The sequence below is a fragment of the Sipha flava genome, unplaced genomic scaffold (assembly GCF_003268045.1).
Source record: "Sipha flava isolate LNK unplaced genomic scaffold, YSA_version1 207_pilon_pilon, whole genome shotgun sequence".
Classification (NCBI taxonomy): Eukaryota; Metazoa; Arthropoda; class Insecta; order Hemiptera; family Aphididae; genus Sipha; species Sipha flava.
The window spans coordinates 1,056,708-1,169,913 of NW_020272813.1; the positions used below are offsets into that span (position 1 = coordinate 1,056,708).

At 27.5% G+C, this 113,206-nt stretch overlaps 9 protein-coding genes and 1 pseudogene across 16 annotated transcripts; 4 read left to right on the forward strand and 6 right to left on the reverse strand.

Annotated features, from left to right (window-relative positions):
• Positions 1 to 8,627: 8,627 nt before the first annotated feature.
• Positions 8,628 to 31,875, forward strand: LOC112682599 (phosphatase and actin regulator 2-like). Of its 4 annotated transcripts, none has more exons than XM_025553237.1 (14): positions 8,628 to 9,477; positions 13,339 to 13,515; positions 13,587 to 13,694; positions 14,143 to 14,268; positions 28,772 to 29,026; positions 29,091 to 29,348; positions 29,409 to 29,718; positions 29,908 to 29,943; positions 30,007 to 30,149; positions 30,223 to 30,379; positions 30,498 to 30,553; positions 30,629 to 30,732; positions 30,807 to 30,979; positions 31,356 to 31,875. In XM_025553237.1, exons 1-14 carry the CDS (start codon positions 9,207 to 9,209, stop codon positions 31,369 to 31,371), a joined length of 2,190 nt encoding a protein of 729 aa, XP_025409022.1. In that variant the 5' UTR covers positions 8,628 to 9,206; the 3' UTR covers positions 31,372 to 31,875. The 4 variants fall into 4 exon arrangements, with proteins under 4 accessions (XP_025409022.1, XP_025409019.1, XP_025409020.1 ...); XM_025553234.1 differs by having other exon boundaries at positions 8,629 to 9,492; positions 31,356 to 31,874; XM_025553235.1 differs by having other exon boundaries at positions 8,629 to 9,492; positions 29,911 to 29,943; positions 31,356 to 31,874.
• Positions 31,876 to 32,990: 1,115 nt separating this feature from the next.
• LOC112682618 (inositol polyphosphate 5-phosphatase K-like) lies at positions 32,991 to 38,186 on the reverse strand. Of its 2 annotated transcripts, XM_025553262.1 has the most exons (10): positions 37,475 to 38,185; positions 37,288 to 37,387; positions 37,059 to 37,172; positions 35,860 to 35,937; positions 35,656 to 35,803; positions 35,419 to 35,591; positions 34,886 to 35,140; positions 33,836 to 33,983; positions 33,629 to 33,775; positions 32,991 to 33,566 (listed from the first exon to the last, which is right to left on the reverse strand). In XM_025553262.1, the coding sequence occupies exons 2-10, from the start codon at positions 37,299 to 37,301 to the stop codon at positions 33,246 to 33,248; spliced, it is 1,398 nt and encodes a 465-aa protein (XP_025409047.1). In that variant the 5' UTR covers positions 37,302 to 37,387; positions 37,475 to 38,185; the 3' UTR covers positions 32,991 to 33,245. The 2 variants fall into 2 exon arrangements, with proteins under 2 accessions (XP_025409047.1, XP_025409048.1); XM_025553263.1 differs by lacking the exon at positions 34,886 to 35,140 and having other exon boundaries at positions 37,288 to 38,186.
• An 11,796-nt stretch (positions 38,187 to 49,982) lies between these two features.
• Positions 49,983 to 57,503, reverse strand: LOC112682610 (protein LSM14 homolog B-A-like). Of its 2 annotated transcripts, none has more exons than XM_025553253.1 (9): positions 57,141 to 57,503; positions 54,481 to 54,632; positions 54,205 to 54,418; positions 51,752 to 51,956; positions 51,574 to 51,670; positions 51,234 to 51,516; positions 50,597 to 50,852; positions 50,204 to 50,535; positions 49,983 to 50,094 (listed from the first exon to the last, which is right to left on the reverse strand). In XM_025553253.1, exons 1-9 carry the CDS (start codon positions 57,253 to 57,255, stop codon positions 50,090 to 50,092), a joined length of 1,659 nt encoding a protein of 552 aa, XP_025409038.1. In that variant the 5' UTR covers positions 57,256 to 57,503; the 3' UTR covers positions 49,983 to 50,089. The 2 variants fall into 2 exon arrangements, with proteins under 2 accessions (XP_025409038.1, XP_025409036.1); XM_025553251.1 differs by having other exon boundaries at positions 50,022 to 50,097; positions 57,141 to 57,502.
• Positions 57,504 to 66,439: 8,936 nt separating this feature from the next.
• LOC112682590 (WD repeat-containing protein 11-like) lies at positions 66,440 to 73,987 on the reverse strand. Its single transcript, XM_025553223.1, has 23 exons — positions 73,582 to 73,987; positions 73,208 to 73,319; positions 72,999 to 73,143; positions 72,759 to 72,932; positions 72,508 to 72,700; positions 72,271 to 72,439; positions 72,073 to 72,211; positions 71,891 to 72,010; positions 71,665 to 71,804; positions 71,381 to 71,604; positions 71,129 to 71,302; positions 70,934 to 71,042; positions 70,812 to 70,875; positions 70,615 to 70,736; positions 70,331 to 70,555; positions 69,106 to 69,283; positions 68,900 to 69,022; positions 68,602 to 68,825; positions 68,104 to 68,270; positions 67,933 to 68,030; positions 67,702 to 67,871; positions 66,841 to 66,973; positions 66,440 to 66,705 (listed from the first exon to the last, which is right to left on the reverse strand). The coding sequence occupies exons 1-23, from the start codon at positions 73,704 to 73,706 to the stop codon at positions 66,584 to 66,586; spliced, it is 3,450 nt and encodes a 1,149-aa protein (XP_025409008.1). The 5' UTR covers positions 73,707 to 73,987; the 3' UTR covers positions 66,440 to 66,583.
• A 914-nt stretch (positions 73,988 to 74,901) lies between these two features.
• On the forward strand, positions 74,902 to 76,161 carry LOC112682598. The gene is made up of 2 exons (XM_025553233.1): positions 74,902 to 75,332; positions 75,425 to 76,161. Exons 1-2 carry the CDS (start codon positions 75,207 to 75,209, stop codon positions 75,644 to 75,646), a joined length of 348 nt encoding a protein of 115 aa, XP_025409018.1. The 5' UTR covers positions 74,902 to 75,206; the 3' UTR covers positions 75,647 to 76,161.
• A 347-nt stretch (positions 76,162 to 76,508) lies between these two features.
• LOC112682596 (dolichyl-diphosphooligosaccharide--protein glycosyltransferase subunit STT3B) lies at positions 76,509 to 82,609 on the forward strand. Its single transcript, XM_025553232.1, has 12 exons — positions 76,509 to 77,027; positions 77,100 to 77,318; positions 77,928 to 78,105; positions 78,194 to 78,259; positions 78,319 to 78,689; positions 79,162 to 79,340; positions 79,416 to 79,630; positions 80,121 to 80,338; positions 80,416 to 80,761; positions 80,842 to 80,955; positions 81,014 to 81,229; positions 82,345 to 82,609. Exons 1-12 carry the CDS (start codon positions 76,885 to 76,887, stop codon positions 82,441 to 82,443), a joined length of 2,364 nt encoding a protein of 787 aa, XP_025409017.1. The 5' UTR covers positions 76,509 to 76,884; the 3' UTR covers positions 82,444 to 82,609.
• Positions 82,610 to 84,898: 2,289 nt separating this feature from the next.
• Positions 84,899 to 86,677, reverse strand: LOC112682633 (protein yippee-like 5). The gene is made up of 2 exons (XM_025553294.1): positions 86,069 to 86,677; positions 84,899 to 85,409 (listed from the first exon to the last, which is right to left on the reverse strand). The coding sequence occupies exons 1-2, from the start codon at positions 86,227 to 86,229 to the stop codon at positions 85,220 to 85,222; spliced, it is 351 nt and encodes a 116-aa protein (XP_025409079.1). The 5' UTR covers positions 86,230 to 86,677; the 3' UTR covers positions 84,899 to 85,219.
• Positions 86,678 to 88,624: 1,947 nt separating this feature from the next.
• On the reverse strand, positions 88,625 to 90,330 carry LOC112682607 (annotated as a pseudogene).
• Positions 90,331 to 91,068: 738 nt separating this feature from the next.
• Positions 91,069 to 97,260, forward strand: LOC112682628 (molybdopterin synthase catalytic subunit 1). Of its 2 annotated transcripts, none has more exons than XM_025553288.1 (3): positions 91,069 to 92,551; positions 96,549 to 96,802; positions 96,860 to 97,260. In XM_025553288.1, exons 2-3 carry the CDS (start codon positions 96,558 to 96,560, stop codon positions 97,056 to 97,058), a joined length of 444 nt encoding a protein of 147 aa, XP_025409073.1. In that variant the 5' UTR covers positions 91,069 to 92,551; positions 96,549 to 96,557; the 3' UTR covers positions 97,059 to 97,260. The 2 variants fall into 2 exon arrangements, with proteins under 2 accessions (XP_025409073.1, XP_025409070.1); XM_025553285.1 differs by lacking the exon at positions 91,069 to 92,551 and adding an exon at positions 96,391 to 96,478.
• A 322-nt stretch (positions 97,261 to 97,582) lies between these two features.
• On the reverse strand, positions 97,583 to 110,968 carry LOC112682627 (autophagy-related protein 2 homolog B). 2 transcript variants are annotated; one of them, XM_025553284.1, is made up of 29 exons: positions 110,173 to 110,968; positions 109,595 to 109,763; positions 109,382 to 109,534; positions 109,209 to 109,311; positions 109,006 to 109,150; positions 108,509 to 108,860; positions 108,349 to 108,451; positions 108,246 to 108,289; positions 107,795 to 108,174; positions 107,596 to 107,726; positions 107,093 to 107,201; positions 106,932 to 107,026; positions 106,582 to 106,863; positions 106,033 to 106,377; positions 105,832 to 105,965; positions 105,610 to 105,764; positions 105,372 to 105,522; positions 105,123 to 105,304; positions 104,867 to 105,054; positions 104,098 to 104,803; positions 103,771 to 104,015; positions 103,627 to 103,705; positions 103,354 to 103,503; positions 103,131 to 103,298; positions 102,879 to 103,047; positions 102,458 to 102,824; positions 102,112 to 102,388; positions 101,885 to 102,040; positions 97,583 to 97,909 (listed from the first exon to the last, which is right to left on the reverse strand). In XM_025553284.1, exons 1-29 carry the CDS (start codon positions 110,338 to 110,340, stop codon positions 97,685 to 97,687), a joined length of 5,931 nt encoding a protein of 1,976 aa, XP_025409069.1. In that variant the 5' UTR covers positions 110,341 to 110,968; the 3' UTR covers positions 97,583 to 97,684. The 2 variants fall into 2 exon arrangements, with proteins under 2 accessions (XP_025409069.1, XP_025409068.1); XM_025553283.1 differs by having other exon boundaries at positions 104,080 to 104,803; positions 110,173 to 110,340.
• Positions 110,969 to 113,206: the final 2,238 nt, after the last annotated feature.

Genomic DNA, 113,206 nt, shown 5'->3' on the forward strand with positions numbered 1-113,206 from the left:
TAAAAATTAAAAATTGTGAAAATTATAAATAGGGGCCACAAAATAGGGCATTGCCCCGGCTGCCCGGGTGGATGTTGCGGCACTGGACAGAAAGCGATACCGATGATGACAATTTTGTTTTCGAGGAAACAATATGCGAACCTGGTCCTTCTACTAATAAACGAGCTTCAACACAGTTTCTCACTAAAAAACCCGTAGCTGCATTGGATAGATTTAAGATTAGTGATAAAGACGCAACTCATTTACTTATGGCAACAACTGAAGCGTTAGGTCAAAATGTCGATAGTTTGGTCATTAATCACTCGTTAATACATAGATAACGTTCAAAACTACGTAAAGAACAGGCTATAAATCTTCATCAAGGGTTTCAAATAAATTGTTTAATAGTTCAGTCATATACTGGGATGGAATATTACTTCCTTCGTTAACTTCAAAAAATCTTGTAGATCGATTACCAGTAATTATTTCATATTGAAATCACGAACAACTACTCGGTATCCCTAAATTGTTAGTAGGAACAGGAGAAGAACAGGCTATAAACGTGTATCAGTTAATTGAAGATTGGGGGCTTCATAATTCAGTTATAGCTGTTTGTTGTGACACTACAACTTCAAACACCGGTAGATTAAAAGGCGCATGCGTATTATTAGTACAACATCTTGAAAAAGATTTGCTGTACTTGCTTTGTCGACATCATATCTATGAACTAGTTTTAAGAAGTGTTTTTGAAGAGAAATTTGGTTCAACCTCTGGGCCAAACATACAACTTTTTAAAAAATTTCAAGACAACTGGAGTAAAATAGATACTGTAAAATTTAATCCAAGAATAGAAAATGATGATGTTAGCCTAATATTATGCCATGATGTCCAACAACGTGTACTTGACTTTGCCTTAACTCATTCTAAAGAAAAATAGTTTAGAGAGGATTACAGAGAGCTGTTAGAACTGTCTATAATTTTTCTTGGTGGAATTCCACATCGCGGTATAACATTTCGAGTTCCTGAAGCATCTCATCACGCTCGATGGATGTTTAAAGCAATATATTGCTTGAAAATATATATTTTTAGGAAACAATTTCATATGACCAAAACACAAGTAAACGCATGTCGTGATACTTGTATTTTTTTTATATCCGTTTACATTGAAAAATGGTTTCGTTCACATGTTGCAATTGAAGCCCTATACCAAGATATTTTATTTATTCAGTGTCTGATTAATTATGAAAATATTGATAAACGAATATCAAATATTGCAATGAAAAAATTTTGTGGTAATTTGTGGTATCTAAATCCTGAAGCAGCAGTATTTTCATTTTTTGATTCAAATATTCCTTTGCCAATGAAAATAAAAATGGTAGATTCACTTAAAATTGAAGATGGAAATGAAAATATTATTAAACGTTATACTACCCCGATGATTAATTTAACATTGCTAAAAAGTTCACAAATTTCTGATTTCATCAACAGTTCATCAATGAAATTTTTTGAAAGGTTTAACATTGCTACAAATTTCCTTAACCAAAACCCAGGGTATGGTACAAAAATGTCAACTATCAAAAAGGTATATCTGTACTTAGTCAAGTTAAAAATTTAAATTCAGCTGAAAGGGGAATGAAATTAATAACTGATTTCAATGACAAAATTACTAAAGACGAGGAACAAAAACAATTTTTGATGCAGACAGTTTACGTCTACCGGCATAAGTATCCTGACGCGAAACGAAGTACACTTTCAAAACACATTTGAAAATGTATAACAATTTAAAATTGTACATTATAAATATTAATTTAAATAATATACTACTTAAGTTCTAAAATTTTTCTCCGAGATATATATTTTTTAAATAAATTCATTGTCTACAAATAATATGATGTACACTTTTTTTATTAATTACAATAATTTTTGAGGTATATATAAAAAAAACGAAAATACTCCCTCTTAAAAGAAATTTCAACCCTCTTGAGGCACGTCTTAGGGTTGTACTATCGTTATAAAATTACACAGATATTAATTTTTTATGGTTTAGTTTCAATTTCGAAGGTGGCGCAGTTGAAATGTTGATCTTCAATTTTAAGGACCACCCTAATCTACACTGAGAAAAACATATGCTATGATGTCTACGAAGAACAATGAATGAGATGAGAAATCAAATACTAAATAAAAAATTTGGGTGTTTATCGATGAGACGACAGATATAGAAGGACGATATGTTACCAATGTGATAATTGGAACCTTACTAACTGACGGACTAGATAAAATTTTTTTACTTGCATCGGAAATATTGAAAAAAGCAAACCACACAACAATAAGTAAATTATTTGATAAAGCTCTTTTTTCTTTTTGGCCAAATGGAATTAAACATGACGATGTTATTCTATTTGTAACCGATGCAGCAGCATATATGGTGAAAGCTGTAAAATCCATTCAAGCATTTTATTCTAAAATGATACATATGACCTGCCTCGCCCATGGTTTGCATCGTGTATGCGAAAAAATTCGTGAAGAATTTCTAAAAATTGATGAACTTATTTCGAATATGAAAAAAGTGTTCTTAAAGGCACCAGCTCGCATTGAATTGTTCCGAAGAGAAGCCCCAGAAACGCTATTTTCTCCTTCTCCTATCATTACGCGTTGGGGCACCTGATTAGAAGCCGCACTGTTCTATTGTGAACATTTCAAAACAATTAAAAAAGTCGTTAATTTATTAAATGCTGATGATGCGTTAGCCATTAGAAAAGTTAAAAAATTATGTCAGAAACAGATTTAGAATCAAATTTAGTTTTTATTTATACAAATCATGGATTTCTGGCTGCGGCTATTACAAGTTTAGAAACTCAGGGAACTTTTTTAACTAATGCAATCAAAACTGTGGAGAATGTAAAAAATAAATTAACTACAGTAAAATGTTCCAAAGACATTACAATTTATAAAAAATTTGAATAAGTTATTGAAAAGAATCTCGGCTTTAAAACACTATCCAAAATTGCAAAAATTATGCTAGAAGAAAATGCTATGGATAATTTACCTGATATTTTAAATACGCACCAATTTATTCGGTTGACGTGGAGCAGAGCTTTTCGGTGTACAAAAATATGTTAGCAGATAACAGGCGGTCATTTAAATTTAAGAATTTATCAAAATCGTTGATTGTAAATTGTAATGTAAATTTTTTGTAATTTTTTGTAATTCATTTTTAAACATTACTAATGTTTAAAAATGTATATTAATTAATAAAATGTTTTTAATTACCAGTCGAAAATAAAAATAAAAATTATTAATAATTAAATAAAAATCCTGAGTAGTATCATAATTCATAAATAATAACTAATCATATTTTTTTCTTCATATTAATAGATTAAAAAAAAATAAGGACATATTTAAGCGCATATATCAAGATTTCTAAGCGCATAAGTACATACATATTTCGGTAGTTTTTAGTGCATACATTTCCGGGCTCTATTTATTAATATTAGTATTTATAACATATTTTATAGGCTATCGTGTAATAAATATTATACTAAATTAAATCTGGAAGTTTTCAATTAAAATATTATTTATAAAATATAAGTAAATAAAAACAAAGTAAAGGTTCTACAACGATATACCTACATGTTTATACCATGATAAAAGATGGGCGAATAATCGAATGTATGTATATTTATAAAAATAATAATAAAGCTGTGTGTCGGAGGCCGATGTCGACCCGTAGTCGACCAGGTTGTAATTCTGAATTCGTTAGTTCGTTACAGCACGGCAAATTAAACGTCTAAAATTGTGTTCTCGATTTTCGTTTGTGAATTGCGTTCATTCACCAATCAAGTTTACTTTTTCTAGTGTAATTTTAATACGAAAACATTTTCATTTTACTTGTACACTCATAAGAGTTATTTAATCTACTGACAGTACTAGTAATTAACCATTTTTTCATAACAAAAAAGTAAGTAAAATTATTTTTCTTGAATTTGCATATAACCATAAAAAAATATATTTAATATTTTTATTTGATTTAATTAGTTATGTCAGCTAAAAGAAATCAATGACTATTTGGCCAAACAAAGCAAAAAAATTGATGAACCTCAACTAAGCCCTAACAAAGTTCAGATTACAGAAAAAATCTTAGGATATCAAGATTAGGTAAATAACTTTTTTATTTTTAAAACAGTATAGGTAAGCCATGCTTATAAGTTTTGCTTTACTAGAATGAAAGCATGCCGCATGTAAATCACATAAGTATATTTGTCAATAGTGATTTAACAAATGATGAAAAATATTTTGTAAGTTATCTATTGCTTTAAGATTGTATTAAAGAAGAGAAAATATAATTATTTTTTCATAAATATTGTAATACCTATCTAGGCGTTAATTAAAGTATGGGTACCACTGACTACATATAAATTTCCCTTATGTAGTATAAATGAAAAAAGAGGTTTGAAATTCCAATATAAATGGCTGTTTGAGTTTAATTGGCTTGCTTATTCTGAAAAAACCAAGGTGTTTACTGTTGTCAAAATTGTGTTATGTTATGTTTGCCAAAACTGGTGGTGTTGGGAGTCAGCCTTTACACAAATTAGTATATGAAGCTTTTAATGCATGGAAGAAAGCTTTATAGGTTGTAATTTAGATATTATAGGTAATCGATATGTATAATTATTATTAAAACCATTTCTTAACTATCATCTAGATATTTCAGAAACACTCTACTTGTGATTAACATATTACTTCTGTTAGATCAATTCCTCAATATTTTTACTTAAAAACAACCTTCAATTATCGAAGCAATCTGTAAAGATAGGTTTGTAAACATTACCTCTAATTGAAAAATTACTATGTCTATTTTAATTAAGTTATATTTGTTCAAAAGGAAACTTTAAATACAAGAAAACAGAAAGAAACTTATCCCTATAATTGAATATATTATACTATGTGGACGCCAAGAAATTGCCCTTAGAGGACATAATGATTCCAGAAAAATGTGTGTTAATGATAATATTTTTGTAGGTACTTAATAATATACATATAATATGAATATAATTTTAAATATCGTAGAGGAATTGTTTAATGATGGAAATTTTTGTGCAATACTGAGGTATAGAGGGAAAGGATATAATTTTTTAAAATTGCATTTAGAAAATAATCAACGGTATAAATATATTGGAGCCAAAATTCAAAATGAAATAATAGCGGCATGTGGTGATGTTATACAGAAAAAAATCATTGAAAAAATTAATGCTGCATAATGCTTTTCTATTATGGCAGATGAGACCATAGATGTATCAAATAAAGAATAGCTCATTTTATGTATAAGATATATTGATCAAAATAATTTATGTGAAGATTTTTTGAAATATGTAAATATTGACAGTTTAACTGGGGCTTTCATCAGCTATCCTATATGGTAATTATATTACTAAACAAAAATAGTTATTTTGTTAATATCATAGTAATATAATAATTTAATATATAATTTTAGGTTTAACGAGTTGTGGAGTTCAGTGTGATTTTTTGTATGGACAAGGTTATGACGATGCTAGTAACATGTCTGGGAAGTTTAGAGGTGTTTAAGCAATTATATGTGAAAAGTATCCTCCAGCATTATATATTTATTATGCTGCCCACTCATTAAACCTAGCTGTTTCAACTACTAGTAACATTAAACCAATACGAAATTGTCTGGGCATATTAGAAAAAAGGTATACATTTTTTAACACTCCGAAACGTAGCAGTGTAATTTTACGTGAAATTGATGGTTGTGACTTTAAATCAAAAGTTAAATCGTTGAAGAGACTCTGTGCTACAAGGTGGGTTCTCAACGTTACGACGCTGTAAATGATTTTGTGGAATTGTTTCCCTTTGTGATTGCTACATAAGAAATAATTTCTGAGTGGAATGATAGTTCAGCGACTGATGCATCTATATTATTAAAAGCCTTTGATAGCGAATTTCTTATTTCACTTCAAGTTATAAAGGTAATTTGATAAATATAATTGCATTATATCATATAGACATAGATCTAATTGTTAAATTTTATTTAGAATTTATTTTCATATGGCTTATTACTGTATCAACAACTACAATTTGAACAAATTTGTTTGATGGATGCAGTTTGTCTGGATGAAAATACAGTTTTAGCTTTATAAGACATAAGAACTAATACCGATGAAGAGTTTAAACAAATATTTGTAAAAGCTGAGGTAAAGAGTGAGAAACAAATATATATTTGCTAAATAGTTATACTGAATATTTTTGTTGGTAATGCTTAGGAACTGGCTGCAATTATCAATATAAATCTATCTGTTAGAAGGATAGAAAAAAGACAAACAAACAGAACAAATCCTTTTACAGACTCTATGAATAATGCAACATGTGAAATGGCTATTGAAGTTTATTATCGTACAACAATATAACAATATTTGTACCATATGTTGACCATTTTATTGCTCAATTAGAAGTTAGGTTTTTAGCACATAAAAATATATTCAAAGGTATGTATTTTTATATTTTAATTATAGTTGTATAATTGAATAAAAATTGTATAGTTCATTCATAATTTAAATTATGCAGGTTTTGAAGCTATTTTTTTCGAAAAATCAGTATCTTAGTGCTTATGAAGTTGAATCCATTCAAAATATATTAGAGTTCTATTTACCTATTATAAAGAAAGATAACAGTTTAGCAGAATTAAAAATTTGGCAAGAAAAATTACTTCAAAACCATATAGTTATCAAAACAGCCTTTGACGCGCTTAGAGTTTGTTGTCCTAATCTATACCCTAATATCAATAAACTATTGAACATTTTATCCACTTTACCTGTTTCAACTTCAACATCTGAAAGGTCCTTTTCCACATTAAAACGAATAAAAACATACCTGAGAAATTCAATGGCTGAGGTATAATCTAAAATTAATTAATCTCAAATAAAAATTAATACATTTTAATATTATGTTTTTCTGTTTTTTGTAGGATCGTTTAAATGGTTAACTATGTTAGCGATACACAAAGACGTGATTGTTACACCAGATAAACCATTGGATGAGATGGCCAAGAAACCAAGAAAACTAGAAATTCTTTAATTTAAATTTAATTAATGAATTGTATATTTAAAATAATATGTTAAACTTGTATGTATATAATGTATTTATGGAAGGAATACATTTTTTTTTATTAATGTTTCAATTTGAAAGCCTAAATATAAAAAGCATGAAGTTTAAAGTAGAAGATTAATATGTCTTCTAAGTTGTTCAGGGGATAATGTAAATTAAAATATAAATTCAGTGGAAGGAGGTGTGGGAGGCGAAGCCCACAGGTTTGTGACAAGTCAAAAATTAATATCTCCTCCCATTCAAAAAAGCTGTGTACGCCACTGATATTATGTATAATTAAAATATCGATTAAATAACTTTAAATAAAATGATTGAATTTTGAAAAGAATTATATGATACCAGTATTAGTACTTCTCATAAAAATTATTATATATTATATAAATTAAAAATTCATGTTTTTTTTTTAGTAGGGAGATTTATTTTCATGTATCGTGAGAACTTTGAGATTAATTGTTATGTATTTTCTATGCACAAGGGTGTCGGGTCCTCATGAAATGTATTTTGCCCAGGGCCTCGAAAATTTTAACGCCGGCACTGGATACGCCATAAATATGTTACGCCACAGGCTTGCACTCAGTGGCGTAGCGAACTCAAACATTTTCAGAGGCAAGTATATATTGTCGATATTCATTTGTCGACCTCTCGATTACTTACATCGCCACGTCACTGCTTGTACTTATACGCAATAATTTAATTGTTTGTAAAATAAATATAAATTTTTAGATAATTATTTTCATAGGAATAAAATAGGTATACATTATATAATAGTATTTCTTTAAATTATATTTATCGATATAAAACATGGTTAATGTATATTATTAATTATGTACAAATTCTATTAAAGTTGTAGTCATCGCAAGAGATACATAAAATAAATTATAACTATTTAATCTTTCTAGTGCACGGTACCTACTTCTAATTTACCGTATTACGTTTGAAATAAACCCAATTAAATGACAATTCCACTAATCCATTAAGTGTAAATCTTAAATGATTGACAGATACGAGACATTACAAATTTTCAAAATTTAAAATGAACTACAGGAAGATTCGGCTAAATTTGATCAAAGTTTTAACCTTAAAATTATTTCAATTATTATTTTACGTATTATATCATCGTTATTTTAATAATTGTGTTCATGAAGTAACTGAGCAATATAATTACTTGCATAATTAATAATAATACTCGCAAGTACTACTCTACAGTCTACTCTAGAGACTCATTAATAGAATATTTTTTACTTTACAATATCTATACAAACACATACTTTTATTAATTTGTGTATTAGGTATGTATAATAACGGTAGCCAGAGGACAAGAGGCGTTGCTGATGGTCAAGTAATATTGGCGGGACGCCGGGACAGTAGTGTTAGAAAAATGAGAAATGGAACAATTTGAGCAGCAGAATTGGATAACAACGATAAAACGGTTTGATTTTTGTACAAATGTCGGCACTGTATACCTGCTTTATTTTCACTCCCACCGCTGTTTAACGTTATATACTCTCTCCGCGATCAGTTTAATCTCTTTATCTATGGAAAATTCCGAAATTCCAATACACCTCCCCTCTCCCTGATCAACCCGTTGATTTTCCTTCATACTGATCACAATAACAATAATAATAATAATAATAAATAAATAAAATCAAAGTGTTCCGTGTACGAAACCGCTGTGGATTTCAGTGACCGCCACACTCGACGCGCGCGCAACGGTCGTTCAAGTGTCCCGAATTCCGATCGTGTGCGCATTAGGTGTTAATTTCGTTTTCCTTCAATAAATGTCGCCCAACGTCTATCTATGATGCCCGCAACAACCGTAAACGGCATCGCCAGACACCAGAAACTGGCCGCTGTTAATATAATTATCGGAAAACGCCAATGGAACTTGGTGCCATCCTGATCTATTAGGCGGACTTTTTCGCCAGGTCCTCCAAATAATAAAAAAGTGCTTCCCGAGTGTTTAAATTCGTTATATATTATATTATATTATATTCATTTTTTTTTACTATAGTTTTGTTTTGTATTTGTGCAAAGCTCGATTTTATTAAGAAATAAATTATCAACGAGGTTGTGAATTTATAGTTAGTATGTGTTAATAAAGTGATATGTCAGTACGTTTGTCCAGCGGGTGTTTGCCCGCAAATGGTGAGAAACCACCTCCGCCTTCATCAGATATAGTTGATTCAAATGGCCAACAGAACAATTTGCAGGAACATCAACAACACCATCACCACCAACAACAGCAACAACCTAGGAGTAATAGCATGGACTATTTAAATTTCGAGGAAAAGAGACAAATAATTGCATCTTCTTTGTCATTAACGGATTTTTTACACACTAGTGGTACAGCTACTACCCCGACATCACCTACTACTGGCAAGTTTATTATTGGTGAGAATACCTAATGAATTGAATCATAATAAAAATAATCATTTATTTGATCCAATTACAATTTACTTTACGATATTTTAAATTAAAGAACTAGGTATACAGAATCAGATATTTTCAAAAATATACCCAAGTGTATAAGTTATTTGCATTAACAATTGAGCATAGATTTTGGTTATTTTTAATAAGTTCCTATTAATAATAAAAACGACCTTATATTAAATTAATTTAAAGTATTCATTAAGGAATAAGTATGATTATTATTACAAATTATATTAAAATACAAATTTTTTAAAGCATTTAATATTAATTACTTAACAATTGATATATAAATATTATTTTTGGTTAATATATGAAATATTATAAATATGGGTTTAAAGATAAAAATGTAGCATTTAAGTACCTATTGAAGGATTTTTAAAAGAATTAAATATTAAATTACACCTAATATTTATCTTATCAGTTTGCAAACTTTTAAGCAAATAAGTATCTGAATTGTTATATTGACGCTTGTATTATAAAGTTTATTAGATGATTAATTCATGGTCAATTAAATGACATCAATATTTTGTTTATGATATGTAAATGTAGCATAATTCTATCCAATGAAATTTTTTGTAACTTGAATTCTTTTAAACTATTATATGTGTTTTATTTTGATTCTGTTTTTCTGAAATTGTATCCCACTTACTAAAATATTGCTCAGTTATATTATATGGTAATGACAATAATGATAGGTGACTCATAAATTTTGTAGTAAATTATGTTGTATTTAAAGAGTAAAAATAAATTTTCTCTACATATATCTACTATAAAACTTTAATTCCGCATTTTAATGTTTGGTGTAGGTACAATTCACATGTTTTTTTTTTATTTGTAGTTTTATATTATTTTCTACAAGTTTATATACTTTATATGTTCTTTTTTTTTAACTGTCCAAGTTTTAAAATTTTACTTAGTTTCTTATAATATTTTATATAATTAGACCATTAACATACTTAAGTTTGTATTTTATTAAAAGTTTTCCAATATCAACAAAAAAAAAAAAAAAAAACATTAAATAATTTAAAATTTTAAATTTTGTGTATCTAAAAATTTTTCTTTTACAATTTTGTATTAAAAATACGATTTAAAATTTGAATATTTATTTTATAGATTAGGCAGTATAAAAAAATTGATTAAGGACTGAATACTTTTTATCAAATTTTTAAAATACAATTCCACTAATTATTTTCATAAATTATGATATTTAGTTATAATAATTAAAAAAAAAATATATATATATATGTATGGTTTTTGTTCTACAATTGTAGATTTATAATATAATGTTTTATTGTTTTTTTTTTTTTATACATTTGAGATGAATTCATTAAAAATAAAGAATTAAATATATTTATTTCACCAACCTTAGCCAAGAATCATTTTTTGAATTTTGTTGTTTAACAATGTTTCCAAATAATATGACCAGCACAGAATTGTCTCATAAATAAGACACCATATGAAAAATTATGCTTCCAGTTTATAAAATAAAAATCTTATAAATAAAAAATATTTAATTTCAATTTATTTATTCAATAAATTTATTTAATACATATAATATTTTTTTGAATTTGTTTAACCTATATTAACAATTTTCTGCGCAACTCATTTACATAATTTTTTAGGAGATTCTTCCTTTCTACAAATTTGTAGAATCAATTAAAAACTTTTCTATTGATGTCAAACATTTTCTATCTAATTTGTTTTTGATACTTTAATCTTGTTGAATATTACATGTTTTATTATAAATAAAATTGATATAATAATACCAATACACTTTATTATTATTATTATATAGTATGCACAATAGATCAATTATCAGGTCCAAGATTTAACAAATAACTGTATTAGATTGATAAAAGAAAAAATATATTTATACTTATTATTTATTACGTTTAATATTATTTGGATTAGTGTAACTTTATTTTATTTGAAAACATTAATTATTTTAATTTTTGTATAAGGAACTGGGCATTTTCAAAGAAATTCTATGTATGTTATATGTGTGTAAAATATTAAATTAATAATACATGATATCATATAACGATGGATGATATAACAAAAATCGATGAATTATTTAGGTTTTACTAAACCTAAAAATATTAACTGACAGTTTAATAATGTCCATAATTTATCAATCATCAAATACTATATATTTTTAAAATCTAGTAAATTATAATAGAATTTAATAATTATTAATTATTAACTATTATGTATGAGTATTTAGTTTTAATATTATTTGGTTTCTAATAATAATCATCTTATTTTAATATCGATGACCTATAGATATAGGTTGGTATAATAGAACTTTATGATACACATTCTCTAAATATCTTAAAATATTTTTTCTTATATTGTTGTAACGGTAAATTACTGTAAAAAAAAAAAAAAAAAAATAAATTGGTCATTCTATTGTTATGTTATGTGATCTTGCAAGGTATTACATTTTCAAAGTTATTGGCATTCTATTGTAATACCAACGTATATATTCTATACATCTTTATAGTTGATTTGACAGCTATAATGATAATAATGATTTATTTCAAAAATGAAGTAGTTAAATAAGATATTTTTAATTTTATTTCGGTATAATGTATGACCTTATAACAAAAAGGTTGTACTTCTTAAAAAATGTAATCCAATAGTTAAAAATAATTATTTTTTTTCAATTTTATCAGTATATAAAATACCTTAATATTATTTGGTTTTTGTATGTACCTACTTAAATTCAAATAAAATGATAAATCTTATAGTAATCTAATAAATCAAAGATTCTATTAATTAAAATATGATTTGAGATGGGAATAGGAAATAAGTTAGTTTTTAATTAATTTACAGTTTTTATTAATCTATGTGCTTGTATATTATTATACATATACATCACATAATTTGAATAATTTGTTTGTTGTATCCATATGAAAAAAAAACGTATTTTAATGTGTTCTTTTTGCAAAGACATAAAATTTAAAACTGGACATAAATTAGAGTAATGTATTTTATCATTTTTAATTTAAACAAAAGTACAAATTCAGAGGTAATCATCATAAAAAACACCAAACATTTATTTTGAATATCTTCAGTAATTTATTTAAAAATGATTTAGTTCAATTTAATGATTTTTATTCTTATGTAGGGTAAATTAAGGATATATAAATGTATATTAGAAATTTAGTGCATTTTTATCCGAAAAGTCACTACAGTTATTCATAAGGCAATTAGATGAGGAATAGGGGGGCTTAACCTCTTTAAATATTTGTCTAGCCCCTCAAATATTTATCTATCCTACATTTAATAGGTACAGATACAAATTAGAAAATAAGTCATTTACCTTTACTAAATGATACTAAAAATATCACTACAAAAATGAAATCCTAGTTGCACCTATAAGTTATAAGGTATTATAAACTAATAAAATGTTTTTATGTTGTTTGGGTAAATAAAATCCCAAAACCAACCTGGTTATTTTTTAATTATTTTGTACTTTCTGTTGTTGATAATTTAATTTAAAAATTTTTTTAACATTGGGCACATAATTATAAAAAAATCTTTTGTAATGATTTACTAAACCAGTACTTGTTAAATTGTGAGCTAACATCTTTTTCAAAAATTTATTATTTTATTATACAGAATACATAGGTATAAATTTATATTTTTATCCTTTATTATATTTGATTATTTATAGATTAGGTTACCTATATTATTTTCAATCTCAAAAATTAAAAGAAATTTAAAAGCTAAACAACTTGTTGGATGTATAATGTAATATATTGTAATAATAATAATTAATAATTGTTTCTTTTTTTCTTTTAGCCAAGAAGCAAAATGGTACAGCACTTCGAACTAATAGCTTAGGGTCAGGAACGCGTACCAGTCCATTGCAGTTGGATCGAAAACCACCCAGCAAGTTTTCTGCATTAGGTAAACTTTTCAAACCGTGGAAATGGAAACGAAAAAAGAAATCAGAAAAATTTGAAACAACATCTAGAAGTAATTTATACTTTTATATAATGTCTTATGAATTTAAGTGGATTATTTCTATTATTCTTTTATTTATATAGATTTGGAAAGAAAGATCTCAGTGCGAGCTAATCGAGATGAATTAATTCAAAAAGGAATCCTGTTTTTAGATAGTCCAATGGCTCAAACACATACGATCTCTGAAACTGGTACGGATAAAATATATTTCTAAACATACTATCTGATTGGTTTTTGTTTATTCTTTCATTATGAATTTACATTAAATGGACTTATATTAGAAGTTATGGTATATTATGTAACAATGAACTATAAAATGTGACAATCGAAAAAAGTTAGTCTAGGTTTTTATAATTAAAATATTAATAAAAAATAATCATATATTTTCATTAAATTTTTTTTGAAGTCATTTTTTTCTAATTGGTTGAAATATTTTGAGTTTACTAATATTATTTGATTTGAAGAATTTTTTAATTAATTTAGAATGAGTTATAATTTTAAATTCTAAATAGAGCAATTAAAAATCAGTCTGATAATAGTTTTTATTTTAAAATTGTTTTTACTTCATCATAAATTATTATATATTTCAATATAAAATTATTTAACTTACCATTTATTTAATTTTAAATGTTTCTATAGATAATTCTCCCCAAGTAAATCAAATTTCAAGTGCAACAACTACTTGTGTTACCGTCACTCCTACTATTGGTTCGTCAATGCTTTTTCAACAGCAACAAAACAGATATTCTAATCAATTTATGAATGGTAAGTAAATATTTTAAAGATTATTGTTAAATTACAAATTAGATAAAATAAAAAGGTAATTTAATCAAATGTGATTTATCTCATTAAAATATTAATTATATTTTTGAAAAGTTTTTAATTCTAAGTAATTTGGTAGTTAGCAACTTTAAATTGTAATTAATTGTTTCAATAAGAATTTTTAAATTTAATTTTCCATTATAAAATAATTTTATTTAATAGTTTAAAGAGTATTAGCAATAGTTATGAAAAACTGAAGAAATTCAAATAGATGTAATTTTTAATTATTTTAAACTTATAATTCTGATGATTTGAAACTTAGATAAATATTATTTTATGTACTATATTGAATGCAAAATATAACAAATGTGGCTTGAATAGTTTCTTAAAATTTAATTTATAAGTTACCTTTGATGTTTTAGAGATTGTTAAATGTTAAAGAACCCATTAAATACTAATGGATATTTATGCAATGCTGAATTCCTAAATATTTTAAAGAAATCTTCAATTATAAATAATGTTTGATAAATTAGAAATATATTTTGTTTATTTTAAAATAAAACATTTATTATATATTATAAAATTTGTTTCTTCAATTAATTTGAATTTATTTATGTTTAAATAATTTATTTTATTTATATTCATCAAATTTGTTTAAGTAACTAAGCTTTATCATATAATACTATGATAAAAATTTAATATCAATTACTAAAAAATTTTTGAATTTTGGTAATTTTTTTATTTAATTTTTATTGATCTATATTTTGTTTGTTTGATTAGAAAAATGAAGCCATTAAAATTATTTTCTCTGTCATTTTCTAAATCCATTGTTCAAGTAATTAGACACTATTAAATGCACTAAGGAATCCATAATAAATCACATTAATTATTAATCCTTATTATATCTGGTACCTATTGTATACTTTATAATGATTCAAAATGCCTGAAATTAATGTCAGTAACTAGATACTATAAATATCTTTATAAATAATACATATGATTCTATTTAATTTTATATTGTCAATAAATTCTATGCGATCATATAAATTATTATAGTGGAATCAATATTTTTTATCAATTAAATTTAATCTTAATAAATAATTAATATTACTATATATTTATAATTATAATCACATTTGTTAGTTTCTCTATAAAAGGTTTGGCTTATCATTAATTTGACTTTAGGTTCATTATTAATTTTTAGAATATTAAATATATATATATATAATACAAAAAAAACTATTTTCTTTTCTCATTTTTTTATTTTACTTTTAGTAGTATGAATACTATACATTTTTTAGTTTAGAATAATTTCCAATTATCTTTTAAATATAGAAGACAATTGAAAAATAATTATAATTATAAATATAAAGGTGCATGTTAGTATAATATATATCTGACATAATGAAAAAAAAAATATTAACAACAAAAATAAATATTAATGAATGCTCAAAGAAAGGTTATTTAGGGAACATTGAAATATATCTAAATTCTATACAGAATTTCCTGCAGACATTAAAATATTAGCTAGGGAAGTTAACCTATTTGATCGATATATTTCGTTTATAGAAAAGTTGTTTATGTCTGAAGTTTAGAGAGTTTAGTTTGAAATTAAGTCATTCAATCAGTTCTAGAAAATCTATAATATTTTTTAATAATTTATAAAAAAATTTAAATTTAATAGTTTAAATCTTATTTCTATAGACAAAATAGAGAAAAGTTAATTTAAAATATTGTAATCAGAATTAGGAGCTCTATAAATTTTACATTGGAAACTTAAAAATCTTAAAACATTATTTTAAATGTGAAAGAATTATTTAATTTTGAGTTATAAAATTTGAGTGCATTATCATGTTTGCATATTCTAGTCAAGAATGTACTAACGAGAAACAAAATAATTTAAATGCATGAGCATCAGGAAGTCTTTATGAGTGCATTAAGTAAACTTAAGTTTATTGATTTTCATAATATTATTGATATGAAGTTTGAAATTAAATTATGAATCAAAAGTAAACCGAGATTAACAATTTCATTTACTCAAGTTATTTTGATTTGTTTTAAATTATAATTAAAAATAATGGGTTCTTTTTTTTTTAAAAAAAAGAAAGATATAGTGGCATTTTTTTTTTATATTTAAAGGCATACCATTTTCATCCCACCATTTATTGAATGCATTTAAATATTTTTGAAGTAGTAGAATATCATTTTGATATCCAATTTTATTAAATAGCTTGAGATTGTCTGCTAATAATAATTAGTTAAAGTGTTTTGATTTATTAGTAATATCATTAATAAATATTAAAAATAGTAATGGTCATAAATGGTCTCTGCGAGAGATACCAAATATAACATCAATATTATCAGAGATAAAGTTCTCATCCATAACAACATTATTAATATACATATTATAATCATAATATTGTAATTGTTTACATTTGGTGTGTAGAGAGGAAAATTCAGTGTATGAGTTTAAATTATTAAATAATATGTATATATCATGGACACATTTTTTTCGTTTAGTATAAAATAATTCCTTATAAACCAAATAGAGTGTAGGGGTTGTATCTAATTAATTTAGGTATTAATGAATCTATTATATAATTAAGTTGAGAATATAAAAAATTTGTATTATTATTGATATCTTTATCTTGAAAATGTTTATTCCGTTCTACAGGACGTAAATAATTTGTAATAGAGATTATGTAATCATTAAAGTTCCAATTAAAAATTTTTTATTGAATGGTAATATTTCATTGTGACTCATTTTAAAATGTATATTGATGCTATGAGAGTTGGAGGTAACAAGATCAAATGTTTCATTCTTAATATTTTTTATATTGTTGAATTGGAAGAAATCCAAATAATATAATTTATAATTTTCTTTAGTTATACCAGAGTTGTAACGATTTTTATATTAAATAATAATAACATTATTATTTAATACTATAGAGACAGAACAATCTCCTGCAACATTGTAAACCTTATAAATTTAATTAATTATGAGAAATAGTTATTCTGAAATTCAGCAAAATCATAGGCTTTGATTTTTTAAATTTTCTTTTGCTAAAGGTTACATAGTATTATAATTTATCTTGTCTGTTCAGTTATTAATATTTTATAAATATTTTTGGAAAAAAAAGATTTTTGTATTTTAACTAATTAATGTTAAAATTAAAACTCGACTTTTCATTTAATTAATTTTAAATTGTCAACAATTTAACTTTCATAATTATGTTACAACATTTTTTTTTTATCACCATTTTTTCGTCTGTAATAAACTATTTAAATGTCAGATTTCAAAATAAATTACCATGTCTGACTTTCCAATAGGTATGTAAACCTTTCCCGCCTAATAATTGCATAGACATTATTGAGTTGGCTACCCTGATTGGATTTTTAGGTAAGGCGGAAATGAATTATTACACACAGGAAAAAGTAATGTTATGTCGTGCATTCTCAACTATGCCATGGGGGCCCCTCAAATCGTATATCCACGGCAACGGTAGTTAGGTTTTTAAACTTCATGTGACGTGACCCGCCGTACAGCCGTTGCCGTCTCGTTGCGGGTTAATTTGTTATTTTTTTATGAGCTTTTGACAGTATACCACTTGACGATTTTCAAAGGTCAGCTTTGAAAAAATATAAAGCACTTTACCCGTTTTTTATATGAAATATCATCAGACTGCTCTAAACAGTGTTGGAGGCAATTTATACATGTTACCTAATCGAACTACCCCCTAAACGACCAATGATGGGATATATTATGAAATGTTCTTGTTTTCAAAGAGGTATGTTATATATTTGAAAACGCCTATCGAATAATGTATAATTTTTTCAAGTTTTAATATTTTGGTAGTATGATCGATACTTTTTTTAAAATAGATTTCGAAAATAAGATTTTTTTATCTATAGTTCAGAAATTATTAGAAACTATCAAATTTGATTAAAAATATATTGTATTCATATGAAACTATAAAAGAAAAATGTAATAATTGATTTATGTTTATACGGTGTATAAATGTGTTGTCCACTTGTCCCTACAATTATCATAATGATCCATAATATTCAAATTTTGAGTTTAAATCAATTTTAAATATAATTTCTCGAATATGTGGTTTTTATATTAATACATATAAAAACATGAATATTGTAACTTATCTTTATTTTATTCACATTTTTCAATGAAATAAATATCTTAAGGTACAAAAGTTAAATTTAAAATTGTATTCAGTTTTGCTATAGTAGAGGAACAATATTGAATATTTTTTAAATTATACGATTGTTTTATTTGACGATTTAACATCCAACAGTTGATTAAACTTAATAGAAACGTAAATTTCCTGCACTTATGGAAAACATTCAAAATATCACTTTTCTTGGATATACATTTTTAAAGTAAAAAATTGTGAATACAAATTATAGTTTGTATTAAAACCAGAAGTTATATTATTTTAGGTGAATTGAAATTATTAATTTTTTTTCGAAGTATAATATAAGTTTTTATTTAAAAATTGTCTAAAAGTGGAATATTATTGAACAATTTCGTTACGTTGCGTGACATTTAATATGGTATATACTATCTGAAAACCAATAACCCTTATGATTGTATTTTTAAAAGTAAGTATTAATAAATTATATAAAAAGTCAATAATAACAATTATATTAAAGAATTATATTATAAAATATATTTGTTTAAAAAGTTTCATTAAATCCGTGATCATAAATGTGAATGTTTATTGAAATAATATATGGCTAATCTAAGGTATTGTGGTATTAATAGAAGCCGCGAAGATTGAAATGGTTGAGAGGAACTTTTTAGTTATAATTTGATTATAATATTATGTATTCTGGTCACGGTTTGTAAGAACTATGAATAGTACGTTAATTTTAAGTATGTTTCTTACAGTATTCATCTAAATATGACCGTTTATGTTTCGTATACATAAACGGTCATATTTAGATGAATACTGTAAGAAACATACTTAAAATTAACGTACATAATCTATAATTTGTGTCACAAAATACATTTATAAAATTATAAAAATATATTTCTTACTTTTATAATTTATTTTATTCAACTGATCAAAAATATAATACAATTTAACATTTTCTATTTAAATATTTTTTAAAATATTTTAATATTTATATAAATCGGACAATAAATTATATTATTCTTTAATTGTGTAAACAGATGGCTATTACTAAAAATATTATGACTTGAAAAAAATCATACTGTATAAGTAAATCGTGAAAAATAATATTTAAATCGGGACATTTTTCTCTTTTATTATTATTATGTAAATCAATTACTTTAAATGTTATTACCTATTAGAGATCTGCACAGGTTGGGACAGTCCGACCCGACCCGTAACAGGTTTGGACCGGGCCGTGCCATAGTGTAAATAATGCGGGTTGGTTACGAGTAGGATTATAGTATTTTTCTTTGGACCGGGTCGGTTAAAAATAAAACTACTTAATTTAATCGGTAACACAGTGTGATAAGAATTCACAAAATATTATAAAAATTAGGGATGGGCCGAACTGAAGTTTTCACAAACTCGAACCCGAACTCGAACATAATTTTTTTCTCTAACTCAGACTTGTTGGTACTTCGAACTATTTTCGAACTTTAAAAAATTAAAACATTTAAAAGTTAAAACTTAGAAATTTGAGTTTTAACTAACTAGGTATGACAAACTAAAAAGTTTAATATTATAATAGAAGTAAAATGATTAAGTAATGTTATTATTTAAAACTTATTTCTAATTACTATATAACTTGTTAGTTATTAATTTAAATTTTTTTATTAAACTAACTTTATGTATTATTTTCGAATTCGAACTTGCGTTTTTCTCGAACTTCGAGCTGTTCGAATTTCTTAAAAATCGAGGTGCTCGAGGGTTCAAAGTGTGGGAGAACCCATTCCTAAGAAAAATAATTTTTTTTATTACCCCACTACTCGCTCACTGATATTAATCATTGTTAATATTACATAGTCATTAATAACAAAAATAATTGTATTCGTATTATAATATAAGAGTGCAACACTAACGCCAATTATTAGCGTTTGATAAGAAAATGTTCCCAAACCGATGAAGTAGGCATGTCACAAATTATAATAAAAAAACATATATATTATTCGTTTATATTACATTTATAAATAGATCACTGATAATAACAAATAATAAATATTACGAACTTGCCTGAGCGGATTGGATTGCCAAAAAAATATTACGGACTGGGTCTAGTTGGGTTGAAAAAAAATATTGGGCCGGGATTGGGTGGGGAATTTTGTAAGTTTAAGTTTCGGGCCGGATAGGCCGAAAAAAAACTGCCCGTACAGATCTCTATTGCTTACTATCTATTTATTCGTTCCTGAAAATATGTGTTGTATACAAAAATTTGTAATGATATACATATTTCTATATATATTTTTAATATATGTAAATCTTGGTATTATTTATTAATTAATTTAAATGTGATTGCAAATTAACATTAAATGTACTACCTCATTTCTTTATTATTATAAATTGTCACCAAACGTATACACATTTCTCTATAGAATATATGGCTCGCTATTTTATTTTAGTCTAACAAAGTAATATATTTTAAAGTAATATTATCTTTCTAACTTTTATTAAAATGTATAGTGGTCAAAACAAAAAACTTTACCTATTTTAATGACTAATATAATTATTTTGCTATTGTTTATGTCGTTTTTAATGTTTCATTTGATTTCATTCATGCATCAGGTGCCAAACCATGCAGTAGTGACCTTGGTCAAGACCTCGTATTTGCTTTGATTATATTTTGTATATTGCACATTATCTTAATTTTATTTTTCTGATTTTAATTATAAATGCATTTACAATGTACTAGTTACCTGTCACAATTTGTTAACATCATGTCATATTACTAAAGTTCAGTGTATCTATTTTGTATACATTTGACGATTTATTCGTATATTTTGTGTATATATATTTATTATATAGGGCATATTTATGTTTCCCGCTTGTAGTAGGCCTGGGGAAAATTTCCGCTCTAAATAACTAAAATAATGTATCGCATTAGATGAATTATCATTTAATTACCTACTATAAAATATATATTAATTAGGTAAGTATTCAAAGCAAATTTTATTTAAATACTAAAACATAATTTCTTAAGATTTAAATCATTTTATTAATAATAAATAACAAAATAAATTCTTCAAATTTACCACTGTAGGCACGTGCCTAGGTAGTGCTTGCATATAAATACTCCACTAATTATAGGTATGTATAATCATAATATATTTGAAAGAACTCATGTGAAACATACCTAAATAGTTAAAAAAAACCTTCAACGTGTTCTTCTTTAGATATTTGAGTAAAATAATCAACTTTTGGAGAACATTTACTGTGTTGTATGATGAAAACACGTAATTCTGAAGCCTCCGTGATTCTCTATGGTAATACTGTATTAGATAGTATTATGTATAATAATTGATGACATATATGGATGTCATATGTCATATAACATATATGCATATAATTATATGGATTATTAAGTATTGTGAAGTTCGTTTTACTTGTATATTATAAGAATATAACATAATTACAATTAAGAGTAGATATAATGAATCCTGTTCGAGTATAAACTATTATCTCGGTTGATTATTCATTGTCGTTTTGATGGTTTAAATCTGCATTTTGCGCGTTCATTTCGACCTGACGCCGATATCTGCACTCAGGGCCTTAGCATTGGAGTGGGGCTGAGAGGTAACTACGCCCTGGGCGCAATCCCCGGGAAGACGAAAAAACGAAAAATTTGTATTTGATGTTTAAAATTGCAACGGTTAGGTTTTGTGTATTATATTTACAAATACTTCAACGGCCTTTATATAAATTGAAGCAATTGTAAACAATATCTAATAATTGTAACATTTAAAGATACATAAGGGCGCATTTTGTAGTATCGTCCCGGGCGCAATATTTGGTTGCTACGGTACTACGGTCTGCACTACATTGTGCGTGAACTCTCATTGTTCTGCGATATAAAAATTCGCGCGATCGCGATGTATTCGTGTACGCACGCACACGTGTGTTGTTGTACGCGTAACGTTCTACGCGGCCAAGTCGTTTTTAGCGTTTTGCGTATGTACACACGCCGGAGCCGCCGCAAGACGCGCGAATAATAAATCGGCACTTGTTGTTTATTTTTAGAAATTCCGACGCCGCGTGCCGCCGATTAATCAATTGATGCGTCACCGGCACCGACGGCCGCGGGGAACACAGCTCGGTACCAGGTCGTTGTATACATTTAGGTATACGTTTATGCGCCGTGCATTATGTGTGTAATTATAGCGACGATAGTGATCATAATATTCGTAATAAAAAAAAAACGACGATATTTTACATTTTAAAATTAACGCTCGCGTCCGCGCCCACGTTTGTTACAATATCGGATTAGTGTAATTCGTTTTTGTACATATGTACCCGTGATTTAGTGGATGTTCGTTTTGTGTCGGATGTAGCGACGGCGGCCGTGCAGAGGTGTGCGCCGTTTCCCTGGCGCCACGGCCGGTGTTTTTTTCCTACGGGTGGGCGATTCGCGGCGTTAAAATTTCTTCGCACAAACATACCACACCGCCACTACGCACATACGCACACACGCCGAAACTCGCGCGACAGACAAATTCAGTCGATACCTTTGTCTTCAGCAGTCGTGTGTTGCTGCCGCGCAAAAAGATTATCGTCATTGTGTACACACACACATATCTTTCAACTTTCGTACTATTAAATCTTGATAATTATTGAAATTAACGATACATTTAATGATAAGTATGCGGTTTGTCTACGAACGTTTCTGGTATATTTTTTTCGGGCTCACCGTACCTAAATTCGCTTGACTTTAATAATATCGGCCACCCCGGATATTATTCCTTACGCAGTGGTATCCATATTTATTTTAGTTTATATTTTTGGTGACAACATTTTTTTTAAACATGACTTCGGTGGTTAACGAAAATATGGCATTCCGTCCTCGGACCCGAACGGGGTTTCCGTTGGACAGGTACGGTTCCGTTGCAATGGTACGTACCGCGAAAAAGAAAAAATCACAGTCGTTGCATGCGATCATTGTCCGGTCGACAGCACGTTTTGCCCGCAGGATAGCAGGTAAAATTCTATTGCTATTAGGATTATATATATAAGTAGACATAAACGCGAATCAATAAGTTGGGAAGGCTATAAATTAACATTTATTTAAATACTCATATAAGATACTTATATAATGATCAAAAGGGCTGGAATTCTTGAGAAATTCAAATAAATCACATAAGTTAATTAGTTTTTAAAGTTCCTATAACAAGTTTATACTGGTTTGTTTGTACCAAGTGGACAGTACCTGTTTGAATTTTTTCGAAGCAACCGGCTCGAAAAGATTTAAAGACCAATTTTGACTAAAGAATACATACCTTGTTTGGACCAAAATTTTTCTTTTATATTAAATCTATACTGTATTAATTTATTGGAGAGTAAGTTATTGTAACTCATGATTTGTAGGTAGCGAATATTTTAAGAGTTTTTTAAATGTAATATTTGAGTGATACCCTAAATTTATATAAAAAAAAAAACATTTTGTTTTTATTTTTATTTTTTTCAAAATTTCCATTTAGCTATTTATGAATTCGTGTTATGACGATAATTTAAAGAGAAAAAAATATTGAAATTGTTTTTCAATTATTTATGAAGAAAACGACAAATTTTAAAATCTTAAGTTTCACTGTGGTTTTTTTGATCAGTTATAAAGTTCCTAAATTCCTTCATGCATACTTCAACAATTTATTCAGTAAATTTACGCTAACGCACTGCTCAAAAATATCATAAATTCATTGATATTTTATAAATAAAAAATTGGTTCATATGGTTAGTAATTTTATTATAGTAACTGTAGTAGTAGCTGAACATTACCTGACTTTAATGTGCTTCGCCCTAATAACCTGCGTAATCGTCACGCATGTGGTTACAGTTAAATTCTTACATTGATATTTTGAAGGGAAATCATTTATTTACACTATATTGCTAATGTATTAGGTATCGTGGTTTCACTCACGGAGATATGAGTGAGTTTTTTTCACATTTAATGAGTATGTTAAATTTTAAGAATATGTAACTATTACTGTATTTTATTTTAAATAAAATAGTAAATATTTTAATTTTTAATTGAAGAACTATTTTGGAAATCTGATTCTAAAATTGTTTTCTATTTTTAATTTTATTATATTAACACGATATTTTCTTTGTCGATCCTACTTATATGACATACTGTACTCACTTTCGAATTTCTAAATTATGTTCTTCCCATTAGTACAAAACATATTGAAGAATTGCACCTACTGTTATGCGATATATTCTTGTTTAAATTACAATTAAGAATGTTTTTTTTTACATGGAAACTGTTTTGTCATACTGTGGCGTAGCAAGAGTTAGGTGCCGAACTGTGCCTACCCCAGGGGCGCGAATTGCAAAGGAGCGCCAAATTGTGCGAAAGTCGTATCCTACAATCAAATCGAAATTTTTTCATTGTACTCTTTGAAATACGTTGATATTGTCTAATTGTACACACTGCATGTGAATTTAATGATGAAATTATGCAAATAGCGCAAGGATATTTAAATAAAACATTTCATATAAAATAATTATCGATGAATTTGCTAGTCATAAAGCGAGAATTGCAAATTTTCAAGGTTTAAAATGAACCCTGTAATAACTTATAAGTATAAATTGTATATCTACTTAAAATATTAGTAAAATTAAAGGTTAAAAAAATATCGTAGCATCAAATTTTAATTGTTTAAAAAGCGTTTTTTTCTAAGTTTTCCTTCTGCGCGCTTGTATCCTACGCCACTGTTGTCGTGTTATATGATTATAATATAATGAAGTATATACCCCATTGATTTTATTCATAAATAAAGTATGTTTATTGACATAAAATAGTTAATTCTATAACCAATGGCATTGCACTAATAATGTAAATATTAATGCTTCCATAATTGCTTGGCAATATATTGTATTCAATTATTCAATTTTTTTTTTTTTTGATAAATCAATAAATATTGTATCTTGTGATAAAGTGACATGTTAGTAAAATAACAACCGTTTTTCTAAAATATTGATTTATTTATAAATAAAGTAATTATATAGTTATATAATTATATCATAGTTTATTCTTATGCGTTTACATACGATTATATAATTATTAGATATTTTAATTTTTCCTTCTTCCTGTAAAATTAATCGTTTTAGACGTACGACCAATTTAATGGTATTCAATATTAAATTAAATTTACATGTTTCTTTATCTAGGCAATTTTCTTTTTAGAAAATATAAATTATCGAGTTTCAATGAATGACGTCGACATCTCAAAAAACAATATTATTTTTGTGTTACTGACACTAACTGACTAATTGATTAGTTTTCTTGTAATTATGTCACTCTTCAAAGAAGTATTTTGTATAATAACGAAGTTTAATATTTAAGAAATAATTGTTCTCAATTTTATGATTCAATACTTGATTGAATATAATAAAGAACATTTTTTGATATTTATTAGGTATTTATTTATTTTATTAAATCATGTGAATTATGTTGTTAAAAGCTTAAGTTTTATTATATTATTTCTGATTTCATAAATAATATTAAGCCTTACAGTCGTATTACTATTCTAAGAATTAACTAACAATATTAATAAAAATAGAAATATTTTTTGATGATGGCTAACAAATAACGATACTATAAAATATTTTGTAAGGGCCAAAGCATTTGGTTGAAATTTTCAAGTACGTTTTATGAGGCCTATTACTATTCTTAGATTATTATATTTTAAGTTTTTACTGCATTTTTTATCTATGTCAGGGTCATTGTGCTACCCCTTAAAAGTTAAAAAAAAAATATTATTAAGTTTAAAATCAGAATCCAATTGCTAAAAATATCAATAACGACAAAAACAATTTTATAAGTTGTAGATTAATTGCGAACTTTCATTGTTGCTATTCTGTATTTTTATTTTAGACTTAATTATTGTAATAATTGCCGTTTTAAATTTTCTAGTCAGATTAATTGAACAAAAAGCATCTTAAAAAAACTTCAATACTTATCATAATATCCATAGATCATAGAAAATAATAAAATTATAGAAAATATTCAAACGTGAAATAAAAAAATACACCCAAAAGCATAAATAAACATATCCTTAACATTTTCTCTTCCTACTTATTTCTACTTATACATTTTATATTCAATAATATAAGATGGAGATATTAACAAAAACTAAAATTAAAATTATTTGAAATAGAAACATTAAGATTTGAATTTGAAAATTAACTGTATAGTGTAAATGAAAAATATTATTGCAAATCTAAATTTTAATAGAACTAACATTTCTACATGTTCAGTAAGAATTAAAAAATTAATATTATTATTATCTCTAAACAAAATATGATAATAAAAAAATATATATAAATGAAAGGGATTCTATTTTTAATGTCTAGAATGTAAAAAAAAATTTTTTTTACATATTTGCATGGTTTTGTCATTATTATTAATTTATAATACAATAATAATAATAATAATAATAATAATAATATTATATTTTTATACCTCGATTTATTTTTTTGTGTTTATAAATTTAATTTTATATTTTGGCATAGTATTATTTATTATTTAAGTACATTTTTACTAAAGCTATTTATTTAAAATTTCATCATATGATGTAATATATATTATTTTTTAGTATATAAATTTCAATTTTATGGTTATTTGTATTTAAAAATATATAATAATATAAAATAATTTGGCATTATATGTTATTTTTAAATTTGTGAATAAAAATAAATAAATATTTTCGTCTAATTGTATAATGTGTGATGATTTATAGTATGATTTTTACGTTACCTCAACTTTTTATATATAATTACATTCTAGTAACAAAAATATAAATTTAGTTTATACCAAATAATATACTATTATATTCTTTTAATTCTACATTTTCAATTATTGTCAACATTTACATATCTATACTTTAACTATTTATTCATGCAGGTAAATATTTGTTGATTAATTTATAAACTATTAAATAATTAATAATCTAAAATTTTGGCAAAGGTGTATAATATTATTAGTATATATTACATATATATTTTACATATACATTCAAAAATATGTTTACTATTTAAATTAAATTGTGATACCGAGGATCTTTGAATAAGAATGTTGTGCATTAATTAGAATAGTATTATAGTTATTAAACAGTTGTGATAAGTACAGATATTTTGAAAAGAATATTTTATATTTGGCAGCTCACACGACCATAGATTATTTAACTATTTCTGGATCATTTAAGTTATGTGACGTAAAATGGAATGTGTCTATCTAATTTTAGAATATTTAGGCTTTGTGTATTTAGAATTTATTAGGAATAATCGGCTCCAACGAAAATTGTTTTATGTAATTATATTTACTATTTATTGTTTTTCCTTATTTAATGAAAAAAATGCGGTGTCAAAATAATATTTTGAAAATATAGAAAATGGTAGGTATTTTACATTCTATGAAAAAATAATAATAAATAAAAACCTAATAATTTATAATGAAAGTAACTCAGTAATATGAAACCAGTGTAAGATATAAAGATATGTATGTAATTTGTATAAACAGAAGTAACATAGGTATTAGGTAAATTAATTCTAAAGTCGTATCTTGGAAGTTTCCTATTTACAGAGTTATCCATAGAATTTTTCATCATTTAGTACAGTCAACTTAAACGTTATATGTCATTAAAAATTTCGCAGCATGTCATATATTTAGACTGATACTGTTAACAAATTTTACGTCACATTGCATTTGAAAAAAATGTATTTAACTGTATACAATGTAATTAAACTGTAAACATAGTAATTTAACTAAACATTTAGATATGCAGGTGACTTTTTTTTTATCTTTAATATATATTTTACATTTCTATCAAATTTTTTTTGGATATGAAACTATGTTTTTTGAATAAACTAATTTTATTGCAGTTTCTAGTGTTTTAAATTTTTGAGAAAAATTAGATGAATTTTGAGTTTCTTAATTATTGAAAATATACATAAAGAGTTAACAAAAAGTTACCTAAAATGTGTGAAATGTACTTTAATTATTATTTTGTTTCTCCAATTTAAAAAAAAATATGATTTGAAACTATGTATGTTTTCATGAACACAGGCGATTATTTTATAAACCTTCAAAATGTGTGTGTATTAGATCTGAACATTTATTTGAATTCAATAAAAGTAATAATTATTATTTTATTCTTTTCTATCTTTGAACCAAACATTTTAAATTAGTTTGTTTTTAATGGTCGTTTAATTTTTGTTCATAAACTAAATCTTTAATCTTATAAAAATGATTGTTTTTAAAAAAAAATTTCTATAAATTTAGCAATTATTAATTACTAGTATTTAATTTTAAAACTTTTTTGTTTTAGACTTGAACAAAGATAACAAGACTGAAATGGTGCAAGACCATAGTGAGCCGGTAGAATTAAATTTTGAACAGCAGCAACAGCAACAACACATAGCTGAACAGCCTAGTAGCTCAAAACCTGAGCGACCCAACTCTTTAACTGGTCCTGGTGGTACGCTCACCAGACGCTTGTTCTGTTACCATGCACCTAATCAGTCATTATTGGCAGGATCAGGTCAGTCACCCACCAGACCTCCCAATTCATTATTGCCATCAGGTAAACTATTGTTACTCTTGAATATATGTATTTTTTAACATCTTAATTTTTCTACTGTTGACAGGTTGTGAATCCCCTAAATTAAATTGTGATAGGACATCATCAATGGTTATTACTGGACAAAACATGTCGCAGATGGCCAGTGGGGTAAGGACAGGCTATTATCATTCCAGTCCTAGGATGATGTACAATAATTATCCTGGACATTCATCATTAATGCTTTCTGATTTACCCGAACCCCCTATACCGGTATCTGAAGTTGGGCCTATACCTCCACCGCCCATGTTCAGTTCACCAACTCAGCAATCATATTTATATCAACGTAATAATAAATATTGAATTATAATTAACCTACGCTAACTAAACAAATATGTCTTTCTAGATAATGATCGTCAGAATCATCGTTCCAATGATAACAATGATGAGGAAATGGAAATGACAACAAATGAAGATGATTATGATGATGAAGACTATGATGAAGAGGAGGAAGATGATGATGACGATGAAGAAGAAGTAGATGATGATGATGATGATTCCAATGGATTTAGAATAAGAAATCGTCACAGTTTTCCTAGTCATATAGAACAGATTCCTGCTAAAGAGCCTGTTTTTAATGCACAACCTCTGAAGTCGGCATTGAAAAAACCATCAACACCTAATCAAAGTCAACAGGAATCATCACAATTGCTCAAGTATGTTGTTGAATAATAAATACAAAATAATATCAAACTTAAAGAAGTAAATAAAAATAATTTGCAATAGTCGAGGTTAAACGAAAGAAAAGTGAATAGTTTGCTTTATTGCCAATTATTTGGCAATAATTTGGCTCTCCGATTTTTTTTTTTGTTTATTTTTTTCTTAATTTGTTTACCGCTGCATAGCAGAAGGGTTCCATTAAAGCCCAGGATACGTTTTTGGTAAATTGATCTTAGTTTTTAGTTTTTTTAGTATTAATTTTTTTTATTTTTATGCTATAACAGTGGTGCTAATCGTCCAGTAGTATTTGGAATTACATTACCTTGTTCATTACAAGAAAATAAAGAAAACGCTAGACCCAATGAGTCTAGTGATGATGATAGTTCAGGTGATGGACCTATATTATATAGAGATGATAATTTAGACAGTAAGTTCAATTAACTATCAATAAAATATTTAATTTATCAGAATAAAACATAATGATTGTAATTAATTATTAGATCGATTGGCTGAAAAAATTGCAAGAAAAGATAGTCTTGCTATTAAACTGGCTCTACGTCCTGATCGACAAGAGCTCATTAATCGCAATATTCTTCAAGTTCAAAGTGAAAAAGAGCGACAAGAAACTAAAGAAGTCATTGGTGCTCGTCTTATTAGGTAAAAGTTATAAATATTAAAAATAACGAAACTAATATGAAATATAAAAATTTTAAACATAAAGAAATTGTCTTTAAATAATTTTATATTATATGTTTGTTAAAATAATATTTTTTAGACGTTTGAGCATGAGACCAACTCAGGAAGAACTTGAAGAAAGAAACATCTTAAAAAGTAAAATATTTTATTTTATAAGCTTATAGTTTCACTGAAATAAAAATGTTACACCATTGTTCAATTTAATTTTAGAACAAACAGCAGCAGAAGAAAAAAAGTTGAAAGAAGAAAAGAAACGTATGTTGTTAAGAAAATTAAGTTTTAGACCAACAGTTGATGAATTGAAAGAAAAAAAAGTAAGTCCTGAATAATTTTATAATAAATTCTATTTGAATTTCAAAGATTGAACTTGTGTTATTTGAATTTTTAGATTATTCGATTCAATGATTACATAGAAGTAACTCAAGCACATGATTATGATCGGCGAGCTGATAAACCATGGACACGGTTAACAACCAAAGATAAAGCAGCTATACGAAAAGAACTTAATGAATTTAAAAGCTCGGAAATGGAAGTACATCAAGAAAGTAAACATCTCACTAGGTAAATATATGTTTATAACACATTGATAGACTATAAAGTATTAACTATAAAAAAAAAAAAAAAATCGATGAACTATATCTTTATATCAATTAAATATTTATTAATTTTTTTATTTAATTGTAAAAAAAAAAAAAATGTATTTATGCATAGTTATATCATAAATTATAACTTAACCTTTTTTTAGAACATTTTCTCCCAAGTAATTTTCATTCTAAATTCAGTTATATTTTGACAAAAATATATTGTATGTATTTATGAACATAGTTATGTACATCATATTTTTAAATTTGATTTAATAGTGATATTATATTGTTACAAATTGTATCAAAATATCTCTTAAATTTAAAATTGTTGTTTTTTTTTTTTTGTTCAACAGGTTTCACCGACCATGATTGTTTTATGTCATAAATACAATTAAAAAGGCAAGAAGAAAATTAAAACAAATTGGCTGCTATTTAATCTTGTTTAGATAAAAAGTAGTTTTTAAATACACATGTATTAGTAAATTAAATATTTAAAAATCAACAAAAGTATTTAATAATCTAAAAATGTATTGAACAGACTTTTATCAAGTGATAGAGAAAAACATTTATATTAATTATAAATATTAGAATATCCTTATTTTGACGAAAAGCTTTTGTCCGTCCACATAGTGATTGTGTGCAATATTTATTACGCATTAAATCTAATATATAAAAAAAAACATAATAATTAATGTACTAATAATTACTACTTCTGCTTCTTTTACATTCCCCTAAGTGCTCTCCCTCATCATACTAAATAATTTTTTTTTTTTTTTGTTATTGTTCGCAAGTTCAATATTAAAATAATTTATTGTACAATTACCATGTTGAAAATGAAAGCTCATTGTTTTGTTTGTTTTTCCTTTTTTTTTTTTTTTGTAATTTTGACTAAGAAAGATATTTAATATTATTTAATTAATTATATTTATTAAATATTTTATTTATTTTCCCAATTAGATTTATTATTATTATTATTACATGTATATAGTTGTAGATTGTTTCTACACAATGATAAACATTTTCTTCCTATACCAATTATTTTTTGTAGTATACAATTGTACTTGTAATACATTATGTTTTTTAACAACAAATTAAAAATAAAAATAAAAAAAATGTGTTACTGAATACATTCATTAGTTAATTTAAGTATGTATAATTACATTACCAAATTTTTAAATAATTTATAAATTTTGTTGAAAAATATACTTTTTAGGCTCTGTTTTCAAATATATATGTATTCTACTTTAAATCCATTGATTTAATAATTTACTATGAAATATGTATCATGACTATATCATAAAATCAATGGTTACACTACTGTATTTTTTTGGAAAAAAAGTTATTTTTGAGAGAATTTTAAAATGAACTTGTTAGTATTATTAGTGGATCACTAAAATTACTCATACCTTATAAAATTATTGGAAAACGTATACCTTACTATTTTATAATTTGTCTACTATAATTAATGTCTTATTTTCTATGATCAATGGTATTTTGTCGGAAGTATCTAAAATGTATAATTTTATTTTTCATTAATTTTTTGATTATGACATTTAACTATGTAATATTAATAATTTTTCCATATTTCAATTAGTTTGCATCAAATAACCTGAAGCGTATTAATGTCAAAATACCTGTTTCTGATGAAGTCTGATATAACAGTACTTACATAAAATTATGTTTAAATCTAAATACTTTTTCAAATCCATAAGTTATACATTTTACGCTTCTCTCTCTCCTTGTAAATTGCAGTTTGTAGAAGACAATATACAAAAAAATTAAGATAAAAATATATATTCAAAACATGGACATTTTTAATATTTTTATTGGAACAAATTATGACACTATTATTAAAAATTGTCCATTTTACTTAGGTATAAGACAGTAAAAATAAAATATAACAAATAAACAGTATATACTTCTTGTAATAATTATAAACTTATAGTACTTAACAATTAAAATACATTTCAAATCATAACACAACATAATTATATATCTTTTTTTAGGCTGGATTTCTATAGTTATTATTAATTTCTCATTATTTCTTAATCAGAAATGGAATTTCTAGCCTTATAATTGAGCAGTTTAATTTTAAATGGTAAAAGTATATAATAAACATTTTCAAACAATAACAAAATTATATAGTGTACGAAAGTGTTTCATTGTAATGCTTTTAGCCAATATCAACAATTTTACTTCTAATTAAGTAGAAACAATTAAAATAAGATAAAAACAACGAAATATCACCAACCAAATTCGTAAGATGTGTTCAGTGAACATTTTTGTTTTATGGCAACAAATGGATTAGATACTCCAAGCACTGAATTATTAGTAGTACTAAAATATATCAGCCTATATGTTCCAGAGTTTAGTATAGATGTTTCAGAAAATTTCAAACACACACTTTTGGAACCATCTGAAAAAACTTCAGGAAGGAATTTCACTCTGCATGCAGATGTCATATTATCAAATTGTCTGTACCCATCATTTGATTCTTCAAGTTCTACAGTCTCCGATGGCAAGTAAACATATGATAGATAGTCTTCAAGACTTGTAAAATTTTCCTTAAAAAAATAATAGAAAAATGTACAAAATGTATGTAAAAAAAAAATAATTTTAAACATACATTGAATACTCCAATCCAGTCATTCACCCCTGGATTATAATCTTTTATTCTCAAATTAACTTCATTTTCAGTTTCTAATTGCCATGCCTCTATTGATTGAAAAATTACAGGTTGTTCAACTAAGTCAACATTTTTATTACTATTTATCTACAAAAAAAAATTATAAAATGAAAATAAAATATAAGTGAAATATTTCAATATAATTACTTGAATACTAGATTCACCATAAACTGGCCTATGATCACTCAATTTGATAGTATTAATATAATTATATGATAACACTTCCAACTCAGACTTTTCATGAGACGAATCAATAGTTTTGTACAAAATACGATCTGTCCATGCAGGTCTTCTTCTAAGAATAAAAAATACAAATAATTGTTACAACTTTCTTTAAAAATTTTCAATTTTTTTTTAATTGATAAGGGTACAAGAATTATCAATTCATAGAGTTAAAATTGAACGAGTCACATACAAAATTTAATAATAGGTTTATTTACACACCAAATAATTTGTTTTTAAAGAATAATTATTGAAAATAATACGCAAGTTAATATTTGTTATTGTTACAAATTAATAACTAACAATTTAAATACTGATTATTGAAGCTATACAAATGTTATACTATTTTGATAAGTACAATTATAATTGTATGTACTTAATGTATTTTAAGTAAAGTCTTGATTGAGTATCCATTACATTCAGTAGCGCAATCAGGAATTTTTCATGGGGGGGTCTGACAAAATAAACTAATATACAAATAATAAAAAATTATAATATATATATCTAGAATATGATATTAATATACTATTATATGTACCAAGGGGAAGGTCCAGACCCGGAGTCCACCTCCCTGGTTGCGCCACTGATTACATTTATGGAATAATATTTATGTTCTATAATCACAAATATTGCGGTTAATAATATCTGGGATCAATTTTATTCCAACAGCAATTTCAATGCAAAGAATTTGAGAATTTTTTATTGACATTAAAAGTAAATTTAATTTGGAATAGAAATAATTAGTAATGTTAATATATTTTTAAAATGTTAACTCAATGCCATAACATAACTTAAATAAACTAATTATTCAATTTTATTATCAACTTTCAAATTTTTAGCAGAATTAACATCATAAAATATATTGTTAAATTAAGTGAAAATACAATAATGATATTATTATTAATAACCACCAAAAAAATTAAAGATTTTAGTGACCTTAGACGGCAAGATATAATGAATAATATAAAAACGTACTTGAGATCATAATTAGAAGAACCAAAAATATATCTATAAGTAGGTGGAAACATAGGCAATATTTCAAAAAAGCCTTCAAAAGCTTTTGATTTTTTCATAACTAAACTCAACTCATCTTGTGCCCAAGCATCAGTTAATGTATTTGCAGTTTTATGTGTTAATTTTCCATTATTAATAGAGTGAGCAATTTCTTCAGCTGATTTTAATTTACTTTTGTCTAAACGGAAATTAAGATCACCAAACCAAAATACATAGCTAGAAGAAAAAAGTAAATATAAATATACAAGTTTTATAGTTAATGAAGACAAAATTATATTCAATTAATTAATTAATAAAATACTAAAATTATTTATAAAAATGAATGCATGACTCTTATAAAAAGTATAACATTAAAATATATTAATATTAAGAATTGAGATTAATTATTTCTTTTCATATTTTATAAAAACTTAAATTATTTAATTATAAGAATATGAAATATGGTAATTAATAGATTAAAATCTAAAAATTAACAGAATTATAAAATGATATACTCATGATTTAAAATGCTCTTTCTAGATGAACCAAAATATTGACTTTCAATAATTGTATGATAGTCACTAATTCGACGTTTTAAATATTCTTCATGTGCAGCAAAATGACAGTTAACACAACATATTGTGATATCAGCAATTTTAAAACTGAAACTGACAGCACCTTTATTTCCCTAAAAGTTTTTTTTATAGTTATGTAAAAATAAAAATGATTAAATTATAAAATAACAATTTTACCCAAAGACCTAATAATCCGGTTGGAGTTTCTGAAATTTCCATTTCTTTTAAAAGTGGAATGTGTTTTCTTTTACAAAACACATTTAACAGCAGTCCAACCATTTTCACCGTTCGTATTTTCACATAATCATAATTACTCAAAACATCTCTAATAAATATATTTTAATAATAATAACAAAATTAAAATGTGATATTAAAATTTACCTAAGAGCTGCTGTCCAAGGATCATCAAATACTGAATCCAATAATAAGTTTTGAGGTTGAGCCTTGATTTCTTGAAAACTAAAATATAAAAATAGAGATAACAATTTTACAGCAAACTATCATTAAAAAAATATAATATTAAAATAAAGCGAAACTAGGAAATTTTAATTTAAAACATGCCAGTTTTTTTTGATTAAGAAACTTTAAAGAGATATCATACAGAATTAAATTAAAGATTAAAATAAGATTTAACCAATCTAGTAACTTATATACTGAGTATCTATAAAGTACTTCACTTTTATTGTCTTTTGGAGGTCATATTTGAAAATTATATAGCTTTATTCTAATATTTATTCTTACAAATATTGAAAACTAATTTAATTATTTGTTTAAATAATTTCAATTTATAAATATTTAATTATAATCATTGAATAATATGCAAGTCATTTAAAACTGTATTTAATTTCATAACATATATATAGTCATTCAAGTGAAATAAAAAGTAGGGAAGATTTTATAGGTTTTAATGTATTTTGTGTAATAACAAATTACAAATAATATTAATTTTACAACTGAAGTCAATTTGCTGTAAAGAAATAATGTAAAATTGTAAATTGTAAAATCTAGTGTTTAACATCATACTTATTTTTATATACTTGCATTACTACAATGTCTTTAACAAAAGCAAAATTGATAATTAGAAGAAAAAAACCTATTGTCTATAGAAAAATGATGTTTTTACATTTTCTACAAAATTATTGTTAATAGATATGTAAAAAAAAACCAAAATAAATAATAAAAACATTACACAATTTATAATTAAATGATACGCTGAATACAATATAAATTATAAGGTACAATGGATCATCATTAAAATATATCATGTTCTTTTCTACTTTTTTTTTCAACAATAGTTTAATCAGATACTTGTTTAAAGAATTCTAATTTATTAGGTAACAGGTCGTATTGTTTTTTTTTTTACGTATATAAAGCATAATTGTTCAACATCCCATTTATGCATATAGCAGATACAAATAATTGGAGTAATAACTATCATGATAAACCATTCTACAATCAAGTGTAATTATGTCTATACTTCAATACCAAATTTATATGAAACTAATTTATTTAACAAAATGTGTTGCATGATGTTATTAGTTTAAAGTAATTGTTTTATTCCAAAGGAATGAATTACTTACCCAAATAGACAAAAGTCAGGTAACTGTTGTTTGGTACGACCATCCCATTGCAGAAAATCACTCAAGGGCTGATCAGGAGATTTAGTAGCGACATTATAAGTAACAATGTAGAACCTTAAAACGTAGGATAAATAGTATTATAGTAATGTATGATAACGAAGAGCTCAGGGAAAAATCGAATGATGGAGAAGTTATGTTATAAGTTATTGAGTTTATAAGTTATACTCACGTCAAATCGTCCATTTTGACGTGTCCTAGAGCGCACACTAAACTGGCATCGAACAGTCGACCTTCGATCGTTTTTCGCACACGACAACAGTTCGTCGGACCTGCGAGGGGGAAATACGATTATATCAACAACATACGCGCGTGACGGTCGAAGGACAAGACGATTCACACGTATATCACCGCCTCACCATGTCCACGGGTGGACGAGAAACGGTTGTCAGCAAGAACAGCACCCGCGACTGCACGTTCCTGTTTTGTTCGCGTCAGCACAGGCCGTACGCTCGCAGAAAACGACACCGTTGGTAGACGCACACGTTACGTACACGTCGGTTCAACGTTCACTAGTGACCGTCATCGCACTCGCGCAACCGGTAGTACAAGCGGCTAGAGGACCTCAAAACGGTCGTGGTGGTGGCAACGGTCCATGGACACACATGGTCGTAGTGACTGTCGACGTTCACCATTCCGGGTTATTAATATTTTTCCATGCGTCGTGTCCGTAGTGGGGCGGCAGAGTCTATTCGTTGGCCGTGGGCCTGCTTGGTGCAATCGAACGGGCCACAACTCAGCCAGCAAGTTAACGACTTTCTATTTCTATTGCTACTAAAACGTGAACTTCGTGACGTCCGGTCTTGGTGCGGCAGCAGCAGTAGTGACAATTGTCGTTGTTTTCGGTTTCGTCACCGGAACGGGCGTCAAACTCATGTTTTCGGTCGCCATTGGTTTCATAAAACGTTTCCGGCAGAGACCGATCCGTACAAGAGGATCGGATGTCATGAACAATTGCTTTTGAGGTGCCATTCATCCAGTCGCGTTATATTGTCATCTGTAATACGTAATACGCGATTTACGTTTCCATTATGATGAATGACGGTTAGTGGAAAGACATCCGTGTTATCAGTATTGATAACGATCCGGTGACCTTGACCGTCATTCATGAACTTGTTGTTATGACCTATTTAATGTAAATAATAGATAAAAAAATAACTATTATACTATTAATAAAAAATAATAATAATAATTACTCTATTATCTATGGCAGCGGTTCCCAAACTTTTACGATCACGGAACCCTTACAAAATATTTTTTGTTTCGTAGAACCCCAACATCTCTAATTCCAACTTGACCCCAATTTTTAATTTATTTATAGTAAAACCTATACTCCAAAAAATGTTGGCATTCACGTAGCAGGTGATCTTCGGCCTCTTTTTAGGTGTATCAGGTGATCTACCGTATTATACAAGGAATAGTTGATGATCTACAATTATTATTACCTATTATTATATTATACTATTATTATACGCACATTATCGTGGACCGCAGTGGGACAGTATTACGAAAACGATTAATAACATTTACAATATAACTACGAGTCATTAGCAATGTTGCTGGATAGGTTAGTTCAGTGTTTCTTAACCTTTTGTAGATCACGGACACATGATGGAATATTATTAGAAATTGCGAACCGCCATAACAATGTTTTTTCTAATACATTATTATTTTTTACAAAACATCTCATGTTATTAAAACCAAAATAATAATAATGATTTTATATAATAAATTATATTAGTAGGCATAACAAAACATACATATTTATTATTATTTTTATTACACTTAATTTTTCTATTAATTTAAATTAAATTATTTTAGTTTTCACTTTTTTTATTTGAATATTCTTAAAATTTAATTTTTATTAACTTAATGTGATGGTTGGTGTTATACTTAAGATACAAGTTTTAGAAAATCGTATGAAGATAAGGTCTATCTATTGTACAATAAAAATTATATGAAAAAGAAAATAATAATAATAATCCAACAATATTATAATAATGCACTCATGTCACGTATTGACGTATTTTATGTGTTAGGGCAGTCGCAGACCCTTGAAATGAGTATCATGGACTTCTATAGGGCTGCGAACCACAGGTTAAGAATCGCTGGGTTAGATTCAAATTGTTCGTTGGTCAGAGTTTGTCTATAATGCGTGTGTCTGAATGTTATAAAATGTTTACTGTAATTAAAATTATAATTATATTTGGCTAATTATTTTTTTATTTTTATATTTGACGAATATTTGTATGTTATGACGTACTCCTAGTAAAAAATGTGTTTTTATACTATAGTATAAAAACACATTTTTAATATATTAAAACGTAGATCACTCGTCCTGAATTCGCATATCCCCCCCCCCCCCCTCGAGTAGATCACCTGCTACACGAATGCCAAAATGTTTTATAGATAGTTCATGATTATTATTTACAATAATTACCGTTCTCAATATTCATATAAACCTTGGGGAACTCTTAAGATTGTCCCACGGAACCCTTAGGTTCCGCGGAACACACTTTAAGAATCGCTTGTCTATGATGTAAATACATCAGAAATGTATCCATGTATTGCGTAATAACACAACTTCAAAACGCCCGATGACAATGTTGGTAGGTCCCCCTACGGGAATCCTCTAAGGGAACCATCTTTATGGCTTAAGAACTCATTATTGCAATTCATTCATTATACCATTAACCAACTTTGAAAAAAGATAATAAAAAAATTAAACAAATAAACCACAAATATTTTTGATCATTTCATAAATTAATAATAACAGTATATTGTCGATTAGATTTATCGGTTAGAGCTAAGACAAAAGACCACGGTCTTCTGAGATCTTACTAAACAGGAGCGCAGTGGCGTAATTGTGGGGTGACAAGAGGAGGCAAGTGCCCCCTCTGACAACTTTTTGAGTGATAAAGAAATAATTTTGCCCCCCCCCCCCAGATAATCCAACAATACAAATACGACCTTTTATTAATGAACTTATGGGTATTATTTAACAATATTGGTACCTAGTACCTGCTAGTAGAGATTCATATGATTGTTCATAAAGAGGGAGTTTGGTTAAGTTTAAAATGTATTGATGAAAATTTGAAAGAGTTAGCTGTTGATGAGAAAATTGGTAATGACTTCGGAACATATCGCCAAATGAGGAATAATGAGTAATACATGTTAAAAATAAGATAATTGGAGTGAGCAAGTTTCTTTAAAAGAAATTTACTGGCAAGCCATCGGCATCTGATGTTAAAGGGAACACTGTCTGATTCTACTTCGATAACTGGGAAGGGGGTTGAACTTAGGTAACCCATGATATTTCTGAGACAGGAGATTTGGATTTTATTTATTTTGTTCAAATTTTAACATGATGCTGAGCCGAAAAAGAAACAACCATAATCTAGTTTGGACCGTATGAGGGTACGATAGATCATTAATAAACTAGAAGGGTGGAAACCCCACCAGGTACTATAGTTACCGACCTGAGGAAGTTGGACCATCGGGAAATAGTAGCTGAGAGAGAGGTAATTAGTGGTTTCCAACAAAGTTTGGCGTCTAAGGTGATACCTAGATAAGTGATATTGGGAACATAGGGGATAATATTATTATTGAAATATATATTTTGGGCATCTAGATATCTACGTCGGGTGAAAATGACAGAGTTACAAATCTGGGGCGACTTCGAATAAGACCTTGTCCAGAATAACTTTTAGGTCGTTAAGAGTTTGATTTTGAAGAGTAATAGCAAGATCAATAGACTTATTGGAGGTAAAAATTACCATATCATCGGCGTATATAAGACACTAATGACCCAGCCTTGTCAGGTGCTTAGCGATTATGCTCAAGTAAATATTGAATAGTATTGGACTTATACAACTACCCTGTGGTAGTCCAATGAAAGTGGAACGAGAATTGTATGAACTAAAAGGAGAGGAGAAAACGAGGTTATTTTTATTAAACAATGCGATCAGTGTATTATTGAATTTTTTGAGGTTAGGTATCAAAATATTTTTAAGACGGCTAAATTATCGTTTCACATCCACTGATGTATTAAAAGCATATTTCAAGCGCATACTATCAGAAGGCGATAATTCCAAATTTTTAGAAGGGTATCTGCCACTCATTATGTCATTGATTGTTTTAAAATCAATAAAGCCTGGAATTTTTTTTTGTAACAGCATGAATTTTCTTTTTTACAACTTCTATTGGTCTGCTTACGAGTTTTAATCGCTGATTCAACAATTTGCATACTATCATTTGGGGACATATTTTTTATTAATAATTTTGTTAAATTATTTTAATTAAAATTAAATTATTTTCAATGATTTATTTTCCATAATATTTTGAGCTTTTCCAATAGCCGTAGAAGTTTCTGGATCTAATTTTGAAATAATTTCTTGTATTTTCGTACGAAGAGACGATGATGATGAAATGATAATAATATGTTTAAAAATATTTAAAAATAAATGAAATATGTAAAAATATGTAACTAACCAAAATATGTAAGAATATGTGAAATAAAAGTATCATCATTTTAATAAGAATGATTTAAATCATTAAAATTTCTTATTGAATCTTAAATATCTCGTTTTAAGAAAAATATGCATTTACATATAAATCCGTTCCCTACTAATTACGTATCTCGATTGTTAATATTTCGATGGATTATTTCGAGACATCTCTCGATTATAAAAATGTCTCGAATACTAATAAATCGATTATTGAAATCATTCGATTATGCCCATCACTACTAACAACTAAACCATTATTGTCATATGAAAACGTAGTGCCTCGAAAATTATAGTTCCCACTTATAATCAAATCTATATTATCAGGCCCGGATTAATACTATCGTAGATCCTAGGCCCCTAGTCATTGCAGGGCCGTTGTCCAGTATTTAAATGGATAAGAAACCTTCTCTTTGGGAGAGGAAATATTGAATCTCATGCTGTGTTAAGGTTTTAAAAACAATTATATTTACAACATAAAAAACAAATCTAAACTTTTATATCATAACTATAAATTTTTATACGATAAGTTTTAACAAATGTTTTAAAAATTCATTTTAATCAAAAACATATATAATATAAATTGTTAAAAATCATAAAAAAAAATTTTTTATACCAATTTGTGTACTACAAAAAAATCGTAGCCACACATTTTCGTAGACCCTAGGCACAGTGCCTATACGTTAATACGGCCCTGTATATTATCTCCAAAGCGTTCAAAAAGCCAGTTAATAGTAAGTACGTGAGTTTCATATACTAATATAGGACTGACCTCTGGAATATAAAGGCCCCCATACACGGTCAGTATTGAATGACAATCAACGTGATTGACATTCATGACTGACCGTATATGTATATGACTGATAATGACTGACAGTCAAATTTTATGACTGATGAAATTCAAACATGTTTGAATTTTTATCATCAGTCAAGATCAGTGGCGTAACCAGAACTTTTAATGCCCGTGGCAAAATAATCCAATCGGGCCCTTAGTTTTATAAATTTGGAAGAACAAGATATGAGGAATATCCTTCAAAAACTAACCACCTATACAATTCTACCCTTTAAGGCTACAAACAATAAAAAACATGTTTAGTGTAATATTATTTTTATAGTAAAATTTTACTAAACATTTTTTGGTTTAAAAAATATATACAAAGCAATACAAAATTTAAATATTCAAAATTTCTTGCTTTTGCTTCGGCAAACATATCGATTAAATCTTCAAAGTCAACTTCTCGGGCTGTTTCTTATTCGATTGAAATTAATGCCAGGCCACTTAAATGATCTTGTATCATTTTACTCTTTAAATATCTTTTAATAATTTTTAGTTTCCAAAATGACCGTTCCGCGCTTGCACATGTAACAGGAATTGTCAAAAATAATAAAAGAGTAGTACATACTTCTAGGAAACTGGCTGTTAAAGAATGATTTTTCACCATTAAAAGTTGAGCAAGATCTCTAGTTGAATTAAGTTGATTTATTTGATTTTTAAGAGTTGATCTTACAGCTAAAATTTCACTTGTAAATGTTTTTGATATGCCTTTATCATATTTGTTTACCAACTTTGTAGCTTCATTTAAAAGCTCTAAAGCTGTTGCTGATGTGAGAAAAGATGGTTGTAAACATGTGAAATTTAGCATTAATTCATGAAAACTTGAAAAACGTTTACTTATTTGATTATTAATATATCCAACGTTCTATTAAAAATAGTTACACGAAATAAGCTTTCTGGACAAGTTAAACGCATATCAGTACATAGTTCATCGAAATATCTTTTTACTACTTTACGACGTTTGTTTTGAAACTCTGTAGAGATAGACCAACTTTTAGCAACTATACTTGCTTCTTCCAAGAGATCATTAAAATTACATCTATATTCTTTTAATTGTTCATAACAGTTTTTTAATAAATTAGATGCATTATCTAAATCAAATGACTTTGACTGGAGAATTTTAGAAGTTAGGTTTATAATTTGTAAAATTTTACATTGAAAAACTAAAGTGCAAATAAAATTATGATTTTCAATTTGTTTTTTAATCCCATCTGCTTCATTTCGCTCATCTAACTTAGAGTTGCAAAGTATAACTTTTGTTAAAGCTTTTTGAATTTCAACAAATTTAATTTTAAGCGCAAAAACTGATTCATAACGACCAGCCCAAACGACACGTCATTGACTAATAACAAAATAAAATATAAATTAAAAGAACATCAAGTAATAACGACTAAACGACGGTCACTTTTTCCTAGAATAGTTCTAATCTGATCTAGTATCTAAATATAAATGTTACGTTCGGTTTCAAAGACAAGCGATTGCGATACGCTTCATTGTTATTTCCATTTTACAAATAACAATATCATTAAATGTATAATAATATTAATATCGACAATGTCGACGGACTGGTAAATAAAATAATTTATAAACATAATCGTGATCAGTTATTAAATTTATTTTATTTTACAAAAATATACATATATTTTTAAACAGAATCGTATTTATAAATTTCACTATTATGATGATTTGTTTTTGAATGTACTTTTTTTTTCTTGAAGGGCCCTCTAGAGTCGTGGGCCCGTGGCCCATTGCCCGTCATGCCACCCTATCGTTACGCCACTGGTCAAGATGATTGACCGTGTATGTCTATGAATGTATAATTTATCAGTCGATCTAGTCGAATTGTGTGGAGCAGTCGAGTCTTGTTTTGTCTTTTTTTGTCGTAAATTATGATCAGAGAATGAGTTTTTTTTCGTCAACCATTCTTTAACCCAGAATCTTTTCTTTCTCTTTTTGGGTTTCTTTGCATCATCACACACGAGATAAATGGCAATACCAATAAGTGCATCTTTATCCATTTTAATAAATTGACAAACTCAAAAATATTTATAAAAATACCTATAAATAAATATAGGTATATAAAACAATTAATTAAATGTACACAGCACAAAACAATACAAAACAGCACGAATAAGTACTTATTCGTAAAGTGTACACTTTTGAACTGACAAAAAAATTGAACGATTGTCATTCTTGATTGATTGTGTATGGATGTTATCAATCGTCAGTCAATGATTAGTTTCGACTGTCAATCACGTTGATTGTAATTCAAGACTGACCGTGTATGGGGGGCTTAACAAGTGTCGATAATCAGTTTTATCTTATTATTGGTTTTAATAGATACGAACATTTGTTCGACTGAACCATAAGGAATTGTAATTAATTCACTTATAAATTTTCTATAAATGCCGATTAGTACTCCACCACCATGGGCACATTTACTCGTCAAACCACTTCTATCGCATCTGAAAATATTGTAATTAAAAATACCCAATTCTGAATCTAACACATTGTCATTCAACCAGGTTACAGTAAAAATTATAAAATCATAGTTATTATGTGGAACATTACAGGTTAAAAATTTCAGTTTATTATTAAGATTTCTTATATTTTGGTAATAACCTTATAAATTGTTACTTTTCTTAAAATTAGAAATATTTACATTTTTATGGTTTGGTGTAGCTGTAGTTGAAACAGCTATTTTCCTCAGTTTTTTTTACAAGAATGGGATCATCATTGATAAACTTGATAAACCATCCATTATCGCCCGAATATTTCTTCCCATCCAATTGACATTTACCTTCATTATATTATTTGCGTTGGGTAATCGCTAAGTCCATACCGATAAAAATACAATAGAATCCGTTTAAGACTCTCTTGCTTAAGACGATTTCCCGGCTAATACGCTCATTTTTACGAGTCTCTTGATTTTGACAACATTTAACATGTAATTAACACTGAATAATATGCCTTATGTTCCCGGATAATACGCTCGTCTTGTCAATGATGTTCATGTAAAAATATATGCAACTGCAAATCCTAAACATAAAGCTTTTTTTCCAAAATTACATAAGATAAATAAAAATTATGACATATTTGGTCTTATGTATACTATATGATTTTGTTTTACATTATGATTTTTATTATATTTTTATATTCAGCTCCAGACAGTTTAATTTATTTTTGAAACACAAATCAAATGCTGTAATAACGATTTAATGTGATCATGAAATTAAGAAGTACAATAATTGAAGCGAGATTAAATAACTATCAACTACAGAACAAGAAATGGCTATAAATTAAAATCCCGAAAACATTATTGGTGATATTAAAAACTCAACTGTACACAGAATCGTTTTATGATTAAGTTTAATTATTAATTGAAAACTTTCTGTATTCAAAATACATCAAAACTTTGAAACAATGAAAGATAGACGATTTTTTGAAATGGGTAATATAAATGTAATAATTCACTCTACAAAGTAAAAAATATAATTTATATGTATATAAATAACATGGATGTATTGTAAAATATAATAAAAATTTTTTGTTCCCTGGTAATACGATTTCCCGCTTAAGACGCTATTTGTAACTAGTTCCTTGGAGAGCGTCTTAAACGGGTTCTATTGTATTCGTTATTAATCAAATAGGAGAAATCAATGATTATGTCAAACTCTATTTAGAAACGCTGAACGAAAATAATGGTAACAGAGAATTCGAAACTATGAGACAAAACTCATTAGATAGTAATCGACAAAATCAACTCAAAAATAAAACTTACTGTGACAATACTCATCGAAAAACGATTATTTATTATACGGGCGACTATGTATGTATGTTATGATTAGAAACATCGATACTACACCAAATACATGTAAAAAATGAATTCCAAAATTCAAGAGACCATACCAAATACATAAAGTATTATCAAATATTCGCTGCGCATGAATTGCGTCTCGACCATATTTAACGACTATACAAATAGGGTCCCGACAACGTTTAATGACTACGCGAATTGCGTCCAAAGGAAAAAACATTATTTTCATTAAAACATTATTATTGTTGTTAATCAATTAGAAATAAGTAAAATGAAAATATGTTGGTTTAAATTATAGAAATGTAATATAATAATAATTATTATTAAAATTATTAATTATTAAAATAAACCATAATAAAAAAAAATGTAAATATAAATTAAAAAACTGGTAAAAACTTAATTATAATGAAGGCGGATTAATTATAATATAATCTGATTAATATAATTGATCACTATTATAGATTGTCATATTTTGTCTTAAATAATCTTCTTTTTCACATACCATCATCCGTCTATTTTTAGTTATATGAATATTTCGTTGTTTAATATAAGTTTCTTTTTATACATTTTTTAAAACAACTATGAATCGGAGTATATTCATGTATGTTGAGTAAAATATAGTATTAAACTTGGAGTGGAAAACTTCACAACTATTCGTAGTTCAAATTATAGAACACGAATACATTGACCACGCAGAAAATGGGTGATCACCAGGGCTATAATTTGTATGCAATAAAAAATTGTAAAATATGCATTTTACTAACCAAAATATGAAAAAATATGCATTTAAATTTTTATAAGATAAACACAAAAATATAATTAGGTACAAAAAAAAGTATTTATTTATTGAAATACAACAGTGGTTGGCTGTTTGTCTTAATGTATAATAATTCAGAAATAAAATAAAATAAAATAAAAGTAATTTAAAATAAAATTTATGTTTGACAAAAAAAACCAAGTTTTATACTTCAATCAGCTAGTTTAGAATTAAATACGAAATATTAATATTAATCACGAAATATACTATAAAACATTCATTTTTCGCATTCTTATAATTGAAATATGCAAAAATATTCATTTTATTCAATACTTATATGCAGTAATATGCATATATCATTTCAGTCTATAGATGGCACACTTAAAAAATATAAGTTTTCAAGAGGTTAATTTTGTCAACAAATATTAACTGTGAGTTAGTTAACCTAAACTTTCCCCTCAGATTTGCCCCTGAATACTAAACACTATAAAAAAAGGGGGTTTTATTTAAGTAAGCATTGAAGGAAGATAGGATTTAACTAAGTAATTTATCAGGCATAATTTGCATATTAAGTTAGATACCGTAGCTTGCAACACCTTGTAGTATATCTTTATGGATGACTGACTAGTAGTCTAGTTTTAATAGAAGTACAATTTAGTTTTGTCACTACCCTATGTACTAGCAACAAAGAATTATGTATTATAGTCCACCATGCTACAAATTAAAGTTTTGTTGCGTGATATTTGACACTACACACTTAGCAATAATATAATTATGCTGATCCCTACTCATGAGGTCATTTAACTATTACATCAGCATATTTTTGATCCCATCTCCATGTCGGCGTGCATCACACAGTGATTAATCCCATCTTACGTAAATATTTTTCATAGACCTACCTAAATTATTTTATTTTTGTTAAAAAAATTTATTTAAATTATAAAAAAAAAAAATAATAAGAATAGATACAACGGCGGTAATCCATCGACTTTTACAACTAGCTTTAAAATGAATTTGCATAAATATGATGCGGATATCAGATTTAAGATGTAACCACTCTCCTCTCCCATGTAAGATTTCTCAAACCCCTCCGAATTTGCTAATGTAATACTTGAATACTATTTATCTAGACATTGATTGAGTTATTGTAAATTGTCATAAATCTTTTGTTAGATTAATGGTGATTGTAGTCAGGGGCGGCTCTAGAGCTTAGGTTAAGGGGGGAAGTTATAATTTTACAAAATCTCTTATCAAGAAAACAATAATTTAGTCTGTACAAAAATGTGTGCTACGCAATTCATGTTTTGAACATTATAAAAATAATATAGTATATTTTATATTAATATAGTTTATTTATAGCCTTATTGGTTCTTCATAATATAGATAGCAGGTACATTGTATACAACCTCTAACATACTTGTACAGGTCGTGTAAGAGTTCATATTATAATATTTCTTTTTTGTTGATATAAATATGGTACGGGCTTGGGAAAAGGGCTGTGGCCCCTAGGCTCCCCTTGATTGTAGTCTTTGATGGTAGCGAGGCAATTGAATCATGCACAATTTGAAATGGGTAGTTAATAACAACTTTTTTTTTTATCAAATTAGAAATATGCATTCATCACAATATGAACCTTGGTAAACATAATATGTAATAGTAAAAATATTCATTGTAAGGTAATTTATGTATTCCATATAATAAGATTACATTATAATTAAGTGATCCATGATAAAGACTATTTATTTTTAGTGAAGTTTGCTACATTATTGGTTAATAGTTTTCAACAATTAACCAATGACATAGCAAACTTCATTTGAAATAGTCTTTATCATGGAAAACTTCATAATAAATAATGTATTATAATGTAATCTTATTATATTATATTATTTATATCTATAAATTACCTAAGATTATGTACGACAAAAAGTACTATAGCTTGCACCATAGAGTAATATATTACTCTATGGCTTGCACTAAATGTCTTCCATGTATTACCTAATTGTATCAGATGATAGCAAGGAATCCCTTGGGGATTCTTAATGAACATGAATACTCAAATTATATATAGATATACGTAACATTAAAACTAGCTCACGCAGAATAGCACTTAGAACCTCTGATCATATTTGTTGTAAATATTAAGTAACTCTATTCATTAAAAACTATCAAAGTAAATTATATACATTTCATCAATGATAATATTGCCAACTTTTATTCAGCAAATGTAATTACATTTATCCACATGGGAGTGATTAAATGTACATAAAAAAAAAAAACACAAATAATGGTAAAAAAAAAATGTACATATATTTTTTTTAAATCATGTATTCTAATATATATATATATATATATATTGTTTTAGGTTATTTAATTAATTTAAACAAACAAAAATCACATATGTTCAATTTAATTTTAGTATCTTTGTATTTTTTCTTACATAGGCTAATAATGTTTTAACAAATTTTTATGTCTAGTTAGATAAACATATATTTCTTACAAATGTTGGTTCTATTAACCTATAATCTGGTTTTTGATATTTATAGATGAAACCGATCACCTTAATGATAAAAAAAAAACCTAATATAGAAATTATCAAATGAAGAACAAACTATAAATTATTAAATTTTATAAAAACAGCCGTCAAAAAGAATTAATTAAAAAAAAAAAAAAATTTGTCTAAACAAAACTAAAACTAAAGATAAGAACAGTCTGGGAAAGTTAATTTTAAATTAATAATTATCATATTACGATCTTTCAAAAAATAAAAATTAATTATACTTAGGAATATGATGACTTAAGCCTGGAATTTAAATGTGCATGCGGCCAAAAACTTCCGCTCAACTGGATATCATTTAACAAAACATACCAAATATCACCAATTGATTTCATCACAAATTTATGCACAGCAACAATTAAAATCTCAGGATTTTAAAGAGAAGAAATGTAAACTATATACAGAGTAAATTTTCCATGGGAAAATGTTTTTTTTTTATTTTATTTTATTTTATTTTTTTATAGGTTTAATTTACAGCAACATTGAAATACGGACAGTGGTGATCTTCAAGCTACTGCAAAAAAATATGTATTTATTAGAATATTAATAATATACAGGAAAAAATTAACACAATATAATAGGAGAAACAAATGCCATTTATAGTTTAAAATAATACAAACCTGCTACTCGTTGAGGAGATACTGCATTTGGTTGGCGTTGATCCTGTTTGTTGGTTGATCTTGTTCGATAGTTATAGCCACGATTACCAGGGTTATTACGTATAAATCCATTATTTTGTTGTTGTTGACGGTAGTTGTTATAATTTACTCCTTGACGATTGTTATTATAGTTGCTATTATTATAGGAATTAGGGTTAGAACGGTAATTACTGTTATTATTGTTATAATAGCCTCCACGGCCACGATGGTATTGACCACGTCTTGCCATTGCTACACCAAATGTCTCAGAATTTAATTTACGCTCTGTACGCCAATCAGTTCTTTGAGAATGTCTTTATAAAATAGAATATTGAATTATAAAATACATTTTTAGTTTTAGTTGCATATATTTACCCTTTGCTTCTCTCAACTGCTTCGCAACTAATGGTGTCAAAGAATGATTTCGATTTATCATAAAATACTTTTTGATCATCGTCTCCTTCGTTATCATTTTCTACAGCATTCGTATCATTTCCACTGTCAATACGATGATTTTTTTTTATGGCAACTAATTCTCCATCATTGGCATGAAGTGTTGAATCGCCATTAACTGCTAAACCACCTCCATTAACTAAAGTTACTTCATTAGTTGAATCATCAAAACCATCATCTAAAAAAAGTATTGTAGTATTTATAAAATTGTCAGCGTTCGAACATATTTTTTAAATTGGTTAGTGAAAAGCTTAATATACACTCATTATTTATTTAGTCAACTTTAAATAAATTATAAATAATTAAAAAATATAAACAGACTAGTTAGATATAAATAAGATTTAATTATAGATGTACTACCAACATGTAAAATCAGTGTAAATCAAGATAATTAATAAAAAAATCTAAGGAAAACAGTAAATTTAATCAATGGATTTTCAAACTTCTCAATAGTAACAGAAATAATTCAAAAATTATCTTATGTCAAATAGAAGAGAAATAACAAATTCATTTTTGTAAATAAGCTGTATGTAATTAAACATAAATTTATAATACTAACCTATCTTAGTTCTAGATAGTTTCTTAATAATCTCCTGGAATTCACTATTTGCCTTATCAAAATCATAATCTTCATCAAATTTCAATGAATTTGTTCTGGGTCCCTGTGCTTTGCTAGGAGCTGGGAGACCAGTAGACCTGTTATTATAAAATGAACGACCACCTGTAGCATTCGATGCTGTATTTTGTCTTCTAACTTGTTGTTGTTGGGATTGTTGCTGTTGATTTTGTTGATTATTCCAATTGCGACCATTCATATTGCGATTTCCACCTTGACGATTGACCTGATAAAGAGAATAATATTACCAAAGTTGCAATTTAATATATAAAATAATACTAACAAAATGTTGATTCTCTTGATGTTGAAAATCATTCCTTTGATACTGCTGGTCATTTCTTTGATAATGCTGCGGTTGATCATTTCTTTGATAGTTTTGTCTTTCAGGAAAAAAAAAAAAAATAAATAAATAAAAAATAACTAACAAATCATGGAACTTAAATTGTAATAATAATGCTTACCCCTGTTGCCTAACTTGTTTACGGGTATCAGACGAAGATGTAGATCTATTACGTTGATTTCTTCCTCCTCTTCCATTTCCAGGACTTGGTTGATTTCCAGTTTGAATGTTTTGATCAAATGAGGGACTGTTTCTTTGACCATTAAAAGTATTTGGCTGAGCAGGTGTAGATGAACGAGAACCACCAGATATTAAATCCAAAACATCTATAAACAAAAAATAAGTAACTTTAAAAATATAAAAAAAAGTCAAGATATGTTTTATTTAGTTAAGCAAAAATTGCATTCAATTTAACTCAATAATTAACAGCACAAATTTACATAAGATAAAATTACTTACTAACATAACTTTTTTTAGTTAAATAATAAAAATATTTAAGACTTAAAAGGATTTAAAGAAAATTTAAAAAATAAATTTAACAGCAATAAATGTCAAGTATGTGTATTGTATTAGCCATGACAGTTTATACAAAAGTATGCAACTTATTTTAAAACTAAATGCAGATAGATTTGTTATTAATATTATATCTAATTTAATTGAATATACATTTTTTTTATATTTATTTTTTTATTTGTCAATGATTAATAAAAAAAATAACAAATAATTATAAAAGGCATACAATCTTAAGAGAACAATAATATAGTGAACATTTTAAATCTCTAAAATCATATTTTTAGGGTTGCAATGAAAATGAAGTTGTGATAAATATTTATTGTGACAAATAAAAAAAATTAATTATATTAAATAATTAATCTCATAAATGTTATTAATTGAAAAAATATAAAGATTAAAAAGAGCTTTAAAAGTATCAACTAGATAAAATGTTCTATTAAAAACTATTCATTCTCTGAATTAGAGCAAGAAGTTAATTAAAATTGTGTGGACACAGAAAAAAAAAGCAAAACAAACACATTTCTTGTCCTAGTCAAAATCTACAATAGTTAAGCATTTGTATGTATAGAATTTTCAATAATATTGATATCAGTTTAACATAATTCAATGCAGAGTATTTTAGTAATAAGATTTTTATGGATAAAATAATAATCAATAATAATAAAATTTTAAAAAGGCAATGGTGGTTCAGATTTTTGTTGTTAATAAATGTTATAAATGATCATGCATTTTAATAATTTAATAAAATTATTTAATAGAAAATTATATGAATTTAATTGTTATAAAATTAAAAATAGTTTTCAAATTTTAAATATGCATGTATATGTACACACATATATGTATATATAAATATATTTCACAGGTACCCGCAGACTAGTACTGTTCCCAAGCATTGTATGCAATCCAGTTCCATTTTAACTAAAGTAAAGTTACTTATAGTTGTGTATTAAAACCAATTGTTCTATTACAACTTCTTAACAATTATAAATGTCAGGTGTAGTTATGAATAATGTGCATTCTGCATATAACTTCATACATTTCATTAATATATATTTCTAACTATATAATATCTATAAAATTTTTTTATTATAATGGCTAGCATACATTAAATGTATAGAGCTGCCATGATTATAATTTATGGAATAACAATTAGATTTTCAATAGTTTATTGTAAATTCATTGAAACATCTGATTTTGTCAAAATTTGATTTTCTCACACATAAAATTTTTTTTTGCCAATTTCTGATAACTTTTTTCCCCAAAACCAAAGAAGAAAAGCTCATTCTAATGTACAGTTGTAACCTTTTACATTTATCTAAAGAGGCGTATTATGACATATGTGGATGTACATTAAAGTGTGTAACAAGAAATGCTAATTAGCAGATAATTTGTGAACTCTTAAGTGCTACATAAATATGTAAGAAAAAATCACCAAACACAACAACTAATAAAAATTACAAATTCCATTTAATGAAAATAATTTACTTTTATTATTTATTTGTATGTATATGAATGATAATAATTAATATAATATTTATACTATGATATATAGATTTTTTATTTGACAGTTATATTACCATTTACACATTTAGTAATATTAAACTTGGCATTGAACACAGATTCTGACTACCCCACTTTCCCCATAGCATATTCATGTCATATTAAAATATAATTATTATTAAATTTATTTTCTTAAAACACATTTTGCAATTTAATTACCAAAAATTTTTAGAACTTTTAAGAATTTTTAGAAATTTTTAAGAGTCTGTAAAATATAAATAAATAATGTCATAAATGACTTATTAAAATAAATCCCAAGCATAATATAATTATATATAATAAAGTATTATTAAATCAATAAGTAAAAGATAAAGCAAATATGAATTTCGACATCAGGCAATATAGATATGATATTCATGTTTTCAAAACAAGCACTGAAAGCATTCAAAAGATCGATTGACATGCATTAAGCCATTGTAATATTTTACAATAGTATCCTGCAATATGTACAAGCATGCCAAAGATGCCCAAGCATTTGGGTTTGTGTATGCGTGTACATACCAGATTGGGTAGTCATCGGTTGTTTCTGCTGAATTACTGGTTGTGGATCTAAAATCAGAGGAGACTCACTTGCTTGCTTATGAGATGGTCCAGCATTTAAGTTCACACCAGACATAGGATTATAAGAGTTTCCAACCTGATTGACTGATCCTAATTCATCTATTGGTTGATAACTAGGATTAAAACCACCCATAGTATTTGGAGGGACCGACAACTAGAATTATAAAAATTGTAATAAAATTATGGTATAACAGACACTGATGCTTAACTAGTTACTTGTACAATAGCAGGATCATTTAGAGGTATTTGTGGAGTTATCACTTTAATATCTTTTATATCAGAGCCACGGAAGAGTATATAATTATATATTTGACTTTGAGCTGGAACCTTGAATTCTGTTGGACGGTCTTCTGTTCCAAAAGATTGCACTGTAAAAAAAAATATTGTTAACAATGTAAAAGTAAAAAATATATTAAAAGAAAATATAATTATAATATAATAATTACTACATAAGACGCTAAATAAATAAAAAGTGATAGTTATAACTGATTATTTTATTCATTTACCTGTGTACTTTAATCAAATTAAAAATATTAAAAATACAAAATAACCTTAAGTTACTGATAAAGACTATTTATATTAAAGCTCTTTTAAATGATGAATTTTGTAATTTTTTAATAATTTAATATTATTAAATATACAAAATAAAATTTTCACTTTAATGAAATTAAAAATGTAATTTAGTACCCTTAAAGAAAAGGATCCATCCTTTTCTACTGAACACTAATTCTTGATATAAAAAAGGTAAAAATAATAAGTAAATATAAATTATCAGACTTCAGTAATTTTTAAATAGTTTTTGTAACATGCGCCTTAAAAGTTGTCTGATTATGATACAGCAAAAATATCATAAATTAATAAAATGTAATTCTAAAGGATAACTATAGGTACATAAATGATATATCGTCCTGTTAAATAAGAAAAATTTATTTAGGCAGTTGATTCATAGTTTTAATATTAACTGAAATATAAAAAAACCTACATAATATATTATCTATTACAAACTGGCCAGAATGCTACTACATCCCTTGCTTAAAAGAAAGATATAAGACTCCTTTATAATTGATTATAAGCAAATTAATTGAATATAAATTGATCCTTGGTTGATAAAATATAATACTTATAAGAGTAATCATTGTATTTATATTATTCGTAAGCAATCAAATTATATATGCATCATAGCAAATAAATTTATAAAACTTAGTACAACTACTAATTATCAATTACTTCTATTTTTTTTTTTTTTTTTTACTATCATGGTTACTTTATTTTTAAGTCTGCCCTAAATTTTAATTACAATGATGAAGCACCTTACACATTTTTTTTACCACTTCACGTCTATAAATTTAATTTAATAAAAATTAATATTTTAAAATACTTTAAAACTTTGTTTGATGTATATATTATGAATGTCAGATTTTATAAATACAATTAAGTTATCTTATGTCATATTAATTACATTATTAGTAGGGCTAGGGACTTCATGCCTTTAAAAACCTTAAAATATGTATTTAAAAAAATTATATTTGTAATAATTAATAAAATAAAAAAATTTAACTAGTAATAAATTATAATAATATTTTTATATATGATAGATATGATGATCTGAGATAATTTTTTCTTTTTACCAAATTTTTTTTTCACCTTATATTGAGTTTTTATATAAAACAAAATACTTAAAATGGTTTTAAAAATAAATTAAAGTGAAAACATTTTTTTTATTTTTAATATAGTTATAATTCTTCTAACCTTGAGCATTACATTGGACTATAAGATATTTTCTTAAGTTAGAAAATTTAAATGACTGCCTGTTATCAGCCAAAATAATTTTATATTTAGAAAAGAAACGTAAGACGAAAAGATACATCTACGGAACTTATTGGTGTAAATTTAAAAAATCATAGGTCACTACTATTAATATCTGCAGGCAATCTATCCATAGATTCATTTTTCCATTTAAGATGTTCGATATTTTTTGTAGTTAGCCTTAGCTTGAGCAGATTCTTCAATTTTTGCAGAATGTATACGTTTTTTGTAGTTTTAATTATTTTGATGCATTATTAGTGCGTCAATAAGACACCTCGAGTTCCAAGTCACGTGATATATGAAGAAATAAATCATATTTTTTTTTATAAAATTTAAAAACTTACTCCTTCATATGAATAATTGTCAAATATGCATTTATAAAATGAAAAATGGTCAAATATGCACTTATAAATGAAAAATGGTCAAATATGCAAAATATACAACTTTAAATTTTAAATATAAACTTGTATTGCTATGAAACAAATTTAAATATTACTTAGCTATGTTTTTGATAATTATTTAAAAACATGCAAGTTTCTAGAAGTCCCGAGCCCTAATTATTAAAAACGAGTAAAGCAATTTACACATAATATATTTGATTAACATTTTTAAAAATAGATAGAAAATAACATTACTTATGGGAAAAATTTAAAGATCTGAAATAGATAGGTTTTGTGATGATTAGGAAATCAAGAACATCAATGTTAAAATATCGAGATACTTCAAAAGAATATTAGCAAGACTAAATTATGGTAGAAAATATCAAGATAAAATCGGGAAAATACATATTGAAAGATAAGAATATCTAAATTTAGGACTACCGTCTGTTCAAAAGACCAAATTATATTACACAATTATGCAAAGAAATTATTTCACCACCTTGGTAATTCCTTTGAATACATAAACCATTTACAACACATTACTTCTCAACGTTCAGTATAGTAAACGTTAAGCATAATTCGAAAATAATTGAAAATTGTATTAGGAATATATTGCGAAAACAATTTATAAATCGAAAGGAAAAAATTTGTTCTACCGATATAAGTAAAAAAAAACTTAAAATGTATTACCGTGAGACAAGGCAATGGTACATTCTTGAGGGTCGACTGTAAACAGTTTACCCTCGTACCTAATATCTGCCTTTGATATTAGGCTGATCTTGCTTCCCAATTCCGGCATACTCATTTTGATGAGAGTAGTTGTTCTTAGAGCGGCAAATACGCAAACACTATGTTAATGAAAATGCCAAAACGTGAAATTATATACACATTTATTATTTAAAACTGAACAATACGCACACAATAGATCATGCAAAAAAAACGAACAAATTTAGGATACTAACAACAAACGTTACATCTCCAAGGAAATAAAAATATATAAAAATATTTTTTTCACTGGACGAGATACGTACAATAGAAGCAAAACGACGCAAATGACGTCAGGCCCGACGTCGCCATTTTCCTGGTTGGTGTATCCAGTCTAGCCAACATCTTGATCACATGATATACAGCTTTAAAGGGAAATCTGACCATCATTCGATTTATTTTGAAATAATCTCACCTTCTTGATAGTTGAATACCCAATTTCTATATTAGGCATTTATTTTTATTCTACATATAAATTATCTTCACGTAACCATGGGTGTAGGGCCTCAGAGTATGCAACTGCATACCCTGAACACCTATTTAAACAACAATTTATATTCTACTTTTCTTTGTAAGTTCACTTTTTACATGTAGCAAAATAGCTATAGCTTACTTGCATATACACTGAACACAAAGTCTCGCTACGCCTATGAATTTAACGTAATATTGTAAATTGTAAAATCAACTTGTGTGACATAAGAATCTAAACAATTGTAAAAGAAATTAGATTTTAATTAAGAGTAACTGTTTCCAGCAAATTATATTGTAAAAAAAGAACATTTAAATAATTTAAAATAAAATTAAATATGATTTTAAAATAATGTCAAGTATTATTTATAAGTATAATTAAATATAATTTAATTGAAATCAATTATTTTCTTGAAAAATAAAATGTATTTTTTACATGTTAAAAAATTGAGTACTATAATATTAATTATATCAAAAGCCATTATATTCATCTCAAATATTCTTATATAACTTTATTAAAATACTCGTTTTATTAAGACATCTAATCGTTATGGTAAGTTTGTGTAGAGTAAAAGAAGATTTTAACGTGGGAAATGGTGAGTATCAGGGGTTGACTTAAGCCCTTATTAGTTCTCTGTGGTAATGGATAAAATTACGAAAGAGATAAAAGGCGACCAGACCCATCCCCAAGGGGAGGGGGGCAAATGGGGCAAGTGCCCTAGGGCATACAAAAAATAATAAATTTAAGGGATATCATGAAAATGAATGATAATAAGAAAAACTAGGTTTTTTATTTTAGATAAGTAAGCATTAATTTTTCTTTTATACTGAAATATTTAAGTACCTATAAAATATTGCAACATGTATCATTAAATACAAAATTACAGTGGCGTAATGCGAAAAAAATATCAGGGGAAAAAATATCTGCATGTATAAATATTACTGTAGGATAGAATATTATTAATCAATTAATAATGATAATTGAGGAACTCAAATTATGATTTTGCAGGCAGAGATGGACTGGGTAGAAATTGCTACTGGTAAAATAAAAAAATGGCTCACTTAGATATACTAAAGGTATAAAAACAACCCTAAAAAATGTATATTTTCATATGAAATGATTGTATATTATTTTGAGAATTTGAACACTTAATATTATTTTTAAACTTTATTAATTATTAAATTTTAGACAATTTCTATTGCAATCGCATTACAAAATGTATCTATGTATACAATAAACCTAAAAAAAAACTTTCCTACAAGTACAAGCAACCCCATTTAAACAAGTGACGCACCGGAAAACTCTCGATTCCCGCCTACTCAGTCCGGCCTTGTTTATAGTAGAGCTGGAACTATGTAGGAATTTTTACGCCCAGGGAAAATGTTAAAATTACGCCCTATCATAGACCAATAATCAAATACTCTTCTCGAGAATTGTTTTCTAGTAATTAATATACAATCATACTTATTGAGTTTTAACCTAATATCAGTATTCAACAAAGTTTGTTTATAATTACAAAAATTACATCCTCTAAAATTGTACGCCTGGAGATGAATCCCGGTCTTTCACCCTAGTTCAGCCCCTGGTTTGTAGGTATTGTATGAGTAGTAGGTATCAATGACTATAGTATATTGACTTAACGTGATCAGTAGTGACTTAAATTACTTAACTTAAACTACATAAAACAACGAACAAGAAAAATCCTTTTATTGGAAAATTAATTATACTTAATACCTAATTTAATATTTAGTTAATATTTTTAACTAAATTTAATACAAACATTTTTTTTAAAACTAATTCAATTCTGCGATTTTTTTTTACTTATCTTCGAAATCGTAATTAGACGATGACGGCACGGTGGCACGGAAACTATTGTCGTGAACCCAGTTTAAATAGCGACTATAGTGCCTTTCACACGTTCAGTCTTCAGTTCAAACTTAAATTAAGCCTTAAGGTAAGTGTGTTTAGGTAAGTCAGAGTTCGTGATTCGCTACACACTACTCGTAACTTTTGACTTCATGATGTCCGGCGATTTGTGATAGGTTGTGTTTAATTTCAACGGCATTTCATATGCAGTGCTTTTTAAATTTTTATCGTTATATTCTGATGATTTAACTTTCCATAAACATGGGTTTTCTCAGTAAAGTTCAATGTGTTCGATCGGAATCTTTTTTTGGTCAGTTTCGAGATTTTATACTATTATTATAATTAAAAAATACTGAAGATAATCATTTACAATAGTTTTGTAATTATTATAAGTTGGCTTACCAATCATTCCGGTTTGACCGGGACAGTCCCAGTTTTAAAGGCATGTCCCGGTCGATCATTCTGTTTGTCCCGGTTAATAGAAGCTGAGAAAATAACATTTAGAATTGTATAATTTAATAATAAAACAAAACAATATTGTACATTATATTGTTAAGCCGGGCTTACACGGTGCAAATCTGATGCGCGAGGCATTTGATTCACCTAAATGTTTACATGATACGTATCTATGCACGAAACAATGTGATTCAGGGCGAGGCAACGATGAGGCAACTAAATTAATTTAATACATTGATTTTGATCCATGGCGCTACGTGTGAGGCAAGACATTCAAAGATGTAGTTCACTAGTTTCTTTGACACGCGTTCAAATACTGACTAAGCTTCCGCTCGCTACGAGGCATTCTTGCTTAACTCGCTTATTTCTATAAACATGCAGAATATTGACTCGCGCATCACAGATTCGCGTCGTGCAAACCCGGCTTTACAATATGGTTATCTAATCGGTATGGTCATATACAATAATAATGTATATTATACCATATGAACATAAAAAAAAAAAAAAAAAAAAAAGTCATACGATATGGTGTCCCGGTTTAGGGATTTCAAAATCTGGCAACCATAATTATATGTATTATCATTGATTATAAACACTAATATTTTTAATCAATGGTATTATGTACTTACTCTACTGAGTGACACGATGAAAATAATATATGCAATATAATATATACATATATTATATAATAAATATACGATTCAAATTATAGGCGGATATTGGTGGGGGGACTTGGGGAGGTGGGCTTAAGCACCAGAAGTCAAAATAAATTGTTTTTTTAATATTTGATATTTATCATTTTTATTTTATTCTGTTGGTAAGCGAGAATGGTCTGAAATATTTACAGACTATCGTTATCGGGGAAAACAATATTTTGTGGGTAATAAAGAAAATAAAGCACAGGTGTGCGCAGACCTCTTTTTCAGGGTATGCAAAAGGTTGCCACTGCCTACCCCCCCCCCCCCAAACTGTAAGTTAATTTAAGCGTTCGAAATTCTGATTCTTAATAACTATTTAATTTAAAATTTTAATTTTTTTTCTTGAAAAGTGACTGAATAGCCATTTCTTAATCGTTATAACTGTCTTCATAATAAAAGTTTAATATAAATTACGAAAAAAAAAATTAAATACATAACACTTGAAATAGTTTGAGTAATACGATTAAATAAGGTAAATAAATAAAAACGTAATTATATACTTAAATGAAAAACAAAATAAATTTGATAAATAATTAAAATTAATCATATAACGATTCTGAGTGGAGTTGAGTTCTTTATATCACCAATTATGTTTTCGGGATTTTAATTTATAGCCATTTCTTGTTTTGTAGTTGATAGCCATTTAATCTCGCTTGATTGTTGTACTTCTAAATTTCATTAACACACACATTAAATCGGTATTATAGCATATGATTTGTGCTTCAAAAATAATTTTAAATGTCTGGGACTGAATATAAAAATATAATAAAAATCATAATGTAATACAAAATCACATAATAAAAATAAGATATGGATCGTATTTTTTTTAAAATATAATACATTAATTTATTTAAAAAAATTAATGTATAAATAATTAAGAATATAAATTACTAATCTATCATTATAGTATGACAATAAATTCAATAATATGTCAATTTGATCACGGGTATCAATTATTGTTTATCTTCATATATCATAACATCATAACATTTTTGGTTGTGGAACGAACACAGACTTCTATACTAGTAAGTATAGAAGTCTGTGGGAACGAATAGTGGTATTATCGTCCATAGATATTGCTACGGTTATAGACATTTACAACCATAACCGAGGTATTTATCAGATAATATAAAGTAATTTTAAATAACACTTTTTTTACCACATGTTTACTAGTTAGTCATTTTTTGGTGTATTTATGCATATTGTATATTTTTATATTTATTAGAGCTATATAAGTTCTTAATAATTTTAATCGCCTATTTTTTTTTTTTACAACATAATATCTGGTACTTTTTGTTGTGCATAGGTATTTAGTCATTTTTTTGTAAACAAATGCATGCATATTTGCGTATTTTATAAAGCTAGAAGTCCCTAACCCAAATAATAATCCTAATAACTGACAATATTTGTTTCCATATTCTTTAAATTGCAAATATTGGCCAAAAATATATTTTTGTAAATTGAAAACATGGTTAAGATCAAGAATAGGCCAGCATAGACTAACAGGTATGGCTTTGTTGCACGTGCAAAAAAATTATTGTATCCATTGATTAAACAATCAAAAAAAAAAAAATTTGCAAAAATGAAAAAAGAAATTTGGAATTTCTTATTTGACTACTTACCAACCTTATGTTTTCTATTTAGGTATTTGTTAAATTAAGTTACCTATCTTAATTGTTTTTTAAAGTTTTTAAAAAATAATTAATAGGTACTACTATTACTACTATGATTATTTGTTGTTTTTTTTTATACAGGATTCTGATTGAAGGTACAATTTTAATATAAGAACTATTTGTGTTGTTATTATTAATACTTATTTTATATGCAATAGGTTTTAAATACAGCGCCGGATTATCCATTAGGCAGAGTAGACGCCCGCCTTAGGTCCTCACTCATTTAAGGGGTCCTGTGAAAACGGAACACTATATTTTTATTTTAATTAATAATACCTGTATTTTATTTACAAATTTACAGGACAAAAGTCATTATGAAATATAATAAATATTAAGTTGTAGGTGTTATATGCAGTAATAATAAGAATATTATTTTGAAAATAATATAAATAATATAATGATTCATTCATTTTTCTTGCAAATAAAAAAATGTAATAAACATGATTTTATTTATTAATAATAGTTGGTTATTATTAAAGCTATTTATTTTAATTATTGGATTGTAATGTTAAAGATGTACGTAAAAAATAATTTTGTAGGGCCCAAAATTTTAATTCCTTAGGGGCCCACAAATGTTTAATTCGGCACTGTTTAAATATATTTAAATATAAAGTATTTATTAAATAAATATTAAATTAAATTTGGTACTTGTATTTTTTTTATTAACTCGAATGAGTAACAGGAACGTAAGCTGTAGATAATGAACCAGGAGTGTACCCAGGAATTTTTTATGGGGGGAGTCCAACATTTTTATTTCAACTGGTCTCTAATTATAATTATAGTTTAATTTAATACTAACAAATAACTGTTAATAACTATAGTAATAGTCACAATAGTTATACAAACATCACACATATTCTACACAAAGGTTACTATAATACATAGGTACTATAATTTGAAATCAATTTTTATTTGATAGTAAAATGTTATAAAAAAATACATTATTTAACTAACAATAATAAATAATATTAAAAAAGCAGTATAAATTAAACATGATTTATACATTGTTGGTATATTATATAATCTATAAACTTTGTACATTGAAAATAATGGAAAATTAAATTACACTACCTACCTATATCCTATTTACTATTAAACCATTGAGTATGTAGAAATTTCAATGGGGAGGGTCCGGACTCGAAAACCCCTCTTGGGTATGCCCCTGTAATGAACTGTAAATTATTTTTAAGTTTATATTGAAGAAAAATTAGTTACGCCCCTCACCCACCATGGCCTCAACTCAAATACGCCCTTGGCCGCGGTCAGGCCCGGCTCAAGGGGCAAGCGACATAGGCCCAAGCCTAGGGCGGCATTTTTCCTGGACAATTGTTATGTATAAAAAAAAATATTTGATAAAATATTTACACGTAAGGGGCGGCAAAAACTAAATTTCGACTATGTTTGTTTAAACATTTGAGCCGGGCCTGGCCGCGATGCATGCATAACATTAAAGATTGGAAAACTGAAAGCCAAAGTGGCAAGGCCATGTATGACGCCTTGACCAATAATTGAAGATAAAAAAAATTCAGGGTGTGCGAGCGCACACCCTGCTCTCCCCAAATGCCGTCCCTGATTGTTAAATGGAATTGATGCGGATGAAATAATTGTCAAAGAGACTACCAAAAGTAAAGTGTTAAAAAATCTTTTTTTGTATTAAAATAAAATATTAATAAATTATTACTTGTATTAGATTCTGTACTATCTTGTTGTAATGTCCTATTTTTAAATATTATTATATTGAATGTGTTATGCGAGCGAGGCGAGCAAATTTTTTTTTTTAATTTTGGTGGCCTCATTAAAATATTTCCCTGTAAAAAAAAAACTACCTATCCACCCCTTAGTATACACATTTTAAAAGATGTCACTGGCAAGTTTAATACCTCGTGCGAGAAACGCCTGGATTAATTTTTCCCTTGGGCTCTTGCTCGCTCTCCACGGCCCTGGTTGTGATGTAACCTATCAGGTTAGACATCAGTTTCACTGAAACTGTGATCGTCGTAGAAATGACTAAAATAGTTTTTCAAAATAACTATTTATAGGTGTTAGATTTTGTTGTCTTCAATTTATAGTAATAAATAATTAAAATGATACAACCTATTTTTAAACAGTTATTATTTAAAAGTATCTGTTTTTTTTTTTTTTTTTTTTTTTAAAGGGATATTCAGCCTCAAAATCTTTCCAGACGAACCGCCCCTATATATTATTCCTATATTATCTGTTAATTATATTCACCAGGATTTGGATTTCATATATTTGAAAAGTATTGAAATACGCATTATAATATGACCAAAAACACCATAAAATATGCCCTAAAAATATTAATAAAAAGAAAAGAAATTTGAAATAACTAATTTTTTTTGAAACACATTGTCTCATATCATTATTTAGTATCTACTTTATATTTTTATAGATATAATTTTATTATATACTGTTTACTCAATTTAATTAAAAAATACAGAAAATAATTTATTTGTCCGTAAAATCTCGAGCCCCGATTAATCACACCGATATCGTATCGAATTATCGATATCATTGGCCAACACTAATATGCGTAGGTATATTATGTTATAATCAATTTTTTATCAATTTTACCCATTTCTAATAATGAATCGAGTTTAAGTAAATTCGGATAATTCAATAAAAAATCCTTACTTATAACAGCAGTTTTATACACACAATACCTACTCAGAAACCTAGAATTTAACTGAATATTTACAAAACTTAAAGCAAGGAAAACTTCCTTTGTTTAATCCAAAAATGTTATACACGTAATGTTCAAATTTTGGAATATTATATCTGTGTTATCAAATTATAAAAACATTTGTATTATAAAGTTCTTTACGAAAATATCTAAATATCTATCCTTGGTTTACAAAAAAATAAAGAATTTAAAACTCTACAATCAATAAATAAAATATTAAAGGGCGAATCGGAAGAGTTCAATTTCATTTGTAACCTAACACTAGGACATGAAATTTAAAGCAGATTAAATAAATTAAAAAGTACCAATATTGTTTTTTTCTAATGCCCTTCCAAAATTTTAGTTTACTCCCCCTGATGATTTGGTTTGGTTATGGGCCTGCCAGAAAATCCCAATGAGTATGGTTTTTACCAGGTTAATTCAATATAGACACATGGGCGTCCCCAGACATTTTTTTAGAGGGGGGCCTAAATTAATTAAAAAAAAATATGTATATTTTTTTATACATTTTGTACTTACATTTTATTTATACATTATTATTTTATCTCAAATATAAGAAATATGATAAGATATAATAATTCAATTATTATTAAAGATAGTTTTCTTCCCTATGTAATATATATGTTATATTAAAGTAATCTATGTTTACTGAATTGGCGCCATACAGATAATGCTTTGAAAAACATTTATAAAATTCTAGGGGGGGGGGCAAGTGCCCTGTCTTGATCCCTCCTGGGGATGCCCATGTAAAGACGTTAACATACTTCAGTGAGTGGTAAAATGTTTTGTGAAATAACCTGAACTTTTTACCATCAGTATTCAAAAACCCAATATGTTTTCAATGAATGGCAAAGATTTGTTAGAATTTTAAATTTTAAACTCGATTAACTATTAAAATTTTAATAATATTTATGTTCATATTAGTGAATACATTTTTTGTACTCACCTAAATCAAATTGAGTCCAGAAACCCTTCCGTTTTTAGTATTCAAAAGTTTTTTTAACTTTGAATAATAATAAGAAGTATTGATCCAATTCTATTTTTGTTTCTTCGATTCTTATTTTTATCTATATTTTAAACCAGAAACTATTTTACCTAGCAATAATTAATAATACTGGGGAGAACATTTTTTTTTAAGTGAACTAATAGAAAACCCTATGCATTCACTTGTTTGAATTGAAAATTATAAATATTTTATGTTTTATATAAATAAAAAGTATATTAAGGTAAATAAAATATTTATTTCTCCTTCAGTTCATGAAATGTTAATATTTAAAAATTAAAAATATACATCACGAATGAGTAAATATAATGAATAAATATATAGCAAAACATTAACAAATACAATAAAATAATAATAAGTAATACAAAATGTAAGATATAAGGTCAGGTAATTATGTATTTGCTATTTTGTTTTGATATTGTACTTAGACAAAATGTGTACAAAGCAATAATTTTAAAATGTGAGTCTAATATAAAATAGTAAAATAAATAACAATTACTTATCACAGCATTTGTTTTGTTCTACAATTTGTAGTAGCAAAAAGTTTGACCACAATATCACCATCACCTCCATTAATATACATTTCGCGTTTAATCTTTTCACATACTTCATTTTCGATAGAACGTACTAAATACTTGGGTTAAAGAATAATTCATTCTTAAAAATTTAAATTCTAATCAAAAGAATTGAAATATAAAATGTACAAAATTAATAGAGTATTAACAATGAATCTAAAATATATTACAGTAAAAAGGATATTATCAAGATTTATATTGTTTTGTTGACAAGCCAATACCAAAAGTGCAGCTCGATAAGTACGATCGCTATTGATCAAAATTTTCAATACTTCATTGTACCTTTTTATTGATAATAATACCAAAATAGCTAGTTCCTAAAACAAATTATTTTTTAAATACTTTAAAAAAATAAAAATAAAAATATAATAAAATAAATACATTATTTTAATTTGATGTAAAACAAATATTTACAGTTTAATTTATGTGGTTAAATAAATGTACATCCTTAAATAATTATTATCACAGATACTTTAATAATAAATTAATAATTTCAGTTTTTAAAATTTACGGAATATCAAATTAAAATACAACGTAACTGTAAGTTATAAGTGATATTATTTTACAATATATAAAATTACAATAAATATAAGTGTGTATTTTTATTATTACTATTGTATTTTTATGTAATATCTATATTAAATAATTGAATGGGAACATAAATATTTACTCCAATTTCATATTTTAAAATTTAAAATTAAGTAAAAAAACTAATATAAAACCCAGATAATATTTTCATTTTTTTAATAAAAATGTTTAACTTTTATTAACTCTTATACAGACATAGAGTGAACAATGTTTTCTAATAAAACATAAATGAACAAGCTATGTTAACTATAAGGTTTAAAAGGATATATGAGAAGTATCTGTCACTCATTACTGAAATTAATCAGGTAACAGCTAGGAAAATCGTTAAAGCATTTAACACTTTCAGTTACACATTCATAATCCTATATAAATTTGGTTGGATAGACATTTTACTTTTGAATATTATGCTTTAGTATTAAAAATACTTTAGTTATTTTACTGAAAACTATGTTATTACCTGATTTCTATTGGACAGTAAATGATCAGCCCAACTTTTTAAAACTGTATCAAGATCATCTTTTGATAATGTACACTTTGCTAACCATACAGCTTGTTCCCACAAATTATATGATATCAAGTAGCGGCATGCTTGTGTTCCTTTGCCAATCATACATAACAGCTGAATACCTGCATAATAATGTCATATTATTATATTTGACGTCCAAAATATTAATTTCAAAAGATCTACCTTCATCGATTTTATTTTCTGCTATGAAGTTAGCAGCAACCAATTTAAGAGTACTTTGATTAGTAGTGTTAGAATCCACAGTAGCAATTAAACAAGCCCTTTTAATAAAACATTATTAAGAAATTAATGAGAAAACAGAACAAAAAATCAAAAAGAAAACGGCATATTTACTTTAATGCATCTGTATAATAATTTGGATCGTTTACATTAGTTGCTAAAAGCAAGTCTAATGCTTTTGCTTTCTCACCAAGCAATATAAATTTATCAACAACACGTCTCATGTGCATATGGTCTCCACTTTTCCATTCATGTAACAAAACTTGGTCCATTTGTATTTTCTAAACCAATTGTAATTTATTATAAAAAATATTAAGCTACTAAAACATTAATCACATTCAAACAAGATAGTAAATGTTAAAAAGTGACATAAGGAATACAAGATAAAATTAGTGTTAAAATAACCAATCCATTAAGTTTATGTAGGAGATTCTTAAAAAAAAAATACTTATAGTTATGACTGATATTAATAATTACAAAACATACACATTATGTATAGTAATGAAAAAAACAGTTTTTAAGTATTAAAAATATTTTTAAATATACAAATTCTAAAATTTGTCTCAAAATTCTAGTATTCTTATATTAATATAATACATTTTATAAGCTTACACGATATGTAGCACAATCACAAACAACATCGTAACAGGAATCTAAAGGAGGAACTACACTTGTGGCAAAGTCATCACCCATCATAATGTAATGAAGAGCTACAGTCCAAAATTGAACTTCATTCTTTAAACCAAGTGATTGACATACTACAAGAGCTCTTTCAGCTACTTTTGTACATAATTCTAATTCAGTCCATGGCAGAGAATGACAAGCATTTTTAATCACTTTAAAATAATATAATTATTAGTAAAATAAATAAATTAAGAAGAACTATTAAGGAATGTTTTATAGTACTTACGTGATAACTCATAGTTATTAAAACCAAACTCAGTGCTGTACACTTTTTTACATGTAGCAGAAAGCCAAAAATAAAACATCTTACATAAATCACGATCTAAAATTACAGGAGGTCCTTGTAAATCTAAATTAAAAAAAAAAAAAATGTAAAAATTATGTTAAGCTAGTTAAATTATTTTATTATATTATTAAAAATAATATTCTGACCATCAAATTCATAATTATATATTGAAGAGTAGGATTTGATGAGTTTAAGGTCGAATACTCTTATGGAATAATCACTGAACATGATGACAGAATGTTCTGCACTAGCCCAATCAGCATCAACAACTGGTAATTTTTTATCGGCTTTTATGGTAGAAATTAACTCAATAGATTGTGGAGACTTTAAAAAAATATAAAATATATAATATAATTTTATTTAAATATTATAATGTACACAAAATATTCATAACTAGGGAATGGATTTAAATTTAGTAAAATATTAAAAATATTTAAATATATAATTGTTTATTACTTAATAAATATTTATTTATAATATTGAAATATTGAAATTGAAAATAAGATATAATTCACTATAATTTATAAATAATATATAATTAAAAAATAAAAATTTTTATTCTGAATCATTCGTATATTCTTCATGAGAGAAAAAATTAGAAACGACATATTATTTGAGATTTTCAAATTTTAAATTACGGCTATTCGATCTTAGTATTGCTTTATAATGACTAAATGACTTCTCCACATCAACGGAAATGACAGGTGTATATTTTATACATGTTAATTCTTTTGACTGAACTCTATTTCTAAATTATTTTTTGGAATTTTAGTTAATAGTATTTCTCTATAGACTTTACAATCTTAAATCCTAGGGTTTTTCCCAATATTTTTTGTAATTTAAATTTTGTTAAAACTCCAATTTCTCCAAGAACGCATTCTAATTGCTTAATGGCATTATCTACTATTTTTAGGCTCTCGGTTAATGCCATTTTAGAAGTTTCTAATTTTGAAATAGTATCAACTTAAAATCCAAAATTAGCAGAAATAAGTGCTAAATTGTTTTGCTAGTTTTTTGAAATTTCTACCTACTTCCTAGATAAGATATTGTATAGACTTAATCATATATTTTTGTCCATCGTAAAATACTAAAATAAAAACAGAAATTCTACAATAATATAGATTATGTATATTTATTACTAAAATTTTTAACTATTATTTATTTATTTGTATTTATTTAAAATAAAATTGAAAAAATTAAATGAAACATACACATATGTCAATAACTCTCCGATATTAAAACTACATAAAAATATTTATTTAAATTACAATCCGTTCCCTATTTATAACAAACATTAAATAAAATTGTAGCATGCATTCAAAATCAATAACAATTTCCTCAGACTAGTGTACATTTTAAAATCAAACTCACTCCAAAAACATTATAAATGTCTATGCCATCTGATGATAGACATAAAAATCGGAAATTACCAGCTCCAGGAGCAAATTTCAATTTGTGAATTTCCGAACGGTTAATGTGATGTTTTTGTTTATCCAAGTGGTTACTTAAATCCCAAACAAATAAATTTCCATCACAGTCTACTTGAAGTGCAATATTTAACTTACATGTAAGATAAACAGGAGATTTTAATAAAATCTGAAAAAAAATGTTCATAACATATAACAATTACTAAACCCGAACATTTTCAAACTTACCTCAGGCTCTATCAAGGTACCCGGTTTCAAAAAACTATTTGAATCTATTAAGAAAGCATAAAGATTGCCAGCTATATCAGATATCAACAAATGTTCTGGGTATTTTAATCCAGTTTCATCTTCTAATAAAATAATAGTATAACAGATCAATGATATATTTTAGATTATTATTTTTTTATCTAAAAATTATTTTATACCTTCAATTATAGGAGTTGTTGAGTTATTGTTTTTACCTTTAGACATATTACATTGAACCCATTCCTTAAAAAATAAAAAAACTATAAATAATGTAATATATTAAATCATCATAAATATTAACCATGCAAACTGCTGGTGGAAACCTTTTGGACATTTTACTTAATAATGACATTGATTTTAAATCCCAAATTTCTACAGGTCCATCTTTAATTCCAATCACAAAATACTGTCTAAGAATATAAACTCCAATGAACAATAGTTAAATAGATCATATAATATGATTTAGATATGTATTATTAATAACATTTGTATTTACTTTAATGGTGATACTTTGACAAATAATACATGAGGCTCGTCTATTTTATTTATGCGTACTGGTGTAGACTGCCCACACTGAATATCAGTTATAATAACTTGGCTTTTAGTATTAGATGTATATGAATAAAATGACCAAGATATTATATAACGATGACTAATCCATTCAATACCTCTGATAAAATTTGTTAGAAAAATTATTCTATTAATAATTTCATAAATTGAAAATAACAACATAATATTAGTAACTTACCTAAGAGGATGAGAATGTACGTGATACTCTTTCATCAGTAATCCGGTAGCTAAATTAAAAATACCTAGATTCCCAGAATTTGTGCCTACAGCCAAAAGAGGTTTATATTTAGATCTTGTGGCTGATGTCAGTGGTGGACAATATTTAATAACAGTTAATGAAGACTCCAGACTAGGAAGCATTCCACGGGAATATAAACGTACCTTTGGAATCAACCCTTGGGTCTAAAAAAAAAAAATTATTTTAGTAAAAATAATAATTTTATATTTATTAAAGTTAATTACATCATTGAATGAAGGAAAAATGTTACTCAATGAAATGTTATGGTTGTCACGTCGTCCAAGGTAAAATGAAACATCGTTGGATGCAGTCATAACTTTTTCAAGTTCAAAAAATATAATTTTACCCATACTTAACAGTATTGCTATATTAAAATTTGATGTTATATGAATAAACAATGAATTGCAATCCATAATATAAAACTAACACTTCATCCAATTCAATACAAACCACAATTTTTTTCAGTAATCGGACAAACAGCCAAACCAAGAACTTTAGAATTTTTGGGTTGTCTGATGATTTCACTTTGAATTCTATGTTCATACCACAGATATGTGTCTGTAGTAGAATCTAAAGCAATAGAAGAAAAATTATGATAAAACTCTTGGTATGTAAAATGAAAGTTCTATCACCATTGCCAGCAACAGTTACAGGAGAAGCATCCATAGGAGACATTAAATAATTAGCTATAGGTTTACGTCTTAATTTTAAGGATAAACTTCCAGTTTCTTGAAGACAATATATTATATCACGTTGTCGACAAGAATACATCTAAACAATTTCCTTTTAATAATTAAATCAATAATATATAAATTTCTTTATATGAATACCTGACAAAATGGAGAAAATGACCGATCAATACTGATTACACCAACTGTCATACTAATGTACAGATCAATAATCAATATATCATGTTGATACATTAAAAGTATATGATTTCGTAGTGCACGATGATATGCAAATTGAATACAATCGGAAACCGTTAATGAACCATCCACCCTTTATTAGTCAAAAAATTGTAGTTCATATTCAAATATTTTTAATTTCATACAACATTATCAACTCACTTAGTTTGACTTTCCCCTAATACTAAACCTTTCATCAGTCTTTTAAATCTTGTTCTAGGGCGAGTAGATTCATCAGATACAGTAGAATTCTCACCTGCCGCAGTATTTGATATGTAAAATTTACGTCCATTACCACTAAGTGAGTTTTTCCGATCAAAATTGTCAAAAAATAAAATACATTCTGGACACAGGACTAGGAAAATATATCATGTTAAATAAATTTAAAATATTTAGTGAATGGAAAAACTTACAAGCAACTCTATTTAAATAAAATGGATCAAAAGCAAAACTGTTAATTGTGTCACAAAATGTTTTTTTCCATAGTCGAGTACCTTTACGTACATCCATTATTGAAAATGTGTTGGGTGAATGTAAAACACCTAACAGTAAATCATTATTTAGTGATGATGGCACCCATTCAAGACCTAAGATTAAAATAAATATAACACATAATATGTGATATTAACAATTATGTAAAAAAAATTCTTTACAATTGACAGGTTTTGATTGTTCTGAGTCAATCCACGAAATACATCTACCGCGACAGACATCCCACAGTGCAATATCACCAGCACAATCTGCCGATACTAATTCAGATGTTGCTCCAGAAATAGAATCAAATGGAACCCACAAAAGCTAAAATTTATATAAATAATATTTAATAGTATAACAAAAGAATTTATTTTGTATAGATATTTACTTTTTTAATTAGAGCTTTATGATCAGTAAAACATTGAACTGGAATGACTTTATCTGTATCAACAATTACAACTAGATTATTGGACCCATAGGCTAAAAGTCCATTTTCAGACCTATATTAACAATTACAATTTTATGTACTGAACAATTGTTTAAGAACTTAACTTTAAACTAAGGCAATACCAACAATTTCGAACCATTAAATGTCTTTTTATACAATTTTTAACAGAAAAAAACCAAAAAATTCAAAGACGAATATAATCCCTAAATAAATCATTTATCAAACTAATATTTTAACAAAAATATGTAAATATATCAGTCTAAAAAGGTTTTAAATTTTAAAAATTATGATATTTTTTTTCCAATGCCGATTACCAATCAATCGCTCCTTTATTCAATAGGTGACATTGATTTGAAAATGTTCTTGGAGTAGTCATGTGAAGCCTAACAGATGACTGTTCGCTTCCAGTGGAATGTCTTTTATCATTGGTTGTATCCATTAAAATATAAAAATATAAAATATAAAAACTCCTAGAGTAAATAGGAAGCAAATTAAATATGGCGGTATAATGAATATTCTACGGGCGATGTAATAAACAGATTAATAAAAACCGAAAAATACTACTGAATACAAAACAAAGCAATATTTTAGTAAATTATTATGATTATTATTATTGTTTATCTTATCGTTTACGACCAAAGACATATCGGCTGCCTAATCATACAACACAGTATGTGCATTTTACAGAAGCCACGGATATATAATAATCACATATAATATAAAATTAATAGTATAACTTATAAATATATACATCTGTGGTAATAATAGTATTATATAATGATAACGATAATATATTTTAAATGTATTATTTATATATTTATATTATATGTCTATGGTATTATTATATATATGTGGGAGAAACAGATTAGTGAAGTTACTCTGCATTTCGTATAGATAGCGTTTATTTATATACTATAATTTTTTTGAAGTACCAGAGATATATTGAATATATAATATATGCATTTTTTATGTCACCTTTATCATTCACGTGAACTGGAATATTGCGTTACATACATTTATTTCCTACATTTACTACCCGTTAGAAAATATTAAAACATAACAAGATCATTAACTGTGTTTTTAATTGTGTTATACAATTATATATTTTGAGTAAATACACAGTAGGAGAAACTGCAAGATAATCGAATATATTGTTTTATGATAACATACGAACTTATTACGTTTAAACTTTTTTCTCAAATACCATTTTTACTGTAATAATTCTATTATTTTTTCTTCCTACATTGACTACCTTACTTTTCATCTCCTCATCCAATACTACATCAACCCCATTCCTAGTATTAATCATACCTGAATATATTATTTTATAGCCCTCTCCTATTTCTATTGATTTCTCTCCTTTCCACTTATTTTCTAGAACACAACAAATATTAACTTTTCTCCTCTTCAATGTTTCTGTCTATTAATGTTCCAACAATTTACGTACCTATTATCGTTTTATACCTATCCCTCATAACCAGTGGTTAAAGTGGTGGTCGGATGGAGACGGAGATCCCCTTCTTATTTAAGGTAAGATAATGCGTCCTCTTTAATTTAAGTTGCTAAAAGTCCGAGTGAACGCTTAATGGCATTGGTTACTAAAATACAATATTGAATATACAATATTTATTATAATATTACAATATTATATGCAATTTATTTTCTTGATTAATTTGAACAAGGGAAATAAGAAATAATATGTAGGTATAACGATAAGCAAAAATGGTAGATAATGTACATCATAGGTTGATTTAATTGACACTGTGTCTAATTATAGATGATTCCCGAGCGGTTATTACCCATAGCTCTAAAATTAAAGTGATAGTGATATCGACTATTATTTAGAATAAATATAAACAGAATAGAATAACTATAAATAGTATAAAGGTGCGATTCATTAGGGCGCGACTATAAACGCGCGACCGATGTGGCAGACGCAATGCGGCTCTTTTTTTGGCCCCACGAGCCGCACGGCTCAATGACGGATTCCCTACAACTAAAATTCAACGCAAGAGACTCGTGGCGATTTTTGTCATTCGTTCGAGCGCATTTGAACTGCTTACAAGTGGGTCGTGTTTATAAAGATTTGTTTTTATAATAATACTATGATTTGTATTTATTTATTTGTATTTGTATTATAACAATCATGTTGAGAAGTCGGAAGAAAAAATGCTCATAAAACTACTTCTTTTAGAAGAAATTTACGAAGAAGAAGCAATAATCGAACATTCAATAAAAATATGCAACACAAAGAAAATTCACAATTTGTTTCTTACTAGAAAAATTGAACGATTTTACAGCATTATAATAGAAAAACATTTGTTTGAAGATGAGGAAATATTTAGAGAATTCAGTAAAAACAAAACAATCAAAATTTAAAAAAAAATGCTGTGTTCAACAGTCCCGCGGCTGATGCGTTTTGACCGCTTCTGGAGTAGTCGCAGTCGCACGTCGCCGGCGATGCGATCTTCGCGTGCGGCTACGGTGGTTTAGGGAAACTATTCTATTTAAAAACGTGAAAACCAGTAATGTGCGGCCAAAAAAAGAGCTACGTTGCGTCAGCCGCATCGGTAGCGCCCTAAGGAATCGCACCTTAAATATTAAATTGTGTTAGAGTATAGACACTATCTTAAAGCATTGATTAAACATACATATATATATATATATATATATCTTCAAGAATTGAAAAATGGTAATTTTTCAATCGCAAACATGTTGGTATCAACACAAATATGTATTTGGAAGCTCTTCATAAAAATATCAAATATTACTATTTAGAAGGAAAGCAATGCAGAAGACTCGATTTAGCCCTTAATGCAGTAATGTTGTTGGTGCGAGACAAATGTTTTGAAACGATCATGAAGATTTCAAATTTTTTGACATAGACAAAGAGTCTGAAAAACGTGTATTTTGTTTTATTAATTATTATTGAATAATTGTGTAACTTTTAATCATGAATATTCATTCGTTTTGTATTTTATTATTTATTAACAATTTAACTTCATACACTAGTACGATAACCAAAAAATTATCCATTACCCATAATGATAAGAGTAACGACGCCATGTTGGATTCTTTTGGAGTTTTTCCTGCGAAGATCCATTCGTCTTAGAATAAATCATAGAGTAATTACTCTATGGGATAAATCTTTTCTTAATCTAATCTTTAATTGTGTTTACAACAGTGGTTGGGATTTTATTATCTGTGTTATGTTTATTTACGATCCATAGATAAGAAGTGTGATAACGTGAAAGCCCACTATAAAGCGGTTGCCAACTCATCCGGTATAATAATTTTGTAACCTCAAATGGTGACGTCACGTTGCCGGCTTGTGTTTACGGTGCTTTTGGTTTTTATGCTCACGGTGGCACGAACAAATTACGATACGATTACGTGTTCGTGGTACACAACGTAAGAACTGTTCTGATAGCGATTCGATTCGGAGCTAAGCCGATTTATCGAAACTGTTCGATTACTGTGCGAAAATGTATTGATGCCTACGATGGACAAACGCCGGTAGCTAATAATCTTTGTGTAAATTCAGTTGGTTAAGAGCAAGTTGATAGTAGAGGTTCATGTAAGTTTGCCTTGTCGATCCCGCGGACCCTGATGTCAATATGAAAACGTTGCTGACCAACCCGGCCGGATGGAAAAGTCTCATCACATTTGCCATCCTCTTTTTGGCATGGGTGTCCGGCTTCTCCGCCCGGTTATTTGCCGTCATACGGTTCGAGAGCATTATACACGAATTCGACCCGTGGTAAGTACCAATCTTTTGTGTCGAGCTCAACGTAGATAAGCTAGTGTAATTGTTACTACATTCGGTTCACAGGTTCAATTACCGTGCCACAGCTTATATGGTACAACATGGCTTCTACAATTTCCTGAACTGGTTCGACGAAAGAGCATGGTATCCACTGGGAAGGATAGTCGGAGGCACAGTTTATCCAGGACTGATGGTCACTTCTGGTGCCATACATTATGTCTTACATGCACTCAACATTCCAGTTCACATTAGAGATATTTGTGTATTCTTAGCACCCATATTCAGGTAGGCAATGATTTTTTATCAAGCTTCATTAACTTATTATATATAGTATTTCATTTGAAAGCTTCCCATTGAAAGTTATCAAATTAATTACCAACAAACCCAAAAACTAAATTTTATCTAGCATTCTTTTATATAAAAGCTTTTGAACTCGTTTGTTTTTATTAAATCAATAACACTTATACATTTTCAAGTACCATCAAACATAATTACTGTAGTAATATATAATTATAAAAATAAGAAATATAAATAGAACTTTTTAATAACACATAATATTAAATTGAAAAAAAAAAATTAACTAGGTATAGTATACCTATTTTAATAAAAATTTATAGTTCAATAATTGTTGTAAGAAAATAAAATTTAATATAATTTTAAATTTAAATGTTTATAATAAAAGCTTATTATCATTTTGGCTTCATATGTAACAATTAAAATAGATGAAAAATTAAAAGTAAATCATTATAAATGTTGGTGGATTAATGATTAAGTATTAAAGAGGTAAATGGTTTTAATTTATAAAACTTAGTTGGTATATTTTAAAAAAACTAAAGTTTTTTTAAGTTAAAAATGTTTTGATTTTATTTTTACAATTTTTGTTATACTTTTCAGTGGTATGACAGCAATATCAACTTATTTTTTAACTAAAGAACTATGGTCTCCAGGAGCTGGGTTGTTTGCATGCTGTTTTATTGCAATTGTACCTGGATATATAAGTCGATCAGTAGCTGGAAGTTATGACAATGAAGGAATTGCCATATTTGCCCTCCAATTCACGTATTACCTTTGGGTATTTAATTTCATAAAATTGATTTTCGATTGTTATAAATATTATCATTGTAAATAAATGACAATAATAAATAATATTTAAATTTTAGGTGAAGTCAATCAAAACTGGTTCAGTTTTTTGGTCTGTTCTCACAGCTCTTTCATATTTCTATATGGTAAGTTTTTGTTTCTTATTTTTATTAAACTATTAAACTTAATTTTTAATATTATTTAGGTTTCAGCATGGGGTGGATATGTGTTCATTATAAACTTAATTCCTCTCCATGTGTTTTTGTTATTGATTATGGGCCGTTACTCATATCGTCTATTCACGAGTTATACTGTTTTTTATATACTTGGTTTGGTTTTGAGCATGCAAATACCGTTTGTGGGTTTTCAACCTATTAGAACTAGTGAACATATGGCAGCATCAGGAGTATTTGCATTGGTCATGGCGGCTGGTGCATTTAATTATATTCAAACTCGTATTACCAAAGCAGAGTTTAAATTTATTTTTATATTTGCAACATTAGTTGCATCTGGTATTGTGCTTATGGCTGTTATTGGTCTTACTTGGGCTGGAGTCATTGCACCATGGAGTGGAAGGTAATTGTTTACTAAAGTAAAAATATAATACTTTTATAGCATTTCAAATAATTAATTATCACGATGAATTTCAGTTAGTTATCATATTATATCTAATACAAGAATAATCAAAGTTCTACTGATAAATAAATTGTATGTATTGCATACATGTTGTGTAATAAAACAGCTCTTGATACTTAAAACTTTAATTTGTTTAAAAATAAATTATTAATGATTTGTTTGAAATCTTTTTTTATATTTTTATTTTTTATTTTATTAACCATTTTGAATTTCAACAGTTTTTTTCTTGAAATTAAAACATTTGAAAAACTGATAATACATCGGTAGTATTATTCTCATTAAATTTTCATTGATACACAATTGAATTAAAAATATTGATTTTGATTATTGCAAATCCACAAAAATTATTTCTGATCTAATATATTTATTTTTTATTATGTCAATAATTAGGATTGTTGTCTATTACTTTCAGATTCTATTCTTTATGGGATACTACATATGCCAAGATTCATATACCTATCATTGCATCCGTATCTGAACATCAACCAACTACATGGTTTAGCTTTTTCTTTGATCTCCATATACTTGTTTGTATATTCCCTGCAGGATTGTGGTATTGTATTCAAGAGTATAATGATGAGCGACTCTTTGGTATGAACTTTAATATTCAGAATATTAATATTTAGAAATATTTTATTGTTGAATTTTTTAATTAATATTTTTTAGTGGTTTTATATGCTTTAAGTGCTGTATACTTTGCTGGTGTTATGGTTAGGTTAATGTTAACATTAACCCCTGCTGTGTGTATTCTTAGTGGTATTGCATTTTCAAAAATCTTTGAAAATTACCTAAAAGAAGATGGTCCAGTAGTCAGTAATGTTACAAAATCAGTCGAAGAAAAACAACCTGTTAAAGAAAAGACTCCTTCTAAATCATCCCAAGTAAATAAATATGTAATAAGTAATTATTTTAGTTGGTGATTCAAAAATAATATATGTAAATGATAGATTACTAGAAAATATTTATTAAAAACAATTAAAATTATTTTGATTTTTCATTATACTAATGTATTCCCAATCATATACAATTTAAGTAATTTCTTTTACTGCTATACCTGTTCCCATGGGAGATGGGTTCTATTTTGTAGGAAGTCCCCTCCATGTAATCACAATAGCGGTCAATGGTTTATGTTGTTGGCTCAACTCATATGGCACTTTACAAAAATGGGATGGGGCATACTCATCAACGACTAGTTTTGGTTGGTAGCTGATACTATTTTCTTGGAAATGGGTGTATATTTAAATTTTAAACTAGCTGTTGAAGAATTTATTATTGTTTTATAGTTTATTTTTAAAACTCAAATTAATTTTATTATTTAAATATGACTTTATAATATTTTTAATTTTAAACTATTTATTAATTATATTTAAGTCATCAAGTTCTGGAAAAAGTAAAAAGAAACCACCAATCATTGTTTCGTCATCGGTTAGTGATAACAGTAATGGAGAAGGTGTTGGATCGAATATTAGGAGTATTGTGACAATTTCTATGTTACTTGTTCTTATGATGTTTGTTGTCCACTGTACTTGGGTCACAAGTAATGCATATTCTAGTCCTAGTATTGTATTAGCATCATTTAGTAATGATGGGTAAGTCATATATATATATTTATATTTATTTATTTATTTTGCAATAATTTGTGTAATAAAAAATAATTTTCCATAAGATCTCGTCAAATATTGGATGATTTTCGTGAAGCTTATTATTGGCTTTCACAAAACACAGACAATGATGCTCGAGTCATGTCTTGGTGGGATTATGGCTATCAAATAGCTGGGATGGCCAATCGAACTACTTTAGTAGATAATAATACTTGGAACAATAGTCATATAGCTTTAGTTGGCAAGGCAATGTCATCTACTGAACCAAAAGCTTATGAAATAATGACGTCCCTTGATGTTGATTATGTTCTTGTTATATTTGGTGGTGTTATTGGTTATTCTGGTGATGATATAAATAAATTTTTATGGATGGTTCGAATTGCTGAAGGTGAACATCCAAAAGACATAAGGGTAAAAAAAAATTGATTATTATTTTATTTCATTGTATTGTAATTGATTAGTTTTTTTTCATAAAAATTGTTTACAAATAGGAGTCTGATTACTTTACTGAACGTGGTGAATTTAGAATTGACAGTCAAGGGTCACCAACGATGCTCAATTGTTTAATGTATAAACTTAGCTATTATAGATTTGGAGACTTAAAAGTATAGATATTCTTTATTTGTGTAAATTATAAAATATAAAATATTTTGTTACTTATAGTTGGATTTTAGAACACCTGCTGGTTTTGACCGTACACGTAATGCAGTTATTGGTAATCAAAATTTTGACCTCACTTATTTGGAAGAAGCATACACTACTGAACATTGGTTGGTTAGGATATACAGGGTAAAAAAACCAGATGAGTTTAATAGGCCACGCATCCCGGTATTGGATAGAAAAATCCGGAATCCTGGAGCATCTGCTGTATCAAAAAAGGTAAATGTATTAACTTAAATTTGTTTTTAATATTTATATTCATCTTAGTAATCGAGGAAATAAAAAAATCTTAAGTATGATAAAAATAACACCGTAGAGTAACTCGAGGAAAGTAATCATTTGGATAAAGAGATTTTTCTTAGATTATTTCATCGACTAATATTTTTTATAAAAAAATTTTTACTGCAATCCTACTTGTATATATTTAATTTGTAGTGCTCATGTGAGCTATTGTTCTATATTATGGAAGAATAATTTTAGAAAATTACATTGTAATAAATATATAATTATACTATCTAAATAGCAAATATTGGTCAAAAATTTGTGTTGTTAATTTTATTAAAATAAAAAAAAATATTCATTAGGCTTTGTTTATAGTTATTATTAGGGCCCGGATTTAAATGCACTTAAAACCATACAAATATGCTCTAAAAAATAGCCAAAAACGTCCTTAGAAACGGATTTTACCACAAAAATTACCTTAAAAATGACTTAAATTTTTTTTATTTTAGGCATTATTTAACACACTAATACATTAAAATCACAAACACACATAATACGAGCAACATCTGTGATGTAATATGAACTGATTGGTTATTTGTTATTTGACTAAATACTGGTGATGTTCCATAGTCTATAATAAATTAAGATAAGATAAAAACTGAATCAAGAAATAAAGGTTGACATTGTGTAAGGAAAATTCCAATTTGTACTCGTACTTAAATATGAAGAAAATAATTTGTTGTTTGATTTTATTTTGAATAGGCTAAATTTGTTTAGTATATCAAACAAATATGCATTAAAAACATACAAAATAACCCAATAATACTAAAAATGCTCTAAAAATGAAAAAACGTCGAAATATGCAAAAAAAAATGCAAAATAAAATTTGTAGTTTTAAAACCCTTGTTACATGAAATGAATTATGTTCTTAGAAAGCATTGTGTATGATCAACCAAAAAAATATGCGCTTTGCATTGAAATCCGGGCCCTAGTTATTATGTTAAATATATTCTCTCATGACAATGATTGTCAATAAAATGTATGTAGAACTTAAATTTTTAAATAATTCTATTATTATTCATTCTTGTTAAACATAGGTTTTTTTTTTTCAGTCTGCCCGCAAGAAAAAAGGTATTATTCAGGGCAAACCAGTAGTGGTGAAAGGTAAAAAACCTAAAGCAACCAACACTTATACAAATGGAATTAAATAATTTGTCCATTAAAAATGGGCGCCATATGTTGTTGTTTATATTATTTATTTTTTTTTTTGTGTTTTTTTATCACAAAATTATTATGTGATCTGCAATAGAATTAAATGAAAGCATCTTATATTTTTTAGTTTTTTTTTTTAATTAGGATGCACTCATGTATTATCAAGTCTATTTGTATGTAATATATATACTAACATAATTTATATATTGTTACATAGACTCTACTTAATTACACAAGGCCAGCACTGAATTAAAATAAAAATTACTATATTTGTTTTTACATTTTTTAGTACATTTATAAATAGATGTAATATTTTGTAATTTTTATTTCTAAAGAATATAAAATATTTTTAAAAGAGAACAATATCACTTAGCACGTACATTTATAGTTTGTTTTTTTCAATTTTCAATAATTTTATTCAGGAACTGTCTCATAAATATTTCCTTTACTGAAAATTTAATGCAATTAAACTATTCAAAATCATAAGTTTTCAATATATCTTGAGTTTCTTGCGTTAATTATATTATATTTATAAAAGTATATTATTGTCTTCCTAAACACAGGGTATTCTTAATAAGTATAATAAAATTATTAGAATAATGTTAATGATAGTGATGATAATTTATATTTGAGTGATTACCTGATGAGTTCAGTAGATTCTAAACAATTTTGCATTTCCAAATTTTTTATTTAGTATAAACTATGTCAAAGAAATTTAATTTGTTTCCCTGTGAAGAAAAATTAAATTATTATTTAAAATTCTCAATTGTTATAAATATAATTCCAAAGCTATTATGATTTATACTAAGCAATTAATTTAATACACATTGGTTGAATTACTGGTGAATAATTTTAATAATTTGATATTTAAATTAACAATAAAAATTAGAATATGTTTAATACTTGTAAACTAATATATATATACTACACTAATATAAATAAATGTTTACATACCTACTTATAGCAAGGAAGTGATGTTCTCAAAAATTTTTCAACAATTTTTCAAAATTTTGCAAGCACATTGATTTCTGTGTGTCTTGTTTTAACCCCCTCATTTTAGTCATATGTTACAATTAATGACTGATTATAATATTGTATCACATGATACTTTTACACATTTTACACTGATCCACATTGATTTAAATTATCTAGTAACAAATTGTTTTATTTTTAATTTTTATATTAATAATATATAATTATTATCAGAAACTTATTTATGAGAGATGGGTCTGAACCCTTGGCGCTAAATTTTGGAAAGCATTTTGACTTAATATGGTACCTAAGTTATTTGGGTGTAAAAAAAGTAATGATGTTAATAAAATTATTATTTTGATTTTTTAATATTTTATATTATACATTTGGTGCACTTTATATGAGGCGTGGCGAAGCAAAATGATCTAATTGCCAAAATAAATGTTAAGGGAGTTTTTTTTAAATGTCACAGCCTATTACATTGAAGTTTTTTTTGTATAAATATACCTACTATAATTTTTTAATATATGATTCATTAAATCTATACTTTTTATGTATATCTTTCATTTTATGAGTATAGCAAAGAATGCATTAGTTTCACTATCGTGTATTTTATTTTTTTTACAAATATACCTTTTGCTAAAAAAATTTAGATTGGGAAGGGGGTTAGGATTTTGTTTTCTTACCAGGGTCACAAAATTCCTAAATACATATTACAATGCTATATATTATATTAAATTATTCAGTTATACTAGGAGTTAAATATTTTAAAGGAGAACAGAAGAAAAAACTACCAGTTATATGTATATGTAGCTATATTTTGTTAAATAGAATAAGGAGTTAAATTTCTTTTCAATAATTGGATATTTTAAAATATATAAATATAATACACATACTATTGGTATCTATTTAATCCATGTAATTAACAATAAAATGGTGAAGAATAACTATCAATATACTTAAAACTTGAAACAACTACAGAATAGTATATTAGTTATGATTTTCATTTATGTAGTGGTCTGGTCTTACTGTAATTTTAAGCCATATATATTTCAACATTAACAAAATAAAATTTATAAACATGATATAAATCCAAAAAGATTTAATTTTAATGGTTAATTAATAACAAGGTTATCATTAAAATCATCCATCTAGAACTAATTACAGATGAAAATCAATTTGACAAAATAAATTTATAATACGAAGCAATATTAATGTGTTCTTACATAAGTAAGTTTTAATACACCATAAGTATGTTAGTAATTGAAACATCAGAATAAATGTGAACGTAAATCATGAAATGGTAAAATAAAATATGTTTGATTAATTGTAGCAACTAAATTAAAATTATTACGATATCCCATTGAAGTTAATAACAAAGTAACTTCATAAATCTCAATATTTAAATTTTCATAGTAAAACTAAACTATTTAAATGAAAAAATATTTTGTTTTGTTCAAACCGTATTTAAATTTCAAGTTCTTTTTTTTTAGTTTGACATGTAATATATATTAATAAAAATAAAAATAAATGTTATACTACAAATATTACATTTTCTATCTTTGTTACCAATGTTGATTATTGAGTATCATTTAATACATGGTCATGTAAAACATTGGAAAACATCTGTTTCTTAAACGAGCAATAAAGCATTTTAACTTTACACCCATTGTTTCAAAAGTACATATGTAACTTAAGTGACTATATATTATCAAAATAGAAATAAAATAAATAGATATTATACAAATGAAAAAAAATATATATATCTGTACAGAAATTTATTATGACGCTTGACTTATGTAATTATATTTCATGTTCAAGACCATCTCCTTCGGTGACCAATGCTCTCTCCAGTATAACTCTGCCTTCTTTATAGCGCTGATTTTCTTCCATGGCAAATTCATAAATCCACCCTAATTTAGTGTCACAATTTTTACAGGATACATCTCGCACTATATGACGACCAGTTAGCATAACTCGATCTTGAACATCACTGTAAATATCAAATAATAACCATTTAAAAATTGTATCATCTAAGTAAATTGTGTCGAACATATTAAAAGTTGTGACAAATATTTTTGATTAAATTTATTAGAAGCTATCATTAAATTTAATTTTCTGAAATGTGTTTAATAATACTTAAAATTTGTTGTATCACTTGATTAAGAATTATGGAAATAGGCTTTATACACATTTTTTGTATTTCCTTACAGTTTACTAAAAAAAATATGAATCATTAAACTAGATAATATTGAATTTTAGAATAAAGTAATAAATAAAATTAAAGGAGAGTTGGTTAAAGTAAATAAATTAAAATTAATATTTATTAGATTTTAAAATCTATTAAAAAATAATATTATTTAAGTGCCTAGATGTGGTTCATGGCAAGTAAAATTAGTTGGCACTAAATAAAAATATGAATTGACATACAAGTTTGAAATCCATATCACAGGGTTTCGGAAATATGAGTTTCTCTGAACAAACCACTGTCAAGCGCTATTTTGCTCGTGGATAATTTTTTTTTTTTTTTTGTAGACTAAAACGTCAATTTCCCTACAGCAGATTTATTTTTTTTTTCTCCATGTCTGAACAATAAAATTAATCTCAAAAGTACTCAGTGACGACGATGACCCAAACGATTGTCAATCGTACCTGTAATTGAGATTGACGACTTTATTGAACAGAAACGCTCGGCCCGTCGCGCCCGTAAACCTGGTGCTGATCAGCTCGTTACGGTTGGTCAAGTTGGTGTCGCAAGCGGCGCAGGCATACAGCCGATCGCCACCGACGTGGTCGAGGAATATCCGACCCATCTGATCAGCGGACAATCAAACGGAATGGATGTGTCCGTTAACAGTTCAAAAGTTTTCTCAAAACAGTTGTGTGAGATTTTCGTTCGCAGGATACAACGACGTCAGGATGTCAACTGACAAGTAAGATCCTTGCAGAACGCATCACTCTCTGGACGCTTTTCTTTCCTCCTTTATAAACAGCGGGAACTATTTCTGACGTCGATCGATTTTCGAAATCATAATGACTAATAAAAAATGAATAGTGTTGATGAAAGAATTACTTACGACGCATTTATTAGGTCTTTGTTTAGTGTTTATTTTTTCGCTCTGGAACGCTATCAGCGTATCAAGATGTTATCAGCTGTTTTCCAGGTACAATAACAACGCCACAACGACAGGTAAATATATGTCTGTTGGTCCTCGGTTATGCGATCAGCTGATCGAAGTGAATTCGATGGTGTACGACAAATAATGTTGGGCATTATTTAGATTAATAATTAATTAACTTTTATCTCAACAAGATACATAAAGAAATAATTATCTATTATTTTATCTTAAATGAATAAAGTTGTTATCTAAATTAAGTTATCTATAATAAAATTTATATCTTGGGATTTAATTTATTTACTTACCCATATTTATTTACGACCCAATAATCTATGGTAAAATTATACGATCGTAACTGATTATTATATTACAAGGTAACAATACAGATTATCGGTATAAAAAAAAAACAAAATTTATAATAATAATTAAAACTCCGAATATTTCTAATATTTTAGATAAAGTACCCATAACAAATATTTTAATATATATGTTACCGGAAATTTTGACATTGTAGGTAAGGATGACAATTTTTAATAGTGGAATGAAATTATATCATTGCCTAGGAATTGTCATAATATCCGTAGTTTATTAGGCGATTTTATTAGTGATAACTTATCATGCATCACTTTCTTACACGATACAGTGGCGTAGCCATGATTTTTAAACGGGGGGGGGCTAACTACTTTTTTGGATAAGTAAGGTAAGAGAGGATATGAGAATTCAGCCTTACCCCCTCCCCTTCACCATCTACCACCAAGTTTCTAAACGTAATTCAAGCATTTTAGTATAGTTTTAAAAATATTTATTAATATATCATTTATAATAATAATAATAATAATAATTTTGGTTTCAGTGTTCAGTCACTTGCTCCACTCTGACAGCTGCATCCTCTTTGGCGAATTTCTGGCAAATTCAGTTATTATTTCACTTTCATCAAATTGCTCTTTTTTATTTATATTAGCCATAGCTAACCCATTCAGTCTGTTTTCCGACATGGTGCTTCTTAAAAAAATTTTTAAGCGATTAAGTGCTGAAAACGTTCTTTCCGGAGTGAAAGAGGTAACTGGTAACGTGGCGAATAATTGTAAAAGTATTTTAATGTTAGGTCGAAGATTGGTGTGATGAGAGAGTGAATCAAGAGCAGAATTCGGTTTTGGAATAGTATTTTGACTCCATTGTTGCCTCCATATGAACAGGTTAGCTCCAATTGTAGATTAGGTATTATCATGGAGATCTTGGACATATATTTTAGCAGTTTTTATAATATTTTTATCGTCATACATATTTAAATTGGCCGGAATAAGTCCTTCAAGTGGCATAACATCAATAAGCCTTTGATTAAAACGAGCATCCATTGATTCTATTAGTCAAGATACATTATACATATAAACACAGCCCATGGGGGGGGGCTATAGCCCCCTTAGCCCCCCCCCTTGACTACGCCACTGGGTTTATAGTATTATTGACAAAAATTGCATAAAAATTATAACCAAATATGAGAGGTAGTTTGCAGACAGCATATTATACTGGAAATATTAAGTCCTTTTAGTACATTTTTTTTTCGATCGGTTGATATATGTATATATGTTGTGGGATTTAAGTAATAAAAATCACTCACAATTTAATTAAAATAAACACTATATTATATAAATATGTATGTACATTAATGAGAAAAACAAATATCGATACGCGTTACAATTGCGGAGGAATCGCCGAATATATCGCGGTATGTAATTCACGGTGTGTCGCGGATTGTACTCATGGACTGACTGAATGATCGTCTGACCAACTGGTATATATATATCGGCGTCGATTGTCTAGAACAGTGTTTCTCAACCTTTTTTAAGTTACCGCCCCCTTGAGTGTCAATAAATTTGTTAACCGCCCCTACAATGTAAGAACTCTATAATTAAGGGTATTTGGAAAATTTAAAAGAAAAAATTGAAATGATCTAATAACTCATGTTTTTATTTATAGAACTAGTATTATGGAAATTAATTTAAAAAAAATGAATATTGATAAATAAATAAATAAATATTAAATTAATTATTTAAAAAAATATAAATATAAATACATTTTTTATTTTCTTTAAAAATATATTGCTAGGCTTCAATGAGATGGTTGAACTTGGTGGTTTTTAGCAAGTTTTTTTATATTAGGTTCGATGTTTGTTAGCTTACGTCGTAAATCTCCTCTTGTCACGATATCCAGTCGGTTCCTTTTTTTTAACGAGAGACCACAGTCCAGGATAATTATGAACTATGTTAGTTTTAAGCCAAAATTCCATGAGCCGGTCACTACCTTTGAAACTGGATTTCAATGTTTCATCAGTTGAAAGTTCGATTAGTTCTTCTTGAATTTGTATCTCTGCTGTCTCAATATTTATAAAAGGATTCATGACCCATTGAGGAACTTCCAACGACAAAATATCCTTAAAACGTTCTTAAAAGTCCATATGTTGTCTGTGAATGACGCAGTGAATAGCTAAAATACCGGGTATTTCATTTTTAAAAAAAGCTATGAACCCACGATGACGTCCTACCATTGCAGGTGCTCCATCAGTGGCAATAGATATAACGTTTTTAAGAGGAATATTTTTTTCTTTAAAAAAGTCTTTGACTATATTGAAAATAGATTCACCTTTAGTGTCAGTAATCAAGGTCCTTGCAAAAAGCATTTCTTGAACGATTTTTCCTTTGTTTACAAACCGGACGTATGCCAATAGTAATGCCTCATTATTCGGTAATGTTGATTCGTCGATTTGAAGTGAAAATTCGGTGGATACTAGAAGTTCACATAATGAAATTTCAACGTCTTCCGCCATTTCGTCGATTCGCCGTCGCACAGTATCGTTGCTTAATGGGACATTTTGTATTACACTGTGTGAGGCTGAATGGTGTAAAACCGTTTCTAAAATTTCTTTGACAGCTGGAAGTATTAACTCTTCGCCTATGGTATGGGCTTTTCCCGATTTTGCGATCAATTTCGATATATTATAAGAAGCAATCAAACCATCATCGCATTGTTTTGATGAGCCTGCGCATAAGCCTGAGACCGATGGTGCCTTCTGAAAATTGTCCCTAATATTTGTGAAAAACGACAAATCTTTATTTTGTTTGTCAGGATGAACTTTTTGCAAATGTTCCTGCAAACGAGATGGTTTCATTGCCTCATTGGAGAACACTTTGTTACAAATTAAACACATAGGGAGCTGTATGTTGGATGGCGATGGAATAAATCCAAACTTTAAATACGTCGTATTATATTGACGGCATTTTCTTTTTGCATCAGACATTTTTGTAAATACAATTTTATGAAATTGAAAACAATTTAAAAAAAAACACTTTACCAACCGACTGAATATAACGAAAACTAATATACAACATACGCGGGTCAAATCAAACGGTGTACTAAAAGGTTGGTTAATATAGGTACCTATAATAAAGTATAATGTCAACGCACAATCGCTAAAATAATTAAGATAATAAATTTGTCAACAATCAAAGATAAGTTATAGTGCAATGCGTAGATTTAGTAGTGACTGATAGTTATTGTATGGATTATCAAGTATGAATTATTTTTAGGTCACACCGACACCATCTACAACGTTTTTGCGTGAACCGTTTACCGTCCCTCTACCACCCAAAATTAGTTCACCGCCCCCCTACCGCCCAAAACTAGTTCATTGCCCCTCTGTGACACTTCACCGCCCACTGAAGGGCGATATTGCCCCCGTTGAGAACCACTGGTCTAGAACTTTCTCGAAATTACCTTAACGAGATAATCATCGCATATTCTAGAACATGGGTTTCCCCTTATCCACTGACAATATTGTAAACAACTTGGACAATTCGCGGTGCATTGTTTACGTCACCACAATGTTATATATATCAATAGTTTTTAATTTTAATAATAATAATAATAAAATTTGAAAAATTTGTCAAAATATGCAAAATAAGCATAACAATTTTAAAATATGCACCCTACTGCAAAATCTATCAAATATGCAAAAATATGCACATTCAAATTTTAGATCTGATATCATGGCACCGAGAAACGAATTTATTTCGCACTCTGCTATAATTAACAATAATTAAAAAAAGTATGCTAGAAGTCCCTAAGCCTAGACATTACCGTTATACACCGCAAGACCTGCAATATATTATTACAATATCAATATTATTATTATTATTTATCAATTCATAATAGTTAATAAGTATTTGCAATTCAAATGCGAGAATCATCGGTTGTCAAATTTTATAAAAAAAATTTTAGAACGAATATTCATAACATCTAATTATTAATTAATTCATGATGTATTAGAAATAAAGTAAAAAGCTAAAGGTACTATAATCGTAGTAAATAAATTCGTAAGTTTTATGGTAATTATATTTATATAATTTATCATAATAACTATAATAATAATTATCATACTACAACTATTGTAGATTTAAAGACAATTTTTAAACAATTAACGGAATCCGATAATAGACAAAATTCTTTTCAGCACCGACTTCGTGGACAGGAGACAGATGACGTCGGCGTTGGAGGTCAAGGGAGCGACGGTAGCGGCCCTAAAAGCCGATCTGACACTGTGGGCGGCATATTGCAGTGAAATGGCGGACCAAGCGGTGGAGGTGCGCCGGGTCCTATACGCGACACCAGCGACTCGCCGTCCTAAGGCGAAATTACGGACAACACCGGCCCCTCAAATACGGACAGCCCCACCCCTGCGCCAGTCCCAATGACGGATCCAACGATCCGTTGGGTGAGATTAGCCCTAGGTTGGCCACTCCACCCATGCCGGCCAGCGGCGGATCCACACTCGCCAACGACGGAGTGGACTGGTATGCCTTCGAAAGTGGCATACCAAGACCTACTACCGTCACCACCACCCGCGCCACCTAAAACGAAACCGGGGCCTCTGGAACCCTGGCCAACACCGATGCCGACACCGGTCACCAGAAAGGAGTCAGTTCCAGGGCAGTCAAACAAGGGCCCTGTTATAGGGTCATCCGGAAACGTGAAAGGGACGCGGAGCGCAGGACGGAGTTCTAGCGCCGCAAGTTGGAGGAGGCATGGAAGAAATCCCAAACCGAGCGGGCGGGCCCCAACCAGCAGTACCGGCTACATAAGTCGGCACGTGGCACGGATAGCCAGAGCACCTCCGAGGGAACCCTCGTCAGTGAGATGATGGAGCCATCATCGTCCGGGTCGGAAATGCTCACAAGGGCAGGCCGACTGGAGGAACTCGGCAACAAAACAGGCAACTCGACCGGCTCTCAGAAGTCGATGGAAGTCGGCGATCGGGTGCTGGAAAACACCGAGCCGTCTCTCCCGATCGAGGAGGACTTTACGTTCTTCTACATGTGTTCACCTCCCACTTCCTCAGGGGAGAATCAGGTGACAATGTCGGATCACGACCGATCCCCAGGGGTCTGGAAAAGTGACCATGGTCATGACCAACTCCCAAAACAGTAAACACCAGCAGGACCAGTTTGTCTACCAAGCCGACCGCACAAGTCCGGATCTCGTGACAGACGGACCGCCCAAAAGAACCACCATAATGAACACTATAATGATTCAATTAATCAGCGAGCTTCTCATCGACATCGCCAACGTCATATACTCGACCTAACTGCCGTGCGCTCAGATATTATCAATAATAGTGCATTACCATGTGCACATCGTGTCCATATCTATGCTGATAAGTACATCGCGTTATCAGGTGGTGTTCGTTGTCATACGGTTTTCGAAAACAAACGGACTTCACGGTGCGGGATGACGATCGAATTGCCCCACGTCTTATATCAGTGTTCGGGATTTGAAATGATGTAATTACAGCGATCGCGTGTGTTACATAACGTTCCGGAAGTCCTGAAGCCGTACCATGGCGTCCAGCCTTGCTCTCGTTAACCGCGAACCCAAGCGAACGACCGAACAATCGTTAGACTTCGGTTGTTGTCCGTCTGTTCGAGACCGCAAGAGGGCTGAGTGAGCCCACAGTCCCGTCGAGGTGAGTAAAATACATTTTTGGCTGTTCAATTCATAGACGATTGCATAGTATGGATTCCGATCAACACGATTATTAGTTATTACTAGGGCCTGGATTTCAATGCAAAGTGCATATTTTTTTCGTTGATCATACACAATGCTCTCTAAGAACATAATTCGTTTCATGTAACGAGGATTTCAAAACTACAAATTTTATTTTGCATCTTTTTTCAAATTATGATGTTTTTTCGTTTTTAGAGCATTTTTAGTATTATTGGGTCATTTTGTTAGTTTTTAATGCATATATATTCGATGTAACAATCAAAATAAGCCTATTCAAAATAAAATCAAAAGACAAATTATTTTCTTGATATTTAAGTAGGTTTATCGGGTTTTTCCATACACATTGTCAATCTTTATTTTTTGATTCAGTTTTTATCTTACCTTAATTTATTATTGACTATGGCAGAGGTTCCCAAACTTTTACAATCACAGACAGTGTCGTATTTTCAATTTTTTTTTGGGGGGGGATCCATAGTTTATACATAATTAATATAAACTATATATTATATTGTAATAGTTACGTCCTTATGCAGTTTTTGGAGGAAGTTGAACTAAATATATAATGTCATAATCGTATAGTCTTATGTAATATTATATATATATATATATATATATAATATACAATATACCTATATATTGTATTTAGCACTATTTATCAGTGGTTCTCAACCTGTGGTCCGCGGCCCTCTAGGGGTCCGTGATACTCATTTCGGGGGTCCGCAACAGCCCTAACATATAAAATACGTCAATACGTGGCATGAGAGCATTAATATAATATTGTTGGATTATTATTATTATTATTATTAATTTCTTTTTCATATATTTTTATTACAATAGATAGATCTTATCTTCATACGATGTTCAAAAACTTGTATCTTAAGTATAACATCAACCATCACATCAAATTAATATAAGTAATTAATTAATATAATAATTAAATTTTAAAAATATTACAAAAAATAAAATAATTAAAATTAAATTACTGAAAAATGAACTGCAAGAAAAATATTTATAAATATATATGTTTTGTTATTTCTAATAATATAATTTATTATATAAAATCATTTTTATAATTTTGGTTTTAATATCATGAAGTGTTATGTAAAAAAAAAAATGTATTCTAAAATAATTCGTAAGGGGGTCCGCAATTTCTAAAAATCTTTTTTTACCAAGGGTTCGTGATCTACAAAATGTTAAGAATCGCTGCTATATATTACAAAGTATTGTTATAAAATAAATTGCAGTTGTCTTGATTTTCTGGCCAACTCCTCTATCACTTCAACAGTAATTTCAACTTCCTTGTGAATGTTTAACATATGCAATTCTGCAAATATGTAAGAATTTTATTTATTTTTTTATTTTTTGGAGAGTTTGTGGGGGGGTCCAGTATTCCTGGACCCTCTCCCCCCTCTAGGGGTCCTGTATCCCTGGACCCCCCCCCCTTCCATTCGTAAATATGCCACTGATCATGGAACCCTTAAAAAACAGTTTGTGTTTCGCGGAACCCTAATGTCTTTAATTCCAATTCAACTCTAATTTTTTTAAAAAACAAAAAAAATAGAAAAACTAATAATCTTAAAAATGTTTTTAATGATACTGTTAATATTGTTAATAATTATTCTTTATTAAATTAATTTAAAACACAATTTTTTTAAATAATATGAAATAATATTTTTTCCAAATATAGTATAAAATAAGTTTTTGAATAATCGCATACATCTGGCGGAACCCTTAGCATTGTCCCACGGAACACACTTTGGGAAATGCTGGACTATGGAACGTCACCAGTATTCGGTTTAATAACAAATAATCAGCTATAGTTCATATTACCTCGCAGACCTTACTCGTATTACGTGTGATTGTGATTTTAATGTATTAAATAATGCCCAAATTAAAAAAAAAAATGTTATTTTTTCATTTTTAAGTTAATTTTTGTGGTAAAATGCATTTTTTAAGGAATTTTTGGCTATTGTTATAGCATATTTGTATGGTTTTCAGTGCATTTAAATCCGGGCCCTAGTTATTACTTATAATTTCGCACGTCGTGTGATTGAAAGTTTGAACTACTCCAAACGTTAGTTCTATCCAGTATAATTATCTAGAATTTAGGTGTGTGGATTACCATGTAATCTCTGTTAATACTATATTTGAGTGTTTTTTTTAAATAATTGTTGTTAGTATACATTTACAATCAAACAATGTTTTAAAAAAGTTATAATAATCAAAAGTCTTTTGGAATTTTGGATTGTTGTAGAACATGCATTTTATTATAGACCTATCTGATTTATTGCATATTAATATACCATGTATATTTATATGCAAATAATATGTATTATAAAAAAATATCACTATTATGTTGGAGTTAAGATATTTGTTTTTTTCCCATATGATTTTACTAAAAATATATATTATTTGTTTTAATATTATTATTGTTGTAATTTTAATAATATAGTAAAATAATTAATTTACTAATGTCATGTACATACATGTGGAATGTTTTCCTAATGGTTCATTACTCAGATAAGAAAAAATAATTTGTTCAAGTGTTGAGATAAAATTAATCTCTAATAATATGAAGTACATTAACTAAATATTTGGTCTTATTCATTTTTTAATCATAAATATAATATATGATAAATTATAATTTTAAATAATTATTTTTTCCACGAGTACAATATAAATATTAAATAAAAATGTATATTTATTTTTAAAATGTTTAACTTTAATAAGTTCTTTAAATATAAAATCAATTTGTGTTATATTTATTGAAAACAATACATAAGTAAGTAAATTATGAGATAAAATGTACACCTTTGAATGTTGATTTTTTTTTAAATCAAAAATGTATTAATACTTTATAATATATTAATAATACTATAAATAAAATGTTTGTACTATAACCATGAGAAGTAAACAGCCCAATCCAACAATAATTCACTTTCTATTTAATAAAAATGTATGTATTTAAACATTTTCAAAACCTTATGTTATATCTGTTTTAGATTATCTACATAGGCGTGCGCACAGGGATGGCCGGGTGGGCCCCCCCTGCGGACTCTGGCTTTTTCTTTAATAAATGTATACCTATACTATACAAGATAGCGAACATTTTTACATTTTACATGAATAAAGTGAAGCCCGTTTTAATCTTATAGTATAGAATTGATGTCTGTGAATAAATATAATAAAGTTATTAGTTATTAATCAGACTAATCAGAACTTGCATATAATATAAAAATTGATGATGTAATTGATACATTCAAAAACCTTACTCCCGTGGACAAAAGGATGGAGTTGTAAATAGTATAATAATATGTAAATAAGGATTTCTTAGATATAAATTGTGTAAGTTTAAATAGTATTTATTTTTATATTTGCATATTGAATTAAATAAATAATTTATAAAATTTAAAATATTTAATTATACTAGTAGTCTTTAGTACAAGAATCTTTGGTTCACTTTTTTAAGGGGCCCCCCCTGCGGACAAAGTCTGCGCACGCCTATGGTTATTTATGTACCAGAAAAGTTAATTGGAATTTTTAATATTTTTTTTTTGTTGAAAAAAATTAGTATTGACAAAAATTAATCAGAAATTAAAAAAAAAAAGTAATTTATATTTAATTGTACAGGTGATGACTGAGGTGAATGTTAAGATTATATTTTTTGCTCAAGCTCGTGAGTTAGCTCAATTGAACAGTACTAATATTAAAGTTCCACAAACACTATATGGTCATGATTTGCGTTCTTTACTGGTAGACCAATTCAATTTGTTATCAATAGAAAACGTATTTATAATAGCTGTCAACGAAAATTACATATCCGACAGTTTGGAAATTACCTTGATTGAAGGCGATATTGTAGCAATTATCCCACCAATAAGTGGAGGTAATTGACTAAAAACATTAGGTCTGAGGATTTAAATAAAAAAGTACTTTAAATAAATTTGTACTTTCAGGTTAAAAAAATGATAGATTTGAAAATTGTCAGTTCTCAGTTGGATATTGGTTCCGTTATGGATTTTGTGAACTCTCCTAATTGTGGAGCAATATCAATATTTATTGGAACAACTAGGGAACATTTTGATGGGAATAAAGTGAAAACATTGTTCTATGAAGCTTATGAGTCAATGGCTTTAAATGAAATGAAAAGCATTATAGAGTTAGCTAAAAAAAAATGGCCTGAAGTAATGAACATCGCAATACATCACAGGTAATTAAAAAATTATTGAAAATATAAAAATAATAAGTAACATGCATTGTGTATAAGGATTGGTGAAGTAAAAGTTAGTGAAGCAGGAGTTGTGATCGCTGCCTCTTCTCCTCATCGAAAACATGCACAAGAAGTTGTTTCATTTATACTAGATAGATTGAAAACAACGGTTCCTATTTTTAAGAAAGAGCTGTATGAAGATGGCTGTAGTGTATGGAAAGCTAATGATGAATGCGTTTGGAAAAAAAATTGTTAAACATTCTCTATGCAACACAGATGGTTGTAATATTATAAGTATTTGAAAAATCATGCAGAGTTTAGGGCTATTACGTAAGAATTATATTGTATATATTTTTATTTTTTTAATAATTATAAAGTTTTCCTGCCATTATCATCTAATGTATTTCTAATATTATACTATAGTAAAAAATAAATGCAAAACAATATAATCATCAAAATGTTTGACTTTATTTATTTTTCTCTCCTATTTTTTGTACAAAATGTTCAAAATGACAAATAAACATCTGGTTAATAGTATAAAATGTAACATATAACAAATCAAAACACTTATGTCTTAAGCAGACTAAAAATATTGAAACCACAAAATTATGGCACTAGAATTAGAAAAAAATATAATATATTGCAATTTTTGTTTTACTATAATTAATGTCTCAGTGTTTCAAGTATGATCATTCAATATAGTTTTTAAGAATAAAATATCCTGAACATGCTATAGAATTCACAAAAATATATTAAATTCACATTCTACCATTCAAAATTATTTTGATTTCGGAAACAAAAAGCACAAACATCATTAAAAAAAAATATATGAATGTATACTATATATACATAATATTGGTCATATGATATGTAAATCAATGTTTAATCACACCTCCATTTTTGCATTGCTTCAACACGAGCATCTGGTGCCAGTTGACAACGAACTCCTTGAAGGACATTGCAAGTAGCTTGACTGGCAAGTATAATAGGTGTAAGAGCTGTAGGAGGTATTTGCCGCATGACACCACCAACCATACCAGCGGTACCCTTGATTTCATGCTCTTCACTTGCCACTCTGACTATAGTTTCTGCAGTTTCACCAAGACCCTAAAATAATAATTTTGTTAAAAATAAATAAACTAATTAATTAATTAATAAACCGACCAATATTCCACTAGTTTTATAATTTATTAATTCCAACAGTAAAATCTGAAATTTATTTATCATGGATCATAAATAATGACAAATTTTCTTACAAGCAATTCTTAATAGTCATTTTTTAATGAGACTACTAATATTAAAAATTATTTTATTTTTACGTATTAGCAATGTGTATACATAAAAATGTACAGATATTATTTGCAGGTTTTCTTTATTTTTTATTTTTTCACTAATCTTTTATTTTTATGTTTAAAGATTTATACATAAATACTATCCTATTTTTCTATTGTATTAAATAATATAACTTATATATTCTATAGTATATAACATAATATATTAATATTATCATTGATACAGTTAATGTAAATTATTTAGGCCTGCCGAATGCTGACTATTATATTCTATAACTCAAAATAAACTATTATTAGGTGACACATGTAGTATACCTCCACCATACATTAGGGATGGACAAAAAACATCTATGTTTTAGGTTGATATATCTATGTTTCAACATCGATGATTTGTTTTCGATTAATCGATTAAACATCGATGTTTATGATCAAAATGATTGAACTTAAAAATCGATGTTTATGTTCGAAAAGTTCGAATTTTTTGTTTGTTTGTATTATATTAGTATGCAGTATACGTAAATCGTTATACAGTATACACTATACAGTTATAATTAGGGCTCGTAAGTTCATGCACTAACATTTGATCAAATATTTATTGAATAATTCAACGGGCGATAGCCCTTTACAAAATATATATAATATAACAAATATGACAACAACCAAGATACATAAAAAATCGGTAATAATAATACAAAATTTAAATAATGATTTTACAATTAAATATATAAGACTAAGATTAAATGTAAATGACTAAAAACAATATAGTGACTAAAGATAATAAAATAAATTGGATTTTTTTAGAAGTAGTACAGTATTTAATTTAAAATTGACACGAGTAGAATTAAAAAAATCAAGATGGTGGGAGATTATATTAGCTCTGGGAATAAAAAAAAAAGCTCCACTATTTGTCCTATAATGTGGAATAACAAATAAAACTAGGTTGCGCATATATAGACAAGGACTTCGGAGACTTATCATCTCTAATAATTCAGGACAAAGAACATAACCATTGAGAATATCAAAAATAAACATTATGTCCGTTAGATTTTGTCTCAGAGAGATTATCAAGATCCAAGGATTCCTGTAGTGGAATGATTGAGTCTCTGGAAAAAGGAAGATTTAATTTATGCGATATATTTTTAAGAAATTTGTTTTGGACATTATCAAATTCAGAGTAAAATGTTGATAGATTTTGGGACAAAACAATTGGACTAAATTTTAGGTTAGATCTTCTTTAGTTGATCTATAAAGAGTATAAAGAGTTTTTAAACACTTGGGATTTCTAAATTCTTTAGTATTTCTATTTATGAAACCTAATATCTTATATGATTTGTTGAGGATTGATTTATGGTTAATTTTAAAGCCAAGATCACTTTCAAAGTGAATCCCTATATCTTTAATTGAATTGACTCTCAATAAGAGTCTTTTATTATATATTGTTTCAAAAGAGGATTAGCTTTACGGGTAAAAGAAATTACATTACATTTATCAATATTTAGGGGTAAATAATTTTTTTCGCTCCATATAACAAAATTATCTAACATAGATTGTAGATTTATTTGATCAGCTTCAGATTTAATCTTGCAGAAGATTTTAGCATCAATCAGCGAATAATAAAATATGTGCTATGTTAGAATTTTCTAATATAAAATGTGGTAAATTACCAATGAAAATTAGAAACAGTAGAGGACCGAAATGGGAACCTTGAGGAACCCCTGAAGAGACCTGAAAATTTTGAGATGTATGAAATGAGATTTTGACTGCTTGAGTACTGTTTGTGAGGTACGAGTATAGCCATTAAAGAAAAAATCCATCTATACCAAATGATTTTAATTTATAATATAGTAAGATATGGTCAACTTTGTCAAAAGCCTTTTGAAAATCAGTATATATAGTGTCGATTTGAAGTCCTTGATCTAAAGCATTAGTGAGATAATTTTGATACACTAGTAAATTGGTGAAAATCAAGTGTTTCGCTAAAAAAACCATGCTAAGTGGGATTAATATAATTTAATAATATATTAGACAGTTTTTTAGAAATAATAGCCTCAAATAAATTAGGTATAGAAGAGAGTTTAGAGATTGGTCGATAATTACAGATGTCATTTTACTCCCAGACTTATATGTGTAATAAATGATTTTTTCCAGAAACTAGAAAAAACACCGGTTGATAAAAATAAATTAAAAAAATAGTGTAAAAGCTTGACAAGCACTGAAAAGCATTTTTTTAAGAAAATCGGTGCAATATCATCGGGGCCAGTTGGCGATTTATCATCAATAAATATTAAATAATCAGAAATTTCATCCTCAGATATGGTCATTGAGTTAATGTTAATATTTATATCAAACAATTTTCTATCATTTCACGATGCTCATTATATAAATTTATATGGGAATTTGGTTGGAAATAAACGCAACCTAGAAGTATATTAATATTATTATAAAAGAGCAAAACAATTATTTGATCAACATATTGAATAATGTCAAAATTTAATAATTTGCAATTTAGATGTTTTCTAGTAGCCAATAAAACTCCACCACCTCTTACATGTAAATTAGAAATTCTATGCACTCTAAATAAGTTATAATCTACAAGACCAAGCTTAACATTGTTAATGTCACTGTTTAGCCATGTTTCAGACAAAAATAATAGGTCATAATTTAAATTAAAGGCAAATATATAATAAAAATCTTTAACTATGCACGAAAAAAAAACATTTAAGGTTAGGTTAAAATAATAAGAATTATCCATTTATATTTTTAAAAGTTATATTTTTTCTTCAGTTACATTTTATTAAAATTATAATTAATGAACACACGTTGCAATGAAAATAGATAGATGCAATGGACACGTTAATAACAGAAGAATGGTAGTGGTGCGCAATAACATTGTTTTCGTGGTATTGCTTTTAACTTATAAAATTTAATGTCATTAAAAAATAAAAATATTGATAAAACACTAAAATTTTATAAAAAAATTCGGAAAAGTAAATAAGAATGCATTCATTAAATGTTTTATTGATCTAATTTTTTTTTTTTGGCTTCCACAAAAAACTATTTAGCTGAATTTATATAAAATAAAAAGCGCTAATAACTCAAAAAAAAAAAAAATCAACTATATGCCAAATATGTCAATACACACAAAACATGTAAAAAAAATGCTCAATTAAACTTTAGATTTTTATTAGGTACCATTATTATGAAATAGATTTTTATCTCAATTAGCATATTTTTTGATATTGGAAAGAAAACATGCAAATGCATGAACTTACGAGCCCTGATTATAAGTATTTAATATGTTTTTAAAAAATATAAGTTAAATAATAGTATTTTAACTCTTAAATTTATTATTTAATTGAGAAAATAGTACACTGTACAGATAATAAGGTGTACAACAGATGGCAGCTCTAGAGGGAAAAAAATTTTTTTTGATGGTTTTTCACTGATACATTAAACACTTCGATATTTTAAAAATCGATGTATCAATACATCGAATATCAATAGTCAAACAATTTTGCCCATCCCTACCATACATGTGTAAACATATGTGTGTATATTTTAATCTATAGGATCAAATTTAATTAATATTGTATTTTTACTATCTTGAAGGGTAAATAATTATATTTAACAAAAGTATACTTTAAATGAGTTGTTTTTATTATAATAAATATGAAACCATAGTCAACAATTTGTTATGGCATTTCAATTTTATTAGAAACTTATAAGTGTCCCAAAAATATACTAAATATATTAATTTTAATGATTTTATGAGAAATGTATGAATACTAACTTCTTTGACTAATGTAAATGCTGCAGCTACTCCTTCTCGAATATCAGCAGGATGAGATCGTTTATTGGGACGATTTCTTTTTTTAGATTCTTGTAGTCTTAATTGTCGCATGCTGGGTCCAGGATTTACCATATCATAGGTAGTTTCCGCTACTCTCTACAAAACATTTGAAAACAATGGTAAATTTAAAAATTCTATAGGTTTGTTAAAAGATTTTCTTTACTAACCTGAATTAGATTCACTATTCGGGTAGCTATTTCAAGAGCAGCCATAGCTGTTGATGTAGTAAATGAATTGGCACCTCTTTGTAGACCTCTTACTATTCTTCCATCTTTCTGGTATTGTTCAATAGGAAGCTGTATTAGATCTCTAATACCTTGTATTAATCTGACAAACGAATACATTGGACCAACACCGCCAAGTAATGATGGAAGCTGGTGTTTTTTTATATCTTGTAACCACTCTTGGGTAACATATGTTAATAGTTTGTCAAAGCCAAGTAAACTGAAAAAATAATGAACAATTTTTATAAGTGCAATAAGATACCAAAATAAGATAACCATATTATTTTACCCATGCTTGTGAACGATGCGTTTCAATGTGATCTCTGAACAATTGAGTTGTGCCAAACCCATAAGCAAACCATTTAATGAACCTTGACTAAAGTCAATATGTCTGCCTTCATAGTCTAAACGTATGGTTACATCTGGAGAAAACACAAATTGTCGAATATAAACAGGAGTTTTACAATCATTTGAAGTTGTTCCAGTTTCAGGTTTAGGAATATTAGGTATATCTTTTTGTCCAAAATGTTCATCAAATTCATCGTTCAGCTGAATTAACGGATTAAAAGTAACATCTTGTTGTCTTTCATTGGTACTTCCTAAAGTCATTATAGGTTCCTCGGTTTTTATAGGCATTTTCTTCTCACTTAATATTTCTAAAAAATAAGATTTTTGAAAAACAAATTTCTAAAAATTAATAATAATAATACCATCTTTGGTTTTTTGACTGAGCGAATTAAATTGATTAACAAATGAGATCAGGAAAATTAAAGAATCTTGATCAATGTTGAGTCTTAATGGTAACATAGACACTTTGATACAACACTCTTGAGCTTTTAAATTTGAATCAGGTCGTGTATGAGCCGCCTTAGCAACAAGCTGTTGATATTTTCATATAAAATTAATAATCTTATTAAAAAAAGACAAAATAGTTAACAACCTCCAACACTCGAGTTACTTACCATATTAGCATCATGTTGTTTAGGCATGGCTTCACTTGAATAAAGGTACAAAAATTTATTTATGTTTGAAGATGCAAGTTTATCTCGAATCTCAAAGTCTTGAATCAGAATCACTTGCCTCAAGGCATGTTTTGTGTGAGATGGGTAAATTTCTTGTTGAAATCGTACCTAAAAACAGTATATTTATACTTTCAAATTAATTAACAGACAATTAAGTACATACCTTATTTAACTGAAGTTGCATTAACACATGATGTTGTCTTCCTGCACCACCTTTTGCCTGCCAACTGGTGGGTAAAACACTGCAACAAAATCTTGTTCTGGCTTGAGAAATCTTAGCTGATCCTTTATTTTTATTGGAAGTAGGATTTTTCTATTGTAATGTAAAAATTAAAAAAAAAAAACTTATAAATGCCATAAATAAAATGTATGAATAAGCAAATTAAAAAAAAAAAAAAAAATGTATAATTCTTATTTAAGAAAAAAAGAAAAATACCTGTGCATTTATATTGGTCTGAGAATAATATCGAGAAAGAGAAGGCCTCAAAGTGTTAGGGGAAGTTGGACATGAATTTCTATACAAAATAAATTTAATTTAATTTTTAATGTAAAATATTCAGTTACAATACAATTTACTAACGTTTCTGATACAATTGTTACATGTTTCGTTAGTTCATTATGAATAGTTTTAGTACCAAAATCTGTTCCACCATAAATATGCCAAATTAAAGTCATTTCTCGTAATGTATATCTAACTACAGGAGTAGGATATTCTTTGGGGGCCTGGAGCATATCAATTTTTCCAACTGGAGGCTTAAAATAATTATTAACCAAACGAATTTGAGTATCTGTTAATATTCGCACTTCTGGAATATTGCTTTGAACCTTATAAAAAAATGAAGGAACAAATTAAAATTACAGAAGATTTTTAGTTTTTTAATTATCTTACCATTAATCCAGAACCTACTTCATGTTCAACAAAGCAAAATTCTTTTTCAATATTATCATCTTCATCTTCAGATTCCAAAGTATGTTGAACATCTGATGGAGTAATTGTTTTATTGGTTTCATCCGGAAAATAAAAGACTTCAACTCCTTTATTACTTTCATTTTCATTTGCACCTTTATCTAAGTTTGATTTTTTAGCAGTATTTGGGTATTTAGATTTCTTAATATTTGTAGATTCTTCATGCATAGCTTCCATTATAAGACTAGATAATGAATTATTATCAGAATCAACTTGATTTAATAGAACTGGTTCTTCCTGTTCTACTCCTTCAAACTCGGTTATTTCATCTTCTATAGCACTTTTATCCCCATCAGAAGCTAAATAACTGAGTATACGGCAAAGAGCAAATGCAGAGTCTGCACATGTTCTAATATGTATAACATTGACAGCCATTCTCAAATCTACTTCAGGTTGTACCAAAACATTTGATTGTTTGGCACTCTTGCTAAGTTTCAAAGAAAGTTCAAAAACACCCAAGTCCATAACACAAATATAATTTGATATTAAATCAACATTTTCAGCTTTGGACAAATGGGTTGAAATAAAGAAAGCAACATCTTCAGATACTATTTGAAGGGTTGATGCTTTAGATCTTGCAACAATATTACTTGATAAACTGAAATTTCCAACAGTAAGTACACATTGGTATGATAAATGAAGAGGCCTATAAAATTTAAATTGATGAAATAACAAATGTAAAAACAAAAGGATTGCGTTACTAATTTACCTATAGTCAATAAGACAATCAGTAATATGTTGATGTAGTTCAGTGATTACATGTGGAGATTCATATCCAGCTACTGGATAATCCACAACATCAAAGAAATCAGATAATTGGTAATACCAACTTTGTGCAACAACACTAAATATATGTCTTAATGCAGTGCCTTTTATTTCATTTGCCACTCTTATTGTCTATAAGTTGATAATATATAATATTAAAATAAGAAATATTTGATAATTTAATAATGTATAAATATTACTTTTATGTGATCACAAACAGATATTTCAACCACAACAGTTAACATATCTGACTTATCCATACTCAAACGTTCTTTAAAATCCATACCATCGGGTATTTTATATAAAACACGTTTTAATAGTTTATTTTTTCGTATTATTACTTCTTTTTGAGTCAAGATATTACTACTATTTGAGGAAAGGTCTAAATGAAAAAATTAACAAATATATAATCAATTTATAATAAAAATCAAATATTTTATAAATCTTACTTTCATGACTTAAACAGAATTTATTAGCTTGGATACAAATAAAATTATGTCTAGGTGTATTTTCATATCCAGCTGCTAAGTATAAATAAAGATCTTCAAATGTTATTTGTAATTCACCATAATGTTGAGGTATAACTCTCCCGGAACGATCCTATCAAAATACTATTTTTAGAAATATATTGCAAAATATTTTTAGATTTAAAATTTTTATAAATAATAAACTAATTGTAATAATTACTCTTGACTGTATAACAATAGTAAACAAGCCTTGTGCTACATTTAAATTGAGGCAAAATTCAGTTCTTTTAATCATTGGATCAGCAATATTCATGTTAGATTGCCCACATGAATAATAAACATCAGATGTTTCATCTTCTGATTCACTTTCTGAATCTATTTAGTAAAAAATTATGTTAATGACAATTTTAAGAAAAATAAGTTATGAATATATAAAATTTACCAAATTGAATTCCAGATTTGCAAGGTGCAAAAAAACGAGTTTTATTCAATATATGTGATAATCTGGTTGTATCATTTCCACGTGATGTAGGAGTAGGAAATAATGGAGACCAAAAGAATAAATCATTTGTAAATCTATGAACATTAATTAACTTCAATATTTGTTATTAATCATTTAAATTGATTAAAAATTATATCAAACCTATTGTAAATAGTTTCATATAAATGCTTGGAAGGCAATGTGATAAATAAACAAGGTACATTTATGTCTAAATACACTTTAGCATTATTATTGGTATTTTCAACAAATTCCATAATTTCTTCTCTAGAACCGGGAACTACTTGTTCTTCTCCATCACCTAGTTTTCGTCCTTGATCATTACAATCAGAATGATGATTTCTTTGTCTCATTATTTTTTTGGAAGCAAATGGTGATGGTTTTTTATAGGATTCAACATAAACACTACTAGTCATATTATGTTCAGCATTTATATTTTCATTTTTTGTTTCAATTTGACTGCTAACTGGACATAATTTTAATACAAATCTAAGAAATGAAAATGTATATTATAATTAAAAATGTAATAATCCAACATGGTTTTACCACAAATCAAATAATATATATTAATATTAAATAACTAATAAAAATAAAAACAAGTTTAAAGATGGTAGTAATAAATATTTAATAAACCATGTATAGTATTTTTACTTTAAACTTTGGATATGAGAGAGAGTATCAATAAATACTTACTTAGGTCTACGCTTAGCTTCCGTTCTGATAACTTTTAAATCATCATCAAATCCTTTACACTTAGCAATAGGAATTATATTATTGCTATTTTCTTCTTGAAATGAAGCTTCAATAGTCCGGCATTGAACTTCAAAACCAGTAGTAATATCTTGTTGCGATACTTTTGTAAATGAACCTTCAGCATCAGATAAATACAGCCACAAAATATCATCTCTCAATATACGCTTCCACCAGGGTAAGCGATTAATATCACTTAATGGTCGCAAATCAGGAATAGGAAACCTTATGATTAAAGGAAAATGATAAATTTTAGTTGAAGAACTCAATAAGTAAATAATATATATTGTTACCGAAATTTAATGACCAGATAATTGAAATGTATAGAACAACTTATATTTGTATCATTAACAGATTCAATAACTTCATTAAATTGAGGTTGAGAAATCTATAACATAAATAGAACATTAAAATATATTGTTTTGTAGGTATATAAATAATACAAATAGCATACATTTAATGGACTTTTTTTAGGGATTTTAAAATCTGGATAGTAAATATATGATGATAAACGATTAATAATAGAAATATCTACTTCAGAAAATGCTTCTAACATAGTGATTCTGAAAAAAACCAAAAAAAATATTTATTAGAAAATGAATGATACAATAACATAATAAAATAAAACAATTAACAATGAACATTTTAAAAAATGTTTACTTGAATCTTTTAAAAATAAAATTACGATCAGATTTATAAAATAATTATAATTGTAGGGTGTACATTTTGCTTATAAAAAAGACATTTATGTTTCATAACAAATACTAAATTAATTTATTCAATATACATATAAATTTTCAAAAATAGTATTTTATAAAATGTATAAATTAATGCATCATTTAATAATGAGTAATAAAATAAATCTTACACCATATTTGTTGATAAAACATCGTTAAATAATGATATACATAAATATATATATATTTATAACATAAATAAATTATAACAAAAATTTACTTTATTTGTGAAGAAACAGGATTACAGTATCTCGTAGACTTAGTTTCATGTTTGAATTGAATTTGAATATCTGGCTGGTCAGATGTTTTTGTGATCTTAGAATTTTTTAAATTTTGAACAAATTTTAAAATCTATAAGTATCAAATATTTAATTAACAAAACTACTACTAGTTATATTTTTATAGTCTTAGAATATTACTGGAATATACTGGATAGGTTCCTCTACAGTTTCAACAAGAACTTCCATTAATACTACATCAGCTCCCGAAGCAGTTATATTAACATTTTTTACAGTCTCATTAGTTTTTTCATCACCATCCATAGTTACATTGGTTGCAACAAGCTTCAAATGATTTCTTTCAATAGATTTAGTGATTTTATCACAATCTTTAATTATGTTAGAATTTTGAACAACCATGAGGTATTGATGAGATATTTTACGCATTTCATTAAGAGAACACTGAGTTATACTATCAGTTTCTGGACAAATAGCAAGAATATCCTCATGAAGCAAAACCACACATAATGAAGATAGATGAACACTAAAATGGTTTGTTTCCCCTAACCATTCATTTTTACCTGAAATAAAAATATTTAGGCATATATTCTATAGACTATTAGAACTTATAACAGTAAACAACATATATTACCTCTACTTTTATGCCTATTGTGACGGGAAGACAAATCAGATTTACTAATAAAAGAAAAAAATATTAATATTTGAATACTATTTATTAAAATATATTTATTTACCTGCTAGTTATACTACTCATACTGGAAGTCATTGATGAATTCATACTAGGTACAAAAGTTTTGTTTTTAGCACCTTGTAATGGGAAAAATTCTTCGTCATCATCTAAAATTATAATTTATAAATTTATTTTTGACATATGTTTAAAATAATATAAATTACCTTGCAAATTTGACCATCCTTGCATTCCTCTCAAACCTACATCAGTATTAGATCTAGGTTCAACATGATTGTATAAATCTTGTTCAATATGATTAAAATCAGACTCGCTCATTGGTTTTTGAACAGGAGCATTTGGTTTTTGTTCTATTAATGGCTTAGATATGCCACGCAAAATTTCTATGACTAAATACATTTGTCTTGGAGAGCAAATAATATTTAGAGGTCCAAAATTTATTTCTAGGCTCAATTTTGGACCAGGAAGACTAGGATTATGTTTAAGTACCATTCCAATAGCTTGAGTACCAGTTAGTTCAGCAATTGTTATTGGCTCTGTGATGTTTGTTCTTAAAAGCTGAACAAAAAATCATTAAGTTTCAAAATATTGAACAACTTACGTACCAAAGACATTCAATGGTTTAGATAAACTGTAATCTAAGCCTAAATATATATACATATGTAAAAAGAAAAAACGTATAATAGGAACATAAATAACTTACAGGTCCATCATTCAATTTTGAACATTTAAACTCATATGTCTGTAGAAAAACTCCTTCAATTACTAATTTCTTGGTTAGGAAAGCTAAGCTATCATATATTATTCCTTCATTTGATTCATCTGCCACTTCATCAATATAATCTAAACTGTAGAAAAATAAACTGTTTAATAATTTAATAATATATAAATTATTTAATTCCTTACCTTATAATATGTAATTGTAATCCTAATCCTAATTTCATAAAATCAGGTGTATATTCTAACTTTATCACAGTATTTGAAAATTTCACTTTAATTCTATTCAATACTGAAATTAAACATAACGTTTTACATACATTTATAATTATTATTTACCCATTAAATTAATTTAAATTTACTAGATTCTATAGCTTGAGCGAATACTTCAAGACCAGAAACTTGTTCAGACTCAGGCGCATTGTCAAAACTTTCTTCATAATCACTGTCTGGTGAAGAATATACACTATTTGACATGGATGACCAAACTGATTCTAACATTGAACTAGGAATTCCTATAATTTATTTATTATTAATATTTATATAATCCAAAATATTTATTAAACTATGATTACCTTCGGTTTCTTTTACATTGGGCCTGACAGTAAGACTGAGTCCATCAACATGGATGATGCTAGATTCTTTGAGCATATTTCTCCATGGCACCGATAGGGATATTTTGCCTACACTACCTTCAACAAATTCAAATGGTAGTTGGTGTTCATCTCCTACATCATTCAGTGCCTGTAAATTTAAAAATTTAATATTGAAAATAATTTTTATTGTTATTTGACTAACCCAAATTGTAGAAAATATGAAATAATCGAAAATTTGTCAACAAAAATACTTTTACTAATGGAATATAAAAATATTATTGCAGAATAAAATGAATATTGTATATATAAGAGTTATTCCAAATATAGATAATAAAATACAATGAAATATATTATATTTACCAGGTGCAAAATTAATAAAATGCATAAAATATAGTTAATTACTTAATGAAATAAATGAAATAATTGTGTAAATATCAATGGTGCAATTAGAAAAATTTGTAGTACAACAAAGGATTGAGAAATCAATTGTTTGGAGAATAAACAAAGGTGATGGAGAGATGATATAAGGTAAAATTAAAGAACTATGAAAAACTAACCTGTACATCAAGGATAATATCTTCAATAGATACAGCGCCATCCAGCACATTTATAGACAGTTGATCAGGTTCAATTTTGTGCTCAAGAAAACGTCCAACATACCGCTGTAGTAGGTACCGACAGCACCTTTTCTGGAGGTTCTCCGTGCAAAAATTGAACCACGACATAGTGTGCAGCACATGTAAGACAGTTTGTGGAGTTTACTTTTTTTTTTCTGTAGCACACAACCTGACACTAACTACTAAATACACGAATATTACGTATATTAATTTATTTTTAGTGTGCTGCTGAGATTATTGCAATGATCCGGCGAAACGATAATAACTCGCTTGGGGTTATCCTGCTTAAAACCGTTACCGACGTGAAATAGTAGTTTCGGATTCACGAGGATGTGCCGTGACTGCGAAATGATATTATTTGATGTACGTCTTCGGAAGGTATGGGTATTCTACGACGCGGGCGAAACGCGATTTCGGAAAACCAAACTCATAAATATTATCTTTATATACTCTACCAATTATAAACTAATGCGCTCTTGGAGTCGTTTTCGATCGACAACAATTTATATAATATAACTAATGAGATATATAAATATATATATATATAAGTATGTGTGTGTTTTCAACGTAGTCAACGTGAATAACGTGTTGAGAGACCGAAGGGAAGGAATTGTATACGAAAAAAAAAAAAAATAAATCACACGCACAAGACCGCGAGAGACACTATTATTGCGTAGCGCGCATACACCTCGACACTCGGTCGACGACGACCGTGCGCGCGGAACAAAGGAATAGCACAGTGCATATCCCCCACCCCGCGGTCGACGCGACTATTATCACACGCGCGCGGAACAAAAACAATAATAAAAAACATATGATCGACCGCGATCCGTTCAAAACATCCGCAGTGCGCGCGCACCCCTGCCACCACGTTTATCATATGGATTTTCCATACGATTATTTATTGCCGTCGAACGTTGTTCTTATTATTTTCATTATTGTTATTCGTTTTCCACTTGTTTCCCTTTTGCACTGTCCGTGGAGGGGAAAACGAAAAACCAATCGAAACACGCGTCTGCCTTCGGGTAGATATTTATTGTTGATATTTATTATTGTTTCTTTTGTTCGGACGGGGTCTTATGATTTAGATGTGTGTTGTTTCCGACTCGATATCGATCCATAACAGCATCACGTCGTATTCTGCGTGTCTCGGTCAATACTAATACTTCCACTATACGGGTACGAAGTGCCCACCGCGACGTACTTTTTCAAAAGTCCGTTTTACCTTGCACAGGCACGTGATACGCGTGCGATTGCGGAACACCCGAATGCCGCGACGTCTACGTGTAGCTGCCGGGTAATAATATCACGTCACCAACAAACGTGTGTTATTACGCTGTTCGATCCGTCGGTACGCGTTCGACTCGACAGCAACTGTTTACTTGCTGCACGGACGCGCACCTCTGTAAACAAATAACAGTATAAACGTGTTCCAAAGTTGCGTTTGTAGTTTTCGATTTTCTACCAAAAATAATATTCTGGAAAACAATAATTTTTTTGCACGTTATGTCTGGTAAAAAACAATGTGGTTTCAGTATGATTATCACACCCACCATTTTTATAGCATTTTTAGCCTTAAATTTCTCGTTCGTAAAATATAAAACAAACGTAATATTATATCGTACGCAGATCATAAATATTTCTGTTAAAAGAAAAAACACTTGATATTGATCATTAAATTAAATGTTCAGTAGATTGTACATATTGTATATTTGTACGGTGTAAGCAAATCTAAATGGCTAAATTTGTAAATCTGCATCGTTCGCTTCTTGCATGATTTCAATAATGTTGGCGAAACTAATGTGTTCTGAGAGTTCTGCTTCAATCGCCAAGAAAATCACCGAATTTTCGCATTATTTTTCCAATGTTTCCTGTAGCTCTAAAAACAATTTTGTATGTGGCTTAAGGTAAATACTAGAAAAAACTACCGTTTCACTGGACAATTTTTCATTGTACGCATTGATTACATTATTGTTTTCAGTTTTGTTTCCATGAATGTAGCCGGTAATATTTTATTTATTTGAAAACATTCACTGTGTATTTATGTAGAAATTCCTTGAAATTTTCAGCAATAAATATGTGCTTATATTTTTAGATCTTACTTTAATTAAAATTTTATTCATTTAGATTTTGAAATTTTTCTCTCAAAAATAAACAATACATAAACATTTAACGAAGCAAATCTAATAGAAGCATGTATCCTTATATTTACTTCGTTAGTGTACTATTGTCATTAGTGTAAATAGACCAATTTTTTTTTGGGAGAGAAGTTCAAGCCCTCCCACCCAGCATTGTTAAATTGATAAAAAAGTAATTATATTTTTTATAACTGACTTTAAACTTAATTTGAGGAGCTTAGAATTAATTTAGGGTAAGAGGGTCTAAGCACCCCAGCCACCTATTTTTACCAATGAATATTATCAAACTATTGTTAAAAAATTTAATTAATTTATTTTGGAAAATCTATGAGCAATATTGATGTTTTTCATTGTTCCAATCTTAATTTTTATATAGTTATGAAGATCACAATAATTGTGATAACAATAATTATGATTAAGGGTCGTTATAACATAGACGTAATATGCGATCAAGTTTTTAAAAACTAATATTAATAAGGCCTATGATCACTTTCAGCCATAGATACATGGAGTATAGCTTAAATAATATTTTAGCGAGAAAATTAACAATGTCAATGTTTATTGTAATTCACTTTGGAAAATACTACACATTTCAGAAAACCGTTTGGAAACGGATTAATAAAGATTCGAACAACACATGCACTGGTAAATTTTAACATGAAAATATGTAGCAGATGATGAAATTTTAATGCCAGATTAATCAATGATTGGATAAAATAATCATCAATTTTTTCCTACTAACAGTTCATTTACTGACCTACTTTCCTTTATTTATACTCATGTTCTGACTTACCCATTGAGGCATCACACACATTTTCATATTCCTACTCACTCCA

What these genes read in the sequence shown, in the direction of transcription:
- LOC112682599 (XM_025553234.1), top strand. Translation starts at nt 9,207, where the DNA reads ATGTCAGTACGTTTGTCCAGCGGGTGTTTGCCCGCAAATGGTGAGAAA. An exon ending in GAATCATCACAATTGCTCAA is followed by an intron (nt 29,719 to 29,907) that starts GTATGTTGTTGA and finishes ACCGCTGCATAG; the next exon opens with CAGAAGGGTTCCATTAAAGC. An exon ending in TAGAGATGATAATTTAGACA is followed by an intron (nt 30,150 to 30,222) that starts GTAAGTTCAATT and finishes ATTAATTATTAG; the next exon opens with ATCGATTGGCTGAAAAAATT.
- LOC112682618 (XM_025553262.1), bottom strand. An exon ending in CCTGACTTTTGTCTATTTGG is followed by an intron (nt 35,938 to 37,058) that starts GTAAGTAATTCA and finishes TTTATATTTTAG; the next exon opens with TTTTCAAGAAATCAAGGCTC. An exon ending in ACTGGATTGGAGTATTCAAT is followed by an intron (nt 33,567 to 33,628) that starts GTATGTTTAAAA and finishes TATTTTTTTAAG; the next exon opens with GAAAATTTTACAAGTCTTGA.
- LOC112682610 (XM_025553251.1), bottom strand. Translation starts at nt 57,255, where the DNA reads ATGAGTATGCCGGAATTGGGAAGCAAGATCAGCCTAATATCAAAGGCA. An exon ending in ACTATCTAGAACTAAGATAG is followed by an intron (nt 50,853 to 51,233) that starts GTTAGTATTATA and finishes TACTTTTTTTAG; the next exon opens with ATGATGGTTTTGATGATTCA. An exon ending in GCAGTTGAGAGAAGCAAAGG is followed by an intron (nt 50,536 to 50,596) that starts GTAAATATATGC and finishes TATTTTATAAAG; the next exon opens with ACATTCTCAAAGAACTGATT.
- LOC112682590 (XM_025553223.1), bottom strand. Translation starts at nt 73,706, where the DNA reads ATGGATACAACCAATGATAAAAGACATTCCACTGGAAGCGAACAGTCA. An exon ending in ATAAAGCTCTAATTAAAAAA is followed by an intron (nt 73,144 to 73,207) that starts GTAAATATCTAT and finishes TATAAATTTTAG; the next exon opens with CTTTTGTGGGTTCCATTTGA. An exon ending in AAACAATATAAATCTTGATA is followed by an intron (nt 66,706 to 66,840) that starts ATATCCTTTTTA and finishes AGTATTTAGTAC; the next exon opens with GTTCTATCGAAAATGAAGTA.
- LOC112682598 (XM_025553233.1), top strand. Translation starts at nt 75,207, where the DNA reads ATGCGGCTCTTTTTTTGGCCCCACGAGCCGCACGGCTCAATGACGGAT. An exon ending in CGCATTTGAACTGCTTACAA is followed by an intron (nt 75,333 to 75,424) that starts GTGGGTCGTGTT and finishes CATGTTGAGAAG; the next exon opens with TCGGAAGAAAAAATGCTCAT.
- LOC112682596 (XM_025553232.1), top strand. Translation starts at nt 76,885, where the DNA reads ATGAAAACGTTGCTGACCAACCCGGCCGGATGGAAAAGTCTCATCACA. An exon ending in GCATCATTTAGTAATGATGG is followed by an intron (nt 80,339 to 80,415) that starts GTAAGTCATATA and finishes ATTTTCCATAAG; the next exon opens with ATCTCGTCAAATATTGGATG. An exon ending in AACATCCAAAAGACATAAGG is followed by an intron (nt 80,762 to 80,841) that starts GTAAAAAAAAAT and finishes GTTTACAAATAG; the next exon opens with GAGTCTGATTACTTTACTGA.
- LOC112682633 (XM_025553294.1), bottom strand. Translation starts at nt 86,229, where the DNA reads ATGGGTCGGATATTCCTCGACCACGTCGGTGGCGATCGGCTGTATGCC. An exon ending in GTCGTCAATCTCAATTACAG is followed by an intron (nt 85,410 to 86,068) that starts GTACGATTGACA and finishes TGATATTTACAG; the next exon opens with TGATGTTCAAGATCGAGTTA.
- LOC112682628 (XM_025553288.1), top strand. Translation starts at nt 96,558, where the DNA reads ATGATAGATTTGAAAATTGTCAGTTCTCAGTTGGATATTGGTTCCGTT. An exon ending in AACATCGCAATACATCACAG is followed by an intron (nt 96,803 to 96,859) that starts GTAATTAAAAAA and finishes ATTGTGTATAAG; the next exon opens with GATTGGTGAAGTAAAAGTTA.
- LOC112682627 (XM_025553283.1), bottom strand. Translation starts at nt 110,340, where the DNA reads ATGTCGTGGTTCAATTTTTGCACGGAGAACCTCCAGAAAAGGTGCTGT. An exon ending in CCTGTTTCTTCACAAATAAA is followed by an intron (nt 107,202 to 107,595) that starts GTAAATTTTTGT and finishes GGTTTTTTTCAG; the next exon opens with AATCACTATGTTAGAAGCAT. An exon ending in TATGAAACTATTTACAATAG is followed by an intron (nt 105,966 to 106,032) that starts GTTTGATATAAT and finishes TAATGTTCATAG; the next exon opens with ATTTACAAATGATTTATTCT.